Source organism: Hemiscyllium ocellatum, chromosome 20 (genome assembly GCF_020745735.1).
Source record: "Hemiscyllium ocellatum isolate sHemOce1 chromosome 20, sHemOce1.pat.X.cur, whole genome shotgun sequence".
Lineage (NCBI taxonomy): Eukaryota > Metazoa > Chordata > Chondrichthyes > Orectolobiformes > Hemiscylliidae > Hemiscyllium > Hemiscyllium ocellatum.
Window position 1 is genome coordinate 64,009,449 of NC_083420.1, and position 144,179 is coordinate 64,153,627.

Below are 144,179 nucleotides of genomic sequence, written 5' to 3' on the forward strand. Positions count from 1 at the left end.
GAGGTGATGCATTTTGGAAGGTCGAATTTGAAAGCTGATTACAGGATTGAGGATAGGATTCTTGGCAGTGTGGAGGAACAGAGGGATCTTGGTGTGCAGGTACATTGATCCCTTAAAATGGCCACCCAAGTGGACAGGGCTGTTAAGAATGCATATGGTGTTTTGGTTTTCATTAACAGGGGGATTGAGTTTAAGTGCCGTGAGATCTCGTGGCAGCTCTATAAAACTTCGGTTAGACTGCACTTGGAATACTGCATCCAGTTCTGATCGCCCTATTATAGAGAAGATGTGGATGCTTTGGAGAGGGTTCAGAGGAGGTTTACCAGGATGCTGCCTGGACTGGAGGGCTTATCTTATGAAGAGAGGTTGACTGATCTGGGACTTTTTTCATTGGAGAAAATGAGGAGGAGAGGGGACCTAATTGAGGTATACAAGATAATGGGAGGCATAGACAGAGTCGATAGCCAGAGACTATTTCCCAGGGCAGAAATGGCTAACACGAGGGGTCATAGTTTAAGCTGTTTGGCAGAAAGTATAGAGGGGATGTCAGAGGCGGGTTCTTTACACAAAGAGTTGTGAGAGCATGGAAAGCGTTGCCAGCAGCAGTTGTGGAGGCAGGGTCATTGGGGACATTTAAGAGATTACAGAACATGCATATGGTCACAGAAATTTAAGGGTGCTTACGTGAGGATCAATGGTCGGCACAACATGGTGGGCTGAAGGGCCTGTTCTGTGCTGTACTGTTCTATGTTCTATGTCCTAAGTGTGATGGGGTCAGGGTGATAGTGACACAGTAAGTGTGAGGGGATCAGGGTGATAGTGACGCAGTAAGTGAGGGGGTCAGGGTGATAGTGATGCAGTAAGTGTGAGGGGGTCAGGGTGATAGTGACGCAGTAAGTGAGGGGATCAGAGTGATAATGACACAGTAAGTGTGATGGGGTCAGTGTGATAGTGATGCAATAAGTATGAGGGGGTCAGTGTGATAGGTATGCAGTCAGTGTGATGGGGTGAGGGTGATAGTGATGCAGTAAGTGTGTTAGGGTCAGGGTGATAGTGATGCAGTAAGTGTGTTAGGGTCAGGGTGATAGTGATGCAGTAAGTGTGAAGGGGTCAGGGTGATGGTGATGCAGTAAGTGTGTTGGTGTCAGGGTGATAGTGACGCAGTAAGTGTGAGAGGGTCAGGGTGATAGTGATGCATAAGTGTGATGGTTTCAGGGTGATAGTGATATAGTAAGTGTGATGGGGTCAGTGTGAATGTGACGCTTAAAGTGTGATGGGGTCAGGGTGATCGTGAGGCAGTCAGTGTGATGTGATCAGAGTGATAGTGACACAGTAAGTGTGAGGGGTCAGGGTGATAGTGATGCAGTAAGTGTGATGGGGTCAGGGCGATTGTGAGTCAGTAAGTGTGATGGGGTCAGGGTGATAGTGATGCAGTAAGTGTGTTAGGGTCAGGGTGATAGTGATGCAGTAAGTGTGATGGGGTGAGGGTGATAGTAATGCAGTAAGTGTGATGGGGTCAGGGTGATAGTGACGCAGTAAGTCTGAGGGGTCAGGGTGATAGTGATGCAGTAAGTGTGATGGGGTCAGGGTAATAGTGACGCAGTAAGTGTGAGGGGGTCAGGGTGATAGTGATGCAGTAAGTGTGAGGGGGTCAGGGTGATAGTGACACAGTAAGTGTGAGGGGGTCAGGGTGATAGTGATGCAGTAAGTGTGATGGGGTGAGGGTGATAGTGATGCAGTAAGTGTGTTAGGATCAGGGTGATTTTGAAGCAGTAAGTGTGATGGGGTCGGAGTGATAGTGACACAGTAAGTGTGTTAGGGTCAGGGTGATAGTGATGCAGTAAGTGTGAGGGGGTCAGGGTGATAGTGACGCAGTAAGTGTGAGGGGATCAGTGTGATAGTGACGCAGTAAGTATGATGGGGTGAGGGTGATAGTGACGCAGTAAGTGTGATGGGGTCAGGGTGATAGTGACACAGTAAGTGTGATGGGGTCAGAGTGATAGTGACGCAGTAAGTGTGAGGGGGTCAAGGTGAATGTAACACGGAAAGGGTGATGGGGTCAGGGTGATTGTGAGGCAACAAGTGTGCGGAGATCAGGGTGATCGTGACAGTAAGTGATGGGGTCAGGGTGATCGTGATGCGGTAAGTGTGATGGGGTCGGGGTGACAGTGACGCAGTAAGTGTGAGGGGCTCAGAGTGATAGTGACACAGTAAGTGTGAGGGGTCAGGGTGATCGTGAGGCAGTAAGTGTGATGGGGTCTGAGTGATAGAGATGCTGTAAGTGTGAGGTAGTCAGGGTGATAGTGATGCATAAGTGTGATGGTTTCAGGGTGATAGTGATACAGTAAGTGTGATGGGGTCAGTGTGAATGTGACGCTTAAAGGGTGATGGGGTCAGGGTGATAGTGACACAGTGAGTGTGATGGGGTCAGGGAGATAGTGTTCCCATTCCTAATTTGTTAAACTCTTTTTTAAGCCTCGTTAATTATGTCAGTGCAGTTTGAAAATATTAAACATTGGTCCCACATGAGTGACTTAGAGCCTGACTGTAGGTACTCTGACACACACAGGGCTGGGAAGAGAAGGGGATATTTGCTGAGGATCTCTCGGGACCTTCCTGCTGTACAGACTCCCAGACTCAAACTCTCTGTGTCTGTCCCTATCTGTATGTCTCTCTCTCTCCCTCTCCCTCTCGCTCTGTCCCTGTGTCTCTCTGTCTCTGTGTGTCTCCCCCTGCCCTCCTCTACATGCAGCTATTTTTAACTTGACTTTCAATTTCTCATTTCCTTTCTCCTTCTCAAATATATCAGTAGAGTTTGGAAATGTAAAACCCTGATCACATGTCTTCCCCTCCACACCCACAATACCCCCTCTCTGTCTCCTCACCCTCACCCCCAAACTCCCCCAGTACAGGACTGGGAATTTCATAGGGACTGTACACAGGTTTTGTCAGGGGGGAGTCAGTGAGGGTCTGAGCTCAAGTATCGTCACAGAAGTGTCTATGTGTGAATGTGTGCTTGTGTGTGTGTGTGAGAGAGAGACAGAGACCATGCCTCTGTATCTGTGTGTGTGTGTGTGTGTGTGTGTGTCCATCTGAGTGCCCAGTTTCAGTGTCAATGCTGTCACCCCTGAATGTGACTGTGTGTAAACCATGTGTTTATGTACCTGACCCAGGTATGATTCACAAACCACACACTGTCCCACACTCTCATTCACTCGCTCCCTCACACGTGCACACACACACACACACACACCCTTGCATGTCCCATTCTGTTCTTCACACACACTCACTCTCACACAGGTGCGTGCAAACATCTACACTGATGTGCACACATTTACACACTGACTCACAATCCAAGACTCTCAATCTTACAAATGCCCACTCACTTTCACACACTATCATGATCACACACATGCACATACCCTCCCACTCACTGTCTCTCTCACACACTTTCTTATATTCTCACACACTCACTCTCACACACACTCTCCCAAACTCCCCTTTCACATACTCACACTCACGCACACATTTACTCTCTTTCACACACTCCCCAAAACTTGTTCTCTTACACACACTTACAAACACACTCTCACACTCTGCATGCACACACACTCTCTCAGGCATGTGCACACTCTCTCCCTTGCACACACAACCTCTCATGCACACGCACTCTCACAGGCTCACACTCTCGTTCGCGGAAACTCTCGCACGTGGATTCTCTATCTCCCGCGCACACATTCTCTTGCTTTTGCACATGCACACGTTCTCTCTCGCACAGGCCCTCTATTTCTCGCAGCCGCACAGTCTTGCACGCACTTCTTCTCTCTCACACCCATTCTCGCATGCACGTTCTTTCTCTCCTTCCTGCACACGCACTCACTCATGTATGCACGCTGTCTGTCTTTTGCACAGGGACAAGCTCTCTTGCAAGCACACACTCTCCCTCACGCACATACTGTCTCTCGTACACACTCTTTCTCATGCACACTCTCTTTTTCTCACATGCGCACTCTCCCTCTCGCATGCACTCTCTCTCGCTCACATTCTTTTTCACACCCTGTCTCTCACAAGCATGCACTCTCTTTTTCTCACATGCACTCTCTCGCTCACAAACACTCTCTCACTCTCACCCGCACACAGTCTCTCTCTCTCATGCAGGCACACACTCTCTGTGTAGTATGCTCGCTCTCTCGCGCGCACACCCTGTCTCAAAGACACACTCCCTTGTGTGCACCCACACACACACTCGGATGCACATGCACTTTCTCTCTTGCATGTGCACACTTTTACTTTCACGCATACTCTCTCGCACATGCACATACTGTCTCACACATGCACACACTCTTAGCCTCGTACACATACTCTCTCTCACACACACACTTCCTCTCATGTCCGCACTTTCTCTCACTTTCGCATACTCTCTCGTCTCTCGTGTTTGCGTAAACTCTGTCTCGTGTTGATTTAAACTCTCACCAGCTGGTGTTCGCACAGACTCTCTCCCTTGCATTTGCATATACACTCTCTCGTGTTCGCACACACTTTCTATCGCATTTGTGTAAACTCTCTCTCTCTCGCTTGTGTTTGCACACTCTCTCTGTCTTGCATTCACACTCTCTTGCATTCGTACACACTCGCTCTCTCACGTTTGTGTACAGTATAAACCAGTATTCTTGTTTGAGGTGGGGATTGCTACAGGAGGGTCCTGTATGACCTGCCTCCCTCTCCTACCTTTCCTGGAGGTCCCCCATCTAGCTGACTGCATCTTTGGGTTATCTCCCTCCCTGCAACTGTCATCCATCACACCCCGTAGTTCCTGTAAATTCCTCATTGCCCCTAACGGTTGCTCCAACCTACAAAGGGAGGCAATCTGATAGGATTTGGAACAAGACATACTTTGTAGAAACATCATTCCCAGTACCATGGAAACGATCCCTAATCTCCTACGTCCGACAGGAAGAGGACATCACTCTCCCAAAGGCCATCACTGCACTTTAACAATCCACACACCGAGACAATAGCACAGTCTTACTGCTCGAAAAACACTGCCCTCGGATAACATGGTATCTGTGTTTTATATTAATTTAAAAATTAATCGAGAAATCTCAATAAAACTTATAAACAAAAGCCCCATTCTGTTCATGTTGTACATTTGCAAAGAAATATAAAGTTAGACTTTTTCAAGAAATCGGATCTGTTCACCTGCTGAGAGAGATCCCCACAGTCAGCTGTGAATTTCCCTGTTTGTCTATTTTCTGAGATTGAATACCATGTCCAGAGATATTTGAAACTAAACATAATGCAGAAAAATGTCTTACGTTATTTTACACACAATCATACGCACACTTACAGAGCATTACAAACACCCTATATCTCTGAACCACACATTCAACCACAAACTCTCAGTCCCTCAGTCACACTCACCCTCACGGTCACACTTGCTCCTTCACATATACAGTCACTCATTCACAAATATATACAACAACACAGGGTCCAGGAGGTTTATTTAATTGTAAATCCATTTCTTTATCTTTAGAGAAGCCACATTTTGAAGCCAAAGCCCATCTGTGTGGCACTTGTTTTCTGGAAAACATACGCCTGACTCCACATGAAACCTCAGACAGATTCTGAACAAGGCCTCACACCCACAATCCAGGAGCTGACCCTGTCATGTTACCTTTTGTGTATTCCCATCGGATTTTCCTGTTTGAAGTTTAGAAAGTTAGGCAGACTGTGCAGACACTTTCAATTATCTCACTGCACTGACTTTACACAGATACTGCATCTTAATCAATGGAAACTTTATAACAAAGTTCTCCATATCCTGTTTTTGCAGTGAAATTTGTAAATTAACATTTCTACAATGCAGGAATATGTTGCCGAAACATGTTTCTGCTGATGGGTGAATGTCGAACCAGAGGACACAGCTTAAAAATACGGGGGAGACCTTTTAGGACAGAGATGAGGAGAAAGTTCTTCACCCAGAGAGTGGTGGCTGTGTGGAATGCTCTGCCGCAGAGGACAGTGGAGACCCAGTCTCTGGATTCATTTAAGGAAGAGTTGGATAGAACTCTCAAGGATAGTGGAATCAAGGGTTGTGGATGTGAGAAACAAAGCTCACACACTGCAATAATTTCAGTCTGAGACAAGATCTGAATCAGAAGTGCCCTTTATTTCACACTTGCAAGTGGGTGTGATGTCCACAAGGCAGGGACAAAACACCCCGAATTCAACAAATACTCGATATTTATACAATTTGGTTCCGATGTGTTTGTTCCTTATTTCATTGTTTCCCCCCCTGTTTACACCCTCCACTTCCCTCAGACCGGTACCCATTACTCCTGTTTATCGCGTGTCTTACCCAGTCTTGTCTGTGACAAAATGCTCATTCCTGTTCTCAAGTTCATTTGACCCCATCCTGCTGTGGGCACATCCTTGCCTTTTCACAGCATCTTATCACTAAGCCCTTTTAATTGGGGTTTCTTCCTGTGTTTCTGTAAAAGTGGGAAACAGATGTTTAGACCTAGTGTTTATACAGGCATATCGAGTTTAACTGTCTGTCTTACAGTCCCATTTCTTTCTTGCATACACTTTTAGCTAATAGTTGAGAATTGCAGAAGTAACATTAATTTCCTATATCCTACAATTTCCCCTTTTTCTTTCTTTACCATTTGTTACCTTCTGCATTTTTCTTTTAAGCATTGCCCCCGAAATCCGCAAGCATCATTCCAGAAATTTCATCCATCTTGGTCTCACTCATCCCCTCGTTATTTAGTTGATAAAGTTCTTCTATCTGATTTCCTTTTAAGGGCATCTGTTTCATTAAGGCTGTCTCAATCAGTGTTTGGGTGAGCCCTCGTATACAGGGTATGATACAACAGCCAATGGCCACCAATACCCCGACTACTACTATCAGGGAAGTAAGGATGGAAACTACCACCCCCTTCCATCTTCCAAACCAGGATTCAAGCCATCCCGTGAGAGATGTGTCTACTCCTGAATTCTCAGCCAGTTCCTCTGCTAAGGTAGTCAATCCCCTTAAGGCCCGAGTAATTGAACCATCAGGTGCAGTGTTATTAGGAAGAAAGGTACAACAGCTTCCTCCTAACATCACACACACACACACACACACACACACACCTTTTTCTGCTTAAAATTATATCAAGGGCCATTCTGTTTTCCCATGCCATCCTACTTGTCGCATCAAGCTGTTCTGATATTCCTTTAACCGCATCCCTTGTATAATTTATAAATCGCTATTGATTATAGAAAATGTAATTTATCCAATCTACATTTTTATTAATTGTTACCCACCAAAAGAGAGCTGACTCAAAGCCTGCTGCAATTTGGTTACGAGCCTTGAATTCATCAGGTACCCTCCTAGGGACTCCTACCGAATCGAGATAAATCCTGTCATCGAAAGAAGTGTCTAACAGTGATCTCTTACCCCTTCCCTTTTTCCCTACTATCTTTTCCTTCTCAAATGCCAGGGTAAATGGAATTGCCAATTGTACAATTGCACATATCCCTTGCCAATCCGGAGGTAGGGTGGGTCTCAATATTTTGCCTCCACAGTACCACCACTGATCCGCTCGGGGAACCTTTAGTGCTGAGTAGTTCCCTCCTTTCTCTGTTTCTGTAACATTTTTAATCTTTGTACACAATTTCAGCTCCCCCAGATCTCGAGACCGACTTATACCTCGTCTACACACACACGACGTGTGATTTCCAACTGCGGCAGGAAATGTGGGGGGAACTTGTACATCTTTCTTCTCCAAGGGAGGGAACCTCAGAGATAGGGAGGGACAATTCCTATGCAGTCTCATCCTGATACAGGGCTATCATACATTTCATGCCCTTCCTGTCCACACTTCCACCCGAGCGGAAAGGGAACCACCTGGGCCACTGGCCTACCGGAGGCACATGCATAGCAATTGCTCTTGTTCAGACTTTTTACAGTATACATTACCCATTCAACCCAGGCATTTGCATCCCCGTATCCAGTTTCTATTTTGATATTCTGTTTCAAGTCTTTTACCTCTATAATTTTTACTACTTTAGGATCAGTGGGAGAGGTTAAAGGTTATATGGTGGGCGGCACGGTGGCACAGTGGTTAGCACTGCTGCCTCACAGCGCCTGAAGACCCGGGTTCAATTCCCGACTCAGGCGACTGACTGTGTGGAGTTTGCACGTTCTCCCCGTGTCTGCGTGGGTTTCCTCCGGGTGCTCCGGTTTCCTCCCACAGTCCAAAGATGTGCGGGTCAGGTGAATTGGCCATGCTAAAAATTGCCCGTAGTGTTAGGTAAGGGGTAATGTAGGGGTATGGGTGGGTTTCGCTTCGGCGGGTCGGTGTGGACTTGTTGGGCCGAAGGGCCTGTTTCCACACTGTAAGTCTAATCTAAGTCTAATCTAATCTAATCTCATTATCCAATAATTCTGCCCGTTTTCCCTGTCCTATGCTAATTCAAAAACAACAGCCCACGAAATTCTTCCCATGTGCTTTCATTTCTATCCCAAATGTTCCGCCCCCCCTCCAAATTGCTTCGTGCCATGTGGTTTTATTTATTGTCAGGTATGTTGGGCTACACTTTTTATCAGGACAATCGCGAGCTGGTTGGAAGGGGGTCTGGTGTACTGTGACGTGACTATTATACCAAGTACCATCCCCAAGTTCATCCCCATAGGACTTAAGATGTATCTCTGAACTGCGGTACTGTCACTGATTATCTACATCCCCACAATTTACTAAGTTGCATGCATCAGCATCTATTACTTGTGGATTATCAGACTCAGGAACCATTAATAATACATATGAAAAGGATATTTGGCAAAATACCAATACTAAGAGGGTTAACATCATAACTCTAAGCATTCCCAGTACTTTAAACATCATGCTGAAGCACAGAATGAGTCAATATACAATCCTACAGAAATAATCCCCGCGCTCGCGTCGCCACTGTATAATCAGTTACTCAAAGTCCCTTTAGCCTGTGTTTCAGCGGGTCTTGCGTTGATTCGGCTGTCCAGACTTCGTCCTCAACTGGAGATTCCACTGACCCTTTGATCCGAGTGTAGTGAGTCCAGCCTTTCTCCGCTGTTCTTATTGCCGTTTCAGTCAAAAGAGCCTGGTACAGCCCTTCCCAGTCCGGCCGCAAATTCGTCTCTGTCCATGATTTTACTCAGACCCAATCTGCCGGCTGGATGGGATGAACGGTGAATTCTAGGGGTGGAGTCTGTGCCAATAAACCCTGTTTCCTGGGGAAAGACAAAGAGGAGGACAAGCCCAGTATATACTTCTTTAAGAACAAGTCTTCAGTTTCGGGAATTGGCAATTCTCCATTCGTTCCCAGATAAGGTAATCCAGATAAGATTTCATAGGTGGTTAATCCAAAATCTTTCCTTGGGGCTGTTCGTACTCGCAAAAGAGCTATCGGTAAACATTTGGCCCAAGGGAGTCTGGTTTCTATTATCAATTTAGAGAGCTGTCGTTTGAGTGTTTCCAATATTGTTTTAGACACCCCACTCACAGCGGCAGTAGCTAGGGGGTATACCTCAACCCAACCGGATAAATGATCTACTCTGACCAACATATATTTTAGTCTCCCTACCCTGGGTAACTCAGTATAATCTACTTGTATACTCTGGAAGGTCTCAATCCTGGGTCTCTTCCTCCTGGGGTCTGTTTTCTCAAGACTTTTTTATTTACCTTTCTGCAGATTATACATCCCTCTCATATCTGTTTAGCAATTGTATGTATCCCTTTACCTCCATATTCCCTAAGAAATAAATCACACATTGCTTGTACTCCCCAATGACTGCCTTGGTGTAGGACAACCATAATCTCTCGCATCATCGTTTTGTTCAACATCTGTCCAAATAAATTTGGGGATTCTGTAAACCCCTGGGGAGCACAGACCACCAGTATTGCTGTGTCCCCAATCTTTCCTGTCATGGGGTCTTCCCATTCATTGGCGAACAAATTCCTACTTCCCTCTGCCAAGGGACAAGCCCAAAAGGCATCCTTTAAATCTATCACACTAAACCATTCGTGGTCATGAGGGATCTTACTCAATCTATAATCAGTCCCTCAGTTACTGGCTGCAGTCCTCATTTACCCTCTATGGAAATGGGATATTGTCGCTCACAGACAATGTCCCCGTTCCTTTTTAAATTTACTTCAAGGGGAGGGATCTGTAGTCCTCCACGATTCCCTTCCCTAGCCCATACAATAGGGTCTATCTCTCTCTCCATATCCTCTGTCAACATTGCCATTTTTACAACCAATTCATTTTCCTGAATTCCAATCTCCAGTCCTAAGAGGATAATTAAGTCTCTCCCTAGTAAGTTACTTCCTATATCGGGGATATACAACACTTCCCCTGTGACCCTGTCCTCAGGATCTTCTATCATCATCGGTTCAAATACTGGGACAGTACACCCTCCCCTTTCACCCCGGAAACAGTAATTGACCATGTCGACATGTCTACTTTCTTCGGTTTAAAATTCAGCGATGACCGTGCTGCCCCCGTACCTACTAGGAAGACTACCTCTTCCCTACAGGGTCCCACCTTCAAGTTTATCAAGGGTTCCTGGTGGGTCCCCGAGGGCAGGAACCCCTGACACCCCTATTCATTATCAATATTCATAAGCGGAATGGCCCTTGCTTCCCTTTGTAGATCAGGACACTCCCGCTTAAAATGCCCTATCTTTCCACAATAATAGCATCCTGCCTGTGGAGACTTCCATCACTGCCCCTGTCACTCGAACCCTCTATCAAATGCTCCCCCTTGTCTCTCCCTCTCCCTCTCCCTCTCTGCCCTCCATTCTGCCATCCCCGCTCCGGTTGCTCACTATTGGTCCCATTCTTTTCTTAATTACCTCATCAACCATAGCTACCATCATTTTCGCCTTCTGTTTCTATCTCTCATTCTCTCTCTTTACAAACACTTTCTGTGCCTCTCTTAATAATTCATCTAATGGTTTTTCACTCCACCCTTCTATCTTCTGTATCTTTCGCTGTATGTCTGGCCATGCCTTTGCCACAAAATGTACTTTCAAAAGACCCTGTGCCACTGGGTCCTCAGGGCTCATTCCAGAATATTTCCGCATGGAGTCTCTTAATCTCTGCAAGAAAGCTGAGGGAGTCTCATCTTTCTCCTGTCTAACTTCAAAGGTTCTAGTCAGATTCTGCGACTTCGGAACTGCCTCTCTTATTCCTTTTAGAATCAGGTCTTTCAATTCCCTCATTTCTTCTCTATGCTCCGGGTTTTGATTTTCCCACTGGGTGTCTCTGAGGGGAAACTTCATCTCTCCCTGTCCAGCATCCCCATATAAGTCCCCTTTCCTCCCCAGTAAATAGTATATTCAAAATAGACATTAACTCAGACCACGTATACAGACTGAGCCCCAAAAATTGATCAATTTGTTGAGACAACCCTACCAGATCCTCAACCAGGACCTGAATTTCCTTTTTAAGTTTTCTATCCTCCCCACTGGTGAGGGGGAGGGGGGGCACACACACAAACCCAATCTCTTTGTCCCCTATTGGTACCTCCCGAAGGGGACAAGTCGTTATGTTCTTCCCTTTTTTTCTTTTTTTTAAAGAAATATTTCAATATTTCTAGCTCCCCATAACTTCAAACACCAATTCATCAATTCATGCTTGACTAACTTTAAAGCCTGTTTTATAACTTGTAAATATATTTATATATTTACGTTCATTTATTCAGTATTTAATATTTAAAATGTAAAATGCATACAGTTCCCAATTTTCAAATCCACTGTAATCACCCAGTTTTAGTCCCCTAATTTGAATCCAAAATTAGTTTTCTAAAGTAGTCCTGACCAATCATTGCTCAATTACAATACTATAGGTCGTGAAATAATCAGAGCTGCCTTAAAAGAATTTGTCAATTCAAGTTAAAAAAAATTTCTAATGCATGAACAATGGCTGAATCCAAGGTCACAGATATTAACCATAGAAGATTTCGTTTTTACAACACTCTAAGGTTGAACTGAAACTTCAACTGTCCTCCAGAAATCGCTTTTATGTAGGGATAAAAGAGATTAGTGAGAAATTGATAAGAAGGCAGTCATGACCTGTAAAAAGAACAGGAGTTATCATTTTTTTTCATAATCTCTATAGAATCCTTAACCTTAAAAGAAATCATGTTAAGTTTCCATAATAAAAATCAGATTCAAAACAGTCCTGGAACTCAAGATCCAGGGAATATAACTCAAACATATCAATCACCAACAAACAAATGTGCAGTCAAACCAAATCACAAAGGGTTAAACTTTCTATCAGCTGTACAGCTCTTTTCATTCTCTCTCTCTCACACACACATTGACATATAAATTCAGATATTTACAAACCCAGTCTTCGTCCGACCTGTACTTTGGCCAGAAGACGGCGGGACGAAGAATGGATTCCTTAGTCCATACAAAGCAACAACATTTAATCATTTTCTTTCCTTGTACGAAAATGATTTTTCCAATTCCACAACATCCTGCCCAACGGACTTTCTGGAGGTATGTTGTAAGGGACCCCGCCTCCATTGCCATTGCCTTTTTCTTCTTTTGTTTTCCCGGAGGCTTTTTCCTTCCCCACGGCACATGGAGTTCCTTCGTTAGCCCCTTACTAACTACTAAAACTCAATCCTGGCCACCAAGGCAGTACTTAAAAGTTAATTTTCTTACCTTGGACTGTGCACAGAGTTGCCTGGCCCCTTTTTGCCGTATTTCCTATCGACCTCCGTTCACTGTCTGATTCAGATGTCTCTCTTGTGGGAGTCGTACCAGTCGTCCAAGGGAGCGGACCAAACCAGGACAGAGACCACTCCTCAATGGGGAACGGGACGCGTCTTCCCAGTGTCCAAGGCCAGCCACTCCCCCTAGCGATGGAAGAACATCCCGGACGAGTCCCCAATTGTGAGAAACAAAGCTCACTCACTTCAATAATTTCAGTCCGAGACAAGATCTGAATCAGTAATGTCCATTATTTCACACTTGCAAGTGGGTGTGATGTCCACAAGGCTGGGACAAAACACACTGAATTCAACAAATACTCGATATTTATATAATTTGGTTCCTACATCTTTTTAAAATTTCATTGTTCCCCCCCTGTTTACATCCTCCACTTCCCTAAGACCGGTACCCATTACTCCTGTTTATCTCTTGTCTTATCGGCGTTGTCTGTGACAAAATGCTTATTCCTGGTCTCACAAGGCCGTTTGACCTCATCCTATCCTTTGCTCACCATTATCTACTCCCTCCATCTGTGCCGCACCTCTCAGCATCTTATCATTAAGCCCTTTTAATTGGGGTTTGTTCATGTGTTTCAGTAAAAGTGGGAACAGATGTTTATACCTACTGTTTATACAGGCATATCTAGTTTAACTGCCTCTCCTCACAGCATCTTATCTAGTGCCTGTATTATCTATCATTGTTTCGCAGTCCCATTTCATTCTTGCATACATTTTTAGCTAATACAAAAACAATTACGTATTTCCTCCACATAGTTCCCATTCTTGTTGACTCAGCTCTTGGCTGAAACAATTACACACTGGTGTGAGTTCATTTACTTTACATAAGCAATTATAATTGCAGAAGTAACATTACTTTACCTACATCCCACAGGAATTGAGTAAAAACTTGAGAGAGCAGGGGAAACAGAAGGGGAGAGAGAGAGAGCGAGAGAGAGAGAGAGGCATTTTGAGATTGTGAAATTGTTGCACTGTTTGATTCTGGGGTGACAGGAAATAATTAAACTGAAGCAGCATCACAGAGAGGAAAAGTGATCAGAGTAATTAGCTGCTGCTGCATTGCACCATGTGGGATCTTGCTGTGCTCCAGCTGCCCCAATGCTGTCACTGCAGGCAGTGAGTGTTTTAATCAGCTAACCTGTCATTTCAAAATTTTTCCAAGGCTTTGGCATGAAATCTCCGCCAATATGTTTGCGTTTGGATGTTACTGAGAGATTGTCTGTGTCACTGAGAGAGGAAAACCTGGGATCTTGCTGTGCTATCTCTCTGTAATGATTTTCCTCCTTTGCCTTTCAACTAATGCTGTCTCTTTCCTCCCAAGGGACCTTGCTGGTCACTTGAAGATTCAAAGAGAGAAACTTTGGGATCAGGAGACGTTCAGGAACAAGAGCTTTCTCCAGAGGGGACGCGTTCCTGAGGCCTGAGGCCTGGTCGACAGGCTGCACCCCGTGGGGGCCCCCGTGAGTTGTGTGTTTATTTACCCCGAGGTTTAATCTCCTCTGGGGTACCCCTGGGTTTTAGGGGCCTCTGGGTAACTGGGGCCCTGTTGTTTTTGAAACAGGTTTGAAGCCTGGGGTTAAAATAACTGGGGCCCTGGGATTTGACACAAACACATCAATCCCCAGTGAGTGTGTCTGACAGACAGGACTCCCCAAGGAGGGAATTAAATCTTAAATCCAAACTCTATCCAAAGACTTGCTCTAATATCAGAGTAATACTACTTGTGGGATATTGCTGTGTCTCAAACCACCTGCAGAGTGGCCACATTGCAAGAAGGGTGACCAAATGTGATAATCACATAAATAAGACCCAGGTTGGCCCAATCCTTGAGTATCTGGGAGGGGATCTGTCTCTCTGTCTGTCTCCCCCACCACACCTCCCCCCCCCCCACGCCTTGAACCCTCTCCAACTTTCTTTTACTGATTTTCCAAACCAATAAAACCGTCCCACACACAGCAATGTGACTCGCGGTTATTTGAGGTGGGGGAGATGGAAATAGTTTGCAGCACAAGGTAATTGTGTTTGAGACAAAGGGGTAAAAACACAAGATGCAGACAGAGAGAGAGAGTGTGTGGGAAGGAGGGAGGGATAGAGGGATAAGATTTGTCTTTGTATCTGGGCTGGGAAAGGGAGACAGGATCTGGGGGTGGGGGGAGAGAACGGGGCTCTCCAATATCCCATCACCGACCAGCTCCAATCACTTCCTACTAGAAAGTACTATCCACAAAATTAAATCCTGGGATGGATGAGGTGATTCCTTAAACACGATTCCCAAAGAAATCCACAGTGTCCTGTCGGATGTAAAATGGGATTTGAGCACATTCTGGAGCACGAAGAGGACGACCCTGTGGGATCGCACTGTGCATCAATGGCCCACTCTATGACTTGTCGTCATTTTAATGGGGAGGGGTGTGGGGGACAGGATGTGGGATTCCAGGCAGGGAGAGACAGACAGAGAGAGACTCATGATCAGAAACCGGATTTAGAAAGTGCTGGTATAATTGGGATCTTGCTGTGTGTAAATTACAGGGGGAGCATTATGCTTGTGGAGGGGTTGTTGTGGGGAGGGGTAGTTGCTGGGGGATGGCATTGGTTCTGGCAGGGGGTAAAGAAGAGGAAATACCCCAGGTATGCCACACCCAGCTGCCTGTGGGATCTTGCTGTGCGCCCCTCAGCCTGCGGGTTGTCCCTTACACATCACAGGAGCCTGTCTACAGGGCCCGGCCACATCTGCTGATGGTCTGATAGTGGGTGTATCATCCCTCCTTTCCCCAGCCCAGACGCCCCCCTCCTCTCCTCCCCCTCCCCCCACAATGTGATAGTGACGGGGCTAGTGTCTACAGGACAGGGCGGGGAGATGGGAACACACTTTAAATGGGAGGGAGGGAGGGGAGGGCATTTCAATCAGAATGTGGGGGGAATGAAGAGGTTCAATGTTAATATCATGTAGAAACAGCCCCAATCCCAGACAGAGTGTGGGTCACAGTGGGTGTGAAGGGGAATGGAATTGAGGGGACATCAGTCCTGCCTCTTGTGATATTTTTTACCCCCGGTTTGTCAGAGAAGCAGCTGGAGGGGGCAGGTTAAACACGGGGGGAGGGACGGGATCCAAGCTCTGAGACCGACTCCCTTCCATCGAGTCTCCGAAAATAAACCCTTGGGATGGGGGGTCAGTCAGAAAGCATTTACCCCCTGGGTCCCAGTGAAATCTGTTCCCATTCTCTGGGTTTAAAACCAGCGAGAAGTGCTGATAAAATGGGGAGCTTTGGGAAGTCACTCAGTGATGGGATTTTGTTTGTTTCTCTTGAGTTTGTGATTCAAAAGATCTTGGCTTTGATTTAATCAATTTCCATCTCTCTCTCTCACACACACATACATGCCCCTCCCCTCAAACAGAAACACTGGGACAGTCCTGAGGCAGTTTGACACCTTCCTGTTCCCGTTCTCTGGGTTTCATATCAGGGGCTGTGCTGGGAAAGGGAGACATTGTGGAAGGCAGAGAGCGATGGGATCTTGCTGTGCTTTTGGTGCCAGTGTTTTATTTTAATCAATTTTCATTTCACTCTCAGTCTCTCCCCCCGAGGAGGGGATTTGGTCTGGGAGCTGAAACTTGGACAGTGCAGAGACAGAGAGAATCCAATCATTCTGCCGTGAGGAATCATCAGACAAGAGCTGGAACCAGAGAGAGAGAATACTCAGAAACTGTTCTGTCTCCTTGTTGTTCATTTACACAGACACAGACAACATGTACACGCAGACACACACACCCCTGGGGAAAAGAATTCTGGGGTTCAGGCCGTCTCTGTGATTTTTACCAAAAGGGGTGAGCTCTGGGCTGGGGGTGGGGAGACAAAGGGGCAAAAGGGTTGGAGAGAGAGTTGCTGCACAGTCCGATCACACAAACGTCACTGCCTCCATCTCTCACTGCAGCTCCCATCTTCATTCCCGTGTTCCCTCTCTCTCTTCCCTACATCTTTTCTTCAATCCCCATCTCTCGCCATCCTTCCCATCTCCATCCTGTTCCCGTTCCCCTGGAGATTCCCTTTCTACAACTCACTCTTTTTCCTGGAATTGTTTAATCATTCAGTCATTCCCAATCTCCTGCTTCCCTGCTCCCCTCTCTCCACACTTTTCTCTCGCAGCCCTGTGGGATCTTGCTGTTCCTGGCTGAGGATCTTTCTATTCGGCCTTACACCATCATGCTCTCTCTCCCTCACTCTCTCCTCCTCTGGCCATCTGTCTCTCTTTGGGATCTCTCTATGTCAGTCTGTCTGTCAGTCTCTCTCTCTCTCTCTCCCCCCACTCCCCCCTCCTCCCCCAGGCTTTTTCTCTCTCCCTCCATCTGTCCTTTTTTCTCTCCCTCCTTCCCTTTCTCCCCACTAGGTATTTGTTTATTCTACTTTCTGTCTTTCATTCTCTTTGTCTCACTGAGTTTTATTCTTACCACCATCCCCCCTCCCCCACAACCTGTCCCTCTCTCTCTCCCCCATTCCCCACTCCCTCCCTGTCTTCCTGTCCCAGAGGATGATTTGGACTCTGTGCCATGTGGTCATTAACACAGTGGGCTCTTACTGTTCCCAGGGACACCTGTTGTTGTACAAACTGTGGGGTGGGAGGGGAAGTAAAGCCCCTTTCTCAGTGAGGGGTATGGTGGGGCCACGGGAAGCTTGGGGACTGGGATCTTGCTGTGCATGAAGACACACACAGTTGAATAGCCGGTCAGTCTCTGCACACACTCCCCGTGCCCCCCACCCTCTCCAGTCCAGGTCCTGGGACACAGCGAGAGCTGGGGGAGGTAAGGGAGAGTGGGGAATTGTACACAGTGGAGACACATGGGGGGGAACGAGGAGAGGACGGGAGGGGAGGGGAAGCAGAGAAGGGGCAGTGTTATAAGTGAATTCTGTCTAGGTATTCTAAATCTCCGGAGAATAGTCCCTGACACTCGGCTAACTACTCTACACTATGGCTATGGTTCAGATCAACCGAGTTCTGCCTCCACACTCTGCCGACCGCGGACTGTCCTTTAACCCTTGACTTCAAGGGAGACTGCCCACAAGGTCCCGTCCTAAGAGGCGAACTCCAAGCTGACAGCACCAGCCCTTATCCCCTCCGGCTACCGCTTTTCCCGTGGCAAATTGAAATGCTGCGAGACACACAAATGAGCAACGGATGTTTATTTCAAACTTGCAAGTTTGGGCGGCTTCCAAAAAAAAGGAGCTTCGGAAGAATCGCAACGGAAGATTTTACATCACTGATATTTATACATTATTTTTACATGTAAAAACATTAATGACAATTCCATTGGTTAAAACATTTCACGCTTTTCTCTGCCAATTCTTTGATTAAATATTATTTTACAATTCCATTGGTTAAAACATTTCTCGCTTCTCTATTCCAGGCCTTGGTTATCTGTATGTTTCTAATATTTTAAGAGCTTCTATTGTATTATTGCCAAGGTTACCTAGCTTCATAGCAGCCTAGTTTTAATTAACAGCTTACGTCAGTTTCATTCAAGGTTACAAACCGCCATGTTTTTGACATAACAGTTTCTCCCTGTTTCCAGGCTAACTTACATTCAGTCTCACAGTTCGCCCTTACTTATTAACCCTTAGTTAAACTGCAGAAATTACATCACCCATATCAATCCCCCCCTGTCTTTTTATACGGTCTGTAATTTCTGCAGCATAATAATGGCATGTCTATCCCAATCAGCCTCAGGGTCGTCCGCAACAGTCTGGAGGTGAATGCCCACCACTGTACGCACGTCGCCCTTCATCAGGGCCGTCTCAATAAGGCGGGTGATTAAACCCCACACACAGGGAATTATTCAACAGGCCAGAACGACTAAGACCCCTGTTACCACCAGGAACAAAACTATAACTGAGACCATCACCCCTTTCCATTTCCCGAACCACAGCTCCAGCCAGTCCAATCAGTATTTACACCCGAATTTTCTGCTATCCAAGGCTAGCCTATTCTCCCACTCCATCCGACTGGTGGCGTCCAGTTGCTCCGCCAGCCCCTTGACTGCGTCACTGGTAAAGTTAATAAACCGCCCTTGGCTCTTATGTCTTTCCTGTTCCCCTACTATGTCTTCCTTCTCAAATGCCAGGGTAAATGGAATTGCCAATTGTACAATTGCACATATCCCTTCCCAATCTGGGGGCAGGGTGGGTCTCAACAGTTTCCCTCCACAGTACCACCACAGATCCGCTCGGGTAACCTGTAGTGCTGAATAGTTCCCTCCTTCCTTTGTTGTGGTGACATTGTTAATCTCTGTACACAATGTCAGCTCCCCCAAATCCTGAAAATGTGGGGGGGAGCACGTACTTCTTTCGCCTTCAAACGAGGGAATATCCGAGATAGGGAGGTACAATTCCCATCACTCCATGCAGTCTCTTCCTGATACAGGGCTATCATACATTCTATGCCCTGCATGTCCTGCTCCCACCCGAGCGGAAAGGGGGCCACTTGGGCCAACGGCCTGCCGGAGGCACATGCATAGCAATTGCTTCTGTTCAGACTTTACCCATTCTACCCAGGCATTTGCATCCCCATATTCCGTTTCTATTGCGAAAATCCGTCTCAAGTCCTTTACCTCTGTAACTTTCCAGTGGGTTCCCAAGTTCTTTCTGCCCTACATCAACTCGAAAACAGCAGCCAACAAATTGTCCATGTTTTTGTTTATCTTCACCTCACCCCAAACAGGTCCGATGAGGTCTCCTTGATTATCAGGTATATTGGGTGACACTGTCTATCGGGACAGTTGCGAGCTGGACGGAAGGGGGACCTGTGTATCGTGACAAGACCTTCATACCCATTACCAGTCCCAAACATGTCAATAAAATGTATCTTTGTACCGAGGTATAGTCTCTGTAAATCTACAGACAAACAACCAACTAAGTTGCATGCATCAGCTTCTATCACTTGTGGATTTTTAGACTCAGGAACAACCAATGATACATCCACATAAGAAAAAGACATTTGCCCAAATCCCAGTCAAGCACCATAACTCTGAAACATCATAATGGAGCACAAAACAATTTAACATACAATTCTACAGAAATAATCCCCGCCTCGCGTCGCCACTGTATAATCAGTTACTCAAAGTCTGTGCAGTCTGAGTTTCAGTGGGTCACGTGTTGATTCGGCTGTCCAGACTCCTTTCTTAACTGGAGAGGGTATCGGCCCTTTGCCAGTCTTTCTCCGCCGTTCAGTGGTGAGGAGTACTAGGAACGGGCTGTCCCACACAAGTTCGAGAGTTTGCTGTTGCCAATGTTTGATCAAAACCCATTCACCGGGTTCAATGGTGTGCACAGCGAAATCCAGAGGTGGAGTCTGAGTCAGGAGTCCCTGGTGGAGTAAACGAGAAACAGCGAAGCTCAGGGTCTCAACATATTTACACATACACATATCTCGTGACTCAAGCTCTAGGTGATAAACACTCAAACATTCATGCAGTAACGAACAGATGACTTTCAGCCAGAAACACAACAAAATGTAAAAGCTTCCGTTCTCTCTCTGTAGGTCCTCACACACAGCCGATCGCTCTCTCTCTCTCTCTCTCTCTCATACGGTGTTGGTCTCTCTGTCTATGTCTGCCTGTCGCTGTCTCCTGTGTCTGTGCGTCGGAGCTCATAGCGACCTCCCCTCGACCACCAGGTCTTCAAGTGCTAACTCTTTTCCCCAACTATCTCCACTCCCAGTCTCCAGTACTGCTGCCTGGGCAGTCCCCATGTGGCAGATCTTCCCCCCTCCTTCCCCGGAGGTCACTGCTCTACATAGGGAACTGTCCAGGGTCGGTTGTCAGTAACATTTTGATTCTTTCAAGCGCATCGCAGTCGTCAAATGTAATGTTTTCCCTGTGTCTGGGCGCATCCGCCCCCGGAGCTCCCGCTCCCTATCTACCGCTGTCCCCACCCCCGTACAGTTGTTCAATGCAGCCCTACGCGCCGTATAGCCCCCATGAACAGTCTCACCGAAATACAGTCTACTTACTGTCTCAACGTCCTGAAACTCACTCTCAAGTTACCCATATTAATTCGCATCTGCCCTCAGAGTTTCTGTTCCCCCCTGCCTCACCGGCAGTCTATCTCTCTGTATAACTGGGCACATTTGCCCCCGCTCCCCGGAGCCTCTGCTCCCCTGCCTCATTTTCCTGAAGGTGAATACCAACCCTTATGTGAATTTGGAATTGTTCTAACTTATTATCACCTCGTCCTCAATCTCATGAATGGTCCTCCTTTCCCTCCTTAAGTTCTAATAAAATTATATCATGAAAGAAAATAACGTTAAGCATTCATAAAATTACAATCAAAAATAGCACACTGAATCAAATGACAAACAACAAGTTTTAAACATAAAACCATTAACAAACAGATGAATGCAAGCCAGAGCACAAAGTGTTAAACTGCTTGTTAGCTGAGAAGCCTTCTGCTAGATTCTCTCTCACAGCTTGCAGCAGTAGCTTCCTCTCTTTTTGAGATATGACACATAGTTTCTTACTTCCACAGCTCCACACAGATTTTCGCAGAGAATTTCACACAAAAAGATTCATACACAAACACAAATTCTCACATCCATAGAGACAACTTGTTTTTTACAATCAGATTTACACACACAAAGAAACACATAGATCTTCACCAACACAAAGATCCTCTCTCTCTTACAACAAACAGATTTTACTCAAACACCCACATACCCAGTTATACTAGCAGCTTCCGTTCGTTCTTCCTAATCGGGCCGGCCCATCTCATTCAAACATACATAAATATTCAGATTTAGATATCCACCTTATCTATCCGACTCCTTTCCCTATTCACATTCCATCCCGTAGATGCCCTCTCTCTCTCTCCGTAACTCCGGGCATTCTCGTTTGAAATGACCTAGTTTCCCACAGTGATAACATCCTGCGGGTTTCGGCCTCCATTGTCCATAGCACTTACCCTGGACATTCCACTTCTCTTCACCACCCTTCTGCCAACTTCCTCTATCCCTTCCGCGACATCCTTGTGTCCTTCATTCATCCTCCCAGGGGACTCACAGTCCTCCCTTCTATCATTATCTTAGCCTTCCGTTTCTCCGCCACTATGTCTCTCTATACAAATACCTTCTGAACCTCCTGTAACAACTCCGACTCATTTCTACCGCTCCCGTCCTCTATCTTCTGTAACTTCTTCTGGATATCAGGACATGCCTTTGTCACGAAGTGAACCTTTACCATCCCTCATCCTATTTCCCCATCTGGGTCTATACTCGAACATTTCGTAACCGACTCCCTTACTCTGTGTAAGAACGCACAGGGAGACTCGTCCTTTCCCTGCCTCAGGTCGAAAACCTTGGCTAAATTTTGCTGTTTGGGGATGCAAGTTTGTATCCCTTGGATTATCAAATTTCACAAGTCTGACATATTATCCCTTCTATATTGTGGTGGTCCCAGTTAGGGTTCTGAAGGGGATATTTGTCCTCACCCCTAACCATCCCCCTCTCATGCCAAATTGTCCGGCAAGCTCAATACTGGCGCTGCTACTAGTTTTTTTTTTAAAATCTCAATTAACACTTTCCCTATCCAGTATCCCCATATAAGTCTCCTTTCTCCCCCAGTAAATAGTATATTCAAAAATAGACATTAACTCAGCCCACATATACAGACCGGGCCTCAAAAATAAATTAATTTGTTCTGACAATCCTATCTGATTCTCAACCAGGACCATCATTTCCTTTTAAATGTTCCGACCTCCCCACTGGTGAGAGGGTCATACACAAATATTGCAATGTTCCTAGCTTCTTATATCCTCAGACACCAATTTATTAATTCATGCTTGACTAACTTTAAAGCCTGTTCCTAACTTGTAAACATATTTATATATTTACGTCCATTTATTCAGTATTTAATATTTAAAATGTAAAATGCATACAGTTCCCAATTTTGAAATCCACTGTAATCACCCAGATTTAGTACCCTAATTTAGATCCAAAATTAGTTTTCTTATGTACACCTGACCAATCATTTCTCAATTACAATACTTTAGGTCGTAAAATAATCAGAGCTGTCTTACAATAATTTGTCAATTCAAGTTAAAAGAAATTCTAATGGCCGAATCCAAGGTCTCAGATAATAACCATGGAAGTTATCGTCTTTTTTTTTCCAACAGCCTACTGTTGTACTGAAAATTCAACTGTACTTCACATATTGAAAAAAAATCATGTTAAGTTTACATAAAAATCACATTTAAAATAATCCTGGAACTCAAGCTCCAGTGAATAAAATTTCCTCATTCAATCACCAACAAACAAATGTGCATTCAAATCAAATCACAAAGGGTTAAATGTTTTGCTTGCTGTTCTCGCACTCTCTCTCTCTCTCTCTGCCGGTCTTACTGCAAGCTGCTGGTAAAAATAAACTTCAGTTGTCCCCCTTATACGGCTTCTATGTAAGGATAATAGGGACCATCCAGAAGCGGGGTTCAACACTATCAGTTTGTAACTAATCTCTTCCGCCCTCCACAATCTCTGTAGAATCTATCAGAGGGAATTTTCGGGGTTTCGTCTTCCCGTTCCTTTTTCGACCCGGAACATTGGCCACCTATGATTGGTCTTCAGGCTAACCTGTTTCCTATACTCTGGTTACTTAGTCAACCCTTTTATCCCGGTTACCAAGTTAACCCTTAATTTCCCGGTTACCTGTCACAACCACGGAGTCGACAAGGCAGTGTACACTTCTCAATTCCGCGAAAACCCCAAATACCAGAGAAGGTTCTTACCTTGATCCGTGCACGGAGTTGTCCGACTCAAGATAACACCTCAACCTGTTACCTTATCAAAACTTCAACCTTTTACTTTATTATAAGTGCTTCCTATTCACATCGTTTGCTCAAATATCTGTGTGTGTCACAGTGTCCCGGAATCATTCAGAGCCTCCCGTGGGAGTTCTTTTTAGTATCCCGGACACGAGCCCCCAATTTGTTATAAGTGAATTCTGTCTAGGTATTCTAAATCTCCAGAGAATAGTCCCTGACACTCGGCTAACTATTCTACACTAGGGCTATGGTTCAGATCAACCGAGTTCTGCCTCCACACTCTGCCGACCGCGGACTGTCCTTTAACCCTTGACTTCAAGGGAGACTGTCCACAAGGTCCCGTCCTAGGAGGCGAACTCCAAGCTGTCAGCACCAGCCCTCATCCCCTCCGGCTACCGCTTTTCCCGTGGCAAATCAAAATGCTGCGAGACACACAAATGAGCAACGGATGTTTATTTCAAACTTGCAAGTTTGGGCGGCTTCCAAAAAAAAAGAGCTTCGGAAGAATCGCGACGGAAGATCTTACAGCATTAATATTTATACATTATTTTTACATGTAAAAACATTAATGACAATTCCATTGGTTAAAACATTTCACGCTTTTCTCTGCCAATTCTTTGATTAAATATTATTTTACAATTCCGTTGGTTAAAACCTTTCACGCTTCTCTATTCCAGGCCTTGGTTATCTGTATGTTTCTAATATTTTAAGAGCTTCTATTGTATTATTGCCAAGGTTACCTAGCTTCATAGCAGCCTAGTTTTAATTAACAGCTTACGTCAGTTTCATTCAAGGTTACAAACCGCCATGTTTTTGACATAACAGTTTCTCCCTGTTTCCAGGCTAACTTACATTCAGTCTCACAGTTCGCCCTTACTTATTAACCCTTAGTTAAACTGCAGAAATTACATCACCCATATCAGCAATAACAACTACTTGCATTGTATGGAATCTTTTACAATGGCAAATCTCCTAAGGTGCTTCATGGATGATCTCAACATTGATTAAAGGGAATGATTTCTCCAATGATTCTGTGCATTTATGAATATTCACTATAAACTCTCCAATAACCTCAGACGCACGCGCAGTTTGGTTTCTATGTGGAGCATGCGCAGTGTCACATTGATCAGGACAGGGGGAGAGAGAGACATGGAGCTGCTTTCTCCGGCAGCGGCTGTGATAGGCTTCAGAGAGCGGCGCTCAGAGCCGGTGAGAGGGAGCCTCGCTGGGAGAAAGGAGCGGAGAGACTTTACAAGTCCAGGATAAAAGTAAAAAAAACCCGAAAATGATCCTCCAGGCCCGGGGAAGGAGGTGGCGGTCTCTGATCAGGGAAGCGGCCCAGAGTCACGGCCGCCATTTGTTTGAGGGAAGAGGGAGCGCTGTAGGCCGCCATCTTGAGAAGGTCAAGGTGCAGGAGGGCGGGGCTATTGGGGCCTATAGAACAATCAGAGGAAAGGGAAGACCCATTGTTATTGATTAATTCCATGAACACAGCGTCACTGGGCGATCCCGCAGGAATATCCTCTCTCAGTCCTGCTGTGATGTTTCACACAATCAGAACCAGCAGCTCTCCCCCTCTCTCAGCTCCACTTCTGCCCTTCCTGCAGCATCTATCCCCTGGAACATTGAGCTGCCTGTCCTGTCCCTCCCTCAGCTGTTGTTCAGTGATATCTGTGATATCACAGTCCCATCTTAGATTACTTCACTAAAGACACCAGATGGATTTTTCTTAACATCAGCAATTGTTTAATACTCACTTACATATTTTTAATTACATCGTTTTTGAAGCATTTATTTCACATTCAATCATTTGCAATGGTGGAATTTGGACCTGTGTCCAGAGAACACTTGCTGAGTTTCTGGATAAATTGCCTCACAATAATGCCACTAGGCCAGCACTTCACCTGCTCACAGGTTGAGCATCCCAATGCAACAAGAATCAAAACCATTTCTTCCTGCACAATTATTTGATCCTGAACACTGGTGATATCACTCAGTATCTCTCCATGTGGAATGCCTCACTGTGTGGGTCTAATTGCTGCCTCTGTCTGCGTCTCTCACTCTCGCAGCTACTCCAGATCCTGAGCCAACAAAATTCTCCACTCCAGAGAGATGAGTCAGCACAGGCCAGATCTCTGTGGGCTCAGTGCCATTCTCCTTGTGTAACCCTCAAAGCATCAGTCTAATTTCCCATTCTGCTTATTTCTGTGTCTTCTACAGGTACTCAGGGAGTTCCTCACTCAATAACTTGCCAACTGCTGTTTGGGATGTTGGTTAGTCAGCCAGAGAGACAAAGGTCAGGGAGGTCGGGAACCTTCAATAAATCCTGCAGTAAGGTAAGATCATTCACAGTGCACAAAGCAGAGAGCAATGAGAGGGCTCCAAACATCAGCTAACAGGACATGACATAGATATAGTGCTGGTGGGGGAGCACAGTACAGACACACCCCAGGCTCAAGCACCACATTTACTTTAATTTTTGTTGTACTGGGACAGCATAGGGAGTTCCCATTTTTCAATCCAGGTGTGTGCTGTCTTGCGGAGCATTAGGACAACAGAGGGGTAAGCATGCTTCCATGAGAGGATAATAATGCTGCCTGGGATCTTTCTGTTCCCTATACCTTCTCCAAAACTGTATCGAAGGCTTGTCTTGTGGACCAGTGTCTTCAATCATTCTAACACCTATAACAGTTCCTATCTCTGTTATCTCCTCACCTCTCACCAATTACTTCACATATTTGAAAACTCCGGTCCAATTGACCATCCATATCGCTGGAACTTGCTTCAGTCTCTTCAACATTCCTTGTCTCGATAGTCTCCTCGTCCAATAACTGCAGACATAGGGTCTGTTTCTGTGCATCATGACTTTTCAATTGAGGTTTCCAAAATGGAATGAGTTGCCTTTGCCTGTGTTTGGCCCATATCCCTTCAAATCTTCTCCTCTCCATGTACCTGCCCAAGTATCTTTTCCACGTTGTAATTGTACTTGATTTCACCATTTCCTCTGGCAGTCCATTCCGTCCATGCACCATCCTCTGTGGATAATGTTGCCCCTCAGCTCCCTCTTTAAATCCTTGCTCTGTCACCTCCCGTTTATGCCTCCAGCTTTGGACTCACCTACCCTTGGCTATTCACCTTACATAGACTCTACATTGTTTCATAAACCTTTATAAGGTCACCCTGTGGCTTCGTCTGCCTGGAGGAAATATTGACGACAATGTTACCAATATCTCCAACTCATGTACTCAATGCTCTGTCTACTGATGACAAGTGTGCCAAATGCTGCTTTCTGCACCCTGTCCACCTGTGATGCCACTTCTAAGGAACAAAGTAACTGCACCCCTTGGTCTATCTCTGTTCGACAACACTGCCCAGGGCCCTACCATTAACTGTGTTAGTTCTCCCTGGTTTGTCTGAACTAAATTCAATACTCGAATTAAACTCAATCTTTCATTCCTTAACCCTCTGGCCCAGTTGATTACCATCCCCTTTGATAACTATATTCTATGCCCACTCTTCCACTAATCTTGGTATTAACAAACATAATAACAGGGACTCCTATATTTTCACACAAAACGTTTATGTAAATGATGTACATCTGTGGTCCCAGCACCAATCCTTACAGCACACTGCTGGTCAGAGGCCTCCAGTCTGAACAACAACCCTCACCCACCACCCTCTGTGTCCCACTGTCATCCCATTGTGTATCCAGTTGGCTAGCTCTCCCTGATTCCCTTGTGATCTACCCTTACTGACCAATGTATCATGCTACACCCTGACCAAGGGTTTGCTGAAGCCAGAAACAACGTCTGTTGCTCTGCCTTCATCTATCTTCTTGGTCCCATCTTGAGCAAACTCCAGTCAGGTTTGTGGACATGCTTTCCCACGCGCAAAGCCATGCTGGCTGTCCGTAATCAGTCCATATCTTTCCAAATGCATGTAAGTCCTACCTCTCAGAATGACCTTCAACAACTGACCCACCTTGATGGATCATCAGTCTGTAGTTCCCTCGCTTCCTCTTGCAGCCTTTGTTAATTAATGACACAACATTATAATCATAGTCAGAGAGTCATACCACACTGTTCGGTTAATAATAACAATACTCTCAAACTGATCTCATACCACCTGCCTGTTCCTGGATCATGTCCCTTCAAACCGTTCCTATTCCTGTACTAATCCAAATGTCTTTAAACATTGTAATTGTCCCCACATTGACCCCTTCCTTGGGAAGTTCATTCCACACGCATCCCACCCTCTGTGTGACAATGTGTCTTCATGTACTTTTTTAAAAATGTCTGTCCTCTAAACTTAAGAATGTAGTGCTTTGTTTTGAAACTCCCCTGTCCATGGGAAAAGATAACTCCCATTAACTCTATCTATCCCCCTCAATATTTTATAAACTTCTATGAAGTCATCTGTCAACATTCAGGTTTCAGTGAAAAAATACCAACCTATCCAGCCTTTCTTTATAACTGAAACCCTTCATTCCCATCCACATCCCAGTAAATCTCATCTGAATCCTCTGCAGCTTAATAATATCCTTCCTATTAGTGGGTGATCTGAACTGGACATAGTATTCCAGAAGTGGACTCACCAATGCCCTGTATAATCTCAATGCGACTTCCCAACTCCTATATCCAAAAGATTGAGTAATGATAGCAAGTGTGGCAAGCAAGTTTTTTTTTTAACCACCCTGTCTCTTCATGTTGCAATCTTCAACCAATTATGTACCTGAACCCTGAGTTCTACAACACTACCGAAGGTCCTACCATTAATTGTATAAGTCCTGCCCGTGTTTGTTTACCAAATGCATTACCTCACATTTATTCAGATTGAACTTCATCTACAGTTTTTCAGCCATTCACACGTTTCATCAGGATCCCTTTGTAATCTCAGAAAACCTTCTTCACTGTCCACAATGCCACCCACCAGTCTATCAGCCTATCACATGCGGCTCTCTATGGTACAAATATCTCTGCTTGGGGCCCTACAATTTCTTCACCAGCTTCCCACACTGTCCTGAGATACATTTGATCAGGTCCTTGGGATTTATCTACCTTTGTGTTTTAAAACCTCCATCACCTCCTCTTGTATAATGTGGAATCATTTCAAGACATTGCGTCATTGAGATGTATAGCACAGAAATAGATCCTTCGGACCAACTCCTGCATGACGTTTCTAGTCACATTTGCCAGAATATTTCCAATATCCCTCTAAACCCTTCCTATTCGTACACACATCCACATGTCTTTTAAATGAATTCCATCACCCTCCACTATTTCCTCTGGCAGCTTATTCTATACACTCTACAGGAACCAATTGTCCTTTAGGTCCCTTTAAAAAGTCCCTCTCGCACTTTAAAGCTATGTCCTGTTGGTTGGTTCCTCAGCCTGGGGAAGAGACCTTTTCTATTGACCCTATCAATGATCATCATGATTTTAAACACCTTTATCAGTTAACTTCTCAGCTTCCCATATTCAAGTGAATTCAGCCCCAGCTTATTCAGCATTTCCCTATAGCGCAAACTTACCAACTGTAGCAACATTTTTTCTGAACCCTCTCATGTTCCACAACATCCTTCCTGTGGCATTGAGAACAGAATTGCACACAATATTCCAATAGTAGTTGGGCCAAACACTGTTTAGTTCCCTGAGCTCCCCAGTATTTACCCACAGTAAGCTCCAAAGTGAAATATTTGTTTAGAATCTTGTAGTTTCACACATCGTTGGCTTCATTGATCATTACGGATACTGGTTTTGTCTCTTGCTTTTCTTTTGCTCTTAATACACTTGTAGAATCACTTTCAATTCTCCTTAACTTTCTCTGCTAAAGCTATCTCATGTTCCCTTTTTGCATTCCTGATTTCCATCCAAGGTGTATTTCTACAGCCCCGATACTCCTGAAGGGTTTCCCTTGAGTCAAACAGTTATATCTGACATGTGCCCCCTTTTTTTTCTTGACCAGAGCCTCGAAACTCAGCCAGTGTTTCCTAATTGTGTCAGCATTGAGCTGCACACTAACAGGAATATGCTGGTGCTGAACGCTGCTTTTATCTCGGTTTTAAGATATTCCTACTTGCCAGACTTCACTTTACCTGCAAATAGCCTCCCCATATCTACTTTAAAAATTCCTGTCTAATACTATCTTGCTCCATTGTATAACTTGAACTTGTGGTTGCTATTTTCAAACTAATACAATTGTGGTAACTTTCCAAAGTGCTCCCCGACTAACACCTCAGTCCCGTTCCCGACCTTGTTTCCCAAGGGGAGGTCAGGTTTAGTCCCATTCTCCAGTTGGGCTTTTTACATAATGACGGGAGTTTTTGGAACACACTTAACAAATTCCTTCCATCCAAATGCTTAACGCAGTAGCAATCCCAGTCCAAGTTTGGAAAGGTGAAGATCCCCTTCCGTTACGACCCTATTATTCTAACTGGTATCTGAGATTTCCTGACACATTTGCTCCTTCTTCTCCCATTGCCTATTGCTGTAGTATGACCGTAGCAAACTGATGACCAATTTCTATTTCTCAGTTCCACCAATATCGCTTAACTGGGCGATCCTGCGTGAATACTCCCTATAGGCACTGCTGGGATTTTCCCCCCAATCAAAACCACCAGCTCTCCTCCTGTTTTGCCTCCTGTTCTATCCTTCCTGCAGCATCTGTCCCCTGGAACATTGAGCTGCTGGTCCTGTCGCTCCCTCAGCCACGTTTCTTTAATACCTACAACATCCCAGTTCCATGTTCCCATCCATGCTCTGGGTTCATCTGCCTTATCTATCCGGCCCTTTGTATTGAAATAACTGCAGTTTAATCCACCAGTTTTCACTCATTGCCTGCTATGTTCTTGCCTGCCTTGCCTATTTATATTGCTCTCTTGAACATCTGTACCAGCCTTAAATTTTTTTCTGGCCTTATGACTGTTTGGGGTCTCACACCCCTGCTAGACGAGTTTAAATCCTCTCAAGCAGCTCCAGCAACTCTCCCCACCAGGATATGGGTCCCCTCCTGCTCCCAGTTCAGGTGTTTTTCCCACCCTGTCTACTTGTGCTGACACCTTTAGACATCCAGGGACTTGTCCACCAAGGTCCATGTGTGTTCCTCAGTATTCCAGGAGGACCTACAATTCATGATGGATATCGTTTACTTATTAAACTTCCAACAGTGATCAGAAGTAAACTCCATCTGCCATTACTCTGCTCAGTTTATCATCTGATCAATATCAGACCACAGCCTGAGACCATGCTCCTCACTCTGGACAACACCCTCAACATTCATGTCATCTGCAAACCTACTAATAATACTTTCTCCTTTCACATCTGAGACATTAATGTACATAATAACCAGCAATTGGTTCTGTACAGATCCCTGTGGTACACCCGCTGGGCAAAGGCTTCCAATCGTGAAAGACGCTCTACACCAGTTGTGGTTCCAATTTTCCAACTTGCCTTGGATCCCACGGGCTCTTCCCTTTTGGACCAGCCTTCCATGTGGGACCTTGTCAAAGACCTTAATAAACTCCATGTAAACCACATCGTCTGCACTGCCCTCATCAATAACAGAGGACAGTCCTCTACCAAATCCATACAGACAATCCCTAATGTATTCCTGTCATTTCTAATATTGATTCATCATCTCCCTCCGAATTGTTTCCAATAATTTCCCACCCCCCTGCTGTCAGACGATCTGCTCTGTAGTTACCTGGCCTATCACTGCTACTCTTGAACAAAGGAACCACATTAGCAATCCTCCAGTCATTGGGCACTTCGCCTGTGGCCAGCAAAGTATTAAATATATCCGCCAGGGCCCCAGCAATCTCCTCCCTTCCCTCCCATTACAGCCTGGGATATACTTTGTTGTTACAGGGAATTTCTCCGCCTTTTTGCCTGTGAATACATTTAATGCCTTCTTCTCATTGATCTTAATACGTTCCAGAACCTCACCATCCCAACTGAAATCCCTGGCTACAATGCCTTTCTCCTGTGTGAATACAGATGGGGAGTATTTATTGAAGACCTCATCTACTTCCTCCTGGCTCCATGCACAGATTGTCCCTTTGGTTTCTAACAGCCCTCACTGTTTAGTTGGGGATCCTCTTACTCTAACTCTACTTATTAAATATCTTGTGCCTTATCCTTAACATTATCTACTAAGGATATTTTGTGTCCATTGTTTACCCGTTGATTTTTCAGGACCCCCCACCTCCACCTCCCGCACTTTCTATCTAATGCCTTTGATACCCATTATTGTTGGTGTTACCCATTTTGCTCGAGTTTCCACAAGGTTGTGAACCATTGAATATTTATGTTCCACCTTTTGTTCACCCTGTAACCACATCTCTCTGATGTTTAAATCTCTTTCATCTGTGTCACAAATCCAGCTCCTTATTGAAGAGACTTTGTCGATGCGGAAAAAAAACTGCACTCTTTCCCACAATTTCCTATCAGATACTAATTCGCTAATGTAGAGTTTGAGTTAAACCTTTTCCCACCCTGTTCCTTTCTGCTTGTCTTCAGCCACATCCCCGTGCTGTTCCGATGCATCACCTTTTCTATTTGGATTTGGAAAACACTTTGCTGTGGGTATGTTGTGCAGACCATGTGAGGATGGGCAGATGTCCTTCTCGAAAAGACAAGTGTTTGGGCTTTTTGTAATCACCAATGGTTTCATACTTATTTATGGATTGTTAATTATAATATTTGAATTTATTGATTTCAATTTCTGCCATTTCAGATGGTGGGATTCAAACTTTCCTCCCCCGAACATTAGTTGAGGTTTTGGATACATGTTCTAGCAATAATACCGCTAGGCCATCACTTCGCCTGTTCACAGGTTGCTCACTCCTGACCAGTTATAGCAGTGCATCATGAAGATAAACCGATTCTTTTGTCACAATTGTTTGATCCTGACACCCTCCTGCACTCTGGTGATATCACTCAGTATCTCTCCATGTGGTATCCCTCACTGTGTGGGTCTAATTGCTGCCTCTGTCAGTGCCTCTCACTCTTGCAGCTACTCCAGATCCTGAGCTAACAGAATTGTCCACTCCACAGAGATACAACAGCACAGGCCAGGGATGCAGACTGATCTCTGTGGGGCTCAGTGCCATTCTACATGAGTTATCTTCACTACATCAGTGTAATTTTCCATTCTGTCTATTTGTCTGTCTTCTGTAGGTACTCAGGGAGTCCTGACTCAATAGACTTCCCAACTGCGGGGTGTCTTGTCCATCAACACATTAAAGATGGTTGACCAGCTAGAGAGACAAAGGACAGGGAGATCTGGAGTCTTCAATAAATCCTGCAGTGAGGTAAGATCACTCACGGTGCACAGAGCAGACAGCAATGAGAGGGCTCTAAACATCAGCTAACAGGACGTGACACAGATACAATGCTGGAGGGCGAGCACAGTACAGACACACCTCTAGCTCAATCACCACGTCTACTTTAACTTACGTTGCACTGAGACAGCATAGAGAGTTCACAGTTATCAATCCAGGCCTGTGCTGTCTTAGTGAGCATCAGTACAACAGAGGGGCAAGCAGGCCTCCCACGAGAGGGTGGGAATGTTGCTTGGGATCTTTCTGTTCTGTGTTCTCTCTCCAACACTGTACCTATGGTATGTCTTGTGGATAAGTGTCTTCAATAATTTTTAACTCCTATAACAGTTCCTATCTCTGTAACCACCTCCTTTCCATATAGGTCCTCTGCATATTTAACATGTACCGCATTCCAGACTACCTCCCTAAGGCTGTAGCTTGCTTCAGTGTCTGCAACATGCCTTATCTCCGTATTCTCCTCCTCTTTAACTGGGTACAGGGTCATACAGTATGAAAACAGAACCTTCAGTCCAAGTCATCAATGCTGACCATTTTTCAAAAACTGAACGAGTTGCATTTATCTGTGTTTGGCCCATATCCCTTCAAACCTTCCCCTCTCCATGTACCTGCCCGAATTTCATTTCCATGTTGCAATTGTTCTTGTTTTGCCCATGTGGCGCTGGTAGTTCGTTCCGTCTATGCACCATCCTCTGTGGATAACGTTACCCCTCAGCTCCCTCTTTAAATCTTTGCTCACTCATGTCACGTTGATACCCTCTAGTTTTGGACTCACTTACCCTTGGCTATTCACCATTCTTACTCCCCGCATGGTTTTAAAAACCTTTATAAGTCACCCCTTATAAGCCTCCACTGTCCAAGGGAAATACTGAAGACAATGTTACAAATATCTCCAACTCATGTATCAAAGTGCTGGCCAATGACGGCAAGTGTGCCAAAGGCTGCTTTCACCACCCTGTCCACCTGTGATGCCACTTCCAAGGAACAATGTAACTGCACCCCTTGGTCTGTCTCTGTTCGACAACACTACCCAGGGCTGTATCATTAACTGTGTTAGTCCAAAACTCAATACCTGAATTAAAATCCATCTTTCATGCCTTGGTCCACTGGCCCAGTTGGTTGAGATCCCCTTTGATAACCGTGTTCACTGCCCACTACGCCATTAACTTGATCATCCACAAAATTACTAACAATGATTCCTATATTCTCAACCAAATCGTTTGTCGATGATGCACATCAGTGGACCCAGCATCCATCCTTGTAGCACACCGCTGGTCACAGGCCTCCAGTCTGAACAGCAACCCTCTCCCACCATCCTCTGTCTCCTACTGTCAAGCCGATTTTGTATCCAGTTGTCTAGCTCCTCCTGATCACATGTAATCTAATCTTACAAACCAGTATTTCATGCTAAATTCCGTCAAAGACCCTGCTAACTTTAATGGAGACAATGTACGGTTACCACTTCAACAAAAACAGTCAAGTTAGTGAGACCTGACTTTGTACACACAAAGCCGTGCTGACTATCTACCATCAATCCTTGCCTTTCTAAATGCATGTAACTACTGTCTGGCAGAATCATTTCAACAACTTACCCACCACTGACATTGGGCTACTTGGCCTTTAGTTCCCTGGGTTTCCATCGCAGTCTTTCTTAAATAATGGAACAAAACCATATTGTTGTCAGAGCTGGACAGCATGGAAACTGACCCTTCAGTTGGTACCAACCATCATCTCAAATTAAACTCATCCCAGCTGCCCGTTGCTGGCCCATATCCCTCCAAACCCTTTCCGATTCATGTACTTAACCAAATGTCTTTTAAACGTTGTAAATGTACTGACATCCACCTCAGGAAGTTCATTCCACACCCAAACCACCCTCTGTGTAACAATTTTCCCCTTCTTTTCTTTTTTTTTAACATCTCTCCTAACCTTACAAATGTGTCCCCTCCCCTTGAGACTCCCTCATCCGAAGGAAAAGGCAACTACCGTTAACTCTATCTCTATCCCAACTTTTTTTCTCAAACTTCTATAAGGTCACCTCTCAACCTCCAGGCTCCACTGAAAAGAAACTCTGTGTATCCAGCCATTTTTCAGAACTCAAGCATTTTATACCCAGCAAGGTCTTGGTAAATTTCTTCTGAATACCTTTCAGGTTAATAATATTCTCCCTATAACTGGGCGACCAGAACTGGACAGAGTATTGCAGAAGAGTCCTCACCAATGTCCATACAGTATCATCATCACGTCCCAAATCCTCCACTCAATGGACTGAGCAATAGTCAGGCATGCCAAGCACTGCCTTATCCATCCTGTAATGCAAACTTCAAGAATTATGTACCTGAACCCGGAGGCCCCTCTGCTCTAAAACACTAACTGAGGCCTGAACATTAATTGTATAAGCTCTACCCTTGTTTGTTTTACCAAGTGCACTACCTCGCCTTTATTCAGATTGAAGTCCACAGACAGGTTTTCAGCCCATTCACCCATTTCATCAAGGTCCCTTTGTAACATAAGAAAACCTCCTTCACTGCCCACTATGCCACCCTCCAGCCTTCCAGTCCATCACACATGACTGTCAATGGTACAAATACCTTTGCTAGGGGCACCAGAATTTCTTCCCTAGCATCCCACAATGTCCTGTAATACACTTAATCCGGTCCTGGGGCTTTCCATACCTTCGTGTTTTACATCCACCAGCACCACTTCTTCTATAACATGCCCTCTTTTCAAGTCATAGAGATGTACAGCATGGAAACAGACCCTTTTGTCCAATTCATCCGTGCTGACCAGAAGACTTCAATAAATTCATCCTATTTACCAGCATTTGGCCTATGTACCTCTGAACCCTTACTCATATACCAATCCAGATACAATTACAATATTTAAAAGGTATCAGTCTCTCTCAGCTCATTCCATACACACATCACCATGTGCATGAAAAGGCTTTCCCTTCGGTCCCTTTTTAAACCTTTTCCCTCTAACCTGAAACCTATGCCCTCTAGTTTTGGACTTCCCAACCCCTGGGAAAAGACGTTGAATGTTTATCCAATCCATGCCCATCACGTTTGCATAAACCTCTTTAAGGTCTCTGATGCTCCAGGGAAAATAGCCCCAGCTTATTCAGCAAACCCCTGACAACATCTTGGAAATCTTTTCTGAGCCCTTTCAAGTTTCACAACATCCTCCCTATAGCAGGGAGACTGGGATTGCAGAGTACTCCAATTGTGGTCTAACGTATTACTCTTGTTCCCTGAGTTCCCCAGTCTTTGTCCACTGTAAATTCTGGAGTGAAAAATTTGTTTAGGGTCTTAACCATATCTGCTAATGAAAGCCAACACACCATACGCCTTCTTAATACCCTCTCAAATTGGTTGGTAACTTCAGGGATACCGGATCCCTCTGTTTGTATACACTGCTAAGAATCCTGCCTTTACCCATGTCAGTTGTTTCTGCAGAATCCTCCAATCTGAAACCATCCCTATCTTTGTAACTTCCCATAGTTCATACAACACTCATAAACTGTGAAACCTCCTCAAATCCCTATATTCGTTACGCCTGCAAAATCCTCCAGTCCAGACATCCCTCCTTAACTCTTGTAAATGCCACCGGCCTCCACTGCCCTTCTGGGGAACATTGCAGTAAAGGGAAGAGTTGCAGAGACTGGGCCATGTTGCAGAGGTAGGAAGGGCTGCAGAACCTGGAGGATGGTACTAATGTAGGAAGGGACGTGGATCCTGCAGGAGGTTAGAGGGACCGGGATTCATAGAACCTGCAGGATGGGTCCAAGAATGGATTTGGGACATGAAGGATGTTAAGATTTGAACCACAGATAATTTTTGATTGAACCATTCAGCCGTTCTTAGAGTCAAAGAGATGTACAGCATGGAGACAGACCCTTTGCTCCAACCCGTCCATGCTGACCAGATATCCCAACCCAATCTAGTCCCACCTCCAGTATCTGGCCCATTTTGTTGTAAACCCTTCCTATTCATACACCCATCCAGATGTCTTGGCATCAACCTCCACCACTTCCTCTGGCAGCTCATTCCATACACTTACCACTCTCTGCATTTAAAAACATTGCCCCTTAAGTCTCTTATATCTTTGTCCTCTAACCATAAACCTATGCCCTCCAATTCTGGACTCCCACACCTGAAGATAAAGACTTTGTCTCATTAGCCTCTCCGTGCCTGTCATGATTTTATAACCCTCTGTAAGGTTGCCCCTAATAATTTTATAAACCTCTGTAAGGTCACCCCTCAGCCTTCGATGCTCCAGGGAAAACAGGCCCAGTCTAATCAACCTCTCTCTCTAGCTCAAACCCTCCAATCCTGGCAGCATCCTTGTAAATCTTATCTGAACCCTTTCAAGTTTCACAACATCCTTCCGATAGGGAGGTAACCAGAATTGCACACAATATTCCAAAAGTAACCTAATCAATGTCCTGTACAGCGACAGCATGACCTGCCAACCCCTGTCCTCAATACTCTGACCAATAAAAGAAAGCATACCAAATGCCTCCTTCACTATCCTACCTACCTGCGACTCTGCTTTCAAGGAGCAATGAACTGCACTCCAATATCTCTATGTTTAGCAACACTCTGTCAGACCTTACCATTAAGTGTATAAGTCCAGCAAAAATATGCTTTTGCAAAATGCAGTACCTTGCATTTATCTGAATTAAACTCCATCTACCACTTCACTGCCCATTGGCCCATCTGATCAAGATCCCATTGTAATTGGAAGTAACCCATTTCGCTGGCCACTACACCTCCAATTTTGTTGTCATCTGCAAACTTACTAACTATACCTCTTGTGCTCAAATCAAAATCATTTATCTAAACAATACAAAATATTGGACCCAGCGCCGATCCTGTGGCACTCCACTGGTCACAGGCCTCCAGTTTGAAAACCAACCCTCCCCCACCACTCTTTGTCTTCTACCTTTGAGACAGTTCTGTACCAATTGGCTAGTTCTCCCTGTATTCCGTGAGATCTAACCTTGCTAACCAGTCTCCAATGGGGAACTTTGTTGAACACCTTACTGAAGTCCACATAGATCACATCCACCGCTCTGCTCTCATGAATCCTCGATTTACTTCTTCAAAAAACTCAATCAAGTTTGTGAGACATGATTTCCCACACTCAAAGCAATGTTGACTATCGCTAATCAGTCCTTGCAGTTCCTTGATCCTGACTCATGCAAGTACATCCTGTCCCTCACGATTCCCTCTAACAACGTACCCACCGATGTCAGGCTCACCAGTCTGTAGTTCCCTGGCTTTTCTTTACTGCCTTCCTTAAATAGTAGCAACACGATAGCCAACCTCCAGTCTTCTGGCTCTGATGTCCTGTTTCTAGAGATCTTTACCGGAATGGCTGTGCACAGCTTCAGGTTCCCAGGCTGGGAGGTGTGAGTTCAGATGTGAATCTATTTGCCCATTCTCTCTGTGTGCCTGAGATTGACCTGATAGCGCTCTGGTAGAAAGCACTCTCAATATATCCGGTAACATCCAGATCTACAGGACTGACCACAGCTCACCTCATCAAAGCCTTCGTTTAGAATGTTCTTTATTTTTATATTTTTAAATGGCAGTTTTGTGAGATGCAGGAATTGAGGAGTTGTCATTTTTGGAAGAGTGAAACTTTTATCATTGACCCTGACCCATGCAACAGGGATTCGTGGATTATATTGTTCTCTGCAGACTATCACTCAGAGGATTGTATCATCAGGGAATCTGAGTGCTGATAGTCTTTGCTTGGTAGAGTGTCAGTTTACCAGTTTATGTCAGCTCGGGAACAGTGTTTCTGGGCAATGTGTAACTGTGTAAATACCTCACCGACTGGTTCAGGGGTGAGTGCACTGGGCCCTGAGCACCAGGAACTGGGAAACCTCATGCTGTTTGTATGTGGAAAAAAGTGAGAATTGCAGATGCTGCAGATCAGAGTCTCGATTAGAGTGGTGCTGGAAAAGCACAGCAGGTCAGGCAGCACCTGAGGAGCAGGAAAATCGATGTTTTGCCCGATGTCGATGTTCACACTCCTCGGATGCTGCCTGACTTGCTGTGCTTTTCCAGCACTACTCTAATCGAGCCTCTATTTGTATGTGGGGCTTGGTACCAGACTGGGTGAGAGCAGCGCTCTGAGTAAATGACAGGTACGGAGCTTGGGTTCCTCCTGCTGTGTTTGACCTTGTGCCATATCGTTATCTCCCTCTCATGAGTGAGAGTGTCATGTTCTCTAGTCCTGACAGTGTCCACTCCCTGGAAACCCTTCCAGCTGTTGACCATCTCCCTTCTCTCTCATTCCCTCCAGCCCTTCCCACCTGGCCTTGGTCTTGTATCTCCTGCAATCCTAAATGACCAATGTTATCGCATTGCAATCCTTTGAGCTGTGTGGGAACAAACCTGAAGTAGTTTTGGGCCATTGGAAGAAAAAGACAACTCCTCCTTCTCCACCTTTGTCAAACAGAGTCTGCTTGATTGTCTCTCTCCCATAAGGGGAAGGAACAATCCTTTCAGCATCCACCCTGTCCATTCCCCTGAGGATCTGGACATTTTAATGAGGACAACTCTCCTCCTGATGACCCTCAGTGGCACAGCACCGAAGTGACATGTTTATGTTCCCCGATTTTCTGCAATTGCTTCCTTTTGCTCTATCCCTCCCTCATTCTGAAACCTCCCCCAGTCTGGACAGTGCTCCAAACCACTAATTACTGAAAATGCACCAACCTCCTACCTCTGTAAACTCCTCACACTACTACAATCCTCCTTGTCTGTGAGAACCCCTCCAGCTTCTACAGTCCTTGCAAATTATTGCATCTCCTACAGCCCTCACCATCTCTGTATGCTCCAGTCACTACATTTCTCCATGTATCTGTAAATCTCTCCAGCCCATTCAAATCTGCCGATCTCTCCAAGGTCCTGCTGTTGCACAAAACATCCCTCTACGTGGAACTTCCACCAGAGACCACGAGCCTCCAGATCTCGGTAATTCCCTGCGGTTCTCTCTATCTCCGTTCCCAGCTTCAGTCCCGACAACCCTACTTCCATATACAACATCATCAAGTCCCAGAAATTCTCCTGAACTCTGTAACCCCCAAATACTTTACAATTCTATCTCGATGACTAACTGCCTGCAGCGATTTGAAACTTCGGCGATTAGAGTCAGAGAATCGTAGAGATGTACAGCATGGAAACAGACCCTTCGGTTCAACTTGTCCATGCCAATCCAGTCTCACCAATCAGCACCCGGCTCATCTCCCTCTAAACCCCTCCTGTTCATATACACATCCAGATGTCTTTCAACTGTTGCAATTGTACCAGCCTCCTCCACTTCCTCTGGCAGTTCATTCCAAACGCGTACCACCCTCTGTGTGAAATATTCGCTCCTTAGCTCTCTTTTATATCTTTCCCCTCACAACCTAAACCTATGCCCTATAGTTCTGGACTCACCAACCCCAGGGAAAAGACTTTGTCTATTTATCCTATCCATGACCCTCATAATTTTGTAAACCTCTGTAAGGTCTCCCCTCAGTTTCCGACGCTCCAGGGAATACAACCCCAACCTCTTCAGCCTCTCCCTTTAGCTCAAATCCTCCAACCTTGGCAACATCCTTGTAAATCATTTCAGAACCCTTCAAGTTTCACAACATCCTTCCGATAGGAAGGAGACTAGAACTGCACACGGTATTCGAAAAGTGGCCTAGCCAATGTCCTGTACAGCTGCAACACAACCTCCCAACTCTTGTACTCAATACTCTGAACAATAAAGGAATGCATACCAAGTGCCTTCTTTGCTATCCTATCTACCTGTGACTCTACTTTCAAGGACCTCTGTACTTCATTTGAAAAATTGGAGAGACAGATGGAGTGGCCTGAGGTCTTGTGGGTAAAGCTAGTTCAGTCTAAGCTGTTAGGCAGAGCCAGTGAGATATTTGCAGTGCTGTCTCATGAGTGGTCAAGAGATTATGCACATGTCAAACAGGCTATTGTAAGTGCTTATGGATGAGTACCAGAAGTGTAACGACAGCGATTCAGAAACATAAAGGAAGAACCAGGACAGACTTTTGTGGAGTTCTATACAATTAAACATAGTAATCTTTCTGCAACATCTCCAGTCTCCATGCGTCCCTCTGTCATGGTGAGCTGCTCCAATCCCCATAAACTTTCCTGCCTGTGTACACCATCAAGTTGATACAACTCTTCTGATTTATGTCATGTCCTGCAGACCCGTTTTTGTGAATTCTGCCGAGCACTGATACTCTTTCTCTGTCTGTGTAAATACCTCAGTCTCTGCAATCCCCATTACTTTGCAGCCCCCACCAGACCCATCGCTATCTGTGAAAGCTCCTTCAGGTCTATATCCTCCATCTTGCTGAAACCCGCTCTCACCATTGCAATCCCCATTATTTCCTAACGTTGTTGAGTCTCTAAAACCATCCCTATCAGTTTAATCTACTCCACTGCATACAACACTCCCAGTCAGTGTAATCTCTTTAAATCCTTCAGTTCCAATTTACATATGTATAGGTGTGACTGCTTTGTGATCATTCTATCCTCATTTATATCTGCAAAAGATTCTGCTTACTGTAGCACATCCTATGCTCATAAGTGAATCTGGTCTCTCACAAGCCTCTCGATGACTCTCTCCTCCAGTCTCTACAAGCTTCCCTATTCCTCTAGTATCTTGCAGCATGCACACCACTCACTCTCTCTGACATACCTTCCAGTGCATAAAATCATCTCTCCTTTTAACTTTATTCAGTCTACAACTTCCTCCCTATCCGTGCAACATCCTCCAGTCTATATCATCTTCCATGTGCTTGCAACATTCTCCAGTCCATACCACCCTCCCTTTCCCTGTAATATTCTCCAGTCCATACCATCCTCCCTATCACTGTGATATTATCCAGATCCCACAAGCGTTGTTAAATGTACCACATCCTGGAATCATGTGAATGCTTCTACACCCTGATCAACATAGACCATGTAACGATCCACAGCCCTACACAGATCCCTTTCTCTGAAGTCTAATCAAAGACGTTTTATCTCTCTAACTTCCTCCAAACAATAAAATGTTTTCTCCTGCGAACATTCTGCAGCAACTGTAACTACGTTTAACCCTGCAACATTGTCGCGTCCCCAAACATCTCTCCCACTGTGTGACCTCTATCCATCCCTCCAAGGCCCTCTCTCGGTGACACGCGTCATGCTTTTGCAACAAGGCAGACGGAATGACAGCATTAACTGAAGAGAACAGATATGATTGAACTGTTATTGTGGAGGAGTAGCTGCAGAATGACCATGACAGCAATGTGATTATTGAGGGGTTGTCGGGATTTAGGCAGGTTCAGCAAAAAACCAAACAAGGTCCTGTTTTGTTGTGAAAAAAGGATGCAGTCAGTGCTTTAGTGAGACAGCCAATTTAATCTGGGAATCAAAATATAGAATCATTTTGAATGGACAGCTTCCAAATAGCAAGGGGAATCTGGAAGATCAAATCACAATCCATGCTCGTTGATAAGTTGGATACAATATTTTCTTGGTGATAGTAGACAAAGGCATGTGGAGTGGTGAATATCTGATTGGACATCTGTGGCAATGCTGTTTCACAAGGATCAGTGCTGCGATGTCTGTGTGTAATTTATATCTGTGATTCAGATGGAAAGGTCAGCAGTTTGATTAGTATTTTGCAGATGACATTTGGAAAGGCATGTAATGATCAGGGATAGTTAGGGGAATTGTGGATAGTGAGGAGGAGTGTTATAGGTTGCAGCAGTGTGTAGATCAGCTGGGACGCTGTGCAGAGAAATGGCAAATCAAATTTCATCGGGACAGTGCGCAGTGATACATTTATGAAGTCAAATGGAAGAGAGAAGTGTACTAATTGACTAATTGGAAACATTGATAAACAGATGACCTTGGATGCAAATCCGTAGCTCCCTCAAAATAACAACACAGTAGGATGTGGTGGTAAAAGAGGAGTATGGTATGTTTACCTTCATTGGTCATAGTATTGAGTACAGATGTTTGCATGTCATGTTGTGACTGAATGAAACTTCATTCGACCATGTTTGGAAGGTTGTGTGTCGTTCTCATCGCCACGTTACAGGAAGGATGTGGAGGCTTTGGAGAGGATGTAACAGAGGGTTGGCAGAATGTTGCCTGGATGAGAATGTGTTTACTGTAAGGAGGTTGGACGCAGTTGGATTGTTTTGTGAGAATATCGGAGTCTGAGGGGTGACCTGGTACAGGTACATAACATTAGGAGAGGCGTGAATAGTGTGGATAGTTGGAATCCTTCTTCCAATATCGAAATATCAAATACTAGGGCGCCTCGGTTTAAAGTGAGAGTGAGAGGTTTTAAGTGAGATGAATGAGGCCAGTTTTCTTTACCGAGAGGGTGGAAGCTGCTCAGGAGGTGGGAGAGGTGGCAATGAGAGCAAAGTTTTGAAGTGGCATTTAGACAGAAACATGAACAGGCAGAAAATAGAGGGATATCGCCCATGTGCAGGTAGATGGTATTAGTTTAGAATAGCATCATAGTCAGCACAGCCATGGTGGGCTGAAGGGCCTATTACTGTGATACACTGTTCTATTTTCTAACTTAACGGCATCTACCCTGTTACAGCCCCTCAGGATCCTGGATGTTTCATTCAATTTCTCTCCCATTCTTCAAAACCGCCAAGGGTTCAAGGTCAATCTACACCACCTCTTCCCACCATCTCCAGGATCAGCTGACTGAACCTTCCCTGGCCTGCCTCTAATATAAGAATATCGTTCCTTATGGCACGCATGCTGTTTATTATAATCTAGGTGTGGTCTGATTTGTACCTTGCATCGTTTTAGCTAGACCTCCCTATTTTTAGACTCCGTTCCCTCCGTAATCAATGGCAGCATTTGATTTACCTTCTCGATTACCTGCTGACTCTGTAAACTCCCTTTTTCAGATTGATAAACAAGAATTCCCTCAACCTTTCTGTAGTCAGTCTGAAACCAAATGGTGTTAGCCTGACAGTAAGTCAGGAATGTGCTGGAATGTATTATAAAGGTTATGACAATAAATGATAACTAGATACTTAGAAACAATGGGAGATGTATGATTTTATAAAAGGGATTCTATATTTTGGTGTGGCCTTAAATGGCAGAATAGATAAGGGTGGGGGAGGCTAGTTGCAGTAGAGAGATATTTAAGATTTCAGAAGCATTTTGACAAGTTTCAGCAAGAGCTAAAAATTAGCTCGGGAGAGAATAGGGCCCCTGCAAAGTCAATGAGACTGTCTGTGTGGAATCACTGCTGGTGGGGGAGATACTGAACAAATATTTTGCGTTAGGATTTCCTTTGGAGAAAGACATGGAAGCTCGGGACCTTGGGAAAATACATAGTGATGTCATGAACAGAGTTCACATTGGAGAACATGAGGTGCTGGATGTCTAAAAATCCTTGGGACATGATCAGATGTATCCCAGTGCCTAGTGAGGAAACTATCAGGTCCCTCGCAGAGATGTTTGTGTCATCGGCAGCCACTCCAGATCAGTGAGACTGATGGTAGAGGTGGGTAAGTTGTTGGAGGAGATTCTGAGAGAAAAGGATCATCATGCATTTGGAAAAGCAAGGACAGATCAATGACAGTCAGCATGGCTTTGTGCACGGGAAATCATGCCTCAAACCTGAGTATAGAGGTAGACAAGTGACTGATCAAAGCAGAGCAGTAAATGATGTCTACATGAACTTTAGCAAGGCCTTTGACAAGGTTCTGCACGGCAGACTGGTTAATAAGTTTAGATCACGCATAACCAGGCAGCACTCACCAACTGGATACCAATTGGATTGATGGTAGGAGACAGACCATGTTCACATAGGGTTGCTGCTCATACTGCAGGCCTGTGACCAACGGTGTACCATGGGCTTCGGTGCTGGGTCACTGTTGCGCATTATTTATATAAACAGTTTGGATGAGAATATAGGAGTCATGGTTCGCAAGTGTGTGAGTGACACTGAAATTAGTGGTAAAGTGGACAGTGAAGAGAGTTATCGAAGAGTACAATGGGATCAACAGTACTGCTGGGTCAGTGAGGTTAGGAATAGCAGGTGGAGAAATGCACAATGTTGCATTTTGGTAAAGCAGACCAGGGGCTGGACTTGTACAGTTAATGTTTGGGCCCTGGGTAGTGTTTTCAATCAATGACCCAGGGATGCAGGTACACAGTCCTTTGAAAGTAGTGTCACAGGTAGATAGGCTGGTGAAGCAGGCATTTGGGATGGTTACTTTCATTGGTCACAGCATTGAGAGTAGGAGTTGGATGTCAGATTGTATCTGTACTGGACATTCATGAGGTCACCATATAAGCATTGTTGGTTATCTGGAAAAACGCATCTTGTTCACATATGTCCTTTAGAGAAGGACATCTGACATTCTTACTGGTCTGCCCTACATGTGACTCCAAACCCACAGCGATATGGCTGACTCTGAGCTGCCTCTGGGCAATTAGCAGGAGAGCAATGTATGTTGGTCCAACCGGTGACATCCTCAGGCCATGAAGGAATCAATGAAAAATACATATCTCCATCCCTACCTCTGCAAACAGCTCTAGCTGTAGCAATTCTGGCTTTATAACATTGTTCAGGCCTTTGCCCCTTCTGTAACACCCTCACCACCTCCAGCACCTTCAATTCTCCCTGTTCTGATCTTCTGATTAAACGCTGGCAACGTTTCCTCTTCCTACTGCACTCCTCCTGCTAGGACCATCCCTGGCGATCTCTTTAAGAAATGCTTCCACATTTCTAAACTTTGGCTTCTTCAGAATTGATAATTTTTTTTTCATCTCTTAATAAAATCTGGTAACTCCTGGGAATTACTGGGTCAAGACCATCCGAAGTGGAGGAGGAGCACTAGGACAGTATCAAGTACCTCGAGACTTGTTGTTGGGAAAAAGGGGAATCCAGGAGAAAACAGCACAGGGAGCGTGCTGCCACAACAACGCCCCACTCACCCCCTTCCCATGGCAACCTGTTACCCCCAAGTGTAACAAATCTATGGGAGGCCACATCGGTCTGTACAGCCACCTACAGACTCCTCCTGAGAGTGGGAGAGTCAGCCTCGTCTGTGACCCATCACCAATGAGATGAAGGGATAGGAAGGCTGAATTCCCTCTCAATTATCCCAGTGTCTTTGTTACAAATTCCAATAACTCCCTGTTAATGCAGTGTCTAATAATGTAATGCTGTGAAGGGGCTTTAACAATGTCCTTCCACTTTTATGTTCTGACCCTTATTACCCAGAATTTGGTTTCCTATTGCTTGATAATCTGAGGCCACCTATTTTGGTGGTAATCCCATTGTTATCTCTAACTGTGGGAGTTCCCCATCCTTATTCCCATTCTGTCTGGCTTTCCACAATGTTGTCTGACTTCGAATATTAATGATTCACCTTTTTTGTTCACCCTGTGAAAATGTCACCCTGATTGTGATTAGACAGAAATCACAGTTGCACGTGCATATAACTTATTGCAAATACTTCATGCATTCCAATTAAGAAACAGCAATTTACCTTTTTAAATCACAATTTCCGTCACAAACCTATTTGCTGATGTACAATTTCAGTTAAATGCAGTCCTTTCCTGTTTCTTTCTGTTTGTCTTTAGCCGCATCCCATGGTGTTCCAATATTTCAACCTTTCTCTTTGGACTTGGGAATTTCCTTTCACCTATGCCGTCTCCCTCCTCATCTGTGTCAGTTTAAAGTATCATCCTGGTCATATGATTGACAAGGACAGTGGAGCCCATCCCAATATAATGGCTGACTCCTCCCTGAGTACTGGTAGTGGTTTCCACTGCATCAGAACCACGACTTCTGACACCATTGTGTAATCCTGACACCTTCCTGTACTCTGGTGATATCACTCAGTCTCTCTCCATGTGGTGCCACTCGCTGTGTGGGTTTATTTGCTGCCTCTGTCAGTGTTTTTGATCTTACTGCTGGTCTGAGTTCCTGAGTCAACAGAAATGTCCACTCCAGAAAGATGCAGCAGCGCAGGCCAGGGATGGAGACTGGGATTTTCATGGTCGCTGGTGGATTTTGTGCCACTCTGCACAAGTTATCCTCACTGCATCACTCTAGTTTCCCATTGTGTTTATTTCTCGGCCTCATGCAGGTAATCAGGATAATCCGAATTCCTGTCTCACTCATCATCTCATTGAAGTTGGTTGGTCAGCCAGAGAGAGATGGAGAGGGAGATCTGGAGCCTTCACTAAATCCTGCAGCCGGTAAGATCACACACATTAAACAGCACAGGGTGGAGTTAGTGGCCATCTATATTCAGACCTGGAAGACCGGTCATAGATACAGAGCTGGACAAGGAACAGCAACATTCTAGGCTTCATTCCCACCATCTTGTGAGGGTCCTGCTTTCACCTCTGCTGTACTGGTCCTCAATGCGACAGCACAGGGGATAGCAGGCATCAATCCTGTAATATCCTCCAGTCCCGATAATCCTTTCTCTGTTTGCAATCTCCATACCATGTCTGTCTTTGTCAGGTTCTGTAACCCCTAATGCCCTAATCCCTAACCTTCTCCAGTAGATAATAATTTTCTTCATCCCTGCAAACCCCGACAGTCCTGTCTATCCCTGTAAGCTCCTCCTACCAATACCACCCTCCATATAAATGTGCTTGTCTTTAACCTTTCCATTGGTCCCTACCTAGGTAATCTTCTGCAGCTCCTACAACCCTTCCTTAGCTGCGAAAGATTTTTAATCTCCTTATCTTTTTCCAATTCTTTGATCTGAATTGTTTTAAATTTCACCCTCGTTCCCGATCCCACACCTCTCCTGACCATAGGAACCTCTTCCAATTTGTGCAACTGTCCCCATCTGTGTCACTGTCTCCAACCCAGTAACCCGGCATTCTCCATTGCCTTCCTATCTCTGTAGTCTCCAGAACCTAGAAACCACCTTATATCTGTAAACGTCTTCAGTCACTACAACCTTCCATATCTCTGTTAGTATATACAATACTATTCTACTGAAACACACACCTGTCTGTGCCGCTCAGTCTGCCCCCCTCTTCCTACATCCATCCCTATCCCTATCTCCAGAATCTAATCCAGCTCCCTCTATCTCTGTAAATTCCTCTAATCCCCAAATCCCTTTGTCCCACTGTCGTTCTTGACCAGATGTAACTCTGTTTAACTCTAACATCATTGAGTCCCTGTAATCATCCCTATCTCTGTAATCTCTACCCATCTGTTCAAACCCCCACTACTGAGGATTGACTCCCTGCATTCGCCATAAGGCAGATGGAATGACAGTGAACAGATATGATGGAACTGTCATTCCGGAGTTGTAGATGCAGAATGACCATCGCTGGGAAGTGAATACTGAAGGGTTGTTGGGATAGTGTCATAGAGTCAATGAGATGTACAGCATGGAAATAGATCCTTCAGTTCAGCCCATCCATGCTGACCAGATATCCCAACCTAATCTAGTCCCAAGAGACAAACTAGGCAAAAGATTAACAAGTTGTAAAGGATGAGGTTAGTGCATTAATGAGAGAGCCACATGGAACTGAAGATCAAAATTTGTCATCTATTTGAGTGGAGCTGAGAATAAACAAGGAGCAGCAGCCATTAGCAGGAATTCCTTTATAGGCACCACACAGTGATGGTAATGTAAATATGGTTACAGTCAGGACACTGAATGTACTTGTAGCAAGGACAGTACAGTAACTGTGTGTGACAGTGGTCTCCATCCCAACTGGATAACTAATGTGTATCAGGGATGTAATGGATGGAATCCTGGATTGGATACGAGATGGTTTTCTGTAACATTACATCAAGGAGCCATCAACAAAATTGTCTACTGTAGATCAAATGCTGTGTAATAATAAGTATCTAAAAATCCCATTATAAAAGAGTTTAGTGAGCAGAGACCCATAATGTTATGTAGGACATTTGAGTTCAGACCATGAGATGTCAGAGAGGAATTAGGCCACTTGGCCCATTGAGGATGCTCTGCCCTTCAATCAGATCATGGCTGACCTGATGATCTTTAACTCTACTTTCCTGCCTTCTCCACAAAACCATTGTTTCCCTGGTTCATTAAAACCTCACCATTTCTGCTGTAAATATTCATAATGACCCAGCCTCGACAGCCCCCTGCAGTCAGGAATTTCCACAGAGTCACTACCCTCTGAAGGAAGACATTCCTCCTCATCTCCATCTTCAATGGGGGAGTCCTTGCTGGGATTTTATGCCGTCTGGTTACAGATTCTCTCACAATTGAAATGAAAGGAACTGACAAATATAATTATTGCAGGTGACATGAAAATTGGTGGAATTGGGGTGAATGAGCAAGGAGATCCAAGGTTGCAGGAGGTTACTGATCAGTTGGATAGATGTGCAGAGAAATGGCAAAATGAGTTTAATCTGGGCATGTGTGAGATGATGTCAAATTCAAGTAGAAAGTTCGCATCCTGAGGGATATTGATACACAGAAGGATCTTGGTGCAAGTCAGCAACTCCCTGAAAATGGCAACAGAAGTGTTTCAGATGGGAAGGAAAGCAAATGGAGCACTGGCCTTCATCGGTCACAACGTTGGGTAAAGTGGTCTGCATCTGATGTTGTAATTGTATAAAACATTTGTTTGGTACATTTGGAGTACTGTGTGCAGTTCTCATCTCCACACAATAGGAAGGATGGGGAGGCTTTGGAAAGGGTACAAAAGGGGTTTATCAGCACATTGCCTGTGTCAGGTTTTTTAAGTGTTATTAGGTGTAAGAGGAAATTTAAACAAAGTTGGATTGTTTTGTGAGATTATCAGAGGGTGACAGGTGACCAGGTACAGGAACAAACATTGGGAGAGGAACAGATAATATGGATAGTCAGAATCACTTTTGCAATGTGTCAGTGTTAAATACTAGAGCGCATAGCTTTAATGTGAGAAAGAGAAAGTTTAAACGTGATGTGTGAGACAAGTTTATTTTTTACATAGAGAGTGAAAGTTATCGAGGGAGGTCGTGGAAGCAAAAATGTGAGCAACGTTTGAAGTGGCATTTAGACAGAAATATGAACAGGCAGAGAATCGAGGGATATGGACCACGTGCAGGCAGATGGTATGAGTTAGAATAGTATCATGGACAGCATAGTCATGGTGGGCCGAAGGGCCGAAGTTGCTGTGATCTACTGTTCTATTTTCTAACTTCCCAGCATCTGCCTGATCAAAGCCCCTCAGAATCTTTCATTCCATTTCTTTCTCATTTTCTAAACTTCAATGCGTTCAACCTCAACCTACTCCACCTCTTCTCATTGGAAAATCCCTCCATTCCCAGGATCAGCCGAGTGAACCTTCTCTGCCCTGCCTCCAATGTGACAATATCTTTCCTTCGGGCACTCACACTGTTCATAATATTCTAGGTCTGACTGGTACCTTGCAGCATTTTAGCAATATCTGCCTAGTTTTTAAACTTCATTTCCTTTGTAATAAATGGCAGCATTTGATTTGCCTTCTCTATTGCCTGATGACCCTGTAAGCTTCCTTTTTCAGATTGATAAACAAGAACTCCCACAACCTGCTTCCAGTCTGAAACCAAACCGTGTTGGCCTGACTGTAAGTCAGGAGCGTGCTGAAATGAGTGAGAAAGGATAGGTCAATAAAAATAACTGGATCCTTAGAAACACATTTTATAAAGGAGAATGTGTTTTTGAGCCTGGTGGATTTAATTTGTTGGTGTGAGTATAAATGGCAGCATTGTAAGGGTGTAGGAGGGGTGTAGTGGTATGGGGATATGGTGTATTTGATTTTTCAGAAGCCTTTATGCAAGTTTCAATAAGGGCTAAAGAGTAACTTGGTAGAGAATAGGGCCCCTTAAAGATCAAAAAGGTCACCCATGTGTGCCACTAGAGGAGATGGGTGAGATATTAGATAAAATAGTCTTGTCAGTATTTACTGTGGAGAAATACACGGAAGCTCGGGAACTTGGGGAAATAAATAGTGATGGCTTGGAAAGAATCCTCTCCAGAGAAGAGAAAGTGCTGGAATCTTAAAACAAATAAAGGTGGTTCAACCCTCAATAGCTCATTAGGTCGATCCTAGAATATTATGGGAAGCTAGCGAAGAGTTTGCGGTGTCCCTAACAGAGATATTTATATTATCAACAGACACAGTGAGATGTCGGAAGACTGGAGGCAGCTAATGCTGTTCCATCGTTTAAGGGCTGCAGGGGAAAGTCAGGAAATTACAGCCCCGTGAGTCCAGTGATGGGGAAGTTGTTGGAGGAGATTCTGAGAGAAAGGAGCTACGTATATTTGGAAAGGCAATGGCTGATTAGAGATAGTCAGCATGGCTTTGTGAGTGGAAAACCGTGTTTCGCAATCCGGATTTACCCTTCGAGGAGGTGGCCAAGTGATAGGTGAAGCCAGACTAGTCAACGTTATCTACATGGACTTTAGCATCTAGTCGAGAGGAAGAAGGAAGCTTACTTAAGGTTGAGGAAGCAAGGATCAGACAGGCTTCTAGAGGGTAACATGGAGCAGCATGATGGCCCTGTGGTTAGCACTGCTACCTCATAGCACTACACACTCCGTTTCGATTCCAGCCTCAGGCGACTGTTTGTGGGGAGTTTGCACATTCTCCCCGTACTGCGTGGGTTTCCTCCAGGTGCTCCACAACCCAAGGATGTGCATGTTAGGTGACTCAGCCATTCTACATTAACCATAGTGTTCACGGATGTGTAGGTTTGGTGCATTAGTCAGGGTAAATGGAGAGATTTAGTTTGGGGGAGTGGTTCTGGCTGGGGTACAGTTTGGAGGGTTGATATAGAGGTATTGGGCCAAATGGCCTGTTTCCACACTGTTGGGATTCTCTGAAGGTAGCCAGGAAGAAACCGAGGAATGGACTTAGGACAGCTAGAAGGGGGCATGAAAAAGCTTTGTTGGTAAGGATTAAGGAAAACCGTGAGGCATTCTCCACTTATGGGAGGAACAAGGGAAAGGCCACTGTGGGGGGAGGGCCGGTCAGGGATAGTGGAGCGAACTTGTGCCTGACGTCGGAGGAGGTAAGGGAGGTCCTTAATGTATACTGTGCTTCAGTATTCACTGCTGAGAAGGGTCTTGTCGTTTGTGAGGACAGCGTGAAACAGGTTGATGTACGTGAACAGGTGGATGTTAAGAAGGAGGATGTGCTGAGAATTTTGTAAAAGATAAGGATAGATAAGTCCGCTGAACCAGACTGGATGCGTCCAATGTAATTACATGAAGCGAGGGAAGAGGTTGCTGTGCACTTGGCAATGACCGTTGCCCCCTCATTGTCCACTGGAGTCTTACCAGATGGTTGGAGGCAGGAAAATGGTATTCCCTTGTTCAGGGAAGTGAATAGGGATAATCCTGGGAATTACAGACATGTCAGTCTAATGTCTGTGGTGTGCAGGTTATTGGAGAGGATTCTAAGAGACATGATTTATGATTCCTTGGAAAACCATAGTTTGATTAGGGATAGTCAGCATGGTTCTGTAAGGGCAGGTCATGCCTTACAAATCTTATTGAATCTTTTGAGAATGTGACAAAACACCTCTATGGCTCATTCAGAAAGTACAGAGGCATGGGATACAGGGAAACCTGTCTGTCTGGATACGGGATTATTGGCCACACAAGACGGAGGGTGATGATAGATAGAAACAATTCATCCTGGAGCTCAGTGACCAGTGGTTTTCTGTAGGGTGTGATATTATGAATAAGTTGGATGTGTGAGTGGAAGAGTTGGTTAGTAAGTTTGCCAAAGACACGAAGGTTGGTGGAGTGGTTGATAGTGTGGAGGGCTGTTGTAGGTTGCAACTGCACAATGACAGGATGCAGAGCTGGGCTGAGAAACCGCAGATGGAGTTCAATTTGGAAAAGTGTGAAGTCATTCATTTTGGAGGACTGAATTGGAATGCAGAATGTGGAATTAAAGGCAGGGTCCTTGGCAGTGTAGAGGAACAGAAAGATCTTGGTTTCCAAGTCCATAGATCCCTCAAAGTTGCCACCCACGCTGAGAGCCTTGTTAAAAAGGAATATATAGTGTTGGATTTCATTAGCTGGGGAATTCAGTTTTAAAGCCGTGAGGTTATGCTGCAGCTCTCTACAGCCCTGATTAGTCCCCACTTGGAATATTGGGTTCAGTTCTGATCTTTTCATTACAGGAAGGATGTGGAAACTTTAGAGAGAGTAAAGAGGAGATTTATCAGGATGCTGCCTGTACTGGAGAGCATGTCTTATGAAGAAAGGTTGAGGGAGGTAAGGCTTTTCTCATTGGAGTGAAGAAGGGTGAGAGGCGACCTGGTAGAGGTGAACAAGATAATGAGAGGCACAGAGAGAGTGAAAAGTGAGAGACATTTTTTGCCCTGACATAAATAGCTATTACAAGAGGGTATAATTTTCGGATTAGCGGATTAGCGGATGGTTAAGGGGAGATTTCAGAGGTGGGTTCATTACATACAGAGTGGTGGCTGAGTGGAATGCACTGCCAGCGGTGGCAGTAAAATTAGATGTGTTGGGATATTTAATATACTTCTGGATAGGCACATGGATGATAATAAAATGAAGAGTATGTAGGTTAGCTGGATTTTACGTTTGAACAAACGATTCGCATGAAATCATGGCCGAAGGGTCTTGTGCTGAACGGTTCTGTGTCTGTATGGTAAACTGGGCTATACGTTCAGATCAATGTAAAAGGATATGGTATTCAGAAGGTGCTAGTGAACTGGATACGCAATTGGCATGATGGTAGGAGACAGAGGGTGATGGGAGACAGAGGGTGATGGAAGACATGTTGTTTTTCTGACTGGAGGCATGTGACCAGCGGGGTAGTGGGTCCACTGTTGGTTGTCATTTGGATAAATGGTTGGGATGGGATTATTGGTTTCCTGGTAAGTAAGCTTCTTGGCTGACACCGAAATTGATGGTAAAGTGAATCGTGAAGAAGGTTATCGATGATAGAACAGGAAGAACAGTACTGCTGATGAGCAGTATTGGCATGACAGGGTGATTGTAGGCTAAAGAATAGCCAATGGAGTTTAATAAGATAAATATGAATTGTTCCATTGTGGTGAAACAAACCAGGGTGGGACTTGTACAGTTAATATTTGGGCCCTGGGTAGTGTTGTCAGTCAGTGACCCAGGGATGCAGGTGCACAGTTCTTTGAATGTGGTGTCACAGGTAGACAAGCTGGTGAAGCAGGCATTTGGGATGGTTACCTTCATTGGTCGGAGCATTGAGAGTAGGAGTTGAGATGTCATGGTGTGGCCACCATGAAACCATTGTTGATCAGTAAGAAGAATTGATCTGGTTCACTTACTTCCTTTAGTCTGGAACACCTAACATTCTAATATGCTGTGGCCGACATGTGAATCCAGACCCACAACAGTATGGCTGACTCTGAGCGACCCTCTGGGTAATTAGCAGTGGGGCAAAGATTCCTTGCCCAATCAGTGACATCCTCATCCCATGAATGAATAAATGAAAGTACATAACTTGCAAGGTTTGTGAAAGTTTGTAGTTCAGGTTAAGGTTTAGGGTGTAGGTTTGCTCGCTTCACTTGGAGGTCGCTTCTGATGATGTTACCTAGACAGGTAATGAAACGTCTGGATATCAAACCTACAGCTCAGCGAGCAAACCTACACCCTAAAGTACATACCTTCCTTTCCTAACTCTGCCAACCCCGCCCTCTGGAGCAATCCGTACTGGTTTTGTAATACCGTTCAGGCCCTGACCACTCTCTATAACTCTCTCACTACCTCCAGCACCTTCATCTCTCCCTGTTCCTATTGTGTCAATGACTCCCCTTCCCACTGCCCTCCTGCTAGCAGACCCTTTGCAATCCGTTTAAAACTTACTCCTAAAATACTCTCTCACTTCAGGATTTTAAGTAATTTTTGGTGATCTTCTCCGTCTGATAATCTAATATGATTCTTTTTATCCTGAGTGAGGGATCGGTGGGAATTTCTTGCTGAGGTTTTGTTTGTTTCAATGGAATGTCCTTTTGTTGAGTGATTTCCACTGTTCCTTCAAATGTTTTCCACTGTTCATTTACACGCTGACGTTTCAGTCTGTTTAGCCTGTTTACCTTGGTCACTTCTCCTCTCAAACTCATGTCATTGTCTATTTTTGTTTCTCGTAGTAGCTTGTTCTTTCTGTGAGTCACTTTAAAACTTTATATTTCTTTAAACTACACTTTATCCAAATATCCCAGAGGATCTCCCCAGGTGACATTACTTATTCACTAAGTTTCGACCCACAACAGTCGGTCTGAGGTAGTTATGTCCCTAGCCAGTTGCACAATGTGTTATTCAAAGATACACAGAAAAAAAATCTCCGCACTCCCTACCAATATCACTGTTATCATTGTGAATATCCCAGATTATATGAATATTGATGCTTCCCAAAATTATCACAATGTGTTTATTTTTTTAAAATTCCAGTGAGTTCCTGTGTAATGCAGTGATGAGCAATGAAATGCTGTTCAGTGGCCTAAAACTGTTCTGCTGCTTGTGTCCTTGGCAAGTAGTAGTCAGGATTTACATTCAGACTGACTCTACTTCATGATCTGCGCCAAATGCTTTTCACCGTAATGCCTTTGTTATCCATTATTGTTAACGTTGCCTGAATTTTGTCTGAATTTGCACAAGATTATAAACCATTGAATACTTATGTTCGCCCTGTAACCACGTCTCTCTGGTGTCTAAATACCATTTATCTCTGTGTCACAAATCCATCTACCTTATTGATGATACATTGTCCATTTAACAAAAACATATAATTTACTTTTTGCCACAATTTCCTGTCACAGCCCAATTTGCTGATGTGCCACTTTAGTTCAGCTTTGCCCCATCCTGTTATTTTCTGATTGTTTTCAGCCACATTGCCATGCTGCTCCAATGCTTCACCTTTTCTCTTTGCATTTGGAAAGCTCCTATCACCTGACACTGTGCCTGCATTCTGTCTGTCAGTTTAAAACCCTGTCCATAAAGCTACCGATACGATTGGCCGGGACCCTGGTCCCAGCACAGTTCCAATTGGACCAACCTTTATGGATTTTTTTTAATGTGGTGTGAGTGTCTCTGGTTGACCAGCCTTTCTTGCCCAGCCCGAGCTGACTTCGAGCTGAGTAACTTGCTCGGCCATTTCAGAGGGTAATTGAGAGGCATACACTTTGCTGTGGGTACGTTGTGCAGACCACATGAGGATGGGTAGATGTCCTTCTCGAAAGGACAAGTGTTTGGGCTTTTTTTTTGTACATCTGCAATGATCTCATACTTATTTATGGATTGTTAATTACTACTTTTTGAAACTATTGATTTCAAATTTCTCCATTTCTGATGATGGGATTCAAATCTGCCTCCCCCGAACATTAGCTGAGGTTTGGGATACACGCTGTCGCAATAATACCACTAGGCCATCACTTCCCCTGCTCACTGGTTGCTCATCCCTGAGCACTGACACCACGCATCATGAAGCTAAACCCGTTCTTCCTACACACTTGTTTGATCCTGAAATTATCCTGAACTCTGGTGATATCACTCAGTGTCTCTCCATGTTTGATCCCTCACTGCGTGGGTCTAATTGCTGCCTCTGTCAGTGTCTCTCACTCTTGCAGCTACTCCAGATCCTGAGCCAACAGAATTCTCTACTCCAGAGTGACGCAGCAACACAGGCCAGGGATGGAGACTACGATTTTCCAGATCTCTGTGGGACACAGCACCATTCTCCATGTGTAACCCTCACTACATCAGTCCAATTTCCCATTCTGTCTATTTCTGTCTCCTGTAGGTACTCAGGAAGTTCTGGACTCCATAGACTTCCCAATTACTGGGTGTCTCGTCCATCACCTCGTTGAAGATGGTTGGTTAGCCAGAGAGACAATGGGCAGGGAGATCTGGAGCCTTCAATAATTCCTGCGGCAAGGTAAGATCACTCTCAGTGCACAGAGCAGAGAGCAGTGAGAGGGCTACAAACATCAGCTAACAAGATATGACATAGATACAATGCTAGAGGGGAAACACAGTACAGACCCACCCAAGGATCAATCACTGCCTCTACTTTATGTTGTACTAAGACAGTATCGGGAGTTCACAATTATCAATCCAGGCCTGTGCTGTATTAGTGAGCATCAGTACAACAGAAGGGAAAGCAGGCCTCCCACAAGAGGGTGTGAATGCTGCCTGGGATCTTTCTGTTCTGTGTTCCCTCTCCAACACTGTATCTATTTCATTTCTCATTGACCAGTGTCTTGAAAAATGTGTGACTCCTACATCAGCTCCAGTCACTGTAACCTCCTCCGTTTCTGATAGTCCCTCCACATATTTGAAATGTGCTGCACTCCAGACTACCATCCCTGTCTCTGTAACTTGCTTCTGTGTCTACATCATGCCTTATCTGAGTAGTCCCCTCCTCCAATAACTGGAGACAGAGTCATGCAGCATGGAAGCAGAACCTTCGGTCCGACTAGTCCATGCTGACCAGGTTTCCCAAACTGAACAAATTGCTTCAGCCTGTGTTTGTCCCATATCCCTTCAAACCTTCTCCTCTCCATGTACCTACCCAAATGTCTTTTCCGTGTTGTAATTGATCTTGCTTCTCCACGTGACCCTGGCAGTTCGTTCCGTCTATGCACCATCCTCTGTGGATAATGATGCCCCTCAGCTCCCTCTTTAAATCCTTGCTCTCTCACCTCCTGTTTATACCCTCTAGTTTTGGACTCACCTGCCCTTGTCTATTCACCTTACTCAGGGTCTGCAAGATTTTGTAAACCTTGAAAAGTTCACCCTATAACCTCTCTGCCCAAGGGAAATATTTTGGACAATGTTACAAATATCTCCAACTCATATATCAAAGTGCTGGCCACTGATGGCAAATGTACCACATGCTGCTTTCCCCACCCTCTCCACCTGTGATGCCACTTCCAAGGAACAATGTAACTGCACCCTTTGGTCTCTCTCTGTTCGACAACACTGTCCAGGGCTGTACCATTAACTCTGTTAGTCCTCCCTGGTTTGTCTTCACAAAGTCCAACATCTGAATTAAACTCCATCTTTCATTCCTTGGTTCACTGGCCCAGATGGTCGACATCCCCTTTGATAACCCTATTCACTGCCCATTACACCATTAATTTGATCATCCATAAAATTAAAAACAATGACTCCTATATACTCAACCAAATCGTTTATGTAGATGATGCACATTAGTGGACCCATCCCCAATCCTTGGAGCACACCGCTGGTCACAGGCTTCCATTCTGAGCAACAACCCTCTCCCACCACACTCTGTCTCCTACTGTCAAGCAAATGTTGTATCCAGTTGGCTAGCTCTCCCTGATCCCATGTGATCTAACCTTCTGCACCAGTATATCATGCTCAGCCGTGACAAAGGCCTTTCTGACGTTGGTGTAGACAAGGTATGGTCACCACTTCAACAAAAGCAATCCCGTAAGAGAGACCTGACTTTGTCTGCACAAAGCTGTGCTGACTGTCTTTCATCAATCCTTGACTTTCCGAGTGAATGTGACTCCTGTCTGACAGAATCACTTTCACAACGTACGCACCACTGATGTTGGGCTAATTGGTCTTTATTTCCCTGGCTTTCCATCGCAGCCTTTCTTAAATAATGGAATAAAACCACATTCTTGTCATAGCGCCGTACAGCGTGGAAACTGACCCTTCAGTTGGTAACAAACATCTCCTAAAACTAAACACATCCCACCTGCCTGTTGCTGGCGCATATCCCTCTAACCCCTTCTTATTCCAGTACTTAATCAAATGTCTTTTAAACATTGTATTTATGCCACATCCACCCCTTCCTCAGGAAGTTCATTCCACACTCAAACCGCCCTCTGTGTAACAATTGGCCCCCATGTCTTTGTTTAACATATCCCTCTTCTCACCTTAAACATGTAGCCCCTCCACTTGAGACTCCCCCAGCCTGGGGAACAGGCAACTGTCATTAACTCTATCTATATCACTCACCTTTTTCATAAACTTCCATCAGGTCATCTCTCATCCTCCAGGCTCCAGTGAAAAAAGACTGGCTGGATAGGCTTTTTTTCAGAACTCGAGCCTTCCATACCCAGCAATATCCGGGTAAATCTCTTCTGAATCCCCTGCAGCTTAATAATATCCTCCCTATAACTGGGCGACCAGAACTGGACAGAGTATTGCAGAACAGGCCTCACCAATGTCTGTGTAATCTCAACATGACGTCCCAAATCCTCCACTCAATGGACTGAGCAATAGTCAGGCATGCCAAGCACTGTCTTATCCATCCTGTGATGTGAGCTTCAAGAATTACGCACCTGAACCCGGAGGTCCCCCTGCTCTAAAATCTAATGAGGCCTGAACATTAATTGTATAAGCTCTACCCTTGTTTGTTTTACCAAATGCATTATCTTGCATTTATTCAGATTGAATTCCATCGACGGTTTTTAGTCCCATTCACCCATTTCATCAAGATCCCTTTGTAATCTTAGCTAACCTCCTTCACTGTCCACTATGTCAACCTCCAGCCCATCACACATGGCTGTCATTGGTACAAATACCTTTGCTCGGGGCTCCACAGTTTCTTGCCTAGAATCACACAAATCCTGTGATACACTTAATCAGGTCCTGGGGCTTTCCATACCTTTGTGTTTTAAAACCTCCAGCACCACTCTTCTATAACATGCTCTTTTCAAGTCCTACAGATATACAGCATGGAAACAGACCCTTTGGTCCAACTCATCCATGCTGACCAGAAAATCTAAATACATCCATCCCATTTACTAGCATTTGGTCCATGTACCTCAAAACCCTTGTTACTGATATACCCATCCAGATACCTTTCAAATGTTGTAATTGTATCAGTCTCCGTTACTTTCTCTCTCAGCTCGTTCCATACACGCATCACCATGTAAATGAAAAAAACTGTCCCTTCTGTCCCTTTTAAACCTTTCACCTCTAACCTTAAACCTATGTGCACCCCCCCCCCCCCCCCACCCACCGACAACCCCTGGGAAAAGACCAATCCATACCCCTCATGTTTATATAAACCTCTGTCAGGTCATCCCTCAGTCTCCGATGCTCCAGGGAAAGTAACCCCAGCTTATTCAGCAACAACCCTGGCAACATCTTGTCAATTTTTTCTGAGCCTTTTCAAGTTTCACAACCTCTTTCCTATAGCAGGGAGACTAGAATTGCAGAGAACTCCAAATGTGGTCTAACTCTTGTTCCCTGAGTTCCCCAGTCTTTCTCCACAGTACGTTCTGGAGTGAAAAAATGTGTTTAGGGTCTTAGCAAATATCCTGCCGTCCCACACATCAATTGCCTCATTGATCTTTAAGGGCCCTTATTTTGTCTCGATTTACTCTTTTACTCTTAATATACTTATACGATATCTTTTGGATTCTCCTTATCCTTCTCTGCTGAGGCTATTTCATGTTCCCTTTCTGCATTCCCGATTTCCACCCAAAGTGTATTTCTACAGCCCCTGTGATCCTCAGGGATTCCCTTGATCTAGCTGGCGATACCTGACATGTGCCCCTTTTCCTTGACCAGACCCTCAATAGACAGCCAGTGTTTCCGAGTGCTGTCAGCATTGAGCTGCACACAAACAGGAACATGCTGGTGGTGATCGCTCAATTTAGCTCACTTTTAAAATATTCTCAGTTGCCAGACTTCCATTTCCCTGCAGATAGACTCCCCCGTCACCTTTTGAAAGTTCCTGGCTGATACGATCAAGATTGGTCTGGCCCCATTTTATTACTTGAACTTGTGGACCAGGCCTGTCCTTTTCCATCGCTGTTTTCAAATTAATGGAACTGTGGTCACTTTGGCAAAATGTTTCCCCACTAACCCCTCACTCCCTTTTCCTCCTTTGTTTCCCAAGGGGAGGTCAGGTTTTGCCCATTTCTGTTTTCAGTCCATTTACATATTGATTGGGAGTTTTCTGCAACACAATTACCAAATTCCTCCCTTGCAAACACTGAACACTGGCAGTCCCATTCTCAGTTTGTACAGTTTAAAAATCCCTACCATAACAACCCTATTGTTGTCATCGATATTTGAGATCTCCTGACATATTTCTTTCTCAGTCTGTGACAGATTATTCGCGGTCAATAGGACAATCATGTCAGAGTGATGACCGATTCTTATTTCTCAGTTCCACTAACATAGCTTCACTGGGCCGTCCCACAGGAATATCCTCTCTAAGTACTGCTGCGATGATTCTTGCAATCAAAACTCATTACCGCGTATCCTCTCTTGCCTCCCCTTTGATTCTTCCTATAGTATCTCTACCTTGAAACAATGAGCTGCCAATCCTGCGCCTCCCTCAGCTGTTTTTCTGTAATAACTATAATATCCCAGTCCCATGGTCTAATCCATGCCCTGATTTCACCTTCCTGAGCTGTCAGGCCCCTTGTATTGAAATAAATGCAGTTTAATCATCGGTTTCCCTCCAGTCCCTGCAATGTTCTTGCCTGCCTTGTCTGTTGAAATTGTTCTCTTTAACTTGTGCAACAATCTCCATCTTCTTTCTGACCCTACGACTGTTTAAAGTCCAACATCCTGCCAGATTAGATTATATCCTCTCAAGCAACTCTAGCAATTCACCCGGCCAGAATATGGGTCCCTCTCCAGCTCCCAGTTCAGGTGCCTTCCCCACCCGGTCCACCTGTGCTGACACCTTCAGGGATCTTTGGATTGTCCACTCAGGTCCCTGTGTTCCCCAGTACTCCGCAAGGACCAACCATTCCTTATGTCTGTCCTTCGCTTATCATACCTCCACAGGGTATGACCTCATTGATCAGAACTACACTCTGCTCAGATTATCATCTGAATGTCATCAGACTGTAGCGAGAGACCAACCCCCTCACTGTGAACAACGTCTTCATCTTTCATGTCATCTGCAAATCTGCAAATAATTCCTTTTGCTTTCACATCGAAGTTATTATTCGACAGACTAACCAGCGATGGTTCCTGCACAGATGCCTGTGGTACACCCGTTGGTGAGAGGAAATCAAAGATGAAGATGTTTATTCACTAATTTTATATTCAAATTACCAACTTGCCATGAATCCCAGTGGCTCTTAACTTTTGGACCAGCCTTCCATGTGAGACCTTGTCAATGGCCTTATTCAGGTCCACGTAAACCGTATCATCAGCACTGCCCTCCTCAATATCTTCCTCTGCCAAATCCATGACTCAGCCGAGTTGATCCATGCCTTTTCAAGTGTTAATACATCGTCCAAATTGTTCCCAGAAATTTCCCTCCCCCGCTGTCAGACTATCTGATCTGTAATTACCTGGCCTATCCCTGCTGCCCTTACTGATCAAAGGAACCACATTAGCGATCCTCCAGTCATTCGGCACTTCACCTGTGGCCAGCAAAGTATTAAATATATCGACCAGGGCCCCAGCAATCTCCTCCCTTACCTCCCATAGCAGCCTGGGATACATTTCACTGGGCGCTAGGAATTTCTCCACCTTTATGTTGTGAAGACATTTAATACTTGCTCCTTATTGGTCTTAGCATGTTCTAGCACCTCACCATCCCAACTGAAATCCCTGGCTACAATGCCTTTCCCCTGTGTGAATACAGATGGGAAGTATTCATTGAAGACCTCACCTACTTCCTCTGGCTCCATGCACAGATTGTCCCTTTGGTTTCTAACAGGTGCAGCTCTTTAACTGGTACTCTTCTTCCTCAAACCGTATTGATCAAATACCTTGTGGACTTTCCTTAACAGTATTTGCCAAGGATATTTCATGCCCATTCTTTGCCCCTCATTTTTAAGGAACCCCTCCCCCACCTTGCATACACTATACTTTTGAAGGGCTTCGCCTGTTTTCATCGCACTGTACTTTCTTTATCCAGCTCACGATATCGCTTGACCAGTATCCACTGAAGTTACTGCCTTTGTCATTCACCCTTCTGGGAGCACACTGGCCCTGAATTCTCACTGTATCACTTTAACTTTCTTCCTTTATCCGAATATGAACCCAACTGCAAATCGTTCCTCCCAGTCTGTGTTTGCCAGATCCTGTCTCATGATAATGATAATGCCCAGTGTCAGTGATATTGTAATGATTAGGGGCTTCCACAAGTTTGGCACCTTCACTTCTGTATCCTTACCTCTTTCCAAAATGATTTTGACACTTAGTGTTGTGTCCACTATCCCCAAAACGGTACAGAAATCCTTATGTTTGTCATCTTGTCTAGTACCTCCAACCCACTCTGTCTGTAACTTCCAGCCCTTACTGACCTACCATCCAGCCTCTCCAGCACACGATATCACTGTAACCATCTCCAGTCCCCACAGCACTTCTCCATTCTTTCATACAGCACCTCATTACCTCTAACCATTCAGAAAGTACGGAGGCATGGGATACAGGGAAACCTATCTGTCTGGATAAGAATTCCTGGCCCATAGAAGACAGAGGGTGAGGATAGATGGGAAGCATTCAGCCTGGAGCTCGGTGACCAGTCATGTTCTACAGGGATCAGTTCCTGGAACCGTGCTCTTTGTGATTTTTATAAATTACTTGGATGTGGGAGTGGAAGAGTGGATTAGTAAGTTTGCCAGTGACAAAAATATTGGTGGAGGACTGTTGTAAGTTGCAATGGGGCATTGACACGATGGGGAGCTGGGCTGAGAGGTGGCAGAAAGAGTTCAACCTGAAAAAGTGTGAAGTGATTCATTTTGGAAGGTTGTAACTTGAATTTGGAATATTGGGTTAAAAGTAGGATTGTTGGCAGTGTGAAGTAACAGTGGGATGTTTGGTTCCCTGCCCATAGATCCCTCAAAGTTGCCACCCAAGTTGATAGAGTTGTGAAGAAGTAGTATGTTGTGTTGGCTTTCTTCATCTGGGGAATTGAGTTTCAGAGCCATGAGGCTATATTGCAGCTCGATGGAGCTCTCCTTAGACCACACTTAGATATTAAGTTCAGTTCTGGTCCTCTCATAACAAGAAGGATGTGGAAGCTTTAGAGATGGTAAAAAGGAAATTTACGAGATTGCTACCTGGACTGGAGGCGACTTCTTATGAAGGAAGTTTGAGGGAGGTAAATCTTTCCTCATTGGAGTGAAGAAGGGTGAGGGATGACCTGGTAAAGGTGTGAACAAGTAATGAGGCACAGACAGTGAACAGTGAAATGGCTATCACAAGGGAGTATAATATTAAGGTAATTGGAAGAAGGTTAAGGGGAGATTTCAGAGTTTGGTTCTCCACAGAGTGGTGGGTGCATCGAATGTACTGTAGTGGTGTTAGTAGAGTTAGGTACATTCGGGACATTTAATAGACTCTTGGAAAGGCACATAGATGATAGTAAAATTAAATGTATGTAGGTTAGTTTGATCTTAGAGGATGATAAAAGGTTGGCATAACATTGAGGCCCGAAGGGCCTTGTGCTGTACTGTTCTATGTTCTACGTTCCTTATGGTAAACTGGGTAATACGTTCTGATCAAGCTAAAAGATACGGCATCCAGGAGGAGCTAGTCAACTGGATATAACTTAAACTTCACGGTAGGAGACGGGGGTAGTTGGAGACATTTTGTTTTTCTAACTGGAGGTATAGACAGTCCACTGCTGTTTTACATTTGTATAATTGATTTGACTGAGAATATTAGTTTCCTGGTAAATATGTTTGTGGATGGCACTAAAGTTGGTGTTATACTGGACAGTGAAGAAGGTTAACTATGAAAAAACAGGATGAACAGTAGTGCTGGGATAGTGGGCTGAATTTCTCAATTTCTCAAATACATCAATAAGGTTTGTGAGACATGACCTACCCTTCACAAAACTGTGCTGGCTATCCCTCAGCAACTTATTTTTCTCCAGATGATTATAAATGCGAGCCTCTTTTACAAGCCTTTCCAACACTTTACCCAGAATCGAAGTAAGGCTCACAGGTCTATAATTACCCAGGGTTGTCCCTACTTCCCTTCTTTGTCAAGGGGGCAACATTTGCTATCCTCCAGCTTTCTGGCACTATTCCTGTAGACAATGATGTCATAAAGATCAAAGCCAAAGTTTCGGCAATCTCCTTCCTGACTTCCCATAGTGTACAAGGATCAATCCAATCCAGCGCAGGGGACGTACCTATTTTCGCACTTCCCAGAATTGCTAACACCTTTTCCTTCTGCAGTTCAATCCCATCTACTTATGGACTCCACTACCCTGGGCTAAAGTCGTTGGTTAAACAACTTTCCTGTACTTCTCATGGTTTTCTAAACCTTTATAAGGTCACCTCTCAGCCACCTACTCCCAGTGGGAATGCGAAGGACAATGACTTAAATATTTCTGCTCGTGTTCCTGCCACTACTTTGCCACAATGTTCTGGGATACACTTGTTCAGGAGCTAAGGCTTTCTCTACCTTTTGTGTTCTAAATCCTCAAGCACCACCTCTTCTGTAATGGAGACTCTTTCCAAGCCATCACTGTTTCTTTCCCTTTGTTCCCTAGTCTTTGTCCACAGTACGTTCTGACATGAAACGCTCATTTAGGCTCTCTCCCATCTCCTGTGGTTCGACACTTGGATGGCCTCACTGATCTTTGAGGAGCCCTAGTGTCTCTCCAGTTGCTTTTTTGTAGTTGTATGCTGTAGAAAATAATTTACATTATCTGCCAAATCTATCTCATTCCCCCCTCCCTCCGCCCCCCTCTCCCCCGCCACCATGTTGCTTTCCAGCTTATCCAGCCTCTCCGAATCTGTCAAACCCTCCAGGATCAGTTACATCTTCGTCAATCTTTGTTCCATTTACAGTTTCAGGAAACACCTCCCAGATCAGGACCATCAGAATTCTATACAGCGTTCCAAAGCTGTGCTGATTATTCCTAATCAATCCTTGCCATTGCAAATGCATGTAACTCCTGTTCCACAGAATCGCTTCCAACAATGTACGCACCACTGACATCAAGCTTCTTGGTGTTTATGTCCTTGTCTTTTCCTCGCAGACTTTCCTAAATACTGATACAACATTAGCCACCCTCCAGGCACCCTGCTCACCACCCGTGGTTGTCAGTGATAGAAACATCTCTTTATGGGAGCCACAATTTCTTCCTGAGCTTCACACAATATCCTTGGATGTACTTGATTAGTTCCCAGGGACTTGTCTCCCTCATATGCATTTAAAAAGCTCCAGTACCTCCTGTTATGTGGAGTCTTGTGAAGACATCACTGTTTATTTCCCTGACATCCCCTGTCTTTCTCCACAGCAAGTTCAAACATGATATTTTCGTTTAGGATCTCACCCATCTCCTGTGGTTCCACGCTTTGATGGCCCCATTCATCTTCAAGGAGTCATAGTCTGCCCCTAGTTAATCTTCTGTTGTTAATATACTTGTAGAATCTCTTTGGATTTTCCTCAGCCTGACCTGCCAACCCTTTTTGTGGTCCTCATTGGTCCTTCCTGATTTCCCTCTTAAGTGAATTACTCCACTCACAATGTTCTTTAATGGATTCCCTTAATCCAGCTGGCTATATGTGACGTGTGTCCCCTTTATGTTGACCAGAACCTCAATACCCCCATTCATCCAGAGTTTCCTACTTGTGTCAGCATTGTCATTTACACTAACAGGACTATGCTGGCTCTGAACTCTCATTTTAACTCCCTTTTGAAAGCTTCCCATCTGCCTGACGTCCCTTTACCTACACATAGCCTCCACAGTCAATTGTTAAAAGTTCTTTACTAATATCATCTGGATTGAGGAAAGGCCAGTTTTGATCTTTAACTTGTGGACCAAGTTTGTCCTTTTCCATCGCTATTTTCAAACCAATACGATTGTGATCACTTTGCCAAAGTGTTGACCCATGAACAACTCAGTCCCTTTCCCTACTTTGTTTCCCAAGGTGAGGTCAGGTTTTACCTCTTCCTGCAGTCCGACCATTGACATTTTGACTGGGACAGTTTTCTTGTACATGCTGAACAAATTCCTCTCAATCAAGCTGTGAACACTCTAGCAGTCCGAGTCTAGGTTTGGAAAGTTAAAATCCCCGACCATTCCAACCCTATCATTCTTACAGATCTCTGAAATCTCCCGTCATATTTGCTGCTCAAATTCCCGCTGACTGTTGGGGGCCTGTGTTACAGTCATATCAAACTGATGACCCAGTCTCATTTCTCCGTTGCATTATTATAGCTTCACTGGGTGATCCCCAGGAATACCCTATCTAATTACTGCTGGAATGTTTTCACTGACCAGAAACTCCAATACCCCTCCTCTCTCACCTCCTGTTCTGTCCTCAACCTTCAGACCCCCTCCCTGTGGACAAAACCCTCACCTTTCATGTCATCTGCAAACCAACAAATGCTACCTTGTGCTTTCACATCGAGTTATAATGTACATAATACTGTTCAAAATAATGAGAGGAATAGATAGAGTCAACAGCCAGAGACTTTTCCCCAGAGCAGGATTGACTGGTATGAGAAGTCATAGTTTGAAGATATTTGGAGGAAGGTATAAAGGAGACATCAGAGGTAGGTTCTTTACGCGGAGGGTTGAGTGTATGGAATGCATTGCCAGCTTTGGTGGTGGAAGCAAAGTCATTGGGGACATTTAAGCAACTGCTGGACATGCACATGGATAGCAGCAAGTTGACGGGTCCGTAGGTTAAGTTACTATATTTTACATTAGGATTAAGACTCGGCACAACAGCGTGGGCCAAAGGGCCTGTTCTGTGCTGTACTGTTCTATTTTATATAATAAACAGCAATGGTTGCTGCACAGACCCCTGTGGTACACCCACTGGTGAAAGAATTTCAAACACAAAACCAACCCTCCACCGTTGTGGATCCAGGTTGTCAAATTGCCTTGGATCCCATTGGTCTGTTGGACCAGCGTTTCATGAGGGACCTTGTCAAGCGCCTTAATGAACTCCATGCAACCGACATCTCCTGCACTGCCGTCATCAACATCCTCAATCGTAATTTCAAATAAAAATCTAAGCTAAATTTGGGAGAGGATCTTACTCTATCAAATCCATGATGAGTATTCCTAATCGATCCCTGCCTTTTCAAATGTTGATTCATTCTGTCCCTCAGAATTGTGTCCAATAATTTCCCTCTCCCTGCTGTCAGACTATCTGCTCTGTAATTACCTGGCCTATCCCTGCTGCCCTGCCTGAACCAAGGAACCACATTAGTAACCTGAAGGTTGGTAGGCTGTCCTGAAAGCCAGAGGGTGGGTAGGCCACCCTGATGCCAGTCACCCCGAGAGCCAGATGGTGAGTAGGCTGTTCTGAGCGCTGTCGTCCTGATAAGGGGTAATCAGGATGGGCTGTCCTAGAGGTGGTCGAAAGGTGTCAGAGCTGCCGAGAGCCAGAAGGTGCGTAGGGGCGGCTGAGATCCGGAAGGCTTGTGGGTTACCCTACACGCTGTCGTCCCAGGGAAGGGGACGGGCTGCCCTAGAGGTGGTCGAAAGGTGTGCTAGGATAGCCCACTGGTCGGAGGCGCAATGGGGTGGGTGAGAGCCCAATGGTACGTAGGGGCAGACCGAGAGCCAGAAGGCGGGTAGCCGTCCTCAGCGCTGTCACCCCGGGCAGATACCGGGGCGGGCTGCCCCAGAGGTGGTCGAAAGGTGATGAGGGTGGTTAGTGAAGACGGAAGGTGGGTAGGCCGTCCAAACCGCTGTCACCCCGGGCGGGTACTGGGTCGGGCTGTCCTAGAGGTGGTCGAAAGGTGTGTGAGGGCGGACCGAGAACTGGAAGGGGCACGGGGTGGACCGAGAACTGGAAGGTGGGTAGGGGCGGGCTGGCTTAGAGTGGTCGAAAGGTGGGAGGGGTGGGGGCTTGCTGGATCTGTATTGTCTGCACTTCTGTATGTAACCATATTGTTGAATGTACAAATGTCATTGTCACTGTCTTGTTAAATGTGGAACTGGGATTTGAGGTTTGTCCTCATCTCCCTGTAAAATGGTTGAACGGTAGGGTTTGGGGCCTAGCTTTGCTGCTCCTCTCCCTTGTAAAATTGCTGTCTCTTGTACAGCTGTAAATGTTTATTGTAAACTGTTTTGTAATTTGTTTAATAAAAAGTTATTATAAACGGAAAAAAAATAAAATAAACAGGAGACAGGCGAGGGTGAGTAGCCAGAGGTCATTGTGCACATCGGTCCACATGGCACAGTTAGTCAAAGGGTTGGGATCCTGTGAAATATATACAGGGAGTGACGAAAGGAGTTAAAAAGCAGGACATCAAGGTTTGTGATCTCCAGATTACTCCCAGTGCCACATGCCAGTGAGGATAGAAATAGAAAGATCGGCCGGATGGAGGTGTGGCTGAGGAGCTGGTGGAGGGGGCAGGGTTTTCAGTTCTTGGATCATTGGGATCTCCTCTGGGGTAGAGGTGACCTGAACAAGGCGGGGCCATGTTTGACTTGAATCAGAGGGGCACCAGTATTCCTGGGAGGAGATTTGCTAGTGTTCAGCAGGGAGGATTCAAACACGTTTCGCAGGGGGTGACCAGTCAAGGAAAAATGCATCAGCCATTGAGAGCAAGTTTCCTATGCAGGATATCCAGGGGCAGAGTCAAGGGACGGAAAAGACTTCTGGTTTAGCGTGCATTTATTTCAATGCACGAGGCCTGACTGATAAGGCAGACGAGCTCAGAGCATGGATTGGCTCTGGAGACTGTGATATTATAGCCATGACAGAAACATGGCTGAGCGAAGGGCAGGACTGGCAGCTCAGTGTTCCAGGATACAGAAGCTACAGCTACAGAAGGACAAGTAAGTGAGGATGGAGATTTGTCCTTTTGATAAGTGAGGGCAGAACAACAGTGCTTAGCGAGGATACTCTTTTGGGGTGATCAAATGAGGTCATATGGTTAGAAGTTAGAAACAAAAAGGGGTTGGTCAGTCTGCGGGGATGGTGTTCTGGATCCCCAAATAGCCAGTGGGTACTAGAGGAGCAGATGAGGAGTGAGGTTGCAGGTACTGATAGAAATAATAGGGTAGTATTGGTTGGAGATTTTAACATCTCCTGTATTGACTGGACTACCTAGAGTGTAAAAGGCCCGTATGGGGTAGTATTTGTCAAATGTGTCCAAGAAAGTTTCCGAGATCAGCATATAGACGGCCCCACTCTACTCAGGCGGGTGCAACACTGGACCTCATCTCAGGAAACGAAGTCAGGCATGTGACTAAAGTGTCAGTTGGAGAGCACTTTGGGTCCAGTGACCACAACTGTCTTAGTTTTAACATTGTTATGAACAAAGATCAGACAGGTCCACAGATTAAGTTCTTAAACTGGAGTAGGGCCAATTTTGGGGCTATTTGGCAGGATCAAGCAGAGGTCGATTGGCTGAACTAAAAATCACACAACACCAGGTTATAGTCCAACAGGTTTATATCGAAGCACTAGCTTTCGAAGTCCAGGTGATCATTCCGAAAGATGAAAACTTCAACTAAATGTGTTTGATATTACATTCCATGACACTTCATTTCTATTACTTTAAATTCATGTCTTAAGATTGTGCTCCACAACCACCTGATGAAGGCGCAGCGCTCTGAAACCCAGTGCTTCCAAATAAACCAGCTGGACTGTAAGCTGGTGTTGTGTGATTTTTAACGTTGCCCATCCCAGTCCAACACCAGCTCCTCCATATCCCCTGGGTCAGTCTGTTTGAAGGAAAAAGAATGACTGGCAAATGGGAGGCTTTTAAAAATGTGATCTCAAGAATCCAATATGTCTCTGTTAGAGTGTAGGGAAAACCTGGCTGATGGGGGATATTGAGGCTCTGTTCAAGAAAAAGAAGGCGGCACACATTGTCTTCGATGTTTCTGTATCTACGTAACCTCTTCCAGTCCTAAAGACACAATCACTTGGTGGAGACTCGATAATCGTTTCAGGTCTCTGCAGCACTCCTGATCTGTAGAACTCGCTGAAAGCCTGTAACTCTCCTGATCCAGTTCCAGACTCACTATCTATGTAACATCGTCCCATTGATAACACCCACCCTTTCAATGTAAGCTCCTCCTGTATCTCCGTCCATTTACTCATCTCCACAACCTTCTCCAGCTCTTACACCCCTACCTGTGTAACCTCACCCTCCCCTACAACCCTTTCCACTTTGACCATTCTGGAGGAGGTTACTAATCTGTGAAACTGTCTCCAACCAAAATTATTGCCCTTCTGGAAAATCTATCAGACACTACACGCTCCACATCTAAATAATCTGCAGAAGTAAACGTTCGTATATCTATAAACATCTTCAGTCACGTCTATCCTCCATATCTCTGTTTGTTTCTCCAGTTTATACAACCCACTTTATCTCTGTAATCTGCTCCATTCACTGAAAACCCTCCCTGTCTGTGTAAACCGCTCCATCCTGCCAACTTCCTTCTCCATGTAAACTGCTCCATCCCTCCCAACCTCCCTATTAGCATGAACTCCTGCAGGCCCTACAGCTCTCCACATTTCTGTAACACCCTGTGGCTCTCTGGTTCTCATTCCCTGTGAAACCACCTCCAGTCCCCACACCCTCCCAGTCTGGGTCTTCTTCTCCAGATCAGATCATTGCTGTCTCTGTTACCTCCGACAATCCTAGTAAAGCCTTCCTAATGTATCTGTTCATTCAGACCCCATCCTCTCCAGCCTCCTGAAACCCCTTCCTGCCATTGTAACCCTCCCTATTTAGAACACAGAACAGTACAGCACAGCACAGGCCCTTCAGCCCTCAATGTTGTGCCAATCTTTTATCCTACTCTAAGATCAATCTAACCTGCAGACCATTCAAAGAACAAAGAAAAGCACAGCACGGGAACAGGATTTTCAGCCCGCTGAGCCTCCGGTGATCCAGATCCTCCGTCTAAACCCGTCACCTATTTGCTGAGGATCGGTAGCCCTTTGCTCCCTACCCATTCATACATCAGTCTAGATACAGTCGTTCTGCCCTAAACCTGCCCCCTCGCACATTGAACTCATGACCCCTATTAATTGAGTTCCACACTCTGGGGGAAGAAAGCTTTTTGAATTCCACCTTGTCTATACATCCCATGATTTTTCAGACCTCAATAAGGTCCCCAGTCAACCTTCATCGTTATAATGAAAGTAATCCGAATCTGTTCAATCTCTCCTCATTGCTAGTGCCCTCTATACCAGGCAACATCCCGGTGAACATCCTCTGCACCCTCTCCAAAGCATGCACATCCTTTTGGTAATGTGGTGACCAGAACTGTACACAATATTCTAAATGTAGCCAAACCGATGTCCCATGACCTGCCAACTCTTGTACTCAACGCCCCGTCCAATGCAAGAAAGCATGCTGTATCTGCTTGACCACTTTCCTGACCTGCATTGCCACCTTTAAGGAACAATGGGCCTGAATACCCAGATCTCTCTGTACATCAATTTTCCCCAGGATCTTTCCATTTACTGTATAGTTGATCCAACACTTTTGAACTGGATCTTCCGAATTGCATTACCTCGCATTTGCCTGGATTGAAGTCCATCTGCCCTTTCTTTGCCAGCCTCTCTAATCTATCTATATTCTGCTGTATTATCTGACATTCCGTTTCACTGTCTGCTACTCCACCAATCTTAGTGTCATCTACAAACTTGCTAATCAAGGAACCGATACCTTCCTCCAAATCATTGATATGTATCACAAGCAGCAGTGGTCTCAGCACGGATCCCTGTGGAAAACCACTGGTCACAGGTCTCCATTTTGAGAAACTCATTTTGCTATCATTCATGTGCTTATCCAAAAGTTACTTAAATGTCCCTAATGTATCTGACTCCACCACCAACACTGGTAATACATTCCACTCACCCACCACACTCTGTGTAAAGAAGCTACCTCTGACATCTCCCCTCAACCTTCCTTCAATTGCCCTATAATTTTGCCTCCTAGTTACAGCCATTTTCGTAATGGGAAAAATTTCAGACCACCCACTCTATGTCTACCTGTCATCATCTCATATGCCTCTATCAAGTCACTTCACATCCTTTTTCATTCCAAACAGAAAATCCCTGACTCCCTCAGCCGTTCTTCATCAGTCCCCCCCTCCAGTCCAAGCAACATCCTGATAAATCTCCACCCTCTTCAAAGCTTCCACATCTTTCCTGTAATGAGGCAAACAGAACTGAACACAATATTCTAATTGTGGTCTAACCACAGGCTATATCGAGCTGCAGCATAACCTCACAGCTCTTAAACTCAAGCCTCCTGCTAACGGAAGCCGACACATCATTGGCTTTCTTAACAGACCTAACAACTTGGGTGGAAAATTTGAAGTATCTCTGGACATTGACCCTGAAATTTTTCTGTTACTCCACGCTGTCAAGAATTCTGCATTAACCCTGTAAAGTTTTTCTGCTGAATCCTTCAATCTTAAACCCTCCCTATTTTGGTATTTTCCTCCAGTCCCCACTACACTCAAACTGTGAAACCTCTTCCAGTCCCTACAATCCTCCTTAGCTCTGTAACCTCTGTAAGCATGTGGTCGTAGTCGAGTGGTTTAGGCGATGGGTTAGAAATCCATTGGGGCTTGCCCACACAGATTCGAATCCTGCCCAACAGGGCGGTGGGGTTGATTAGTGCAGGTGTCTGGGGATGTTCTCTAAAGTGCTCTGCGAGAAGGTGTCCTGTGTCCCCAATGTAGAGGAGATGAGGAGACAGGTCGCTTTCTCACAGCGTGCTTTACAAAACATCTCCAAGACACCTGAAAATCAACCGAACACCCTGTTACCAAACATTTCAACTCACCCTCCCACTCAGCCGAGAACATGCAGGTCATTGGCCTCCTCCATCACCACTCCCTCACCACCCGACGCCTGGAGGAAGAACGTCTTTTCTTTTGCCTTGGTACTCTTGCACCCTATCAATGTGGACTTCACCAGTTTTCTCATTTTCCCTTCCCCTCCTTACCCTGTTCCAACCTTCCAGCTCAGCACCGCCCTCATGACCTGTCCCACCTGTCATCGTGCTTCCCACCAATCCGCTCTCCCCTCCTCTCTGTCCCAACACTCTTACCCCCATTTCCAACCGCCTACTGCACTCTGAGCTACCTTTCCCCCAACCCCACCCCCTCCCATTATCTCTCCACCCCGTGGCTTCCAGCCTCATTCCTGATGCAGGGCTCCAGCCCGAAACGACGGCTTTCCTGCTCCTCAGATGCTGCCTGACCTGTGCTTTTCCAGCAGCACACTGTCCACTCTGATCTCCAGCATCTGCAGACCTTACTGTCTCCTGTTTATCAGATGAGTCAATGGAGTGAGGAATAGCTGATGGAGATTAATTTAGATAAATGTGAGGTACTTCATTTTGGAAAAGCTAATCCTCACAGGACTTATACACTTCATGGTAAGATCTTAGGGAGTGTTGCTGAACAAAGAGACCTGGAGTGCAGGTTCGTATTTCCTTGACAGTGGAGTCGCAGGTAAAAAGGATAGTGAAGAAGGCGTTTGGTATGCTTTCCTTTATTGGTCAGAATATCGAGTATAAGTGTTGGGAGGTCATCTTGCAGCTGTACAGGACATTGGTTAGGCCACTGTTGGAATATTGTATGCAATTCTGGTCTCATCCTTATTGGAAGGATGTTGTGAAACTTCAAAGGGTTCAGAAAAGATTTACAAGGATGTTGCCAGGGTTGTAGGATCTGAGCTACAAGGAGAGGCTGAACAGGCTGGGGCTGTTTTCCCTGGAGTGTCAGAGGCTTAGAGGTGAGCTTATTGAGATTTATAAAGTCAGGAGGGGCATGGATTGGATAAACAGACAAGGTTGTTTCCCTGGGATGGGGGACTCCAGAACTAGAGGGCATAAGTTCAGGGCGGAGAGGTGAAAGATTTGAAAGGGACCGAAGGAGCAATGTTTTCACGCAGAGGGTGCTGTGTGTACGGAATCAACTGCCAGAGGAAGTGGTGGAGGCTAGTAAAATTACAACATTTAAAAGGCATCTGGATGGGTATATGAATAGGAAGGGTTTGGGGGGATAGGTGCCGGGAAATGGAACTAGAATGGTTATGATATCTGGTTGGCGTGGACGAATTGGACCGAGGGGTCAGTTTCTCTGCTGTACATCTCTATCACTCTATGACTGCAATTGTTTTCCACTGTTCATTTACTGCCTGACATTTCAGTCTGTTTCCTCTGTTTATTTTGGTCAGTTCTCCTCTCAAACTCATATAATTGGCTTTGTTTCTGATGCCCGGGTTTGCTTTACGATCCCTTGAAAACTTGATAATCTTTTTGAATTCCACTATATTGCAATCTCATGGAGGATCTCTGTGTTACATCACACCTTCAGTCAGCTTCATCACTCAATTTCGATCTGAGATCATGATATCCCTAGCCATCTGCACAATATGTTATTCAAAGAAACGCTGACAAAACACATTTAGAGAAGGAGCTCGGATAATATCACTCATGCCAGGCTGACTGTCCCGGATCATGCAAAGATTGAAGTCTCCCAAAGCTATCATAATGCCTTTGTTACAAATACCAGTGGAATCCTGTTTAATGCCGGGAGGAAGAATGAAATGCTGCTAGGCAGCCTAAGAAAAAGTTCTTCTGCTTGTGTTTGTGACACATGGGATCCAGAATTCACATCGTCTGAGGCCAAATGCTTTCTCTGTAATGCTATTTTTATTGATTACTATCAGGGTTACCCTCCTGTACTCCTATTCTGCCCGGGATCCCACAAGGTTGTGTACCATTGAATATTTATGTTCCACTTTTTTTCACCCTGTAACCACATCTCTCTGCTGACTAAATCCCATTTATCTCTGTGCCACAAGTCTATTACCTTATTGCAGATACTTTGGCAATTCCAAAAAAATTATAATTTATTCTTTCCCACAATGTGCTGTCACAAACCGATTCACTGATGTACAGTTTTAGTTTAACTCTGTCCCTTCCTGTTCCTTTCTGCTTGTCTTCAGCCACATCCCCATGCTGTTCCGATGCATCACTTTTTCTCTTTGGATTTGGAAAGGTCCTTTCATCTGAAACCTGTCCCTGCATCCTCCATATGAGCTTAAAGCTCTGTCTATAAATCTACCGACATGATTGGCCAGGACACTGCTCCCAGCAGGGTTGCTTTTAATTCACTCGTGGGATATTGCTGTCTCTGGCAGGCCAGCATTTCATGCCCACCTCCGAGCTGCCCTTGAGCTGAGTGCCTTGCTAGAACATTACAGAGGGTAGTTTAGAGTCAACGCCATTGCTCTGGGTCTGGAGTCATGTGTAGGCCAGACCAGCTGCCTACCACTGATTTCCTTCCTGAAAAGATATTGAGCATTCAGATGTTTTTCCCTACCACCGGCATTAAATTCTGGATGAACAGGCTAGTGAGAGTAACATTAGGCCATCGCCTGTCCCATTAATAGCTCCCTCATCCCTGAGTACTGATCTCAGTGCACCATGAATCAAACCCCTTCTTCTCGACCGTGGTTTGATCCTGACATCTTCCAGCACTCTGGTCATATCACACAGTAACTCTCCATGTAATATCTGTCACTGTGAGGGTCTAATTGCTGCCGGTGACTGCAGCTTTTGTAGTTACTCCAGATCCTGAGCCAACAGAATTCTGCACTCCAAGCAGACCATGCAGGCCAGGGATGGAGAGTGGGGTTTTCCAGATCTCTGTGGGACTCAGTGTCATTCTCCATGTGTAACCCTCACTGTATCAGTCTAATTTCCCATTCTGTCTATTTCTCCATCTCCTGCATATATTCAGGACATTCCTGACTCATTAAACATTCCAACTGCTGGGTGTTTCATCCATCATCTCATTGAACACAGTTGGTCAGCCAGAGGGTAGGGAGATCTGGAGTCTTCAATAAATCCTGCAGTGAGGTAAGATCACTCACAGTGAACAGAACAGAGCGAATTTAAGGGATCGAAGTTTGGTCTGGAAGACATGACACAGATACAGTGCTGAAGGGTGAACACAGAGCATGAAGGTCCCAGGCTCAATCTCCACTCTCTTGTTAACTTTCATCACTGCAGTTCTGAGCCTTCCTATGACAATACAGGAAGTTCACAATTATCAGTCCAGGCCTGTGCTGTTTTAGTGAGCATCAGGACACCATAGGGGAAAGAAGGCCTCCCTTAAGAAGGTAGTATTGAAACCTGGGATCTTTCTGTTCCGTCACCCCACTCTCATATGGTCTCTTGTAATGTGATAGGGTCATACAGCAAGGAAACACACCTTTTGGACCATCTCATCTGCACCAGTGTCTTGAATGGTTGTAATTGCCAGCAAAGTTCCTATTTCTGTAACCTCCACCTCTCCCATTATCCTGCTGTATATTTGAAACCTACTCCAATGCTGACGACTCTCGCTATTTGTAAATTGCTCCAGTCTCGATAACATGCCCATCTCAATCATCCCATCCTGCAGTCAGTACAATAATCTCTATTTCTGTGGTTTTCCACAATAACTGCAGTCCATCCTGTCTCTGTAAAATCCTCCAGCCTGGATCAAAATACCCACCTATGTACCTTCCTCAAGCCCCAAGAGAACGTGATATCACTGTAACCTTCTGCAGGCCCAATCACATTCCTGTCTCCTGGCCTACAGAAACACACGACGTCTGTAACCATCTCCCATGCCTACCAACCTTCTTATCTGTGTAAACATCTCCAGACCCTTTTCCAGCGGTAACAGCACTCCCCATCACTGTGTGCTCCTACCTGCACCTCAAACACCCTCTCTTTGTGTAGCTCTGCAGTTTAGGGTGGCATGGCGATTCATTGGTGTGCACTGCTGCTTCAAAGACCCAGGTTCGATTCCAGTCTTGGGGGACTGTCTGCATGGAGTTAACAAATTCTGTCTGTGTCTGCATGGGTTTCCCCCAAGTACCCCATTTTCCTATCACAGTCCAAAGATGTGCAGGTCAGGTGAATTGGCCATTCTAAACTACCCAGAACGTTAGGTGCATCATTCAGAGGAAAATGGGTCTGGGTGGATTACTCTTTGGAGAGTTGGTGTGGACTTGTTGGGCTGAAGTGCCGTTTCCATAATATAGAGAATCTAATAAAATCTAAACTCTCCCTCTGCGTTCCATATAACTGACCCTAAAAATATCGCTTTAACAATTAAACATCCCAGTCTCTGTAAACTCCAACAGTTCCAACATCCCTCCTTATTGGTGTAACCTGAAACCCTCTCAAAATGTGGACAGCCCACAATCCTCCCTATATGTGTAGTCCTCTCAGGTCCCTGCATTACTCTCAATCTGTAGAACCCAGTCCAATGTCTGTGACTCTCCCAATCCAGTTCTAACAAGACTCACTATCTGTGTAACATTCTCCCATCACTATCACCTACCCTGTCAATGTCAGCTCCTCGAGTATCTCCATCCATCTTATCATCTCCATAGCCTTCTCTAGTTCTTGTAGCCTTATCTGAGTAAATGCCACCCTCATCTATAACCCTCCCTACAGCAGGTACCGTTCCACAGATTCATCACCCTCTGGCTGAATCAATTCCTCCAGGTCTCTATTCTAAAGGGTCCTTCCTTCACTCTGAACCTGTGCCCTTGGCCCATCGTCTATCTGCCTAGTGAAATCATCTCCCCACCCCCGTTCACTCCATCTAAGGCCCCTCAGTATTCTGTAAGTTTGAATGAGATCCTGCCACCTCCGCCTCTGAAACTTCATCAAGTACAGACTCAGAGACTTCACCTGCTCCTCATATGGCAAACATTTCATCCTGGGCTCTTTCTTGTAAAACTAGTTCTTGTACCCACTAACATCCTTTGTCCAGACTGTTAATGTATAACATGTACAGCGTGGCCCTAACACTGACCCCTGCAGAGTTCCCCTCGTCACCAGTTCCCATTGTGAAAACGACCCCTTTTTCCCTACTCTGTCGTCTGCTAATCAGCCAATCCTCTATCCACACCAAGCATTTAGTTCTGAAACTGAAGTATCATTTCACAAACCCTGCTGGATTTGTTTTCCTGTCTGGCTGTGAACAAGCAGAGTAGATAAAAGGGAGGAATGGTTTGTTGGGATTTTCAGAAACCTTTCAACACAGTCCCACTGAAGAGGTGGATAAGCAATATTGGCAAATGTGGGATTGGAGGGAATATACTGACATGGATAATTCTTTCACTGAAAACTAAGTGGGAATAAATGGATTAGTGTTTGACCCCTATCTATTCACAAAAGGATTCGATGCATTTGATGGATGGACAAAATCTACTGCTTCAATGTTTGTTGCTGACACAGAACGAGATGGGAATGTGGATTGTGTGGAGGAAGCAAAGGGGACATGAACAGTCCATGAGTTTCCCTTGTACAAATTCACTGATGGGATGTGGCCATCACTTGCTCAGCCATCATTACGTTCCCATCTGTAATTCCCTGGAGAAGGTGCTGGTGAACGGCCTTCCTCACCCACTGCAGTCTTTTAGGTGTAGGGACAGACACAGTGCTGGGAGAATGGAGCGTGGCTTGGAGGGCACCTTGAAGATGCTGATGTTACCGTGCACCTGGAACTCCTGTCCTTCCAGGTAATAGTTGTTCTGCGTTTGTGAAGTGCTGTTGAAAGGGCCTTCCTGAGTGACCTCAGTGCCACTTGTAGATTATTTATTTATTTAATCACTCGTGGTCATGAGCATTGTTGGATGTATTGTTGATTTGGAGTTGTCCCTGAGAAGGTGGTGATGAGCTGTCTTCCTGAGCCACTGCACCAGCCGTTGGAACTGTTGTTATCTGTGTCCCCTCCACCAGGCGCTGCAACACTCCTCATGTCTGGAACTGCATGCAGACAATGCAGCTCTTCCTTTATATGTGACATCCTCCTCTGCCGACAACAGTTTTTGTTCATCAGAATGTCTCACCACCTCCATTCCCATCTGTGTTAGTGATCTCTCAAATTTCTTTATTCTTGTTCAAACTTCTGATCACCTACAACGTCTTCCTTTCTAAATTTGTAACCCCTCAGTATCTGTAACTCTGCATATAACTGTATTCAATGACAGCACAGGTTCCCTTCCTTAAATCTCTGTGAATTAGATTAGACTTACAGTGTGGAAACAGGCCCTTCGGCCCAACAAGTCCACACCGACCCGCCGAAGCGCAACCCACCCATGCCCCTACATTTACCCCTTACCTAACACTACGGGCAATTTAGCATGGCCAATTCACCTGACCCGCACATCTTTGTGACTGTGGGAGGAAACCGGAGCACCCGGAGGAAACCCACGCAGACACGGGGAGAACGTGCAAACTCCACACAGTCAGTCGCCTGAGTCGGGAATTGAACCCGGGTCTCCAGGCGCTGTGAGGCAGCAGTGCTAACCACTGTGCCACTGTGCCGCCCCCAGGGGCTGGTTGTGCTAAATTGGTAGTTTTCATCCTCCGTATCCATTCTTGCTCGTCCAGCCCCTGCAACCCCACTATTTGGAATGCTCCCATTCTCTGTACCTCCTTATATCCTGAGGGTCCTTGAACACCACGAGTGCTTCAAACATCTGCAACCCCCAGTTACTGCGAGTCTTCTAATTCTGTAACATACAACAGACTCCAGTACCACACAACACTTCCTGGCTGTCAATTTGCATTTTTTGGAGTCTACACATCTCAGTAAGCAGCTCACAAAAAGAACTTTAGACTCTACAAGGTTCCGTCCCCACCTCTCAATTTCCTTTGCCTCCCTCAGTGCCTGAAACTCTCCCTGTATCTTCCAGTAACCTGCTTTAGACACTACAGGTCTGCCTACCTCTCCAGACAACCTGTTCCATCCCATACAGCTCGCTCAATCACTGCAACATTCTCTGCGCACTCTCAGCTTCCTCTCTCCCACTGTCTTCCACGCACAGTGGTGATCCTGTGAGGGAGCAGTGTGGAATGGGATGTTACACATCTCAGCTGAAGCTTGAGGCCTACCAATACCTGGGAGTCACAAAGGGAGAGACCTGAGAAAAAGCAGCACAGAGCGGGAGAATATAAATCAGCAGTGAGTATCGAGGCCGACTGGGACTTGGAGTTGGAGAAGCAGCAGAGGAGGAGGCTCGAAATTAGCACCGACTCACAGAGGGGGTGGCCAAAAGAGAGAGCAACTTGGAGCAGTAGGTTGAGGCTAACACAACTGGGAGTTACAGAGACAGCAAAGTGGGATGATATCAGCACTGAGGATAGAGGCCTAATCGTGTCTGGGAGTCACAGAGACAGTGACCCTGTGAGGGAGCAGAGTGGAGTGGGAGCTGGAGGATTACATGTACCTGGGAGTCACAGAGACGGTGACCCTGTGAGGTAGCAGAGTGGAGTGGGAGCTGGGGGATTACGCGTACCTGGGAGTCACAGAGACGGTGACCCTGTGAGGGAGCAGAGTGGAGTGGGAGCTGGAGGATTACACGTACCTGGGAGTCACAGAGACGGTGACCATGTGAGGGAGCAGAGTGGAGTGGGAGCTGGAGGATTACACGTACCTGGGAGTCACAGAGACGGTGACGCTGTGAGGGAGCAGAATGGAGTGGGAGCTGGAGGATTACACATAACTGGCAGTCATAAAGACAGTGACCCTGTGAGGAAGCAGAGTGGAGAGGGAGATGGAGGGTTACACGTCCCAGGGAGTCACAGAGACGGTGATTCTGTGAGGGAGCAGAGTGGAGTGGGAGCTGGAGGATTACATGTACCTGTGAGTCACAGAGACAGTGACCCTGTGAGGGAGCAGAGTGGAGTGGGAGCTGGGGGATTACGCATACCTGGGAGTCACAGAGACAGTGACCATGTGAGTGAGCAGAGTGGAGAGGGAGATGGAGGGCTATACGTCCCAGGGAGTCACAGAGATGGTGATTCTGTGAGGGAGCAGAGTGGAGTGGGAGCTGGAGGATTACATGTACGTGGGAGTCACAGAGACAGTAACCCTGTGAGGGAGCAGAGTTGAGTGGGAGCTGGAGGATTGCATGTACCCGGGAGTCACAGAGACAGTGACCCTGTGAGGGAGCAGAGTGCAGTGGGAGCTGGAGGATTACACGTCCCTGGGAGTCACAGAACTGGTGACCCTGTGAGGGAGCAGAGTGGAGTGGGAGCTGGAGGATTACACGTACCGGGGAGTCACAGAGCTGGTGACCCTGTGAGGGAGCAGAGTAGAGTGGGAGCTGGAGGATTACACGTCCGTGGGAGTCGAAGAGACGGTGACCCTGTGAGGGAGCAGAGTGGAGTGGGAGCTGGAGGATTATAAATCCCTGGGATTCACAGAGACGGTGACCATGTGAGGGAGCAGAGTGGAGTGGGAGCTGGAGGATTACACGTCCCTGGGAGTCACAGAGACAGTGACCCTGTGAGGGAGCAGAGTGGAGTGGGAGCTGGGGGATTACACATACCTGGGAGTCACAGAGCTGGTGACCCTGTGAGGGAGCAGAGTGGAGTGGGAGCTGGAGGATTACACGTACCGGGGAGTCACAGAGACGGTGACCTTGTGAGGGAGCAGAGTGGAGTGGGAGCTGGAGGATTACATATACCTGGTAGTCACAGAGACGGTGACCCTGTGAGGTTGCAGAGTGCAGTGCGAGCTGGAGGATTTCACGTGTAGGAGTCACAGAGACAGTGACCCTGTGAGGGAGCAGAGTGGAGTGGGAGCTGGAGAATTACACATCCCTGGGAGTCACAGAGACAGTGTCCCTGTGAGGGGGCAGAGTTGAGTGGGTGCTGGAGGATTACATGTACCTGTGAGTCACAGAGACGGTGTCCCTGTGAAGGAGCAGAGTGGAGTGGGGATTGGAAAATTACAAATATCTGGGATTCACAGAGACAGTGACCCTGTGAGGGCTCATAGTGGAGTGGGAGCTGGAGGATTACAAATCCCACGGAGTCACAGAGACGGTGACCCTGTGAGGGAGCAGAGTGGAGTGGGAGCTGGAGGATTACATGTACCGGGGAGTCACAGAGATGGTGACCCTGTGACGGAGCAGAGTGGAGTGGGAGCTGGGCGATTACACATACTAGGGAGCCACAGAGACGGTGACGTTGTGAGGGAGCAGAGTGGAGTGGGAGCTGGAGCATTTCATGTATCTGGGAGACACAGAGACAGTGACCCTGTGAGGGAGCAGAGTGGAGTGGGAGCTGCGTGATTACACATACCTGGGAGTCACAGAGACGGTGACCCTGTGAGGGAGCAGAGCGGAGTGTGAGCTGGAGGATTACAAATCCCCGGTATTCAAAGAGACGGTGACCCTGTGAGGGAGCAGAGTGGAGTGGGAGCTGCGTGATTACACATACCTGGGAGTCACAGAGACGGTGACCCTGTGAGAGTGCAGAATGGAGAGGGAGCTGGAAAATTACAAATCTCTGGGATTTACAGAGACAGTGACCCTGTGCGGGACCAGAGTGGAGTGGGGGCTGGAGGATTACAAATCCCTGGGATTCACAGAGACGGTGACCCTGTGAGGGCTCAGAGTGGAGTGGGGGCTGGAGGATTACAAATCCCTGGGAGTCACAAAGATGGTGACGCTGTGAGGGAGCAGAGTGGAGTGGGAGCTGGAGGATTACACGTACCTGGGAGTCGCAGAGACGGTGACCCTGTGAGGGAGCAGAGTGGAGTGGGAGCTGGAGGATTACATGTCCTTGGGAGTCGCAGAGGGTTGTTAGGTAGAAGTAACACTCAGGCAAATGTAAGATGGAAGTAACACTAAAATGTTAGATAGAAGTAGCTCTCAGGCTGATGTGGCCAGGGGGCCCCAGAGGGGAAAAACAGACACGAGGTCTGAGGAAGATAATTGAACCAGTGGAAAAGTACTGAAAGAGCAGTAAAACTTGAAAAAACAGAACAAAGGGGCCATCTGGTACATAGCAAGTTGAGCTAACTGATAGCCGAATAAGGCATGTTAGAACACTGATAAGAGACTGGGGCCAATGGCAAACTATAGAACCGACCATTACCAAATAAGGGAACGGTGCAGGAATAAGGGGGGTATAAGAATAAACAACTTAGAACAAAGGATTAGAAGGCGCCTTCTCCAGCGAGCCTGATACCTTGCTGTAACTCGATTCTCTCTCGAATAAAGCAGTCTGTTTCTTAGAATCTGACCCGGTGTCTCATTCCTCCGAAACGAACACGGGGATGGTAGAACCGTCCTAACAGATGGTGACCCCTGACGTGCGGAGGGAATGGAGACACGCTTGTTGGCAGGGGTTGAGAGCCGCCGGGCGGCCGGCCATTCTGAACTGGGTCCGGGGACGCCCTTTGCATGAAGGTCTCCAGTAGACATTGACCACTCTAAATTAGTAGTTGTTCCGACGTCTCGAATACCTTTGCCAACCTAAATTGCAGAGGTGAGTAGACGACAGAGAATCGCTTTGTTCTAAGTGCGAGTCCTTTCGGTGTGTTGGTCGTCCCGGAAAAGCCAGAGGTATTGGACACGGTGAATTTCTTTTTTATTTGTCGCTTTCTATAGTGAGAAGAGTGAGTCCTCTAGGTGTGCGTTGGAACAGCCTTGCAATTTAAAAGTCCTAGAGTCGGTGAGACCTCCAGGTGTGCGTTGAAACACCCCAGCAATTCTAAAAGTCCTGGAGACGGTGAGTTATTTATCTTTGGTCTCTTATGGTTATAAAAGCGAATCCTCTAGGTGTGCGTTGGAACACCCCTGCAATTTTAAATTCCTGGAGATGCTGAGGCATATGTTTATAGTCTCCTATCGTTAGACAAGTGAACCGTCTAGGTGTGCGTTGGAACATCACTGCAGATCGAAAGTCCTGGAATCGGTGAGTAATATTTTTTCATTCACTTTCTCTCCTGGTGGTGAGTCGGTGATTTCTCCAGGTGTGCGTGGAAACAACTTTGCAATTTCAAAATCCTGGAGGTAGGAGGCGGGGCGATTGTGTATTACGGACCGCACGGCTCCCAGAACGAGAGTTGGGTCGTAGGCTAGTATAAGACGCGGGTACTGGGGTTACAGGAGTATAGACCCATGCGCTGACGGACTTGGGGAGTGGGAAGCTTCCACTGCGCTGACAAAATAACGGACGTAACGGCACGAGGGGACAGCGTGTTACCTAACGGGACGGTTAGATCGGGTGGTTGACGGGATTTTTATAACGGTCGGTGACCTTTGAGACTGACACAGATGTCGATTGAGAGGTTTAATTACGGGCCCCCCTAAACTGGTGGCTATGCGCCCAACACCCAGGAGTGCCGTGGTGGAGAGAGAGACAAAGACAGAGGACAGGGGACAGAGACAGACACAGAGTTCCGGACAGAACGACTGTGTGTGTGTGAGAGGGAGTCTGTTTATGAGAAAGATAGAGTCTCTGAGTGTGTAAAAATCTGTGTGTGTAAGTATTTCTGTGTTTGTAAAGGTCTGTGGGAGAGAACAGAGAGAGAGAGAGAGAGAGAGAGACAGTGCGAGACACTAACAAAGGACTGCTCGGCCAGCAGACAGTTTAACACTTTGTGTTCCGGCTTAAATTCATCTGCTTGTTAGTGAATGAATGTCTGAGTGCTATCACCTGGAGCTTGAGTCCCTGGACTTTTTTTTGAATGTGATTTTTTATGATTGCTTAACATGATTTTTTTCAGGTTGGAGATTTTATTGAGATTGAGTGGAGATGGGAAAGATTAGTTGGTAACTGATATTGATATAACTGATATAATAATCTGAGTGGGTCTGTGGAATTAAGAAATTGTGTGTCATATCCCAAGGAGAGAGAGAATGCGAATGCTGCTGAGCACTAGCAGACCGTGTCTGTGAGAGAGATAGATAGAGAGAGTAGGGCAGCACGTTTGAAGTAAACATTTTGGGAGTACAGCCTGCAAAGACTTTAACCCTTCGTGAACTGATTCAGATGCATCTGTTTGTTTGGTGATTATTTTCTTGGTTTTGTTTCTAGAGCCTGAGTTCCAGGACTGCTGTTTAAAGTGATTTCTTTTTATGTGAACTTAACATGATTTTTTGAGGCTAATAACTTCTGTTTTTCTATGAGTCATGACTCCCTAACTACTTTTTTCTTACTAATCTCTTTTATTTTTACATAAAAGCAATATATGAAGGACAGGAGTACATAAGAAAACTAATTTTGGATCTAAATTAGGGTACTAAATCTGGGTGATTACAGTGGATTTCAAAATTGGGAACTGTATGCATTTTACATTTTAAATATTAAACACTGAATACATGGGCGTACATATATAAATATGTTTACAAGTTAAGAACAGGCCTTAAAGTTAGTCAAGCATGAATTGATAAATTGGTGTTTGAGCATATGGGAAGATAGGAACATTGGAAAATTTCTGAAAAGAAAGAAACAGGGAAGAACATAACGACTTGTCCATTTCGGGAAGTGTTGATAGGGGACAAGGAGATTGGGTTTGTGTGTGACCCCCTCGCCAGTGGGGAGGTCGGAACATTTAAAAGGAAATGACGATCCTGGTTGAGAATCCGATAGGATTGTCAGAACAAGTTAATTTATTTTTGAGGCCCAGTCTGTATTTGTGGGCTGAGTTAATGTCTATTTTGAATATACTATTTACTGCGGAAGAAAGGAGACTTATATGGGGATGCTGGATAGGGAAAGATACGGAAGATAGAAGGGTGGAGTGGGATAAAACCATTAAATGAATTGTTAGGAGGGGCACAGAAAGTGTTTGTAAAGAGAGAAATGACGAGTGACAGGAGCAGAACGCATAAATGATGGTAGCTGCGGTTGATGAGGTAATTAGGAGAAGAATGCAACCAAAAGTGAGCAACCGGAGCAGCAAGTGATAGCATGTGGGGCAGAGAAGTAAGGGGATAGGGAGAGATTCTCTTAGCAGAGAAAGGAGGGGTCTGCACTATGTTTGGTGAAATATGTTGTACTTCAATAGCGAACAATACGGGCCCAGATGGGAAACTCACTAAAACGCTAAGGAAACTGCGTGCTCTGGCCTCTGAACTGAAGCTGCAGTCAGGGGTCAGTAATCCTGTTATAGATTGGTTGAGTAAAACATTCGGGAATTGGGGAAGTATGTTGGGACAGTTAGCCCTGGGCCTGAGCATTTCTGTTGCTATTTTTATTATTTGTGGTTGCTGTTGTATCCCCTGTCTCAGGACCCTTATGACCCGGACTATCGACCGAGCCCTTACAGACAAGGACGACCACCCCTCTTCGCCCCCACCTTATCAAGCCGTGCAGCAGGGATGCGCGGGCGCTCCCTATGCGACAGTGAGCATGACTGGATTGGAGATGGAGGGGGACCACCCGCCCCCATGTTACGACTTTTGAGTGTTTATGTTTGTTATGTTTATTTCACTGTTTCTCGTGCCTTAACGATTGTATGCGAGCTGGAGAGGCGCATAGAGTAGGGATTTTGCGGCGCGGAATGCTTTGTGTACTTGTATGCTGCTTAGGGACTCCTTTCCCTTATAACTGTGTCTCCATAGACTCAGACAAGCCGGGTAACGCCAAGTGGTCGGTCTTGCAAATGAGTGACGGAGGGGCACTCACCGACCCGCCCGGCCCTGACTGCTGCGCGCGTTTGCTGTATTTGTGGCCTCTCTGAGGCCAAGAGGGGGAATGTTAGGTAGAAGTAACACTCAGGCAAATGTAAGATGGAAGTAACACTAAAATGTTGGATAGAAGCAGTAACACTAAAATGTTAGATAGAAGTAGCTCTCAGGCTGATGTGGCCAGGGGGCCCCAGAGGGGAAAAACAGACACGAGGTCTGAGGAAGATAATTGAACCAGTGGAAAAGTACTGAAAGAGCAGTAAAACTTGAAAAAACAGAACAAAGGGGCCATCTGGTACATAGCAAGTTGAGCTAACTGATAGCCGAATAAGGCATGTTAGAACACTGATAAGAGACTGGGGCCAATGGCAAACTATAGAACCGACCATTACCAAATAAGGGAACGGTGCAGGAATAAGGGGGGTATAAGAATAAACAACTTAGAACAAAGCATTAGAAGGCGCCTTCTCCAGCGAGCCTGACACCTTGCTGTAACTCGATTCTCTCTCGAATAAAGCAGTCTGTTTCTCAGAATCTGACCCGGTGTCTCATTCCTCCGAAACGAACACGGGGACGGTAGAACCGTCCTAACAGGGTGAACCTGCGAGGGAGCAGAGTGGAGTGGGAGCTGCTGGATTACCAATCCCTGGGATTCACAGAGACGGTGACTCTGTGAGGGAGCAGAGTGGAGTGGGAGCTGGAAGATTACAAATCCTTGGGAGTCATAAAGACGGTGAGCCTGTGAGGGAGCAGAGTGGAGTGGGGTCTGGAGGATTACACGTCCCTTGGGAGTCAGAGAGATGGTGAACCTGTGAGGGAGCAGGGTGGAGAGGGGGCTGGAGGATTACACGTACCTGGGACTCACAGAGACGGTGACCCTGTGAGGGAGCAGAGTGGAGAGGGGGCTGGAGGATTACACGTCCCTGGGACTCACAGAGACGGTGACCCTGTGAGGGAGCAGAGTGGAGTGTGAGCTGGAGAATTACACATCCCTGCGAGTCCCAGAGACGGTGACCCTATGAGGGAGCAGAGTGGAGTGGGAGCTGGAGGATTACACATACCTGGGAGTCACAGAGACGGTAACCCGGTGAGGGAGCAGAGTGGAGTTGGAGCTGGGGGACTACACATACCTGGGAGTCACAGAGACGGTGAAACTGTGAGGGAGCAGAGTGGAGTGTGGGCTGGAGGATTACAAATCCCTGAGATTCACAGAGACAGTGACACTGTGAGGGCTCAGAGTGGAGTGGGGGCTGGAGGATTACAAATCCCTGGGAGTCACAAAGACGGTGACCGTGTGAGGGAGCAGAATGGAGTGGGAGCTGGAGGATTACACGTACCTGGGAGTCACAGAGACAGTGACCCTGTGAGGCAGCAGAATGGAGTCCGACCTGGGGGATTACACATACCTGGGAGTCACAGAGAGGGTGACCTTGTAAGGGAGCTGAGTGTAGTGGGAGCTGGAGGATTTCACGTCACTGGGTGTAACAGAGACGGTGACCCTGTGAGGAAGCAGAGTGGAGTGGGAGCCGGAGAGTTACACGTCCCGGTGACTCACAGAGACAGTGACCCTGTGAGGGATCCGAGTGGAGTTGGAGCTGGAGGATTACACCTACCTGTGAGACACAGAGACGGTGAAACTGTGAGGGAGCAGAGTGGAGTGGGAGCTGGAGAATTACACGTCCCTGGGAGTCACAGAGAAGTTGAAATTGTGAGGGAGCAGAGTGGAGTGGGAGCTGGGGGATTACACATACCTGGCAGTCACAGAGACGGTGACCCTGTTGGAGAGCAGAGTGGAGTTGGAGCTGGAGGATTACACGTCCCTGGGAGTCACAGAGACGTTGACACTGAGGGAGCAGAGTGGAGTCGAAGCTGGAGGCTGACACGTACCTGGGAGTCACAGAGACAGTGACACTGTGAGGGAGCAGAGTGGTGTGGGAGCTGGAGGATTACACATACCTGGGCGTCACAGAGACGTTGACCCTGTGAGGTAGCAGTGTGGAGTAGGAGCTGGAGAATTACGTACCTGGGTGTCACAGAGACAGTGACACTATGAGGGAGCAGACTGGAGTGGGAGCTGGAGAATTACACGTGCCTGGGAGTCACAGAAACGGTGACCCTGCGAGGGAGCAGAGTGGAGTGGGAGCTGGAGGATTACACGTCCCAGGGAGTCACAGTAACGATGACCCTGTGAGTGAGCAGAGTGGAGTGGGAGCCGGGGGATTAAACCTGCCTGGGAGTCACAGAGACGGTGACCCTGTGAGGGGGCAGAGTGGAGTGGGAGCTGGAGGATTACACCTACCTGGGAGTCACAGAGACGGTGACCCTGTGAGGGAGCAGAGTGGAGTGGGAGCTGGAGAATTACACGTCCCTGGCAGTCACAGAGACGGTGACCCTGTGGGGGAGCAGAGTGGAGTTGGAGCTGGAGGATTACACGTCCCTGGGAGTCACAGAGACGTCGACAATTTGAGGGAGCAGAGTGGAGTCGGAGCTGGAGGATTACATGTCCCTGGGAGTCACAGAGACAGTGACCCTGTGAGGGAGAAGAGTGGAGTGGGAGCTGGAGAATTACATGTCCCTTGGAATCACAGAGACAGTGACCCTGTGAGGGAGCAGAGTGGAGTGGGAGCCGGAGGATTACACCTACCTGGGAGTCATAGAGACGGTGACCCTGTGGGGGAGCAGAGTGGAGTTAGAGCTGGAGGATTACACGTCCCTGGGAGTCACAGAGACGATGACACTGTGAGGGAGCAGAGTGGAGTGGGAGCTGGGGGATTACACGTACCTGGGAGTCACAGAGACGGTGACCTTGTGAGGGAGCAGAGTGTAGTGGGCGCTGGAGAATTACACGTCCCTGGGGGTCACAGAGACAGTGACCCTGTGAGGGAGCAGAGTGCAGTGGGAGCTGGAGGATTACACATACCTGGGAGTCACAGAGACGATGACCCTGTCAGCGAGCAGGGTGGAGTGGGAGCTGGAGGATTACACGTACCTGGGAGTCACAGAGACAGTGACCCTGTGAGGTTGCAGAGTGGAGTGCGACCTGGAGGATTACACGTCCCAGGGAGTCACAGAGACGGTGACCCTGTGAGGGAGCAGGGTGGAGTGGGAGCTGGGTGATTACAGATATCTGGCAGTCACAGAGACGGTGACCATGTGAGGGAGCAGAGTGGAGGTAGAGCTGGAGGATTACACGTCCCTGGGAATCACACAGACGGTGACCCTGTGAGGGAGCAGAGTGCAGTGGGAGCTGAAGGATTACATGTCGTTGGGAGTCACAGAGACAGTGACCCTGTGAGGGAGCAGAATGGAGTGGGAACTGGAGGATTACACATACCTGGGAGTCACAGTCACGGTAACCCTGTGAGGGAGCAGAGTGGAGGTAGAGCTGGAGGATTACACGTCCCTGGGAATCACACAGACGGTGACCCTGTGAGTGAGCAGTGTGGATTGTGAGCTGGGGGATTAAACGCACCTGGCAGTCACAGGGACAGTGAACCGGTGAGGGAGCAGGTTGGAGTGGGAGCTGGAGAATTACACGTACCTGGGAGTCACAGGGACAGTGAGCCTGTGAGGGAGCAGAGTGGAGTGGGTGCTGGAGAATTACACATACCTGGGAGTCACAGAGACGGTGACGCTGTGAGGGAGCAGGGTGGAGTGGGATCTGGAGGATTACATGTCCCTTGGAGTCACAGAGACATTGACCCTGTGAGGGAGCAGAGTGCAGTGGGAGCTAGAGGAGTATATGTCCCTTGGAGTCACAGGGACAGTGACCCTGTGAGGGAGCAGAGTTGAGTGGGAGCTGGAGGATTACGCCTTCCTGGGAGTCACAGAGACTTTGACCCTGTGAGGGAGCAGAGTGGAGTTGGAGCTGGCGGATTACACGTACCTGTGAGTCACAGAGACGGTGAAACTGTGAGCGTTCAGAGTGGAGTGGGAGCTGGAGGATTACGCCTTCCTGGGAGTCACAGAGACGGTGACCCTGTGAGGGAGCAGATTGGAGTTGGAGCTGGAGGATTACACATCCCTGGGAGTCATAGAGACGGTGACCCAATGAGGGAGCAGAGTGGAGTGGGGAGTGGAGGATTACAAGTCCCTGGGAGTCACAGAGACGTTGAAATTGTGAGGGAGCAGAGTGGAGTGGGAGCTGGGGGATTACACATACCTGGCAGTCACAGAGACGGTGACCCTGTTGGAGAGCAGAGTGGAGTTGGAGCTGGAGGATTACACGTCCCTGGGAGTCACAGAGACGTTGACACTGTGAGGGAGCAGAGTGGAGTCGGAGCTGGAGGATTACACATACCTGGGAGTCACAGAAACGATGACCCTTTAAGGGAGCAACGTGGAGTGGCAGCTGTACGATTACACTTCCCTGGGAGTCACAGAGACGTTGACCCTGTGAGGGAGCAGTGTGGAGTGGGAGCTGGAGAATTACAGGTACCTGGGTGTTACAGAAACGGTGACCCTGCGAGGGAGCAGAGTGGAGTGGGAGCTGGAGGATTACACATCCCTGGGAGTCACAGAGGCAGTGATCCTGTGAGGGAGCAGAGTTCAGTGGGAGCTGGAGGATTACACGTCCCAGGGAGTCACATAGACAATGACCCTGTGAAGGAGCAGAGCGCACAGGGAGCTGGAGGATTACACGTCCCTAGGTGTCACAGTGACGATGACCCCGTGAGTGAGCAGAGTGGAGTGAGAGCCGGGGAATTAAACCTACCTGGGAGTCACAGAGACGGTGACCCTGTGAGGTGGCAGAGTGGAGTGGGAGCTGGAGGATTACACCTACCTGGGAGTCACAGAGACGTTGAAACTATGAGGGAGCAGAGTGGAGTGGGTGCTGGGGGATTACACATACCTGGCAGTCACAGAGACGGTGACCCTGTTGGGGAGCAGAGTGGAGATGGAGCTGGAGGATTACACGTCCCTGGGAGTCACAGAGACGTCGACAATTTGAGGGAGCAGAGTGGAGTCGGAGCTGGAGGATTACACGTTCCTGGGAGTCACAAAGACAGTGACCCTGTGAGGGAGAAGAGTGGAGTGGGAGCAGGAGAATTACATGTCCCTTGGAGTCACAGAAACACTGACCCTGTGAGGGAGCAGAGTGGAGTGGGAGCCGGAGGATTACACCTACCTGGGAGTCATAGAGACGGTGACCCTGTGGGGGAGCAGAGTGGAGTTAGAGCTGGAGGATTACACGTCCCTGGGAGTCACAGAGACGATGACACTGTGAGGGAGCAGAGTGGAGTGGGAGCTGGGGGATTACACGTACCTGGGAGTCACAGAGACGGTGACCTTGTGAGGGAGCAGAGTGTAGTGGGCGCTGGAGAATTACACGTCCCTGGGGGTCACAGAGACGTTGAAATTGTGAGGGAGCAGAGTGGAGTGGGAGCTGGGGAATTACACATACCTGGGAGTCACAGAGACAGTGACCCTGTGAGGGAGCATAGTGCAGTGGGAGCTGGAGGATTACACATACCTGGGAGTCACAGAGACGATGACCCTGTGAGCGAGCAGGGTGGAGTGGGAGCTGGAAGATTACACGTACCTGGGAGTCACAGAGACAGTGACCCTGTGAGGGAGCAGGGTGGAGTGGGAGCTGGGGGATTACAGATACCTGGCAGTCACAGAGACGGTGACCATGTGAGGGAGCAGAGTGGAGTGGGAGCTGGAGGATTACACGTCCCTGGGAGTCACAGGGATGGTGACCCTGTGAGGGAGCAGAGTGGTGTGGGAGCTGTTGGATTACAGGTCCCTGGGAGTCACAGAGACAGTGACCCTGTGAGGTGGCAGAGTGGAGTGGGAGCTGGAGGATTACACCTACCTGGGAGTCACAGAGACGTTGAAACTATGAGGGAGAAGAGTGGAGTGGGAGCAGGAGAATTACATGTCCCTTGGAGTCACAGAAACACTGACCCTGTGAGGGAGCAGATTGGAGTGGGAGCTGGGGGATTACACCTACCTGGGAGTCACAGAGAAGGTGACCCTATGAGGGAGCAGAGTGGAGTGGGAGCTGGGCATTACACATACATGGGAGTCACAGAGACGGTGACCCTGTGAGGGAGCAGAGTGCAGTGGGAGCTGGAGGATTACATGTCGTTGGGAGTCACAGAGACAGTGACCCTGTGAGGGAGCAGAATGGAGTGGGAACTGGAGGATTACACATACCTGGGAGTCACAGACACGGTAACCCTGGGAGGGAGCAGAGTGGAGGTAGAGCTGGAGGATTACACGTCCCTGGGAATCACACAGACGGTGACCCTGTGAGTGAGCAGTGTGGAGTGTGAGCTGGGGTATTAAACGCACCTGGCGGTCACAGGGACAGTGAACCGGTGAGGGAGCAGGGTGGAATGGGAGCTGGAGAATTACACGTACCTGGGAGTCACAGGGACAGTGAGCCTGTGAGGGAGCAGAGTGGAGTGGGTGCTGGAGAATTACACATACCTGGGAGTCACAGAGACGGTGACGCTGTGAGGGAGCAGGGTGGAGTGGGAGCTAGAGGATTATATGTCCCTTGGAGTCACAGGGACAGTGACCCTGTGAGGGAGCAGATTGGAGTTGGAGCTGGAGGATTACACATCCCTGGGAGTCACAGAGACGGTGACCCGGTGAGGGAGCAGAGTGGAGTGGGGAGTGGAGGATTACACGTCCCTGGGAGTCACAGAGACGGTGAAATTGTAAGGGAGCAGAGTGGAGTGGGAGCTGGGGGATTTCACATACCTGGCAGTCACAGAGACAGTGACCCTGTTGGAGAGCAGAGTGGAGTTGGAGCTGGAGGATTACACGTCCCTGGGAGTCACAGAGACGTTTACACTGTGAGGGAGCAGAGTGGTGTGGGAGCTGAAGGATTACACATACCTGGGAGTCACAGAAACGATGACCCTTTAAGGGAGCAGCGTGGAGTGGCAGCTGTACGATTACACTTCCATGGGAGTCACAGAGACGTTGACCCTGTGAGGGAGCAGTGTGGAGTGGGAGCTGGAGAATTACAGGTACTTGGGTGTTACAGAAACGGTGACCCTGCGAGGGAGCAGAGTGGATTGGGAGCTGGAGGATTACACATCCGTGGGAGTCACAGAGGCAGTGATCCTGTGAGGGAGCAGAGTTCAGTGGGAGCTGGAGGATTACACGTCCCAGGGAGTCACATAGACAATGACCCTGTGAAGGAGCAGAGTGGAGTGGGAGCTGGAGGATTACACCTACCTGGGAGTCACAGAGACGGTGACCCTGTGGGGGAGCAGAGTGGAGTTGGAGCTGGAGGATTACACGTCCCTGGGAGTCACAGAGACGATGACACTGTGAGGGAGCAGAGTGGAGTTGGAGCTGGGGGATTATACGTACCTGAGAGTCACAGAGACGGTGACCTTGTGAGGGAGCAGAGTGTAGTGTGAGCTGCAGAATTACACGTCCCTGGGGGTCACGGAGACGTTGAAATTGTGAGGGAGCAGAGTGGAGTGGGAGCTGGGGGATTACACATACCTGGGAGTCACAGAGACAGTGACCCTGTGAGGGAGCAGAGTGCAGTGGGAGCTGGAGGATTACACATACCTGGGAGTCACAGAGACGATGACCCTGTGAGCGAGCAGGGTGGAGTGGGAGCTGGAGGATGACACGTACCTGGGAGTCACAGAGACAGTGACCCTGTGAGGGAGCAGGGTGGAGTGGGAGCTGGGGGATTACAGATACCTGGCAGTCACAGAGACGGTGACCATGTGAGGGAGCAGAGTGGAGTGGGAGCTGGAGGATTACACGTCCCTGGGAGTCACAGGGATGGTGACCCTGTGAGGGAGCAGAGTGGTGTGGGAGCTGTTTGATTACAGGTCCCTTGGAGTCACAGAGACAGTGACCCTGTGAGGGAGTGGAGTGGAGTGGGAGCTGGAGGATTACGCCTTCCTGGGAGTCACAGAGACGGTGACCCTGTGAGGGAGCAGAGTGGAGTTGGAGCTGGAGGATTACACGTACCTGTGAGTCACAGAGACGGTGAAACTGTGATGGAGCAGAGTGGAGTGCGAGCTGGAGGGTTACACGTCCTTGGGAGTCACAGAGAATTTGACCCTGTGAGGGAGCATGGTGGAGTGGGAGCTGGGGTTTACACATACCTGGGAGTCACAGAGACGGTGACCCTGTGAGGGAGCAGAATCGAGTGAGGTCTGGGGGATTACACGTCACTGGGATTCACAGAGACGGTGACCCTGTGAGGGAGCAGAGTGCAGTGGGAGCTGGAGAATTACACGTCCCTGGGAGTCACAGAGACTTTGACCCTGTGAGGGAGCAGAGTGGAGTGGGAGCTGGGGGATTACACATACCTGGGAGTCACAGAGACGTTGACCCTGTGAGGGAGCAGGGTGGAGTTGGAGCTGGGGGATTACACATAACTGGGAGTCACAGAGACAGTGACCCTGTGAGGGAGCAGAGTGGAGTTGGAGCTGGGGGATTACACATAACTGGGAGTCACAGTGACAGTGACCCTGTGAGGGAGCAGAGTGGAGTGGGAGCTGGAGGATTACACGTCCCTGGGAGTCACAGAGATAACTTCCTGCTTCTGGGACCTGCCTGCACTGAGTTTGGAAGAAGTACATGAGCATTCACAGAAAAGGCTGTAAATTCATTGGCAGATAATACATCGTTATTAGCGACTGTCAGTAAATTGATAGAAGTTAGCAAATAAAATTTCCCAAATTCTGAAATAAGGGTTGAACTCTGAAATAAGAGGGAGAAGTGAAATTCTGAGCCAATATAATACATTTTCCTCAGTAAGCCACAGTTGAATAAGGCAGTTATCCATATTGTTATTTCCCTGATGTTAGCTTCATTCTAAGTAATTAAGTTACTCGAGACATGTTGCATTTTAAGACATGACAAGACATGTTTGTCAGATGGAAAGTATGTTCTGTTACGTTGGGAAGTCTTAGCCCCTGCTCGTGTCCTAGATGAACACGGGGTCATGGAGCTCAGTCAGTGACTAGAGACTCTGTGGGCCATCTGTGTTGCTGAGAGCTAGGTGGATAGCACACACACACACACACACACACACACACAGCAGATCACCCTGCAGACATGACAAGCGAGAAGGAGAAAGGGAATAGGGGACTAGGCAATCGAAGAGAAACATTCAGGGAATGGAAGAATATCCTGATATCTCCCTCCCAACTCAGTTTCTTGGTTTGGAAGCTGGTGAAGGTGCGGGCTGCTCAGAGGAGGGCAGTCGGATCCATGTCTGTGACACCACCAGCAGTCTGACTGTACAGGAGGGGAGGGGAAAGGAAGGAGGAGCAATAGGCACAGGGTAGTCAGGAAATTGAAGAAGGTGTCAGTGTTTCTGTAATTCCAGGATAGTGGGGTTAAAAATATCACGGTGTCTGCAGGACATTCGTCTGGGGTCAATGAGCAGTCAAAGGTCATGTCCATGTTGGTAGGAATGACCTGGATAGGAAGAGTGAAGTGGTTTGGGAATCAGAATTTTGGGAGCTAGGTGCATGGTTTGCAAGCGGGAACTCAAATGTAGCAATCCCTTGGTTACTGCCAGTGGCGTGTCCAAGTGAGAACAGAACTCGGAGTTTTAGGTAGATGAGAATGTGACTGGAACGATGGTGCAGCAGGAAGGGCTTCAGATTCCTGGGACATTGGGACGGCTCCTGGGGAAGGTAGCGACTGTACAAACTGGATAGGCTAACGTGACAGAGCCAGGACTGAATTTCTTACGGGGTGTGTGCGACGGATTGAAAATAACATGACGTGTGCTTAGGATCCAAAAAAGGAATAGGAGACTACAAGGATTCTCAAAATAATGGGAGATACAGTTGGTACTAATTTACAACAACAAGTTTAACAATTTGGAGTAACAAAGAAAGCTTTAATCTGTTGTAGTCTGCACGGACATGAATCCTGGGAGTTTGGGGAGTTACAGATGCAGGTTGGTGCGTGCAAATCTGATGGACTAATCACCGAGAGCTGGCTCAGCAATGGCAGAAATGGGTGTTAAATATTGCTGGGTAAAAAGGATTCCAAAATAATAGAAGGGAAGGGAAAGGATAGAGGGTAGAAGTATTAATTTAGATTAGCGTTAGTTAAGGATTCCAAGAGAAAGAGGATCCGTCAAAGGACAGAATGAATTTGGCTGGAGATGCAGAACAAAAAGTGTACAATTAAACTGTGAGGTACAGTCTGTCGGCCAGCAACCATTGGAAAGAATAAAAATGCAGGGTCATTTGAGAGCGATGACAATACCATAGATTAGTTATACTGAAAAACTTAATTTATCCAGATATTGACTGGGTTACTGGTGGTGCAGGGTCACGAGGGGCGAGTATCCCTGAATTACATGGAGGAGAGCTCATTTCAGGAGTGTGTGTCCAGCCCACGAGGGCATGTGCTGTTGGACCTGGTCCTTGGGAAAGAGGTGGGCAAGTGGATCCAGTGTCAGTACGGGAACGTTTTGGGGCGCAGCGAACATTTCATTGTAAAGTTCAAGGTGATGGTAGAGAATGCTATGCAATAATTGAGAATGAGAAACATTTAGTTGACTGAGAGCAACTTTCAATGGACCAAGAATGATGCTGTGAACTTTTCAACAAGGCCAGTAAAATTGTAGCTTTAAATAGAGTGAACCAGGTCAGATTGAGCTGGGATTATTGAGATGGGGCTGCAGTGTGATCACGGCTGAGAACTGGATAATTAAAGGTTTTCCTCATTTATGTAGGAAGGACAAACAGGCCAACACAGTGAAGTAGCATTGTGTATAAAGGGTGGGATCAGCATTATCGTGATGTGAATCAATTTACACACTGCTCCTCCCTGCCCTCACCCCTCATCCCTACGTAATGATCCTATCAGATATTGGTAACTTTTAAAAACTTCAGAAAATAGCACAGTATAGAGGAGATCACTCTGTCCACTCTCTGCATTGGTCAATATTAGATTAGATTAGATTCCTTACAGTGTGGAAACAGGCCCTTCGGCCCAACAAGTCCACACCGACCCGCCGAAGCGCAACCCACCCATACCCCTGCATATACCCCTTACCTAACACTATGGGCAATTTAGCATGGCCGATTCACCTGACCCGCACATCTTTGTGACTGTGGGAGGAAACCGGAGCACCCGGAGGAAACCCACTGTGAGGCGCTGTGAGGCAGTAGTGCTAACCACTGTGCCACCGTGCCGCCCCTGATGCGACCTTGTTTCTTAAAGCCCTAGTTCTGTCTCCCCCAGACAGTGTAGGACTTCAAGTGCAGATCCAGACACGTTATTAAAATGGTTTGAGAGTTTCTGCCTCTACTCTGCTTCTATGTGTGACTCCCAGAAGCCGACCATACTCTGGGTGAAATAACAACTTACCTCACCACTTCTCTACTATTTCAAGAATTTATATTAAATATTCGTCGCTCGTAATTGAGCTTTTCGACAGGAACAAGGTGTTCTTTGCCTTTCTAACCAGGCTCCTGACAATATGTGCACCCCAATCAAATCTCCTCTCAGCATCCGCCGTTCCAATCTTCCCTCATAACTACACTTCCACTGTCACAGTGTGAAGAATCTCCTCTGCACCCTCTCCAGTCCAATTCCATCTCCCATGTGATGGGGTGACGAGGACTGCACACAGTCCCCAAGCTGTGACTGAACTCATTATTTATACAGTTCCTGCATAGGCTTCCTGCTTTGAAGTTCCATATTTTGTCTGATAGAGGAAATAATGCCATTTGCTATATTAACGAGATTATTGATGTTTCCAGCTGCCTTCTGCCCACACTGACTATACTCTCGTTTATTGTGCATTCCTCTCTATTGTTGATGCTCCCAAATGCCTTGTCTTGCACTTCTCGGAGTTGTTTGCTCCAATCACCTGGATCCTATAGTTTCTGTTTTTAAACAGTCTGCCATCGGATCTCTCGTTAAATCCAAATTAGTCACATGCAGTTATGGGTGAGAGCCTCAAACCGACACAGTCAGATTAATTACACACGATCTTCCTTGAACAAGTCCAGACAGACTGTCCTGGAGTCCCTGGGACTTCCTCAGTGACCGTTTATCCACTGTCTCAGAATTCCAGCAGCGACCTATTTAGTCAGTCCCTTGCTTCACATTAAACAAAGCTGCGGTATTAGCCATTCTCCTGTCCTCTGGTACCATCCCTGCATCCAGGGAGGATTGGAAATGTAGGTAACTATTAGACAGGGGATTTTCCCCGGCTCCTTTTAACAGTCTGGAACATTGTGAAACCCCTATTTTAAGGATTTGAATCTCTGGTATAATTCTCCACTCCAAGTTTGTTACTCCCAATATTTCACACTGCATCCCTATTTTGGTTCAGACGGAGAGAGGCCTAAGCCATCTAATGATTTAGTCAAGTCCCATTTTAGATGGGTTTCATGGAGGGTTTCTCTCCACAAGGTGAATTGCATTTTCTCATGATACCATCCCCAATCTGACTCATTACCTACCTTCCCTGCCCACGTGGTCTTCCTCTCATCTGACACTAACCGCATGTTTTTTCCCTTTGTCAAAACAACTGCCCACTGCCTGGATATCTCAGAATGCACTGGCCTCCCTGTTACAGGGGCCATCTTTAAAAAGTCATTATACTCTTGGATTGTCAATCCAAAACTAGCCTGGAAATGGCAGAGGGGGTAAAATAGGGGCTTCACTTTGAGACCAAGCCGCTGAGGTGCTGGTGGATGGCATGGTGCACGAAAGGGACATTATCTTCCTCCAGGACTGGCAGGGGAGGCCATGACACTACACCCTGCCAGCTTGGTTGGAGGTTGACCCCTGTGTCAGTGAGGTGCCAGCCTTCTTGGTGAATGCCCAGCAGTTTTGGAAGGAGGTCAGCAACCTTCTCCACTCCACCAAGGTCAGTACCACCATCTGCACTTTGTGACCTCGCCCTCACTGTCTCTCTGTTACTGTATCCATCTCCCAAAAAGGCTCATGTTCTCCCACTGTCACTGAATGCAGCACCTTCTCTCGGCTTGACCCAGCTGTGACAAATAATTCCACCTCCGTTAATACCGCTTTGTAATTGTCACATTTCGGAAGGAACCACCACACATGAGAGCAGAAAGAGGCAAGAGGGATGGGGGCTCCCCAGCATTCAGCTCCCGACCCTATCACAGGGGAAGTATCCTGACCATAACAATCATGAGTGGCTGACCGTGTCCATGCTGTTAGACTGTGATCTGAGACACCCATTGACTCAATGCTGGGCACCGTGACTGAGTGTGGACAATGACATCAAGCTTCCTGGGCTTGTGTCTCTGCTAAAGACCAAGACAATACAGCAGACGGGTGAGCCTGGTAGCTCTGGTGAAGTGGAAACTGTGCTGAGGGCAGGGTAAGGCAAGGTTTTAATTCTGTGAGTATTCAAGTCAGTTCAAAGTGAGTGTGTACAAACACGGAGTGAGCAGCCCAGAGGCACAGTCCATGAGCTGGGTGTGTGTCACTGAGTACAGTGTCCTTGCTGCAGCATTGCAATGAGAGTTGTCAGTGCACCATGAGCTGCATCATTGAAATACAGAAGCGTACTGCCAGTGTGTCGAATATGTGCTGGGATGGCATGGTAAAGCTGGCATGTTACAGATGCCAGCACTGGTGGGTGTGGAGTACATGCAGCTTCTGTCTATACAGTGTCCCCCGAGATGTTGGTGTCCAAGCTAGAAGGCCGGCGGAGCGAGGGGCGAGATGGAGTCACCAGTTACCAGCTCGGACTTTCACGTCCAATTCTCCATGTTGAGTTTCCCTGCTGTGGGTGGGAGGGTATGAAGCTGCAAGTTGTTGAGAGATCCACTGTATATGGCTATTGATCATCAGTCATTATTCAGTCAACATCTTGCCACTCCTGCACTCAAATCGTGTTTTAAAGAACAGTCCAGTACAGGAACAGGCCCTTCATCCCAGCAAGCCCGCACTGACACATGATGCCGTTCTAAAGTTAAAATAAAAGTTTTTGCTCCGATACCTTCTATGTCATTCTATTCCCTACTTACTCAAACTTGTGCCAAGATGCCTCTTCAACCTTGCTATATTGGCTTCTTCCCCTCTATCGGTGCATTCCAGGCACTTTCACATTCTGTCTGGAACAGAAAAAAAACTTACCTATCACATCTCCTGAACTTTCTCCATTTTATTTAAAACCTAACTGTCCTTCTATCTATTCCTCTGATAATTTTGTATATATCTATCAGGTAGCCCCATAGCCAATGATGCCCAGCTGCACACAAACCATGTTTGTTCTATTTCTCCTTCTGGCTAATGCCGTCCAAACCAGGCAACATCCTGGTAAAACTTTTCCATACCCTCTCCAACACTTCCACATCGTTCTGCTGGTGTGGCAACCAATACTGTGCACAATATTCTCAATCTGCCTGAACGTAGTTTCTCCACAGCTGCAATATGACTAGCTAATTTACATACATTATGCTCCGATGCATGTCTGCCAGTTTACCATCAGTCTTCTTGATCACACTATCCACCGTGTTGCCACTTTCCGGGAACTGTGGATCTCTACACCTAGATCCCTTTGGATGTTGATGCGGCCGATGGTTTCTCCATCCACTGTATACTTCTCTCCTGCATTAGACCTTCTAAAACGCATCACGTCGCAACTGTCCAGATAAAGTTACATCTGTCCAAGTCTGCAGCTGACCTATATCCTGCTGTACTCTCTTGCAATCATCCTCACAATCTGCAACTCCGCCATCTATGTACAGATCTCCAGTCACAAAAACACTGTTCCACCACTACTCTGTCTTCTATGACCAAGCAGTTCTCTATCCATCTTATTAACTGACCGCTGATCCCATTTCACTTTACCTTCTATATGAACCTGCTATAAGGAACCATATCAAAGGCCTTGCTAAGGTCCAAATGGCCAACATCTGGCCCCATGCCCTCATCAATCAATTTTGTTACTTCCTCAAAATAATCAATGAAGTTTATGAGGCAGGATATTCCCCACACAACTGTGTTTCCTGTTGCTAGTAAGTCCATATTAGAGTGCTGTTGGAGCTGCACTCATTCAGACAAGTGATTATTCCATGATATTCCTGACTTGAACCTTGGAGGTTAGATTAGATTCCCTATGGTGTGGAAACAGGCCCTTCAGCCCAAACAGTCCACAACAACCCTCAGAAAAGCAACCCAACCAGACCCATTCCCCTGCCCTATATTTTACCCAGACTAATGCACCTAAAACTATGGGCAACTTAGTACAGCCAACTCACCTGACCTGCACATCCTTGGACTGTGGGAGGATACCGGAACGCTCGGAGAAAACCCACACAGACATGTGGAAATGTGCAAACTCCACACATACAGATACCCAAGGCCAGAATTGAATCTAGGACCTTGGTGCTGTGAGGCAGCAGTGCTAACCACTGAGCTCTTGATGATGACTATAGAGTGGGAGGTATGTCTGACCGTGATGGTTACTGTACAGTGGGAGGTATGTCTAACCGTGATGGTTACTGTACAGTGGAAGGTATGTCGGGCCGTGATGGTAACTGTACAGTGGGAGGTATGTCAGGCCAGGAAGCTGCAGACTGTATGAGTTGTACAGAATATGATTGTGCTGCTGCCGATGGGCCATTGTACCTCATGGATGCATCGTCATTGTTTGCTTAATCTGGTGAAAGTCTGTACCATTCAGTGCATGTCATGGCGAGGAAGGTCTGCAAAATGTGAAATTAGCCCTTGCTCCCCATAAGGACTGTGCAGTGACCATTCTTACCGATATATGAAATGGAGTGGTATATCTGCAGTAGGCAGGTCGATGATGATGTGATCAATTATATGTTTCCCTTTTATTGGTTCCCCATATCCTGCAGCAGAGCAGTCTAACTGCCACTGGATCCAGCATCAATGCTGAGCACTATCATTATATTAGATTCCCTACAGTGTGGAAACAGACCTTTTGGGCCAACCAGTTCACACCAACCCTCCGAAGAGCAACCCACCACCATGGCCAATTCACCTGAGCTGCACATCTTTGGACTGTGGGAAGAACCCCGCGCCCCCACTCCCCGCCAACACGGGGAGAATGTGTAAACTCCACATAGGCACTTGCCGAAGGCTAGAATCGAACGTGAATCCCTGGTGCTGTGAGACAGCAGTGCTAACCACTGAGCCAACATGCTGCCCTATATTGATTATATGCCAAACAGCTGCCCTCTTCTGCCTGACTGTGCTCTTTCAGTGGGACAGAACCTACCAGAGAGGATGGTGATGTTGTCTGGGACATAGTCCTGTTCACATAATCTTGCTTTCCAGACAATATCTGATTATTGCTTGATTAGTCTGTGGGAAATATACAACAGGTCAATTTTACATTCTGTATAAAGAAGAGTTAATATCACTTTATTTCTTACATATTTTAAAATAAACCAAACATCATTATTTTTTAGTTGAGACCTATTGGAGTGAACAATAATTGATTTACCAGAGTGCACACCTAACTATTACACAATTCAGTGGCTGTAGTAAACAGCTGATTGATGTTCTGATCAGTGAACACACCATCTTGCAGGCAGCAAAGCTGTTGAAAATGACTTTGAGAAAAAGCCTGAACTCAGACACAGTTTTATTGGCCCTCACCATGACCTCCAAAACACTGGCCATCTCCACAATCTGTCCAGTGACCTTTCAAACTGGAGCTGAGCAGTTACTCTCACAATCCCTCACAATAGACAGGTTAGAGATACACCTGAACAACAGGGAGATATGTGTGGTGCAGTCTGTTCAATGGACTAGCACATGGCGCTGGTCCAGACGCAGTTCAACATTTGTAACAATAACCTGTAAACAACCATGTCTTACTAGTATATTACTTCTGTGTGCCTCCTAATCTCTTTAATTCTGCACCTTGCACTCGATCCTGAATGAAGGTGTTATAAAGGTGATGGCATCTTACATTGAATCCCTCATAAACCATATCCAGTGTATGTTAGCCCCACAATGTCAGTATCCAAACAGAATTGTGCAGCTCCATCGATGCACAGGATGATCCCAACCCAATGTCCTTGTGTATGACTTGAGCTGGAAATCTCTGTGAAAATGTTTGCAGCATTGTTTTAACCATTAACAGCAAAGTCTCTTTATTGAAGGTCCAACATCCTTTCATAATACCAACTTTTAGATTGTCCAATAACACAAAATCCACCCATTTATTCCATTCACTTTTATAACAACAATATGATGAAAACAGTGTACAACCCACAGTAAGGAACATTGGAATGATGAATCTCATTCCCACACCCAAGGCCACAGTATTATTAAGTGCAAGAACTTTGAAAATGTGCAATTATTTTCCTTTGTCTTAATGTTGTGAACCAATAGTCGACTCTCCTGCTCCTCAAAAGCTGCCTGAACGGCTGTGCTTTTTCAGGACCACATTTTTTTTTTACTTTGATCTTCAGCATCTGCAGTCCTCACTTTCTCTCTGGTAATACACACTCATAATCATTTTTGTGGTAACAATATCACTGTGTGTTTAAACATGTTAGTCAGATATGAGAACATTTTGAATTGCTAATGTCTATCTCAGAGCTCAGTAATGTTGGGTGTGAATGTCAATGTCTGTGTGATGCTTGGTATGTAGGCCAAGCCTCTGAGACTGATAGATTATCCTTTCAGCTGTTCACAACAAGCAAGTTACGGAATGAACCCAACCAGCCTGAGCTCACAAAACCCAAAGCATAGTGTCTAGCATTGGGCATACTTGGACAATATTTTTCATTTTAATTTATTCATAGAATATGATTGGGCCAGTATTTATTGTTAGTCCCTTGTTGCCCTTGAGAAGGTGGTGGTGAGCTGCTGCCCTGAACCACTGCAGCCCATGTGTTGTAGTTAGATTTCCAATATCATTCGAGAGGGACCTTGAAACAGTGACACTGAAGGAACAGCAATATAATTCCCAATCAGGATGGTGGGTGACTTGGAACAGAACGTGAACATGGTGGGGGTCCCATGTATCTGCTTTCCTTGTCCCTCTTGATGATCAGATTTCAGAGGTACGTTGTAAGGAGCTTTGGGAAATTTCTGCAGAGCACCGTGTAGATGGCAGGAATTGCTGCTACTGAGTGTCAGTAGATGGAGGGGTGAAGCTGCACTCACACAGGGAAATGGGGGGGTATTTCATCACACCCATATTCAACATGTGTCTTATCGATGGGGACAGGCTTTCGGAGATTATGAAGTGAGTTATTTCTGCAGGATTCCTAGCCCCTGACATATTCTTATGGCCAATTAATTTACGTACGTCAATGTGTGGCGCTGGTAAAGCATAACAAGTCAGGTCACATCTGAGGCAGAGGAAAGTCGATGTTTTAGCATAAGCCCTTCACAGGAGGATATGCCTTAGGAAAAAAAGTTGAGGGAGTGAGAGTTTTTCTCACTGAAGTGAAGAAAGATGAGAGGTGACTTGATAGAGGTGTGCAAGATGTTGAGAGACTGAGACAGAGTGGATAGCCAGAACCTTTTCCCCTGGCAGAAATGGCTATCACCAAGGAGCATAACTTTAAGGTGACTGGAGGAAGGTTTAGAGGAGATGTCAGAGGTAGGGTCTTTATTCAGAGAATATTCAGGAATGCACCGCCAGCAGTGGTTGTAGAGTCAGGTACATTAGAGATAGTTAAGAAGATTCTTGGAACGGCACATGGAAGTTATTACATTGAAAGTTATGTCGGTTAGTCTGATCTTAGAGTACGATAAAAAGCCCGCAGAACATTGAGGGCTGAAGGGCTCTAATGTACTGTACTGTTTTATGTGCCAAGTTTCATTCAGTTTGTGGATTCTCATCAGTTGGTGAATGTTTGAGGGAGTGAGGTGTGTGAGGGAGTGAGGTGTACCGTGAGTGAAGTGTGTGAGGTCAGGAAGCTGGGGAGGGGCATTAGACCTAGACATCCAGTTATGGTGTGCTTTGTTATATTCACCTGAGTGTCAGCACAATATGCGTGGTTACCTACACCAGAAAATATCCACCAAGTTCAGTTATTAAAATGATTCTTAACTTGCTGTTTGCTCCTGGTTTCTTCAGATACATTCTGCTGGGTGGCCCTTGGATTAGTATCTGACCATCCACAGACATGTACAATTTTATTTTGATACTGGTGAATGTGAAGGTTAATTTATTGGATATAGTTTCAGAGGGTTCACTGTGAGACAGAAGATGCTGCAGAAGACTGTCAATTTTGAATGTTTTCACCCAGTATCTGGTCCAGAGGGCAGATGTTATGGTGTCTGGGGGACAAGCCAGATGTCATCACCATAAGTAATCTGTGTGGTGTGATTCTGACACTCCATGTCCATACATCTGCTCCCTGGGCCACGCTCTGAATGAGGACGAATTTGTAACATCTGGTTCCTGGTCAGTCAATGGTACCTAATTTGGAAAGCATTTGTACCTACACTGAGAGCAGTGATAGGCTGTTGGCTAGTTTCCTCCTGTCTGAATTACATTCCGAATAGATCTCTGTGAAGGAATGTTTGAATGACTTCCCTGACCTAGGTTGGAAACTGTCTGGTCAGATTCAGGAGCAGGCCAGTGTCTCACTCAGTGCCACAGGCACCTGCAAGGTCCAGGAGCACTGTACCCGAATTCAGGCCTTTTGGAATCCTATTTTAATGTCGGTCATGATGTAAAGCGATGGGTTTACTGACCTGAGCAATAATCAGGAGTTTGCCATGTTTGTGCATTGGGCAATAATCAGATATGTGCTAAAATTATTCAACTGAACAATAACTGCACCATCTCTGAAAGCAATTACGTTGATTCTACATTGATAGAATTAAATTTTAAACACCAAACAACCTTTTATGATTCAAAAGAAAAAAAATGCACGTTTTGTTTAGTATCGAAAAAGATCATGTTGTCTGACTATTTTGCTGATCACAATTACGCATTGAATCTCAGTATTCAAATACACACATTGTCGCTCTATCATTTGCAAAGTGGTTGACCTCTGACTGATTGCATATTCAGAGTGAGCAAATGATTGAATAATCAAATCGACTTATCATTCTTACACATTTTAATATAATCAATCGATTTAATTTCTCACTGAAATGTGTGAGCTTCAGCTATTTGCCAACAATTCTATTAGTTTTAAAATAACAATGGAAAAGGATGGATCAGGACATAAAGTTGAAGTTCTAAATTGTAGAAAGGCCAATTTTGATGTGATTAGGCAAGAACTTTCCAAAGCTGATGGCGGAAGACGTTCGCAGAGAAAGGGATGGCTGGAAAATGGAAAGTGTACAGAAATGAGATAACGAGTGTCCAGAGACAGTATATTCTTGTTAGGGTGAAAGGAAAGGCTGGGAGTTATAGAGAGTGCTGAATGACGAAAGAAATTGAGAGTATGGTTAAGAAAAAGAAGGAAGCATATGTCAGGTACACGCAGGATAGATTGAGTGAATCCTTAGAAGAGTATAAAGGAAGTTGGAGTATACTAAAGAGGAAAATTAGGAAGGCAAAAAGGCGACATAGGATAGCTTTGGCAAATAGAGTTACGGCAAAGCAAAAGGAGTTTACAAATACATTGAGGACAAAAGTGTAAATAGAGAGAGAATAGAGCCCTCAAAGATCAGCAATGTGCCTTTGTGTGGAGCAGCAGGAGATGGGCGAGATACTAAATGAGTATTTTGTATCAGTGTTTACTCAGGAGAAAGACATGGGAGATGTCGATATATAGAGAAATAGATGGCGACATCTTGAAACATGTCCTTATTACAGAGGGAGAAGTGCTGATGTCTTGAAAAGCATAAAAGTGGATAAATCCCCAGGACCTGATCGATTGGGTTTACCATACAACTCTGTGGGAAGCTAGGGAAGTGATTGCTGAGCCTCTTACTGAGATAATTGTACCATTGATAGTCACAGGTAAGGTGCCGGAAGACTGGAGGTTGGCGAAAGTGGTGCCACTGTTGAAGAAAGGTGGTAAGGACAAGCCAGGGAACTATAGACCAGTGAGCCTGACCTCGGTGGTGGGCAAGTTGTTGGAGGGAATCCTGAGGGACAGGATGTACATGTATTTGGAAAGGCAAGGACCGATTAAGAAGAGTCAAAATGGCTTTGTGCACGGGAGTCATGTCTCACAAACCTGATTGAGTTTTTTTGCAGAAGTAACAAAGCGAATTGATGAGGGCAGAGCAGTGGATGTGATCTATATGGACTTCAGTAAGGCATTCGATAAGGTTCCCCATGGGAGACTGGTTAGCAAGGTTAGATCTCATGGAATACAGGGAGAACTACCCATTTGGATACAGAACTGGCTAAAAGTAGAAGACATAAGGTGGTGGTGGAGAGTTGTTTTTTAGATTGGTGGCATGTGACCATTGGACTGTCACAAGGATCGATGGTGGGTCCACTACTTTTAGTCATTTATATAAATGATTTGCATGTGAGTATAAGAGGTAGAGTTAATAAATTTGCTGATGACACCCAAATTGGAGGTGTAGTGGACAGCGAAGAAGGTTACCTCAGATTACAACGGGATTTTGATCAGGTGGGCCAATGGGCTGAGGAGTGGTAAGCTGGAGTTTAATTTAGATAAATGCGAGATGCTGCATTTTGGGAAAGCAAATCTAAGCAGGAGTTATATTCTTAATGGTGAGGTCCAAGGGAGTGTTGCTGAACAAAGAGAACTTGGAGTGCAGGTTCATAGCTCCTTGAAAGTAGAGTTACAGATAGATAAGACAGTGAAGAAGGCATTTGGTACGGTTTCCTTAATTGATCATAGCATTGAGTACAGTGGTTTGAAGGTCGTGTTGCGGCTGTACAGGAAGTTGGTTAGGCCACTTTTGGAATATTGTGTGCAATTCTGGTCTCCTTCCTATCGGTAGGATGTTGTGAAACTTGGAAGGATTCTGAAAAGATTTACAAGGGTGTTACCAAGGTTGGAGGGTTTGAGCTATAGGAGGAGAGTGAATAGGCTAGGGATATTTTCCCTGGAACATCAGCTGATGAGGGGGTGACCTAACAGAGGTTTATAAAATCATCAGGGGAATGAATGGGGAAATAGACAAGGTATTTTCCCTGGTGTAGGGGAGTCCAGAACTAGAGGGCATAGGTTTAGATTGGGAAGGAAAAATATAAAAGTGACATAAGGGGCAACTTTTCACACACAGGTTGGTACGTGTATGGAATGAACTGCCAGAGGAAGTGGTGAAGGTTGGTACAATTGCAACATTTAGATGGCGTCTGGATGGGGATATGAATAGAAAGTGTTTAGAGGGATATGGGCTGAGTGCTGGCAGGTGGGACTAGATTGGGTTGGGATATCTGGTCGGCGTGGACAAGTTGGACAGAAGGGTCTGTTTCCATGTTCTACATCTCTATGACTCTGTGACTCTAATTTAGCAATGACAATAATTTGACATGCACTGTCAAATAAAAAATGTTTTATATTATAAAATTGTAGCATACAATTAGTTGAAAACTTACAATTTTTAGAATGAATGATAAAGAACAAAGAACATTCCAACACAGGAACAGACCTTCGGCCCTCCAAGCCTGCGCCGATCCAGATCCCCTATTTTCTAAACCTGCCACCTATTTTCTAAGGGCCTGTATCCCTCTGTTCCCTGCCCATTCATGTATCTGGCAGATACATATGAGATGACACTATCATTTCCTGTCCCTACCACCTCTGCTGGCACCACGTTCCAGGCTGCCACCACCCTATGTGTAAACAAACTTCCAGACATATCCCTCAGGCCCTAAACCTTTCCCCTCTCACTTTGGAACTCAATTAATAGTGATCATGAGTTCACAATCTGGCGGAAAGCTTGGTATCCACCCTGTCTCTATCTCTCTTGATTTTGTAGACCTCAATCAGGTCCCCCTCAACCTTTGTCTTTATAATTAAAATAATCCTAATCTACTCAACCTCTTTCCATAACCAGCACCCTCCGTCCCAGGCAACATCCTGGTGAACCTACTCTACACTCTATTCAAAGCACTCACATCCTTTTGGTAATGAGGTGACTAGAACTATATGCAGTATTCCAAATGCGGCCAAACCAAAGCCCTATGCAACTGTAACATGACCTGCCAGTGCTTGTACTCAACACCTGATTCAATGAAGGAAAGCATGCCATATGCCACCTTGACCACTTTACTCACCTGTGTTGGCATCTTCAGGAAACAATGGACCCGAACACCCAGATCTCGCTATACGTCAATTTTCCCCAGGACTTTTCTGTTTACTGTATAGTTCGCGCTTGAACTGGATCTTTCAAAATGCATGACCTCACAGTTGCACAGATTGAACTCCATCTGCCATTTCTGTGCCCATCTCCCCAATCTATCTATATTCTGCTGTATTCTCTGACAGTCCCCTTCACTATCTGCTACTCCAACAATCTTGATGTCATTTGCAAACTTGCTAATCAGGCAACCGATACTTTCTTCCAAATCATTGATATATATCACAAACAACAGCACAGATCACAGTTCACACCACTGGTCATAGGTCACTATTTTGAGAAATCCCCTTAAGCTACTACTCTCTGTCTCCTGTTGCCCAATCAGTTCTCTATCCATCTAGATAGAACACCCTGAAAACCATGCGACTTCACCTACTCCATCCGCCTACTATGGGGAACCTGACAAAACACCCTACTCAAGTCCCTCAGTATCTTCTCCAGCAGCTTCCCTACCACTGATGTCAGGCTCGCTGGTCTATAATTACCTGGATTAACCCTGCTACCCTTCTTTAACAAGGGGACAACATTAGCAATTCTCCAGTCCTCCGGGACTTCACCAGTGTTCAAGGATCCTGCAAAGATATATGTTAAAGCCCCACTTATTTTCTCTTTCAATTCCCTTAGTAACATGTGGTAGAGCCCACCCAGACCTGGGCTTGTCTACATTGATACCTTTTAGAATATCCAAAAGCTCCTCCCTCTTTATGTCGACTTGACCCAGAGTACTCAAAGATCTATCCTTAACCTGAACATCCATCATGTCCCTCTCCTCGGTGAATACAGAATCAAAGTACTCATTAAGAATCTCACCCATTTTCTCTGACTCCATGTATAACTTTCTTCCTTTGTCCTTGTGTGGGCCAAAGAGTTCTCCAGTTACCCTCTTGCTCCTTATAGGTGACAACAAAGTTTTTGGTATTTTCCTCAACTCTGTTTGCTAAAGATATCTCATGACCACTTTTAGCCCCCTTAAATCGTCGATATTTACTGTGAAATGTGGTTAGTGAAAAAAAAAACACTTGTTTGTGTGAGTGGGAACTCGGACCTTTATTAAGTGTTTTGTGCCAAAACATATTTGAAAGCCGTCTCAATGCAAATAAAAGCAAAAGAAGAAACCTCTTGGGAAGAGTAATTTTCAGCCACTGTCCCCCAAAGTACTTCTGAGGTAGAAAAGAGTGAGGGTTTGTAACAAGGGCATAACAGTAACTATGGGTGGTTTGAACATGAAAATTGACTCTTAATCGTCTTGACAAAGATATCTTCGAATAGAGATTCATGGAGAGCATGAGAGACTATTTCTGAGAGCAGAATGTCATGGAACCAACCAGCGCATGGGCTAATTTAGACTTGATATGATGTAACAAGGAAGGATTGGTGGATGTGCTTGGCCTTCGACAGAGTAACCACAACTTGCTGGAGTTTCACATTCAGATTGAAAGAGTGAAGACTGAGTCATACATGAGAGTTTTAGGGTTAGGCAATAATAATTATACTGGCCTAAGGAAGGATTTGGTCTGGGTGGACTGGGAGGAAGAAAAGAACAATCAAAGGCAGGACAGCTGAACAAATTTGGAAAATAATTAGGGAGATACTAAAGACCGATGAGGAATTGCATAATGGAGAAAAATCCTTCATATCTTGATAAGGAAGTCAAAGATAACATGAAGGCAAATCATAGGGCATATCATACTGCACAAGTTAGTCACACTGTGGAGGATTGGGCAAGTCAGTGGCCTTGTGGTGTTATCACTGAATTCTTATGTGATAAACCCAGATAATGTTCTGGTGTTCTGGGTTCAAATCCTGCCACAGTAAATGGCGGAGCGTGACTTCAAATCTGGAAGTAAGGGATGGATGGTGGGTATGAATCGATTGCCAAGAAAAACTCACCTGGTTCACTGATATCCTTTCGGGAAGGAAACTGCCATTCTATCATAGATTCGCCATTCTATCATAGACTGAAGGCATTTCTCCTTATCTCCGCTCTAAAAGATCTTCTTTTGACTCTCAGGCTATGTCATGGAGTCCTTTCTCTCGTAACAGTGGAAACATCTTCCCAACATCTACTCTGACCAGGCAACCAGTATTCGGTATGCTTCAATTAGATCCCCCTTCATCCTATAAACTCCAGCGCGTATAGACCCAGAGACCTCATATGTTAAGCTTTTCAATCCTAGGACCATTCTTGTGAATCTCCTCTGAACACGCTCCAGGAACGGTTCAACCTTCCTTAGTTATGGGCACAAAACGGTATACAATACTCCAATGTGGTCTGACCAGAGTCTTATCGAGCCTCCGAAATCCATCCCTGCTTTAATATTCAAGTCCTCTCAAAATAAATGCCTTCACTGTATTTGTCTTTCTGACCGGGCGGGCCGCCTGAAAGAATAATCTTACGATGGGCAATAATAAATTAACCATGGAGTTACAAAAATGAACAATGATTAATGTATACTGGGAAATGGATCCCACTCTTGACTAACGTCTCTGTGCTAATCCACATACTGCAGAATCCAAACAGGCTGCAGCTACCCACAGATGGGTTGCAAACAAACCTGACAGTTACAGATCCTGTAATACCCACCTGAAGTTGGACCTGAATGGAACAAGGGAATGTTGCCCTTGAGCCAACCCATGGTTGAGTCTGATTGATTAGCGTAAATGAACCTGATCATTCCATTGACAGATCCTCCTTAGCTTCCTAAAAGGGTGTGAAGACTTCGAAGGATAAAATCACCACAAAACCCCACAGTGCAGTAACTCGAGAATAACCACGGAAAGAGAAGACACCCCCAAGACCATCAGAAGAACAAGAAGACATCATCAATTCGAGCCCAGTCAACTTCTAGTGGGGTGGTTTGTGATCATCCAAGTTATGTTAAAGCATAAGATCATTTGTAGCGTTTATCATTGTATTATAATACATTTTATTGTTATAATATTAAATGTGTTCAATAAACAAATATTGTTTGAAAGAGTTAACTCAGTTCTTTTGCTGAATATAAGATTTCAAACACACTGTGCGCCAGATACAACACCTTCCTAATTGCGGACTCAACCTGCAAGTTTATCTAAAGACAATCCTGGTCTGGAACTCGCAACTCTCTTTGCACTTCAGACTTCTGATTTTTCTCTCCACTTATGAAGTAGTCCATGCCTATCTTGTTCCTACTAATGTGCATCACCTAGCACTTTCCCAAGTTGTACTCCATCTGCCACTTCTTTGCCAATTCTCTTAATAGTTATCCAGTTTCTCATCTATTATTTGTTCCACATGACTATCTCTCCAGCGTCATTTTCCAGTGCCTCAATATCCACCTCTGCTTCTCTTTTGCCCCTTATATGTCTAAAGAAACTCTTACAGTTGTCTTTTATATCACTGGATAGCTTAACCTCATATTTAATCTTGTCCGTCCTTATTTCTAATTTTGTTGCCATCTGTTCTTCTTTGAAAGCTTCAAAATCTTCTGATTTCCCACTGTCTTTTGCTATGCTATCTGCTTTCTATTTTTCTTTTACCCTAGCCATGACTATCCCAGCCATGGTTGTCTCACCCTTGCTGTACAATGCATCTTTTACCTCGGGATAAATCTCTGCTGTGACTCCTAAATTACTCCAAGAAACTCCCGCCATTATTGTTCCCCTGTCGTTCCTGCTCGGCTCCTCTCCCAGTCAATTCTACCCAGCTCCTCCCTTGTGTCTTTGAAGGTGCCTTTATTCAGCTGTAATATTAACTCCGATTCTACTTTCTCCCTCTCAAATTGAAGAGTACATTCAATCATATTATGATCACTGCCTCCAAAGGTTCCTTCGCCTTAACCTTCCTTATCAAGTCTGCCTCGCTGCACAGCTCCAAATCTAGTATTGCCCGTTCCCTCGTTGCCTGCACCATAAGCTGCTCCAAAAAGCCATCTCGTAGACATTCCACAAATTCCTTTCCTTGCAAACCACTACAACTGATTTTCCCAGTCCACCTGCCTATTGAAATCCCTCCAGTCACTGTAACTTTGCCTTTCCTAGATATTGTTTCCATCTCCTCGTCTATCATGTGCCCCAGCTTCTGACTACGATTTGTAGACCTGTATATAACTCCAACTACGGTTTTTCACCTTTCTGGTTCCTCAGTTCTACCCACAGACATTCCACACCATCTGACTCTATTTTAAGTAATGGAATTGAGTGATGGGACTGCAAAGCACTTTAGCATTGTCTCAAATTTATAGTTTAGACATGGATTAATAATATTTCATTGTCAATTACTCTGCAATATGGCCACAGTGAATTTCTTTGGCCAATTATTCTGTCTGTATTACGGAAGAATCCAAACTTGAAACTGTTCGAGAAGGAAGGTATGAAGAGGACATGAGTCTATAAGGAGATTAAGGTGGGTCAAGTGAACAGCCAAATATTGGTGCATGGAACATAGTAAGAAAAATGTGTCTGTGCTAAAAGATATTGGCAGGTTGAAAGGAAATGTAGTGTATTATTTCAATGGAGAGATTGGCTTTAGGCACAGAGGAACCGGGCACCTGGATTACGAAGCAAAAACTTTACGTGTACATCAAATTCTTAAGGAGGTAAGATAAGTGTTGAAACTTTCTGAAACAGAATACATTTAAAAGTAGGGACAATTTTCTACAGATTTACAATGTAGCTGTGTAACCACATCGAGAGAGCGATGGCCACAATGATATGAAATGCAAACCAGAGAAGATTCACTCAGTTGACTCCTGAGAGGAGTGTTTATTTTCTCCTGAAATCTTGAAATGACTGGCTCTTGATCTGCTGGGATTTAGGCGAACAACATGTGATCTTGTTTAACCTCAGAATATTCCAAGTCGTCTTTTCAAGTTGAATTCGAAAACAATATTTCAGCTTGTGTGAGAGATTTCCATGAGTGGATGGACTATAAAACTGAATAATGTCTCTGTTAAGAAGATGGTGATTGGTGTCATCCTCTCAGAGTGTTGTGACTTTTACAGTTGTCTTCCCAGAGAACGATGGAGGATAAGTCATTGATTATTCTTAAGGCAGAGGCAGGCAGATTCTTGACTAAGAATGATGCACTAACATTGTAAAGGGAAAGGAGGAATGTGTGATTGAGGTCACAATCAGATCATCCACGACCTTATCACATGATGGAGCTGTTTTTATTCCTTACTCCTGATGCTAATTTCTACATTTCTGTTGTCTTTAGATACTGAAAAAACTATGACACGATTGTCATGAACACGAAGACTTTTCCTTTCAGATTATTGGGCACAGCGTTCCATGTGTGACTTTTAACCGGCACCCAAAAGCACTTGGGAAAGATTCATGATGTTGTAGCGAAGTCAGGAGTACAGGGCAAAGGGAAAGCCTCGCTTGAAACTGCTTTAGAAATCAGATTAGGTCGAATGGATAACTTTAATACAGCAGATTCCTTTCAGTTGTTCTTATGAGGTGTGTTTCATTACCAAGGCCAGCATTCTGTTCCCTGTGTTTAATTTCTATCCAGAATATGGTGAAAGACCCCAGGGGTTCTTGTGGTGCAGGAACACTAAAAGGTATGTAACAAAGAGAGAAACGGGGTTCTTAACACTTTCATAGAGAAGGGAGAATGATATAGCTTCAAATCCTGTGTGCCCTTGGAGATCGTATTCCTCACTATTTGATGCTCACAAGCTATGGAAATAATGAGACTTCATTCTCTATTTCCAACAATTAAAGTGATAAACTCATACAGCATGCAAACAGGCCTTTCAGCCCAATACATCTATGCCAGCCAGAAAACACCAAACTACATTATTCCCAGTTGCCTGTAGATCTATAGCCTACTATTCCCTGGCATTTTGTGTTTAAATGCTGTGTTACCTTGTATCTGTGAACTGAGCTTTTTCTTTCAATGTATGCACGAAATGGTTTCACAGAAATAGATCACATAACTTCAACGACAGCGACAAACTCATCGGATCAATAAGATGTCCTGATTGTTAAATAATTATCAAAAATCGATTTGTCTTTTTAGTTTGTTTGGAATTTTTATGGAGCTAGACCAGCATTAATTGTCCTTGAGACGTTCCAGTTCAGTTGATGCTGGTCCATCCAAGTGGCTGTTGAAAGGGAGTGCCAGCTGGGCATCTTATGTGCTGGTTTAGCTGGGAGTAAATATTACTGCTGGTGGATGGATTGTTACACAAGCCACCATGCTGTGATGAGTAGCTCGCAGGAAAACGAACTTTTTGTCAATGCGAATATATGAGAAGGACTTCATTATTCTTCAGAGAAATAACAACCTTACACGAGAAGTTTATATAATAATGAAGTGAAGTCTGTTTCTATGTTATTGGTGTCCTGAAAATAATGGTGTCAAACAGCTGAAATAATGCTGTTGCTGTCATTGGACGATTCTTGCACTGAACGTGTGAATTAACATGGATGTTTTCAGAGATGTATGGGCTGTGCTAGACTGAGTAAGTACGGATACTCCATGGGATGATAATGGTTTGTAATCTCGCCACTTACTGAGCACAGTTCGATAGAACAAACCAACATGTCTCATTTGTTGCTGCTTCAGAATACATCAGAGCTTTCATGGCTGCCACCACATGGAATCATGTATTAAAGACAAGGCCCATCGAGTCTGCACCATCCAATGCTGATACAAGTGCTTTATATAGTTTGTGAAGTTTCCTTCCTTATCCACTTTCTCAGGTATGCATTCTAGACACACACAATCGTCTGGGTTCAAAACAGATTCCACAAATCCTCTCTTAATGTCTTGTCTTTCATTTTAAACATGCTCCCCCTTAAACATCCTTTGACTCAGGGGAACAGCTGCTGTCTGTTCACTCTGCTCATACCTCTCATTCTCTTATACACCTCTGTCAGGTTCAGGTTCCTTGCACAGTGTACACAGGTTCAGTAGATTGACCATGCTAAATTACCCATATGTGCAGCTAGGTTTGTTAGCTACGGGAGACAAGGGACAGGGTAGGGGGTGGGGTAGCCATGGCAAATGCAGGAATTGGGTATGAGGTGGGTCTGGGTGCAATGCTCTGCAGAGAGTCAATGTGGACTTGATGGGCCAATGCCCCATACAGTAACAAAAATAAAGGTTAAATCAAACAAAGAAAGATACTGGGGTTGTGAACCCAAAGGAAACAGAGTGCTGGGGAAACGGAGTAGGTTTGGCAACCTCTGTTGAGAGAAAAATAAAGTTAGCATTTTAGTCCACTTACCATGCATCAGACATAAAAGCAGCTGGGAAATAGTGTAATATGTGTTGGTGGATTGAGTTGAATATATGGAGAAATAGAGAAATAGAAAAATAAACAAAGGAACTGTGGATAATCAGCTGGTATGGAAATAAATTGGGAGATCATTTTCACTTATTGTTCACCTTTTCCCATGTTCCTGAGTATCATGCCCATGTAGATATATATCCAAGTCCCTGTTTAAACGGAGGTCTGTCCCCTCTATCTCTCCATCCTGGGTGTGGTCGTCTTCATTTCTTTATTAATGGGACATGAGTGTTGTTGGCTGGGTCAGCATTTATTTCTCTTTCCGAGTTGCTTTGAGAAAGTGCTGGGAACTGCATCTCTGAACCACTCCACATCGACTGGCTGTGCTCAGGTCTGACTGGTTTCACTACTTTGAGACCTTGTAGTATATAACTGAATATCAGACTTGGCCATTGCAAAGAGCATTTGGGAATCTACCACTGCTGACGGTCTGGAATCACATGTAGACCAGACTCGTGAAATTCCATTCCCTGAAAGACACTAGTGAGCCAGATGTTCTTAGTTTTGACAACCATCAGTCTATCAAAAGATTGTTAATTCCAAATATTTTATTGAATTCAAATTCCACCATCTGCTGTGGCGGGATTAATGTCTGGGTTTGGGTCATTACCTGAGAAAGGTAAACCATTGGGAAATATTTGTAGAAATCTCAGAATTTATAGTCTGGAGAAAATACCGCTTGACCATCACCTCCCCAGCATCTCCACCATCAGTAGTGGTGTTGCTGTTACCCTGACTGAGGTACAGAAAATTGTGCAGTTACATTGTCAACTATTTCCATGGAGAGCAGAATTATTCATATTTCAGGGGCTGCACAGAAATGTAACAGTTTGTCAGCCAGGAATAGAAACAGAGGAGAGGTAGGCATTTTCAACACTGAGTGGGTATGCCATATATACAAGTATTGACTTGCTCCTGACATTGGAAAGTCAGTGTAGAATCTCTGGATGGATTTCTTGGTCTTGTGTTGTCAGCTGCTGCATTCATTCAGGGAGACCAGAGGGCCTGGTGTTCCTACACTGTGCAAGGTATGGGGATAGATTTTGCAGTGTATCTGGGTCTGCAGAGACTGCATAGGGAGGACCAGGGCACTGCACTGTCCTTACTGGGATTTCCACCAATATTTCCCAATGGTATACCTTTCCCAGGTACAAAGAATGAAGCCAGTTTATTTCAACAATGAGGAGGTCACGGAGTTGTGCAGTCTCACACCAGGGAGAGGACTGTATTCAAAATTGTCCATCAACCATTTTGATTATGAAACTTGACAGACATATCCATAATGTCAGAGTTCCATCTTCTCACGTATTCACGAGGCAACAGAGACATCTCTGTCCAGTGAGGTTCTGTCCAAATAGAGGAAGCAACAGAAAATCTGTTTAGAAATATTAGAGAACAGGGTGACAGACAAGAGTGAGGATGATACGAAATTTAGAATTAATAAAGTCGAAGTACTGGAAAAATGTATCGTGTTGAAGGTTGGTAAGCGGCAGGACCAGATGAGTGATGAATTTAGAGGGCTACAGAGATAGGGTTGGAGAATTGAGCTTGCTGGATAACTCTTTTCAGAGCTGGTGCAGACACGATAGATCAGTGGCCTCCTTACCTCCAGACATTTCCTTAATTATAAGAGGGAGGTCAAAACTCTATAGATTCTGTAAAGGATCCTTCAGACTGGAAAGCAGCTATTAGGATCACACAGTAAAAAGTGAGGTCTGCAGATACTGGAGATCAGAGCTGAAAATGTGTTGCTGGTTAAAGCACAACAGGTTAGGCAGCATCCAAGGAACAGGAAATTCGACATTTCGGGCCAGAGGCCTTCATCAGGAATGAGTAGAGGGTGCCCAGGCAGGCTCAGATAAAAGGTAGGGGAGAGGGACTTGGGGGAGGGGTGATGGAGATGTGATAGGTCAAGGTGAGGGTGATAGGCCGGAGAGGGGGTGGGCGCGGAGAGGTTAGGAAGAGGATTGCAGGTTAGGAGGGCGGTGCTGAGTCCAAGGGCATCGACTGAGACAAGGTGGGGGAGGGGAAATGAGGAAACTGGAGAAATCAGAGTTCATCCCTTATGGCTGGAGGGTTCCCAGGCGGAAGATGAGGCGCTCTTCCTCCAACCATTGTGTTGTTATGTTCTGGCGATGGAGGAGTCCAAGGACCTGCATGTCTTCGGTGGAGTGGGAGGGAGAGTTAAAGTGTTGAGCCACGGGGTGGTTGGGTTGGTTGGTTCGGGCGTCCCAGAGGTGTTCCCTGAAGCGTTCTGCAAGTAGGCGGCCTGTCTCACCAATATAGAGGAGGCCACATCGGGTGCAGCGGATGCAATAGATGATGTGTGTGGAGGTGCAGGAGTATTTGTGGCGGATATGGATGGATCCCTTGGGGCCTTGGAGAGAAGTAAGGGAGGAGGTGTGGACGCAAGTTTTGCATTTCCTGCGGTTGCAGGGGAAGGTGCCGGGAGTGGAGGTTGGGTTGGTGGGGGGTGTGGACCTGACGAGGGAGTCACGAAGGGAGTGGTCTTTGCGGAACGCTGATAGGGGTGTGGAGGGAAATAGATCCCTGGTGGCGGGGTCTGTTTGGAGTTGGCGGAAATGACGGCGGATGATACGCTGTATACGGAAGTTGGTGGCGTGGTAGGTGAGAACCAGTGGGGTTCTGTCTTGGTGGCGGTTGGAGGGGCGGGGCTCAAGGGTGTTGCTGGTTAAAGCACAGCAGGTTAGGCAGCATCTAAGGAACAGGAAATTCGACGTTACGGGCTCCATGGAACAGGAAATTCGACGTTTCGGGCTCCAAGGAACAGGAAATTCGTCGTTTCGGGCTCCACACCAAACCATCATCTCCCAGACTACCTCCCACCACCACACCATCATCTCCCAGACCATCCATAACCTCATCACCTCAGGGGATCTCCCATCCACCGCCTCCAACCTCATAGTCCCACAACCCCGCACCGCCTGTTTCTACCTCCTGCCCAAAATCCACAAACCTGACTGCCCCGGCCGACCCATTGTCTCAGCCTGCTCCTGCCCCACCGAACTCATCTCCGCGTACCTCGACACGGTTCTGTCCCCTTTAGTCCAAGAACTCCCCACCTACATTCGGGACACCACCCACGTCCTCCATCTCCTCCATGATTTTCGCTTCCCCGGCCCCCAACGCCTTATCTTCACGATGGACATCCAGTCCCTGTACACCTCCATCCCCCCATCAAGAAGGACTCAAAGCCCTCCGCTTCTTCCTTTCCCGCCGCACCAACCAGTACCCTTCCACTGACACCCTTCTTCGACTGACTGAACTGGTCCTCACCCTGAATAACTTCTCGTTGCCATGGGCACCCGCACGGGCCCCAGCTATGCCTGTCTCTTTGTAGGATATGTGGAACAGTCCATCCTCCGCAACTACACTGGCACCACCCCCCACCTTTTCCTCCGCTACATCGATGACAGTATCGGCGCTGCCTCGTGCTCCCACGAGGAGGTTGAACAGTTCATCAACTTTACCAACACCTTCCATCCCGACCTCAAATTCACCTGGACTGTCTCAGACTCCTCCATCCCCTTCCTAGACCTTTCCATTTCTATCTCGGGCGACCGACTCAACACAGACATCTTCTATAAACCGACTGACTCCCACAGCTACCTGGACTACACCTCCTCCCACCCTGCCCCCTGTGAAAACTCCATCCCATATTCCCAATTCCTTCGTCTCCGCCGCATCTGCTCCCAGGAGGACCAGTTCCAATACCGTACAGTCCAGATGGCCTCCTTCTTCAAGGACCGCAGATTCCCCCCAGACGTGATCGACGATGCCCTCCACTGCATCTCCTCCACTTCCCGCTCCTCCCCCCTTGAGCCCCTCCCCTCCAACCGCCACCAAGACAGAACCCCACTGGTTCTCACGTACCACCCCACCAACCTCTGTATACAGCGTATCATCCGCCGTCATTTCCGCCAACTCCAAACAGACTCCACCACCAGGGATCTATTTCCCTCCCCACCCCTACCAGCGTTCCGCAAAGACCACTCCCTTCGTGACTCCCTCGTCAGGTCCACACCCCCCCACCAACCCAACCTCCACTCCCGGCACCTTCCCCTGCAACCGCAGGAAATGCAAAACTTGCGCCCACACCTCCTCCCTTACTTCTCTCCAAGGCCCCAAGGGATCCATCCATATCCGCCACAAATACTCCTGCACCTCCACACACATCATCTATTGCATCCGCTGCACCCGATGTGGCCTCCTCTATATTGGTGAGACAGGCCGCCTACTTGCAGAACGCTTCAGGGAACACCGCTGGGACGCCCGAACCAACCAACCCAACCACCCCGTGGCTCAACACTTTAACTCTCCCTCCCACTCCACCGAAGACATGCAGGTCCTTCGTCTCCTCCATCACCAGAACATAACAACGCGACGGTTGGAGGAATAGCGCCTCATCTTCCGCCTGGGAACCCTCCAGCCACAAGGAATGAACTGATCTCTAGTTTCCTCATTTCCCCTCTCTCCACCTTGTCTCAGTCGATTCCCTTGGACTCAGCACCGCCCTCCTAACCTGCAATCCTCTTCCTAACCTCTCTGCCCCCACCCCCTCTCCGGCCTATCACCCTCAACTTGACCTCCTTCACCTATCACATCTCCATCGCCCCTCCCCCTTGTCCCTCTCCCCTACCTTTTATCTGAGTCTGCCTGGCACGCTCTCCTCATTCCTGATGAAGGATTCTGGCCCAAAACGTCGAATTTCCTGTTCCTTGGATGCTGCCTAACCTGCTGTGCTTTAACCAGCAACACATTTTCAGCTCATTATGATCACACATACTTACAATAGGATGGAGGGTGAAAACAGAAAACCAACTGGGTGATAAGTTCATGTCAGTTGTGAGGCAACTATGAGCAATTTTTGTAATTAGTCATAAATAGATCATTGGAGAACAATGATATAATTTAGCAGAGGCAACCTATATTACCGACAGTAAGCTATCTTTTATGGATGATGTTGGTTGTGACATCGACGAGTGAGAACGGTGTATTTATGTTTTCAGAAGGTTGACACGGTTGCACACAGGTGAGCGAAGAAAGTTACAGCCCTTCGGTAAGGGGGGATATCCTACATGGATTGAGAATTGTATAATGGAGAGAACACAGAGACTTTGAACAGAAGGCCACAACTGATTGGGTATAACTTGTATCACTTGCATCAGTGCTTGGAACACAGCTATTTGTAATGCAGAGAAACGATTTGAATGTGAACCACATATACAGTCTTTTTTTATGTTGGATTTATTAGAAGGTGAGAGTTAGGGAAGTGCTTTTGGCAAAAAGGATCGGAATGCCCTTCGTCATAAGTCATGAATAGAATTAATGCAGGGTATCCATTATTCAGGACAGGAAATGAAATGCCAGCCTTCATTACAAAATGAATCATGTGTAGGAGTAAAGACTTGAATATCATGGACGTACACACATTATTTCCATTGAAAGACATTGGTGGCGTGGGAAATTGCATTTTCCCTATGATACGCGCTCCTTGGTAGTTTACGTACCTCTGTGGAGCTCCCATGTTGATTGAGAGAGCGCTTCAGGCTCTTACTGCCTCAATGTGTGGTTGGCGTGTGACCCTGCGCTGAGCGTCACATTGTTCACAAACCTGTCAGCAGCTACAATTCCTTACTTCTGAAAGAGTTAGCCATTCCCAACTTCCCTCCATAGAGAACACCAGTCTATCTTCTCGGAGATTGAAGATGCCACCTTGAGTCTTCACATGAAACATTTGTCTTCCTTCTTCACCGTCAAAATACCACATTAATGTATCAATTGTGTACCATTAGCAATGGGAGCCAGAAGGAACACCATGGAGCAGTCTATCCTTGCAGTCTCTACTTCGTTGGTTTGTCATGTTGCGGCATCAATAACATCCTCCTATTTCTGTACAAGGGACTTGGGCGGCTGATTGGGCAATCCTTGGTTCCTTCTTATCAGTTCAGTATGTTAAACTGGGCTCCTTAACTTTCTGTGTAATAGGCAGGAGGAAATGAATGGGCTATCCCTACTCTTATCCAATAGTGTTGATGGGCTGAATGACCTCCTCACATTCCTGTGAAGGGAGCTTCAGGTGCTGAATAAGCTCCTTCTTTTATTGTGGCAATGCACAGTGTCCAGCAGTACTGTTCCATGAATGTTACCGACACTGTAACAGCACAAGCCTGAATGCTGCCTGGGTCTTGCTGCACATGGACACAGATTGGTACAGGAGCTGAGGGAGGACACATTATTCTGAAAATTGTGCATTCTTCATTGACCTTCCCCACTTCTGAGGTTATGATGGTGGGGGAGTGGGGGAGATATTAAGGAGCAACTGAAGATGCTTATGCTGTGGATCCCCCGCAGAGATGTTCCAGGACTGAGTTGGTGGATGTCGAAGAACCACAGCCAACTTCGTTGTGCTGAATAATTCTAACCATTGGGGTGATTCCTCCTAATCTCCATAAAGTTCCATTTTCTTCAGGTTCCTTGATACCATCAGCAGTCAAAGACTGCCTTGTTATCAGGGCCAGTCACTCTTACCTAGTGTTCGCATATTATGTTGATGTCAAAAGGTCATGCTGTATGTGTGCAGTAAGTTTCCTTCTCGCAGAGGGGAGTGACCGTCTTGACCCCTCTCTCCCAGAGAGGTAGGAGAGAGAGATTACTGAGATAGTTGAAGACAGAGATGGACGGATGTTTGACACGTCAGGGACTGTGGAGTTGGGGCCTAGAGCAGATCAGCCACGATCCTATTGAAGGGAAAGGCAGGCTGTAGGGGCTGAATGACCTACAACTGCTTCTAATGTTCTTGCATTCTGTTATTGGATGTTTCATCGTTGTTATTTTCCTGGAAGTCCTGTGAAGGATTGTTGCAGTCAAAGAGACCAGAGGATTTTGTGAGCAATATCTGGGTACAGTATGGGGGCTATAATCACTGTGAATCTAGGTCTACAACATGACTAATAAATGGAGACTGGGGAACTTCTGTAAAGAGAGAGGAGGGGACTCACAGTAACAACTCTGTTTTTTCCCCCAAAAAACGTTTTCCAATCCACACCAAATCATGTTTGACTGTATTCAGGGGCTGAATGGTCTCCGCTTTTTCTGTGCACCAGGTAGTAGGAGCAAGTGGACTCCAATTGGTCCTGTGTAGCAGATTGAGGTGCTGAATGGAATGGGGCGACGTAGGACTGAGGAACAGGAGTGGATCCCTTACCCACCAGGCACTAAGATTATGGCTGATCAGATTGTCATCTCAGCCCCACATTCCTTTCTGCAGTTCATTATCCTTGAGCCACTTTCCAATCAAGTATTTAACTCACACACCTTTGAATAAATGTAAACACACAGATATCACAAACCTATGGGGCAAAAAAATCCCACTTTGAGAATTTCTCCTTATCCCTGTTCCTACCGAGATTAGAGAGGCATTGTTTCTTTTTATATTCCCACTCCTCGAGAAGTCACAACAAATTATCAGTGTAACTAAGTGTGTAATTTGGTAACTGATATCCGTCTCAGACTGGGTCAGGTTCAATGTTAGGAACAATTGAGACACGTTCCTTTAATTTGTAAAAATAACTAATCTAAAACCCAAGGAAAGTTACTCCACTTACAATGGATACATAAATGGTATACCGTTTAAAAATTGACAATATATACATCAACGTTTATTTTTCTATAAATCTGAGACACAGAAATATGCACACAAACACACACACACACACACACACACACACACACACACACGAAAGCAAACAGGAAAAAAATGAAACTCTTCAGTATATTAATTTGGAGAGGATTTTTTACAAATAACACTTAATTTCATGACGAAAGCAAGACTGAAAATGTTTCAATTGTTATTCGGCCTCTGAAGTTATTCTCCCTCACAGAAGCTGCAAGCACTGGGGTTTATTCCTGTAACAGTTGGATTTCAGGCAGTGGAGAGATTCCAAATAATCCTCATCAGGAACCCTCAAAGAGTGTAATGATGGTTGATTGGTTTTCAGCTCGCATATGTTGCTGTAGAGAAGTACACATAGAGATAGAGAAAAAACCGTTTGCTTCTACGACAGATGATATTTCCTCCCTGCCTGATCTGAAACATGTAATAATGTGATCTGAACACCATATATAAGGTCTGGTTGGACATTCTCCTCATTGCATGACTCCATCTCTGTTATATGCTCCATTATGGAAAGATTTGTAATTTATAATTTAATGGTATGTTTAGATGTATCTACATTATTTTTGTACAATAAATTCATGTCTTCATAGTACATGTGTTAAAATGATATGTTGTTTTCTAAAACCGAATGTTGTTTTATTCTGTCATCCGTTAGCTACGCCCTAATAAACTCTCCTCACGGGCGTATCTGGTTCAATATGAACATGTCTCATTATCAGGCGTGAAGTGCTCTGACTTCGTAGAGGACATGAGGGGAATGGAAGTGGGGAACAGCCAAGGTTATTTTCCAAGGCTGGAGGAGTCCAAACCATAGGGTCGTGATTTGAGGTGAGAGGGGAAAGATTAAGATACCTGAAGGGTAACATTTTTACACAGCGGATAGTGCGTGCATGGAGCGAGCTGGCAGCGAAAGTGGTGGAGGTTGGTACAATTACAACATTTAAGAGACAATGGATGGGTATATAAATAGGAAGGGTTTAGATGGTTATGGATCAAATCCTGACAAATGGTACTTCTTCAGATTGGAAAATCTGGTCGGTGCAAATGAGCTGGACTGAAGGGTCTGTTTCCGTGCTGTATGACACTATGATTCTATCAGGCCTTCATTCTAACAAGGAGTAAAGTGAAGCATCTGTGAAAAGCTTCTGAAACAATTGTATGTTTTTCTTTCAGTTTAGTGTTTCATTACTACACACAAGATATCCGATGTAGTCCCAGCATTGTCATGTACAGATGCAGTAAAACATCCCACTGATTATACCCAATAGCATTTCCATGAAACAGCATCATTCAATACACTTTCCGAGTCATTTGCTGAATCTGCTGACTAGGTTTATGTGACTCATGTACCGGGACATACAAATTCCTCTGTACCAATGAGTTCATTGATGTTCTCTCCATTTAAGTAGGTTGCTGTTATTTTATCTGTTCAACACAACAGTGACTTCCCTTAACCCACGTTATACTGTTTTCTGCCAAAGTTTTGCTCACGAACCTCCCCTGTCTGTTTCCCATTACAGAGTCTCCATGTCCCGTTAAATGACTACCTTGGTGAATGAGCTAACTGATCTCCACTCCAATCAATCCCCTCATCCAATTCATTGGTACAGACTGTAAGTAGTTGATAATTTCACACTGGTCCCTGAGGCATTCCGCCAAGTTACAACTTTTCAACCTGAAAATACACATTTATCCCAAATGTTTATTCCCTGATAGTTAACCGGGGTTCCCCTGTTGCTGGGCAGCAGGCTAGGAAGGTTGGATGGCCTCATCCTATGCTGTGTAATATACTTAGTGGGCTGAATGACATCAATCTATTCCTGCAAAAATCCTTAGAGGACAGAATGGTCTCCTCCTGTCTCATTATAACAATGCTGACTGGCTTAATGAGATCCTCCTTTACCTCTGTAACATTACTGAATGCTTGAGAGAACAACACATGGTCTAGGTCCAGCAGCTGGCCATTCAGCCCCTCGCACCTGCTGCACAATTCAGAGTGTACATTGTTGATTTGTTTGTAACTAAACATCCCTTTCCTGTCTGCTCCCAAGTGTAACCCACCCAGACCAGTTCAGATATCCTACATTGATCTCTGACTGGTGCCCCTAACCTACACATCCCTGAGCACTATAGACAATTTAGCATGTCCAATTCACAGATCATCCACATTGTTGGACTGTGGGTGGAAACCAGATCACCCGGTGGATACCCACTCAGACACGGGGAGAATGTGAAACTCCACACAGACTGTCGCCCGAGGGTGGAATCGAGCCTGGGGGCCTGGCACTGTGAGGCACCAATGCGAACCACTGAGTTTTATGATTAGATTCATACAATACCTCCCTCTGCTGGCCTCCCCACACCACTGCATCAGAGGCACAGTTTTTAACTCTCTGAGAAGATTACAAATCCTTTGCTGTGAACCTCTCAAATTGCACAGCCATTTGATTTTTGAAATAACATCTTGTACGCACAGAATAGCTTTGTCCTATACTAAACAATGTTGTTCCTGCATCATTACCAACACTACTGGGCCTTTTTCTGGACTTCAACACTTTCTCACATATTTTTTAAGCATTTCAAGTCACAGAATGAGTAATCAATTCACCTCATCTCCTGACAAAATGGTTCACTCAGAGGTGAGCATTTCCATTCTAACAGGCCCAAGTATATTAGCAACCCTCCATCTACCAGCATTGTGTGTGTGTCTGTGTGTGTGTGTCTGTCTGTGTTTGTGTGTGTGTGTGTGTGTGTGTATGTGTGTGTGTGTGTGTGTGTGTGTGTGTATGTGATGATGATGATGATGCTGTCAGTTTGGATGGTGCTGTGAGCTGCTGCCCTCTCTCCCACCCAGACTGAATCTTCGAAGGTTATCACCTTCTGCCACTGTCATTGCAGTAGGGTGTGGAGGCCAGCTAAGGGAGAGGTTGTGTCGTTTTAAATGCCACAGAGACTGTCAGACCTGCACCCACGTATAGATACCCACAGAGTCAAATACAGACACACAGGTAAAGGGGGTGGGGGGGAAATGGATATCGGGCGCTCCACCACCCGGCTTCACTCTTCGTATCCTATTCCGAGCTGTTTGTCCTGGAATAGGAGACTGGGAAGGATGGAGTAAGGGTGAGAGTGGGTGACCCTGCTGTTAGTACTGGTGTAGGTGAGGGAGGAGTGGGGAGATGGTGACATGTCCAGAGTGAGTCAGTCAAAAGTGTTGTATCCATGCAGTGCTATTAGTGAGGGAGATATAGTAGATGGGAAAGAGAGAGAGGGGGAAGGTGCTGCATGCTGGGTGGTGGGCTCAGATGATGTTCATTGTGTCTAGTGATGTGGCCGCCTCTGGGAAGAGAATGGTCCCCCTCTGTACTAGCCCATCCATCAGGACCTCCGTGCCCCTGTCAACAAACCGTGGTGTAATTGGCCCTTATTTGCTATGCTCGGGGTAAACTGTGCAGGGGAGCTCCTAATGGCGAAAGCTCAACCATGTGCACATTGGCCTTAAAAAATCGGCACCAGTGCCAGGGATCACGGAATGCCAAGGGGCATGCCTTTGAGGGTGATTACCTCCAACCTTGATGGGTGGGTGAATCGGGCTGATATTGAATGAGAGGGACACCATGGGATGGGGTGGGTAGTTAATGAGGTGAGTCCGATAAGATAGCACCACGAAACTAGCTCAGCCTCATGCAGACAAACCCTCTGTCACATTCAATGAAAATGGCACTGAGACAAATTATTGTTCAATTCAACCCAATGAGTTGAAGACTCTGCGGACCCCACTCCCAGTGACAACGCTGCAGCTGCTTGACCAATGCTCTCCATCACAGGGAAGGAGCTAAACGTCATCTTACCCTTGGGAAGCAAGGTAATTGAAAGGCGGGGCGGGGGGGGGGGGGGATGGTTGAGGTATCAGTGGGGGAGCACTTTATGCAAATCATCATAATTCTATTAGTTTTAAAATAGAGATGGAAAAGGATGAACCAGTTCTAAAACTTCAAGTTATAACTTGTTGAAAACAAATTTTGATCATATTAACTAAGTATTTTCCAAATTCAATTGGGACATATATTCGCAGAAGAGGGGTCAGTTGGGTAGTGGGAAGCCTTCAAAAGTGAGATGTCAGCAGAACAGAGACCCTGTTAGGGTGAAGAGTAACGCTGGTACGTGTAAGGAATGCTGGGGGATTGGAGAAGTTGAGGTTCTGGTCACAGATAAAAGGGAAGCATATGTCACGTATCGACCGCAGGAATTGAGAGTTCTTTTCTTAATTCATTCACAGGATGAGGGCGTCCCTGGCTAGGCAAGCATCTATTACCCATCCCTAACTGCCCAGAGTGCGGTCAGCAATCAACCACATTGCTGTGAGTCTGGAGTCACTTGTAGCCCACACCATAAGAATGTCAATTTGTTTCCTTAAAGCGTGTCAGTGAACCAGATGGATATTTTTCTGACAATCAAAATGGTCATTATTAACCTCTTAATTCCTGATTTAACGTGAATCACGAGACGAGTCTGAAGGCAACAAGAGTATATTTAAGAGGGAAATTGGGAGCATAAAAAGGGCACATGTGATAGCTTTGGCAAATAGAGTTTGCAAATACGTCAAGGATAAAAGATTATCTGTGGAGAGAATAGGACATCCTTAAGGCTGCCCGTGTGCAGAACCACAGGAAATGGGGCAGGTACTGAATGAATATTTTGTATCAGTATTTACCGTGCAGGAGGATATGGAAGCTAGAGAACTTGGGAAATAAGTAGTGACATCTTGGAAAGTGTCTGTATTACAGAGGAGCTGCTGAAGGGCTTAAAACATGCAAAGGAAGGAAAATGTCCTGGTATTCATCAGATGTATGCTCGAACTCTGTGGGAAGCTACGGAATTGATTGCTGGGCCCCTTGCTATTATTAATAACCACAGGTAAAGTGCTGGAAGACTGGAGATTGGCTAACGTGGTGCCACTACTTAAAGGATTTCAGATGGGTAAGAAGGAAAAGCCAGTGAGCCGGACGTTAGTAGTGGGTAAGTTGTTGGAGGGGATTATGAGGCATAGGATTTTCATGCATTTTGAAATGTAACAACGGATTAAGGATAGTCAATATGGCATTGTGCAAGCATTGTGTCACTGACTTGACTGAAATTTTTTTTGAAGAAGCAACTAAGAAGATTAATTGAGATGGAGTGGTATACATTGTCGATATGGACATCAGTAAGGCATTGAACAACATTGTGCATGGTCATCTGTTTAACATGGTTGGTTCATATGAAATACTTGGAGAACTAGCCATTTGGATAGAAAACTGTCTCAAAGGTCGGAGACAGAGGGTGGTGATAGAGGCTTGCAATATCCAGGAAAAGGTCTGTAATGCTTCCCCTGCTATGCAGGTAGTCCAGTTTACAGAGTAAGCCTCTAGCATGACCTGCACAGCTCTCCATCTTAGCCGTTACCTTACCCCATTTTATAGTTTCTGGGCTGGCTCTGTGAAGCAGATTCTGAATTTGAGACAATGGACCATTCTAGCGGATCTGGCTATGTCTCTATTCAATGTTTGCTTTCTTAGGGTTGGACCCACCATTTTCTCCCTTATCCCGTTAGTTCAACCCCCGGCCCCAAACTTCTTATTCTTATTTTTGGAAAAGTATCAGTTAATAATTTTTTTTCTGTATCTTTCCCTTGCTTTAGTTTCTAACTCCCTCGTACATCGAGTGCTGGCATTGTGAAGCTCAGAAACATTGAAATGGAATGTGTCAGGTTGTTGTTCACTTGCCGATGTGTCCCATGGACAGGGCTGTTCCTGCATCTCTGACTCTCATGTTTGAAACTTGGTATGCTCCTGCCCACGGAACGTCTCTGTTTGTCTCTCTCAGTTGATTGTGTGATCAGTCACACAAGGAAAATCCTGGAGTATAATTGTAAAGGAACAGGCATTTAACTTGTAGCTGAGGAACTTCTGATGGTCTTCTGTTATTGAAACGTTAGTGGAACTGCTGGGGATTGTTTGCTGGAGATTATGCTGTGAGTTGCCTCAGACATTCAGGAAGACCTGAGGATTTGGTGACCCAACTCTGGATGGAGCACGGGGACTGTAGTTACAGCATCTGGCTCTGTAACATGAACAACAAATGGAGCAGAGGCTGCAGAGAGGGAAAGCTCTGAAACCAAGAAGTGAATTTGTGTGGGGTAAGGCATCTGCTGTATCTGTCTGTGTTTTCGCCTGGACAAGCACACCCTGGACAAACACGCCCTCTCACTCTCCCCGCTACGTACATTGATGCACACTCTCCCTATCTGCTCCACACACGTACTTACACTCCCCCTCTCACATTCCACACACACACTCCACTCTATCACACACGCATGCACACACAGCCTCCCTGTCTCCCTCTCACACTCACACTCACACTCCACCTCACTCTCTCCCACATACACACAATGTCTCTCCCTCTCTCTCCCCTTCACACAGACTCGCCCCCTCTCTCACACATACGCCCACGCACACACACATGTACGGACATATATATGTGTGGGGTGAATTTGCATTTGCCAATTTATATTTCCAGATGGATTTTATTTTGTTCCAAAAATATACGATTTGTAGACAGTCAGTCAATGTGATATTTTACAAACTCTACTTTGTAAATAATACCAGTCTGACTCCAGATGAAGACACAGACAGTGTCCAATCAAGGTCTCGCGCTTAGAATACATTGTCTGACCACAAGCGTTACTTCATTTACCTGAAGGCATCTCCAGGTACTGACTTGAAATAAATTCCGTGATTTGCATATTAATCAATCAAACTTGCACATCCATTCTAACTGTTAAAGTATTTAAGAGCCATCTTAGGGGTGTGCAATTCATGCGCAGAAGTAGTACAATCCTTTGATCTTTCCTGATAACTTTGGTGTTTAAGGTCTTCCTCTCTGTTACACCTGATGAAGGAACAGCGCAATGAAACCTGTGTTTACAAATAAACCCATAGGGCTCTAACTTGGCGTCGTTTGATTTTGACTTTATTCAACCCAGTCCAAAACCAGCAGCTCTATATCATGGCTTTTACTGGTTCGCTAATCCTCTCAACTAGCAATTAAATTGTTCCTAACCCCATGTGTGCATATTAATCTTTTGCAACGCACATTATGCACTGATGTCTGGAAGTCCAGATATAATACATCCATCTGATCCCCATTATCCAACTAGCTTGTTACGTTGTATTTAAAGAAAGTTAGTCAAATCATTCAAACATGATTTATCCTTTGTAAAACTATGTTGACTGTGCAGGATTGTGGCCTGACTTTGGAAAATTCCTGTTATTAATTCCTTCATAACGAAGACATAACTTGTCTTCAATCCCAAAAGTTTTCTCATTACTTTTCAATCCACAGTGAAGCTGGTTAAGTTCTTCCCTTTCTATAACCTCATGTTCCCTTTCACAATTCCTGTGTAACAGGCACAAGGCTGTAAAAGATCTGCTCCAATTGCTGCGTAAGTGGTTTGATTGGCTGATTGGACTCATTGTGTTCCTGTTTTACACACTGGCTGGGCTGAATGTCCTCCTGGTGTTCCTACATTATAGTCTCAATGCACTTGCATGTCCTGCTCCTGTTCCTGACAAAAACGCTCAAGATCTCAATGTCCACCTCCTGTCGCTCAATGACGGGTTTGGGGACTTATGGAATCTCCCTGTTCAAATGTCATTTTTCAAGGGCTGAACTATGCAGGCAAGTGTTGTTGCCCACATTGGGTAGCTCAGTGGTTAGCACTGTTGTCTCACTGCACCAGAGATCCTTATTCAATTTCAGTCTCCAGTTTCCTCCCACAGTGCGAAGATGTGCAGGTAAGATGAATTGGCCAAGCTAAATTACCCATAATGTTTGGGGCTGTGGAGGCCAAGTGCATCAGTCGTGGAAAATGCCAGGTTAAGATTGGGTGGGGTGGGTGGTGGGATTAGATGGGATGGTCTTCGGAGGATCAGTGTGGAGTCGATGGGTCAAATGACCTGCTTCCACACTGCAGCGATTTGATGTTTAACACCTTCGTTGCAGAAATCAACAGAGGGAACAATCTTTGAGTTCATTCCAACATCCTTTCTTCAGTGAGGAGATTAAATCTGTGTGCACTACTCGAGATGTGATCTCACTAAGATCCTGTACAGCAGTAGCACCGCTTTACCAACCTGCTGTAATGTTCCCACCCAGGTGAGAGCAGTCTCAGCTCTCTGGGGAATACACAGCATTGCTGAAAGATTATTGTCCTTTTCTACTACGACAGCATAATGGGAGATCTGGAGAAAATCTCACAATGCCGCTTGAGAAGAATGGGCAAGATGTGGTGAGATAATATCCATGTTGAGTCATGCCTAGCCAAACATCTGACCTGAATCTGCCATTAACGTCGCCAGAGCTCACGTCACTCAGATTCCACAGAATCTGGTAAGGTGGATCTTAGAAACAGCCCCAAGGAGAAGCAAACATTCATGAGAGTTATGTATCAAAATGAAAGCTGCAATACGAATGCTGGGTATGTTATAAAACAGGAAATTAGACAAACAGGGTTTGGAGTACTGCAGTAATAATGGACAGCTTCAAGTTAAATCTAACCAGTGTTTATCCAAGTGAATATTAATGCTGGGAAAATGGATTTCATGTGCGTATATGAGACGGGTGGCTTTAGTAGTATGTTGTGCACCGAGCTGTTGCTCGGGCAATTTTGGAATTGGTGTGTGATCAGAAAAGCAAATCGAATACTTTGCTCTTGAAGATTTTGGGGAATAGTGATCTTAATATATGGAAATTTACATGACGTCTGTATACAAGCAGCTTTTTTTCTTATATTTCAGGTATATACCTGAGTCGCGCAAGCCATTAAGATAAGAGAATAAAGTTGGCTTTAGTGAATTTGAAAAGTACGTTAAAATGACTTAATGAAAGACAAGTAATATCCGTTATTGACAGAAACACTGTAAGATCTGCAATATACGTATATGTCTCCAAGGCAAAATCGCAAAAGTCAATGGTGACTCAAGGGTGGTGAACACAAGAAGTTAAAAATCACATTAGATCGAAGAAAGTGCCCTAGAAACGAGTCATATATTGTGGATTCATTGCAATTTTGGACGCAACAAAAGAGGACTGATAAACTGGTCAGGTAAGTATAAAGAGAACAGGAACACAAATTAACCAGAAACAAAAAGACTGACGAAAATCCTCTATGAATATTTTAAAGGAAAGTAAAAGCATGGCCAAATGTAGAAGAGTGAATGTGTGGACAGAATAATGTCTTGTGGTGAACAGAAACAATGTCAGGGGAAAACTAACCAGTTACTTTATGTCTGTCTTCATGGAGGAAGGGCCAGAAAATCTCCCAGAAATATCAAGTGATCATGGAACTTGCGTAACTGAAGACTAAAATCATTCATATCAGTGATGAGGTAGCATTTGAAAACATAACTGTATTGATAAGTCTGATAGACCAAATGTACTTCATATCAGAATTTCAGAGATAGCTGAAATGGACACAATAATTGCATTGGGAATCACTGTATTTTTCCGTATTCATGTGGAAGGTTATAAATTCATTCCAAGGATTTACAGAGGGAAGAAGAGGGAGAATGGTGAGTTACAGACAGTTAACTTCTTGTTCACAGTTTGAATTTATTATAAATAATGTGATATTGGACACCTGGAAAGTTATAGCAAACGTCTAGAGAATGATGCTAGATTTCTGAAAGGGAAGGCAACATTGACAAAAATTTTGTTTGAAAATGTCCCTTGTCGATATAAACAATGGAGAACCAGTGGATATGGTATATTTGGATATCAGGAAGATTGTTAAATAATTCATACAGTACGTTAGCCCTTAAACAATAAAGCAAATTGTATTGTTAAGAACATATGCAAACGGAGGAAGGCAAAGTTAAATTTGATTTGTTTGAAGGGAATCTGAATATAGGCAATGAGGAGCTCTGTGCTCTCTCTCCACGGATGCTGTCTAACTCGCTGTGATTTCTAGCATTGGTTTCAGTACAGATCCCAGCTTGTGTAGTAATTCGCTCTGAGTAGAAGTGAAGTTCTGCACCAGTGACACATCGTGTTGGTGAGACTGTACCTGGAGTATTGTGTACAGTTTTGATTATCTGATCCAAGTAAAACATACTGATCCCATACACTGAATGTACATTCTCTAGGTTAACCCCTCAGATGGCAAGATTGTCCAATGAGGGAACTCCGCCTGTATTCTGTAGATTTTCAGAGACTGAGAGGTGATCTAAATGAAGCCTTACAAAATTCACACAGAGAGGAATGAAAAACATAGGGGCATTGAAAAGTGCGAGCAGGATTAGTGAGCACCCTCAGATATGCCACAAGGACTTCAAGTAGGAGAGAATAACCAGGGAATAACTCGGGCCCATTTGAAATCAAGAGGATAATCAGTGTGCGAAGCTGGAGAAAATTGATAGATTGTGACATGAGAGGTTCACATCTGTTTTACTCAGGAGAAAGAGGAGGCATGGTTCAAGAAGATGCACTGGGAAACTCGTGAGCAGATTGATATGAAATGCAAGCAAGGATTGTTAGTTTTGGCTGGTGTAAAATTAGACAAGTCCTCAGGTCTGGCTGTGTTGTATCACAAACTGCTGTCGGAGCAAGGCCCTGACCCAACTGTTTAAGTAAATTCTGGTCACAGGGAGGGACCAGAGGAATACAGAACACCTTATAAAGGAAGGGTTGGTGCAGGTAGACCAGGGAGCTATAGATCAATGAGTGTCAGATCAGTGTCAGTAGAAGTATTGGGGAAAATAGGGTGAGAGAAAATGGATCTTCATTTAGAGATGGATAGTCATCTGAGGGGAGTCATGCCGAACGAATTTTATTGATCTTTTTTCGAGGAGGTTGATCATATGTTTCTTTTTTCAACAAGGCCTTTGACAAAGCCCTAAAGGTAGACTGATAAAGAAAGTAAAAGCTCATGGTATCAAGGGTAACTTGGTAAGTGACATTCACAATGTCTTTATGGAAAGAGAAAGAGGGTGGTTCTGGAAACTGTGTGAATTGATATCAGTGTCCAGTGGTGTAGTATACGGGTCAAAGGTGTGACCCTTATTATTTGTGATACTCATAAATAATGTAGATATAAAAGTGGAGGGTGTGGGGAAGTGTGATATGTGAGTTTGCGTTTATCACAAAGATTGGCCAGGTGGTTGGCAGTGAAGGGGTAGGTCTTATGTTACAGAAAGATACAGATGGAATGGTCAGATAAGCAGATTAATGGCAGATGGAGTGTAACCCAGATAAATTTGAGGTCGTGCACTTTTGAAGAATGAATCAGACAGGGGAGCACTCAATGAATGGTAGCATACTAGGAAGATCAAAGCATGCTTCTCCACACATCCCTGATTGGGACTGGATAGGGTAATAGTGGAGTTAACAAGGGGTTTGGAATAGTAAATATAATCTTTACACATCGAGACATAGATTACAAGATTTATACAGGACTTTGGTTAGGCCAAGATGAAATACTGTATGGTGTTCATGGGAACCACATTACAGGAAGGATGTGATTTTAATGAAGGGGTGCAGACGAGGTTCATCAGGATGTTCCCTGGGATGGAACATATCAGCTATGGAGAGAGGCTAGATAAGCTCTGTTTATTTACTTTGGAACAGAGAATTCTGAGCGGAATGTGATTCAGAAGGATAAGATTATGAGAAGCATGGACCGGGTGGATAGACAGCAGCTGTTCCTTTTTGTCAGAGGGTCAAGAACAAGGGTGCAGACTTTTAAAGCGAAGGGTTTTAGATGTAGAGAGGATTTGCTGATTGTTTTTCATCCAGAAGATGTTGGGGTCTGGAATGTACTCTCTGAGAGGGGAGTTATCCTGGTAACTTCATAACTGGCAAAAACTTACTTAGGCAAGCTCTTAAAGTGTCATAACATTCCCGGCTTCGGACCTGGTGTAGGAGAGTGTGACTAATGTAGATTGTGCTGTATTTCTGATGGTGCAATGTCTATGCTCCTGTGATTATATGGTGTGGAGATGAATCGCTGGGTCTCTGAAGACAACATTGATAAGAGTAATAAGGTGAACTGTCAATGGAAAAGATAAGAGTAAACAAGTGCAGCTTTGTTACACTCTGAATTCAGAGAATAGGGAATGAGAGCAGGGAAATGGCAGAACTATTAACCAACTACTTCAGTTCTGTCTTCACAGAAGGAAACAAACAAAACAAAATAAATCTTCCCAGCAAGACTGGGAAGACTACCTCTTGTCTTAAAAAAATGAAATTACTGAAAAAATGTTTTGGGAGAAATTATTGGGACTGAAAGTATGGTTGAATTTAGAATACAGATGGAAGGTGAGAAGGTAAAGTCCAATACCAATGTGCTGTGCTTAAACAAAGTAGATGACAATAAGATGAGAGAGGAGTTGTCTAAAGGTGGCTGGAAGTGGAGACTTTACTGTGGAACCGTTAACGAACATTGGAACTCTTTCAAAGCAATTTTTCAACGTTCTCAGCAACAGCATATAATAGTGAAATGGAAGGACTGTAGGAAAATGGTAATCTGCCGTGAACGACTCAGGAAATAAGGGAGGCTATCAAATTAAAACAAATGGCATAAATAATGACAAAACCAGTGGGAAAGTAGAAGATTGGGAAAACTCTAAATGTCAAAATAAAGCAACAAAAAAAAGGTACCAAGACACATCAGATAGATTATGAGAGTAAACTACCTCAGAATAAAAATTGTGAATCTGTGGAATTCTTAGCCCAGTGAAATAGTTGAGGATTTGACAATGAAAATGTTTGAACTCAGATTTTTTTTGAAGAGTAAAGGAATTAAGGATTGTAGTGATTGGGCGGGAAAGTGGAGCTGAAGCCATGAAATTATCAGCCATTATCTGATTGAATGTTGGCCCAGGCTTGAAGGGCCGGATGGCCTACTCCTGCTCCTAGTTTGTACATTCTTATTCAATGGATAAACATGAAATGGGAATAATACTTGAGAAATTGACTGGTCAATACATACAGAGAAAAAATGGAAGCAATACATTTAGATTTTTGGAAAGATCTTGATAAAAACTATGGCATAGTAAGCAAATTCAGATGCTACAGGATTGGGACTAAAATATGAACATGGGTTTAGCTTAGGAGTTTTGAAGTGGAATAACAATGTCAAATATTTAGTTGAGTAATAAAATGCAATATTTACCAGTCTGTTGACAGTACTAAACTATGTTGGATTGTTAGTGGGTGAGAAGGATATAAAAAAAGTTCCAAAGTGATTGAGACAACTGGAGTGAATGGGCAAATGCATGGCAGATGAAGATGTGACTGTGTGTATTTTAATGGAAACAATAGTACAGCAACGTATCATATGAAAAGTGATTGGATGAAACATGTTGATCTTTAAAGGGATTTATGTTCTTTCCTTTTTCTTTCCTGCTGTGACCTCCGAGGTCAGTGCAGGGCAGTGAGTTCTGAAGCCAGAAGTCAATACTGGGAATGGCATTGGCATGCTGACCAGTGTACACAGACCGACCAAGTGGGGAACTGTAACATTGAAAATGATCTGGATCTCCCTGTAAACCGGTCACTGAAATCAATATTGCAGGAACAGAAAGTGGGCGGGAAGATAAATGGTGTGTTGACCTTCATTTCTAGGGCCTTGACGTGCAGGAGTAAGGGTGTCTTACTGCAGCTGTACAGGGCCTTTGTGAGAGCCCATCTTGTACATTGTGCTGTATAGTGCGTAGTTTAGCTCTCCTAACCTAAAAAAGGACAAACCTGACATTGAGGGAGTGCAGTGAGGATGACCAGACTGATCTCTGGTATGACAGGCGTGTTGTGAGAACAGAGTTTGTTGTGACTGGGTTTGTATTCCATGGGATTTAGGAAAATGAAAGGAGATCTCAGTGAAACATATAAGAGTCTGACAGGGTGAGACTGATTGGAAACCGGGTTGATAATTCCCCTGGCTCGGACATCTAAAACAAGGGCCCACAGTATGAGGTACAGACAGGCCACTCTGCATTGAGATGAGAATAAATGTCTGCACTCAGTGACTGGTGACTCTGGGGATTTCACTCCCACATAAGCTGTGGACCACAAGGCACTGAATATAAATAAGGATTTCTCAATAAGGCATTGAGAGTATAGCTGTCACAAGCTCTCAGATGTTAGCGAAAAGGCCTCTGCAGGGTCAACAAGACTGTGTTTCCCATTCCCTTTTCTGATATCGAGGCTGGTGCTGGGTGTTCTGTCAGTTTTATCCTTCCAAACCTCAATTTAGTGTCTTGCTTTGTCCTTTAGAGACTATTAAGAAGTTTATCACGTGTGTGTCTATAGTCACGTTTAGGCCAGACCAGGAATGCATGGAATTCACCAGACCAGAATTCACTTCCTGAAAGTACATTGGTGAAGCAAATTGGAGTTTGCAATTGACATTGATTTCAGCGTCACCGTTACTGATACCAGCTTTTAGATCTCGATATTTTATTAATTGTTATTCAATTCAATCAGCTACCAGAGCATTAGCCTGGTCTGGACTGGTAATCCAGTGACATTTCCACAACAAAGTACCATCTCCACATGGGTAGCTATCTGGAATCACACTGAGCAGGATATTTCTGTGCTGTTTGACAGATCTGTCGAAAAGAACTTCTACCAGTTTAACTATCGTGATAGTACTGAGGGGGTAGTAATTGGTCAGATTTTAATTATTACCCTCTTAGGGAACTGGGCATAGCTGAATAATTTTCCGCTTTGGTTTGGAGATGTCAGAGTTGGAGTTGGAATGAAACAGCTTCCCCAGGGACACGACTTGTTGTGTAGCACAAGGCTTCAGTCCTCTTGCAGGAATGGGGTCAGGGCCCATTACCTTTGTCACATCTACTTTGTTCACCTGTTTATTCAAGTCACCTGCAGCAAATGAAGTTGACTGAAGAGAGGCATCTGTGAATCTGTGGACATCATGGCGAGGGTGAGGTTGATCATCCACTCAACACTTCTGGTATAGCATGTACCAAAACTATATCCTTATCTTTTACACTGATGTACAGGGCTGTTCCAGTATTTAGGATGGAGATAATAGTGGAGCCCACTCCTCCATGAAGTTGTTTAACCATCCATGACCATTTATGGCTGGATGTGACAGGACTGTTGGTTTGTTCATTGCACTCGCTCTATCAGATGTTAGTTCTGCTGTTTGGAATGCAAGCAGTCAATTTTGGTAGCTTTAACAAGTCGTCATCAGGTATAGGTAAATATGCTTCAGATACTGATATGTTCACCAATATATCACTGAACCATAGATCAACATGGTTGGAATGGTTGACCGAGGGATTATCGCAGGAAAAATGTTACAGATTGTGCTCGGATATATTTTGCTGCTGCTGTGGTCTACAGAAACACATCAATGCCAGCAATTCTCTATTTAAGAAAGTTTGGACAGTTAGATCATTTAAAGTATTTGCAGAGGAGTTTTGACTTGGAAATGAATTAAGTGCAATTGAGTGCCGATAACCTATCCACATGCTGAATTCATCAGCCTTAATTGATGGCCCTTTTGCACTGAAATAAATACAATTTAATCCATAGGCATTCCTTGTTTCCTATCGCGTTCCAGCCTGATATGTCTCCTCAACGTACTATTTTTAATTACTGTATCTCCTTCCAGCCTCTCACTTGCCTCCTTGCTCTTGAGGATACCACTTTCTGCCAATCTCATTTAAACAATCCCCTTTTGCACTAGCAAAACTGGCTGCGAAGACATTGGTCATCCCTCCAGTGCATGTGCCACAAGTCCCTCTTGAACAGGTCAACTCTGTCACAGAAAAGCTCCCAATGTTCGAAAAATATGAATCCCTCCCACTGCATCAATTCTTTAATCATATATTTATCTTGATATCTTCATATTCTTACCTTCACTAGCTCATGACACTGGAAGTAATCTGAAGATTATCACTGTCGAGGTCCTGGCTTTTAACTTTTCTCCGAGCTCTCAGTTAATCATTCTATAGAAATACATTCCTATATCTAACCGTGTTGCTTGTACCATCGTGGACAATGACTTACAACTGCTCATCCTACCTCTTGAGAAGTTTCAGCAGCCATTCAGAAATATCCTGGACCCTGAAACCTGAGAGGCAACACACCATCCTAGTTTCCCGTTTGAGGTCACAGAATCTCCGATCTGTCTCCCTAACAATCAAATCTCCTATCTCTAAGACCCTGTTTACCTTTATCCATTCCTGCTGCTCCCCAGATACAGTGCAACCATCATGGCTACTGCTGATTTCCCTTGAACAGTCATTCCCTGACACCTATCGCCCATCTCCCAACATACACAAAACCAGTATCCAGAATGGTATACTTGGGTTCGAGAGGAATGGACTGGGTTCGAGAGGAATGGACACAGGAGATTCCTGCACTTTCTGCCTACTCGCTTCGCCATTCCTTGTGGTTGCCCATCTACTCACTGCTTGGAACGCCTGTTGTTTTAAATTGCTTTTAAATAAATGCAACTGGGCTGTCAGGTAAAGCAGATGAACTCAAGGCGTGGATTTTTACATGAGTCTGGGATATTATAGTCTTTACTGAAACATGGCTAAGGGAGGGACTTGGGTGTGATCACCTCAGTAAAGCTCTTATCTATGAAGTGCTCGGTATATCGGATGATCCAGAGTGCTCCTGAACACGGTCTCCCAGGAGCTGCAGCAGGGTGCACTGCCCACACGTGTAGTCATCAGGGACAGTGGAAATCTCCCTGAGCTCCCACAAACCGCAGGAGGAACATGCAACTGCCCTAACTGCCATCTCGACTGCTGTCAGACTAGCGTTAAAAAGAGTTTACCTGAGCTTACCTGGACCTTTTGCTGAACCGCTGCTCACCAGTGTCTCTGGAACCAAAGCATTACTACCTACCCTGCCACACACAGTACGTCAATAGAACACTCAACATTTAGGTTTGGTTCGGGAAGGTTGGAGACACGACAGTGTTGTATTGTTTGGGCCTTAAGCACTCATAAACACCAGATCCATACTTGGATTGGGGGGTGTCTTGCTGATGTCTTCCTCCTAGTAGTGGTGACTGCGCTGATGCAAATATTCACCCTGACAGCCCATCCGCGTTGTCGCAGTCCTCTGGTCTTTTTGGTCTACTAGTACTGCATTTATGAATTCCTTGTATCTATTGATTGTATTCGAAACTGTGTCTCACTCTGGAGGGAGAGATGTTGATGTTCCAGTGAATACAGTCTATTAGAAAAGGATTACTGTATGCCCATCCGCTCACTGACCCTGCTTTTACTTTCAATTAGGGTGCATTTATTCTGATAACGTTCCATTCCATTTTCCTGAGTTTTCCCCTTTAACCCTTGTTTAAAAATCTGTCCATCTCAGCCTTGAAGATATTTGGTGACCATTCCTCAACAGCCTTCACAATTTTCGACAATTGTTTCCCTCCCACTGATGTGAGACTTAGTGGTCTTTAATCCCATGGCTTTTTTTCTCGCACTCTGTGTGGAAGTTGAACCTACATTAGATGTTGTCCTGTTGGTTCACACCACCTCTGTGTCCAGAGGGAAAACAAAATACAACACAGAATTTAAAAGCCTGTAATTTCCTCCCTCATCTTCCACATCAGTCGAAGGTATAGTTCATCCAGATCTAGAGATTTGCCCACTTATTATCCTGCATCAACTTCCAATTCTTCCTCAGCTTCTGTCCAGGAACTGCTTCTCCAAAGTGAAGACCAATATGTAGTACGTATTTGACATATTCTCAGGTTCAATGCACAGGTTGCCTCCTCGGTACCTAATACTCCCTATTCTTTCTCTTGTTACCCTCTTACCCTTAATAAACCGATAAAATGTCTTTGAATTCGTGATAATATTGCCCACTAATGGTTTTATCACCCCGTTTTTTGCTCTTCTACTTACTTTCTTGAGTTTAGCCCTACACGTTCTCTTCTCTTCTGGGACCTTCATTGACCTACTTACTTTATGCCTGCTTTAAGCTGCTCTTTCATTTTTAATTCTGTTCTGAATATTTGTAGACATCCCAGATTCTCTGGGCTTGTTTTCCTAATTTTCATCTGTGTTGTAACATGTTGTGGTGGCACCCTCATCAATCCCATTTTAAGCATGTGATCCCCTCGCCCCCCCCCCCCAACGCTGTTCTACTACAGTTTCACCCAGAAGTAACTGTACGGTGGCCAGAACTTGTCTTTCTTTTGATAAGACCTACCTCCATCATCCAAATTACTTTTATTTTTCTAACCTTTTTTTTTATTTTGGTCTTTTCCTTAATAAGCTAAAAATGCTTGAGTCACGGTCACTGGTCCTGCAATGCTCAGCCAATCCTGCCTGCAACACCGAACTGGCTTAGTTCCCACAGTGAGGCTCGGCAGAGCCCTACCCATTGTTGTATCTGCTACGTGTTTATATGAGAAGCTCTCTGGAATAAATGTCAAGACATTTTTGCCCTTCTAAAAATAATTATCGCTGCCCTAATGAATGTTCGTAATTGAAATGCCTGAATGTAATGATCCTATTATTGCATTTACATGCCTCAGTGAATTGGTTATGTATCTGCTCCTGTATTTTCTGTTATCTGGGGGTCTATAATATCCCCAGTAGTGTGTCTGTCATTGTTTTGAACCTAATCTCAACCCACAAACCGTCATTGGAATGCCCTTCCAAGATATCACCCGTCCTGTCTTTGACCCC

The 144,179-nt window shown here is 45.4% G+C and overlaps 1 long non-coding RNA gene across 1 annotated transcript; it reads left to right on the plus strand.

The window, feature by feature from the left end:
- Positions 1-24,707: 24,707 nt before the first annotated feature.
- Positions 24,708-87,784, plus strand: LOC132825282 (uncharacterized). The gene is made up of 7 exons (XR_009645770.1): positions 24,708-24,770; positions 25,782-25,897; positions 32,738-32,871; positions 47,054-47,165; positions 56,700-56,834; positions 84,247-84,367; positions 86,875-87,784. It is a non-coding gene; the product is annotated as an uncharacterized LOC132825282 (long non-coding RNA).
- The last annotated feature ends 56,395 nt before the right edge of the window (positions 87,785-144,179 follow it).